This window comes from Rana temporaria, chromosome 8 (assembly GCF_905171775.1).
Source record: "Rana temporaria chromosome 8, aRanTem1.1, whole genome shotgun sequence".
In the NCBI taxonomy this organism is placed as follows: domain Eukaryota; kingdom Metazoa; phylum Chordata; class Amphibia; order Anura; family Ranidae; genus Rana; species Rana temporaria.
The window spans coordinates 9856159-9978054 of record NC_053496.1 but is presented as its reverse complement, the minus strand read 5'-3'; the positions used below and the strand labels follow the sequence as shown (position 1 = coordinate 9978054).

General features: G+C 47.5%; 1 protein-coding gene across 2 annotated transcripts; it reads right to left on the bottom strand.

The window, feature by feature from the left end:
* Nucleotides 1-5433: 5433 nt before the first annotated feature.
* R3HCC1L (R3H domain and coiled-coil containing 1 like) lies at nt 5434-83688 on the bottom strand. 2 transcript variants are annotated; one of them, XM_040361278.1, is made up of 9 exons: nt 83612-83688; nt 80083-80173; nt 64769-64912; nt 38686-41341; nt 32357-32532; nt 30669-30739; nt 28039-28134; nt 13698-13838; nt 5434-5891 (listed from the first exon to the last, which is right to left on the bottom strand). In XM_040361278.1, exons 4-9 carry the CDS (start codon nt 41320-41322, stop codon nt 5839-5841), a joined length of 3174 nt encoding a protein of 1057 aa, XP_040217212.1. In that variant the 5' UTR covers nt 41323-41341; nt 64769-64912; nt 80083-80173; nt 83612-83688; the 3' UTR covers nt 5434-5838. The 2 variants fall into 2 exon arrangements, with proteins under 2 accessions (XP_040217212.1, XP_040217211.1); XM_040361277.1 differs by lacking the exon at nt 83612-83688 and adding an exon at nt 83536-83609.
* Nucleotides 83689-121896: the final 38208 nt, after the last annotated feature.

The following is a 121896-nucleotide window of genomic DNA, read 5'->3' as shown; positions in this document are numbered from 1 at the left end:
CTCCAGTGCCCCCCTGTGGTTAACTCCCAAACTGCAATTGTCATTTTCACAGTAAACAATGCATTTTTTTGCTGTGAAAATGACAATGGTCCCAAAAATGTGTCAAAATTGTCCGAAGTGTCCGCCATAATGTCGCAGTCACAAAAAAATAATCGCTGATGGCCGTCATTAGTATTAAAAAAAAAATTATTAATAAAAATGCAATAAAACTATCCCCTATTTTGTAAACGTTATAAATTTTGCGCAAAAAGATAAACGCTTATTGCGATTTTTTTTACCAAAAATAGGTAGAAGAATACGTATCGGCCTAAACTGAGGAAACATTTTTTTTTTAATATATACATTTTTGGGGGATATTTATTATAGCAAAAAGTAAAAAATATTGAATTTTTTTCAAAACTGTCGCTCTATTTTTTTTTATAGCGCAAAAAATAAAAACCGCAGAGGTGATCAAATACCACCAAAAGAAAGCTCTATTTGTGGGGAAAAAAGGACGCCAATTTTGTTTGGGAGCCACTTCGCACGACTGCGCAATTGTCAGTTAAAGCGACGCAGTGCCAAATCGCAAAAACTGCCCGGGTCCTTTACCTGCCTAAAAGGTCCGGGTCTTAAGTGGTTAAGATTCCAATTCAAGACAAAATTCAGATACTTGCACTGCTTGCATTTGAAAAAAATACATTTAATGACGTGTTAATAAATACAAGAGCTGCACCAACGTGCGCCTTTTCTATCTGCCTGGAGAGCAAAACAAAAGCACAGGTTCATAGAAAGATCGACTACATTCAACAAAAGTTCAACATTATCTATACAAAAATAACACAAAATGAAAGGTTTGCATTTAAAAACCAGACTTAAAAAAATAATATATATTAATAATAAAACATCACATGAAACATTTCACCTCTATTATCCAATGACAGGACTTTCGTCACACACAAAAAAAAAATACAAATCTATATGTAGAAATATGAGATGTATCATTTACATGTCCAGGAAACATAATTTGCATAAAAAAAACAAAAAAAAACACAACCAAGAAAATAAAAAATGGCGACCACAAAAGTGCGTTTGCCGCAGCAACTGAATTACAATAGTTTGAAAAGTGATCGGCTTGTGTGATCGGCTTCATTTTCCTTTTCTCCGGATTTCATGGCTCAGTTCCCACATTTTGCGCTGAACTATATTTACATAATATGCATTTTTAATATTCTCTGACATTATCAGTCGTTTCTTCCTCCTCGAGACATATATTTTAACCCCTTCATGCCGACAGTCTCACTGCGCTGGGCTTTTAGTGGGGGCGCTTATATGCGTCATCTAACTTTGCGTGGGCAGCGCCCCGCACACAGCGCACTTCCTGCACGGAGCCCGAGGTCTCACTGAGAGCCCCCGGGTCTTGTACGAACGATCGGTACCCGGAACGCCCAGTTCCAGGTCACCTGGTCGCTGGGGTAGCCTCCAATTGGCTACCGCGGTGATCAGTTACTGTGAAGCCCGCCCCCCTGTGTTTCTCTCTCTGTAAATGGAGAGGAAAGATACAATGTAGCTCTCTCTCATTGGAGAGAGAGAGAGAAGAGATGGGAGGATAAAGATTAGAGAAAAAAAAATATAGCTAGATCAAGGTCAGTGCCAGGGTTAGTGTTTGGGTCAAGTACGGGTCAAAAGGTCAAGGTTAGGGTCAAAGTTTATGGTCAGTATATTTTGGGTAGGATTTTTTTTTTTTTTACCACTTGCCAAAAACTGCACGCCGATATACGGTCGGCAGAATAGCAGCGGTGGGCAATTGGGCATACCTGTAAAGAAGCCATGCGGGGGGCTGAGCGCGCCCACCGCACTCTACATGACCGTGCCCCGCGAACTCCATGTTTGCCAGCGGCTTGTGGCTCTATTTGTCGCTCTATTTTGTGTTGCATCAGCGCAGGGCCGCCATCAGGAAATTATAGGGCCCCTTACACAGCTTCAGGCATGGGCCCCCCGGAGCAGAGAACCGGGGGGGGGGGGGGGGTTTGACGTCGCTAGTTAAGAAGCGAGGGGGGGGGGGCGTGAATTGAGAAAAGGGGGTGGGGGGCTGGGTTGCCCTGGGGACCTCCAGGCCCAGTTAAATTTTTTATATAAATATATTATATATATATATTTTTTTTTTTTTTTTTTCAAAACAATACCCCGATAAATACGGTAGCTCTTTTTTAAAGTTTTGAAAAAATCTTTAAACTTTTTTGTTAATATCATTTTTTAAAGAATGTTAAAATGTATTAAAATGTAAGCCAGCAGTGCCATGGGGGGCATAACAGTGACATGGGGCACAGAGGGGGATCAGAAGCAGGCAGAACGGGAAGCAATTCTGAAATTGTCCCTCCATCCCACTACAAAGATTCCCTCTGCTGTCCGGGCCCCCCTGTTTGCCCGGGCCCCCTACAGGAGGGCTGGTGGTCCCTCCCTATCAGCGGCCCTGCTGACATTCACAGATATGACTAGGCATTAGGGTTGTCCCGATATCACTTTTTTTTAGGACCGAGTACAAGTACCGATACTTTTTTTTATGTACTCGCCGATACCGAATACCGATACTTTTTTTTAAATGTGTCCCCAAATGCAGCCATGTCCCCCCCACAAATGCAGCCATGTCCCCCCCACAAATGCAGCCATAACCCCCCCACAAATGCAGCCATAACCCCCCCACAAATGCAGCCATAACCCCCACATATATGCAGCCATGACCCCCCCATATATGCAGCCATGACCCCCCATATATGCAGCCATGTCCCCCCCATATACGCAGCCATGACCCCCCATATACGCAGCCATGTCCCCCCCATATACGCAGCCATGTCCCCCCACATATACGCAGCCATGTCCCCCCACATATACGCAGCCATGTCCCCCCACATATACGCAGCCATGTCCCCCCACATATACGCAGCCATGTCCCCCCACATATACGCAGCCATGTCCCCCCATATATATGCAGCCATGTCCCCCATACCTAATGATGATGCCACCGCCGCGTTAATCACCGTGCGGCGAACATTACAGGCAGCTTTTGTTTGAATAGCTGTTTTCCCTGCCACGCCCTGTAGAGGACACTCCCCCTTGCTCGGGATTTGACAGATCCGTCCAAGGGGGAGTGTCTATACACGGCGGGCAAAACAGCTATTCAAACTAAAAGGTGCCTGTAATGTTCGCCGCACGGTGATTAACTCGGCAGCGGCGGATTTGCGATATACGGCGGCGGCGGGGAGGGGGGGGCAAGTATTCTATTTAGGCATCGGGGGTATTTGCGGGAGTACAAGTACTCCCGCAAATACTCGGCATCGGTCCCTACTAGGCATGATGGGAATTGTAGTTCCTGAACAACTGGAGGGCCGTAGTTTGAAGACCCCTGGCTTTAGTGTGTGTGTGAGAAAGCCAGGAGAACACATAAGTAGTTATTTTTTTTCCTTTCTCCTTTCGGGGAGGGTCTGATCTCTGGAAACGTCTCGGGGGTCATGTTATGTGGTCAGCAGAGATACAGAGAGCTCTTCGTAAAACAAGCTTCTGAGTTACAGGATCCCGGGGGAAAAATTATCACATCAGAGGGAGCCAATTTGTAGGCACCTTTCATCAAGGCATTAGGAAAAACGAAGAAATGCAAATAGGTGACAAGTTCCCCCCCGTGCGCCCCAGTGCCCCCCCCCATACATTATACATTCAATTCATTTGTGAAAGCCGAAAGATCAACTTTCCATTTCAGGTCTAATTGTCCCGCGGTACTCACACAGCCAAACCCGTCATGAAATGTTTCATCGGAAAGGTTATTTCACGCGTATAAAAGCAATGGAGAGAAATGAGCGGCTGAACTTATTGCTTTAGGTCAGGCGCGCGTCACGTAGCGGGTGCCGGGTTCAGTCCTGAATGAAGAACTATTTTCACTCCAGTGATTTTCCTCATGATAATTAAGTCCTTCTTTCGAAAGTCAGTAATTTATCACTTGAATGTTACACCAGACCTTCCACTATAAACACATTTTATGGGAACATTAGGAAGAAAGCTCAGCTTCTCCGTCGCCCGGGCCCAGATTGAAACTCCTAGACCTTTGCAGCCGATTCCGTATACACATTATAGATCTCAATCAAAAACACGAGGCAACAAAACCGGAATATAAAAAAAAAAATCATTCCACTTCCAGTTCTAGAATAAAAAAGGAAACCGGTCAGGATACAAAACATGGGAGCAGACATGTCAAGGCCGCACACTTCTGACCTGTGACTTGTAATGAAGGATGGACAGCTTGGCCACCATCTCCACTGCCATGGGGTCTATCCTCAAACATTCCTTATATACAGTGGGGATGCAGATTTTGCAGGTTTTACCCACTTAAAAATGATAGACCCTTCATTTCTTTGCACCAGAGGTGTATTTTAAATGATAGAGAGACAGAATATCAACCAAAAATCCAGAAAAAAAACGATACAAATGTTGTTATAAATTGAGTTGCAATTCAAGGAGTAAAATAACCAGGTTTGCACACATCTCAGGAGGGATTTTGGTCCTCTCTTCTTTACAGATCTTCTCTAAATCCTTAAGATTTCTTTGCCGACACTTGGCAACTCGAAGTTTCAGCTCCCTCCATAAATTTCTATAGGATTAAGGTCTGGAGACTGGCTAGGCCACTCCATGACCTTAATATGCTTATTCTTGAGCCACTCCTTTGTTGCCATGGCAGTATGTTTCAGGTCATTGTCATGCTGGAAGACCCGTCTGACACACCTCCACTTGTTCTGGCTGAGGGAAGGAGGTTCTCATCAAAGATTTTACAATACAGGGCCCTGTCCATTGGCCGCTCAATGTGGCAAAGTCGGCCTGTACCTTTAGCAGAGAAATGGCCCCAAAGCATAAAGTTTCCACCTCCGTGTGTCACTGTAGGGATGGTGTCCTTAGGGTCTGACCAATCAGAATGCTCCATCCCAGAAGCACTTCAAAAAGAGAAGAAGAGGGGATAGAGTGGGGATTTCAAATTCCCTGACAACTATATTGAATGCCTGGGTACCGACAGCTATATTGAATGCCTGGGTACCGACAGCTATATTGAATGCCTGGGTACCGACAGCTATATTGAATGCCTGGGTACCGACAGCTATATTGAATGCCTGGGTACCGACAGCTATATTGAATGCCTGGGTACCGACAGCTATATTGAATGCCTGGGTACCAACAGCTATATTGAATGCCTTGGGTACCGACAGCTATATTGAATGCCTGGGTACCGACAGCTATATTGAATGCCTGGGTACCGACAGCTATATTGAATGCCTGGGTACCGACAGCTATATTGAATGCCTGGGTACCGACAGCTATATTGAATGCCTTGGGTACCGACAGCTATATTGAATGCCTTGGGTACCGACAGCTATATTGAATGCCTGGGTACCGACAGCTCACCAGCACTGTAAAATGTATAGATATTTATTTATTTTTTGTCCCGGAGTTCAGTTTTAACTCACTGAAATATAAGCTTCAGGCAGGTTGACCTTTCAAAATTACAAATGTAAAAGTAAAAGTTACAAATGTAAAAGTAATAGTTACAAATGTAAAATTAACGTTTCAATAGTAAGGCTTTGGCATGAAGCAAAAATCACAAATAAAATCCATAGAACAAAGCCTGCCCCCCCCCCCCCCCAAGAGTGGTGTCTATTGTTAGACTGCAATATCTTACACACTTACAATGTCAATTTTGATTAAAAAAAAAAAAAAAAAAAAAAGAAGGATTTATACAGTTTCACTGTTTTTCCCGAAAAGTAAAAAGGATTTAAAACCCAATGTCCATTTTTTTCGAGATGCTGTGATCCAAGAGCGGTGCCATCACTTCCCTTCCCAGGCGTCCTCACGCTGTTTTGTTTCTAGATGCCGCCGCGCTGAAAACAAAAATAATTACAAAATTAAATGCAAAGCAATTTTTACTGCAGGTTTTATGCTCTCAGAGTTATGCTACCAAAAAGAGATAGAACAGTCCATTCAAAGGATGATCATTATATGCACTCTATATGGATAGCAGCCCATTTGAAACAATATGGTCATTGTAATACATGCAGGGATAGTTTTAAAAATTGCCTATTACATCTAAAATTGAAGGTCGAGGTCAACGTAAACACCGCTCTTTAGATCCAGCTTGTCTGCAGTATGCACTGTAACAGCAGATAACGGTATCTGCACTTCATATGTTATGATTTAGTTCATTCTTAAGAATGTCGTCAATAAAACGTTGACTTTTATGATGCAATGCACTTATGTAATCAATGGGGATCACAAACTGCTAGCTCTCTCATCACCTCCTCCCATGCTCGTCTCTAGGACTTTTCCAGAGTCTCTCCAAGCCTATGGAACTCCTTACCCCAATCTGTCTGTCTATCTTCTTCTCTATTAGCTTTTAGAGGATCCCTGAAAAGCCTCCTCTTCATTTTATCCATCTAATCATCCACCCACAGCTACTACCCTTTGTTCCACTTGACCCTCCCTTCTAGACTGTAAGCTCCAACAAGCAGGGCCCTCTGATCCCTCCTGTATTGAATTGTATCTGTACTGTCTTCCCTGATGTTGTAGAGCGCTGCGCAAACTGTTGGCGCTATATAAATCCTGTATAATAAGCAAGCAAAAGGCAGCCTGCCACAGTCAAGGGGTCAGGTTTTGAGACCAGTAGCTACTCCCACCGACCAGCAGGATGGGTACATGACCAGGTCTCCCATGGCGGATGATGTGGGTCTAGGGATGTGGATTAAGAAGAGATCATTGTGTGATGGTGTTGTGTTTGAGTTCTGTTAACGAAGGAATGTGCAGTGATTAGATCATGATAATTATAGGCCGGCGCCGACATGTCTAGAATGTTTAGCAATTAGCCATCTGAAAGTGTATTGAAGCCCTCCCAGGGTGTGGGTGGAGAGTTTGATTGTTCCTGTGCCTTGAAAACTGTATGAAATCTAAGAGTGAACCATTAAAGATGTCTTCATTGTGAAACAAGTACAGAGCTGCGTGTCTCGTCTTGATTCTGGGAAAATGGGATGGATCGGGTCCTGTTGGTTGGAGTGTCGATAAGCTGTCTTGGATGTGATGGAAGGTCGTAAACGGTGGTGACCGTTACAGGTACGTCGCCTTGTAGTAGGGCATCATGGAATTCACAAGCCCCTTCAAGAACGCTATGCTTGGGGAAGCAGGTGATTTCCACTTGAGTAGAATGGCCATACCAAGACATTTTGGACAAATTAATGCTCCCACCATAATCTCCCACCACCAAACGATTTGGACCAGAGCACAAAGCAAGGTCCATAAAGACATGGATGAGCGAGTTTGGGGTGGAGGAACTTGACAGCCTGCAGAGTTCTGACCTCAAGCCAATAGAACACCTTTGGGATTAATTAGAGAGGAGACTGCGAGCCAGGCCTTCTAGTCCAAATTACCTCACAATCGCACTTCTGGAAGAATGGTCAAACATTACCATAGACCAGTGGTCATCAACCCTGTCCTCAGGGCCCACCAACAGGCCAGGTTTGCAAGATAACTGAAATACATCACAGCTAATATCATTTGCTGCTCAGTGATTGCAGTATTCTAGTCTTCATCTCCTCAATGCAAGACATAAAATCTGGCCTGTTAGTGGGCCCTGAGGACAGGGTTGATGACCACTGCCATAGACTTCCCAGAAGAGTTGAAGTGGTTATACCTGTAAAGGGCGGGGCCACTCAATATTGAACTCTATGGACCAAGACCGGGATGCCATTAACCACTTCCCGCCCGGTCAATAGACAATTGACGTCCGGGAAGTGGTTGTGAAATCCTGACTGGACGTCTATTGACGTCCTGCAGGATTACATGCCGGCGCGCGGCGATCGGTGATGCAGGGTGTCAATCTGACATCCTGAATCTCCGAATTTTGATGAAGACCCTCCGGCGGAGGCTCTTTACCACGTGATCAGCCGTGTCCAATCACGGCTGATCACGATGCAAACAGGAAGAGCCGTTGATCAACGGCTCTTCCTCACTTGCGTCTGACCGATCGGCGACTCTCCTGACAGGGGGGTTCGCGCTGATTGTTTATCAGTGCAGCCTCCACTCGGATGCCAACACTGGACCACCAGAAAAACCCACACTGGACCAATAGGGAAGGGCGGTATAAAAAATAAATAAATAAAAAAAATAGATGGCAATCAGTGCCCATGGGGCACTGACTGGCAACATGAGACTGGCATAAACAAGTGATGCCCAGCAATGCCATCAGTGCCACCCCTTAGTGCCCATCCATACCCAGTGCCCACCTATCAGTACCCATCAGTGCCACCCATAAGTATCGCCCATGAGTGCCCAGTGCCACCTATGAGTGCCACCTATGAGTGCCCATCAGTGCCACCTATGAGTGCCCATCAGTGCCGCCTCATCGGCGCCCGTAATCGAAGTAGAAAACGTACTTATTTACCCAAAACAATTGACAGAAAAAAATAAAAATAAAAATTAAATCGCAGAGGTGATCAAATACCACCAAAAGAAAGCTATATTTGTGGGAACAAAATTATAAAAAAAAATGTTTGGGTACAGTGTAGCACGACCGCGTAATTGTCATTCAAAGTGCGACAGTGCTGAAAGCTGGCCTGGGCAGGAAGGTGCGTAAGTGCCTGGTATGTAAGTGGTTAAAGTTAACTCGCAAGATTGCATCTCTTTAATTTTCCTGTATTTATTAAACACCAAGTTACTATACTGCACACCAAACCATTTACATCAGCGTCTTCCACTGAAGGACTCTTAATTCACCAATTAACGTATAACTGGCTTCCACTGTGTTATTGATACAAATTGTTATCTTCTGGTAATCTTGATTATCAAGAAAATCTTCATAAATATTTGCATAACAGAAAGCTTAGCAATTAAAAGGACAGACTGCAGGGGGAATCCTAAAGTGCATCTTAACTTAGAGATACACAATAAACCACTTAAGACCCGGACCATTACGCAGGTAAAGGACCTGGCCAGTTTTTGCGATTCGGTACTGCGTCGCTTTAACCGACAATTGCGCGGTCGTGCGACATGGCTCCCAAACAAAATTGGCGTCCTTTTTTTTCCACAAATAGAGCTTTCTTTTGGTGGTATTTGATCGCCTCTGCGGTTTTTAGTTTTTGCGCTATATACAAAAATAGAGCGACAATTTTGAAAAAAAGCTATATTTTTTACTTTTTGCTATGATAAATATCCCCCAAAAAATATATAAAAAAAAAAAATTTTCTCCTCAGTTTAGGCCGATACGTATTCTTCTACATATTTTTGGTAAAAAAAATTAAAAATAAAATCGGCATAAGCGTTTATCGATTGGTTTGCGCAAAATTTATAGCGTCTACAAAATAGGGGATAGTTTTATTGCATTTTTATTAATTCTTTTTTTTTTTTTTTACTACTAATGGTGGCGATCAGCAAATGTTTTCGTGACTGCGGCATTATGGCGGACACATCGGACAATTTTGACACATTTTTGGGACCATTGTAATTTTCACAGCAAAAAATGCATTAAAAATGCATGGATTACTGTGAAAATTACAATTGCAGTTTGGGAGTTAACCAAGGGGTTAATTGTGACCTCATTTGTGTTTCTAACTGTAGGGGGGTGTGGCTGTAGGTGTGACGTCATTGATCGTGTGTTCCCTTTTATAGGGAAACACAATCAATGACAGCGCCACAGTGAAGAACGGGGAAGCGGTGTTTACATACAGCTCTCCCCGTTCTTCAAGTGGAGGTTCACCCTATAAAAAATTTCTAACACTACATCCAGCCCAGTTCTGCATATAAAATGACACTGACCTTTTTTTTTTTTCCCCGTAGATAGCGTTTAGCCGTGGAATTCACCGCGGCTTCCGGGTAGGGAATCCGGCGGGAGTGGGCGTTCCTATTGACATGCCAATTGATTGACATGCTAAACGACGGCGCACACAGCGCGTCATGACTTCCCGAAAGAAGCTCGGGTCGGCTCGGCTCTATTCGGTGCCGGTGCGCAGGCGCCGAATAGAGCCGAGCCGAGCTTCCTTCGGGAAGTCGTGACGCGCTGTGTGCGCCGTCGTTTAGCATGTCAATCAATTGGCATGTCAATAGAAACGCCCACTCCCGCGGGATTCCCTACCCGGAAGCCGCAGTGAATTCTACAGCAAAAAAAAAAAAAAAAAAGACGGTCAGTGTCATTGTATATGCAGAACTGGGCTGCATGTAGTGTTAGAATTTTTTTATAGGGTGAACCTCCACTTTCAGCTCCGGGGACCGATCGCGGGACTCCAGCGGCGATCAGGTCCGCGAATCACGGAGCTTCAGAACGGGTCGCGGGCGCCCGGCTGGGCACTTAAAGGCGACGTACCTGTACGTGATTGTGCCCAGCCGTGCCATTCTGCAGAAGTATATGTGCAGGAGGCGGTCCTTAAGTGGTTAAAAACAAAAAAAGCGCATCATCTCTAGAAAGGTCTCATCTATGGAGGACACTATCAGGGAAAATAAAGGAACAGATGCATGTAATCACCTGGGAAGAACATTAGTCGGAGCATCTGTTAGACATGACAACGGCTTTGTTCTACCTCACTAAATATTAATCAACAAACATGTTGCATCCTAAATGAATTCACCGGAGAGCCGTATTTCCTTTACGATGGCTCTCAGAAGAGCGCGTCCCGCCAAGGATTCACAGCTTGTCAGCACCAGTCACCATCGCAGTGACAAAGTTCATCGCAGTGGCAGAGCAAAGCCAGGACAAGAGCACAAAGCGTGCCGCGCCTCCGATTTCACACAACGCCGCGACAGACGTAGTCTGGAGTTCACCCTCACATCCAAACACATGGCGTTATTTGATGAGACAAAGAGCGATCCCTCACAGCAAATAGTCAATTGAAATGGCTGAAACCAATGCCAGCCCAGCATGACAGACATACACTCACCGGACACTTTTTTACCGGGTTGGACCCCCTTTGGCCTTCATTCTCGGTGGCAGAGATACAACGAGGTGTTGGAAACGTTCCTCAGAGATTTTCCCCCATAGTGACCCGATAACATCACACAGTTGCTGCAGATTTGTCGGCTGCTCATCCATGATGCCAATCTCCCGTTCCAGAACATCCCAACAAGGTGTTCTATTGGATGAGATGTGGTGATTATGGTGCCCATTGGAGTACAGTGACCTCATTGTCCATGGTCCACAGTGACCTCATTGTCCGTGGTCCATAGTGACCTCATTGTCCATGGTGTCCTCATTGTCCATGGTCCACAGTGACCTCATTGTCCATGGTCCATAGTGACATAACATCACACACAGTTGCTGTAGATTTGTCGGCTGCACATCCATGATGCCAATCTCCCGTTCCATTTAAAGGTGTTCTATTGGATGGAGATCTGGTGAGTGTGGAGGCCATTGGAGTACAGTGACCTCATTGTCCATAGTGACATAACATCACACAATTGCTGCAGATTTGTTGGCTGCTCATCCATGATGCCAATCTCCCGAAGGTGTTCTATTGGATTAGATCTGGTGAGTGTGGAGGCCATTGGAGGACAGGGACCTCATTGTCCAGTGGTGAGATGATTGGAGCTTTGTGACATGGTGGCATTATCCTGCTGGGAGGAGCCATCAGAAGATGGGGACACTGTAGTCATAAAGGGATGGACATGGTCACCAACAATACTCAGGTAGGCCGTGGTGTATAAACCATGCTCAATTGGTACTAAGGGGCCCAAAAGTGTGCCAAGTACCCCCCCCCCCCCCCCCACCATCAGCCTGAACCGGTGATACAAGGCAGGATGGACCCATGCGCCAAATTCTGACCTTACCATCTGAATGTCGCAGCTGAAGTCCAGACTCATCAGACCAGGCAACGTTTTTCCAATCTTCTATTGTCCAATTTTGGTGATCCTGTGCCAATTGTATCCTCAGTTTCCTGTTCTTAGCCAACTCAATATTGAACCCTATGGACCAAGACTGGGATGCCATATAGGCCCCTTTCACACGGGTGGACTGTTTAGGTCCACCTGTCAGTTTTTTAGGCGGACCTGAACACTCCATGCAGGCCTATGGAGCGACGCATGTCAGCAGTGACATGTCCACTGACATTAGATCTGCTCCGATCCGCTAAATTCAGACGCATGGCGATGCGTTCGCCACCCGTCCTGGCGGATCGAATGAGATCTGATAAAAATGAACATGCTGTCAGTTTTGGTCCGACCTCTCCATAGGCACCAGTGGCGCTCGACAGGCCCCTCCCTGCTCAGTGAGCAGAGACGGACCCCGTCATCCGCCGGCTCAGCGGAGATCAACAAAGATCTCCTTCTGAGCTGGCGGACTCCGCTGCAACAGATCCGCCTCGCGTGGAAGGGGCCTAAAGTTCATATGCGCATAAATGCTGGTGTCTCAATACTTTTGACAATATAGTGTACATGTAGCCATGTTGGAATTTAAAGTGGAGCTCCACCCTAAAGTGGAGTCCCGCTGATCGGCACCCGCCCCCCCTCCGGTGTCACATTTGACACCTTTCAGGGGGGAGGGGGGTGCAGATACCTGTCTAAAGACAGGTATTTGCACCCACTTCCGGCCACACGCTACGGGCAAAAGACGGGTTTTTCTGACTTCCCGTCTGTCGCCCGTTGTGTGTTGGGAACACTCGGCTCCCAGCACACAGCGTGTGAGCCAATCGGCGGGCGCAGCGCGACTCGCGCATTCGCCGTAGGGAACCGGGTAGTGAAGCCGGAGCGCTTCACTTCCTGGTTCCCTCACTGAGGATGGCGGGGGGAGCAGCAGGGAGACGAGCGATCGCTCGTCCTCTGCTGCGGACGGCGCTGGACTCCAGGACAGGCAAGTGTCCTAATATTAAAAGTCAGCAGCTGCAGTATTTGTAGCTGCTGGCTTTTAATATTTTTTTATACTGGCACATCCGCTTTAATGACACAGGATTCACAGAGCATTACGGCTTTGCCAAAGAAAAAGAACCTCAGAAGCCGTTTACCTTCAGTCTCTCTCTTCTATAGCTAAAACTTCCCATTAGCCAACTGTACGAAAGGGGGGGGGGGGGGGATTAGGGAGGCTGCCAACAGAATGGATTGGGGACCTTACTACAAACTGTGATTGAGGACACTTTGATCACAAACAACTGTTGCTCGGGTTCATCACTGTGGATGACAGTGATCTCTTAGGCCAAGGGTCCTCAGAACCATGGCTTGTGGGCCACTACAAGATTTTACCCCATCAGCGGCAACATGGCCCGATTTAGTCCCTTGGACCATTTTTTATTTTATTTTTTTAAACGTCCACACCCCGTGTCTGTAAATAATTTCTACTGCTAATGAAAATGAATGCAGGCACCGGATTACCTGCAGAAGACATCTAGATTGTTTGCTCCATTTATTTAAATATAGCAAAACGCTGACATATACAATAGATAATTAAATGGTTGCAAAGGCCATATTCCTTCGAACAGCAGCACAAATGATATACAATTATGATAAATCCCCCCCCCCCCCTCATAATATTAGCGGGACGTAGAAAACAATTGCGTTCCGATCAAAAGCCGCGCTCATCTCCAGCCAGCGGAGGAGCGATAAGTGGCGTGTGCATATGCGGCGTGAAGATTGTGCCACTTAATGCAGTTTGACAGACTCGGCAGCTGTTAAAGACAAGAAATCTGGAGAACAGAAGAGTCTACAATCTAATTGCTTCCTCTCACCTTTGGCTTCCTGTAGCTTCTTGCGTTCTGCCTCCCTTTCAGCCCGGCTCTGGGTACTCCGCACTCCCAAGGCACTAATCACCAGTCTCCTTGCAAGAACCGCAGACGTTTCTGGACGGTCTTTAGCAGGCTGCAGAAAGTCTAAGTCACAAAAGAACAAAAGAATCATAAAAGTGCCGGACTTGGTGCAAGGACGACATTGAGGATGGGCATGACTTTATCCCGGGAAAGCTGGGAGGCTGTTACCTATATTGAGGCCCCCCACCCCCCGTGCTCCATTCTAGGCTGAGGGTACCACCCCGTGCTCCATTCTAGACTGAGCCCCCCACCCCCGTGCTCCATTCTAGACTGAGGGTACCACCCCATGCTCCATTCTAGGCTGAGGGTACCACCCCGTGCTCCATTCTAGGCTGAGGGTACCATCCCGTGATCCATTCTAGACTGAGGGTACCACCCCGTGATCCATTCTAGACTGAGCCCCCCCTCCCGTGCTCCATTCTAGACTGAGGGTGCTCCATTCTAGACTGAGGGTGCCCCCCCGTGCTCCATTCTAGACTGAGGGTGCTCCATTCTAGACTGAGGGTGACCCCCCCCCGTGCTCCATTCTAGACTGAGGGTGCCCCCACCGTGCTCCATTCTAGACTGAGGGTGACCCCCCTGTGCTCCATTCTAGACTGAGGGTGCCCCCCCCTGTGCTCCATTCTAGACTGAGGGTGCCCCCCCCTGTGCTCCATTCTAGACTGAGGGTGCCCCCCCCCTGTGCTCCATTCTAGACTGAGGGTGCCCCCCCCCCTGTGCTCCATTCTAGACTGAGGGTGCCCCCCCCCCGTGCTCCATTCTAGACCGAGATCCCCATACTCCATTCTAGACTGAGACAGAGGCCTCCCCCACATACTACACTGAGGCATCCCCCACATACTCCATTCTAGACTGAGGCCCACCCCCCCCCCATACTCCATTCAAGACTGAGACCATCCCCACATACTCCATTCTAGACCGAGGCACCCCCCATTCTAGACTGAGGTGGCCCCCCTTATACTCCATTCTATACCAAGGCCCCCCCCCCTTATACTCCATTCTATACCAAGCCCCCCCCTTATACTCCATTCTATACCAAGCCCCCCCTTATACTCCATTCTATACCAAGCCCCCCCCCCCCTTATACTACATTCCATACCAAGCCCCCCCCCCCTTTATACTACATTCCAGGGCTCAAAATTTAAAATCCTGAGCTACTAGCCAGACCTTAAGAGTTACTCGCCACCAGTTGCCCCACCCAACCCCTGCCCTGAAACAAAATTACACTGTTAATGTTTATTTTTTTGTAACTTAATTCTACATAAAACATTTAACAACTTTAATAATATCAAAGCATTTTAGTGGCAATCAGTGCCCAATGCAACAGGGAGGAATCGGGAGGAATGCCGGTCAGATCACATAAAGCAGGGATTCTCCAGCTGTAACACAGCTTGGAGATAAAACGCTGCCCCCTGTCAAAGTCCCGCCTCCTGAACCGGCATTGGATCAGTGTGCTGTCTATTGGCCCCCGGGCCGCTCTCATGCCCTGTAAAAAAAAAAACAAAAAAAAAAAAAAAAAAACCCTGTCGGCCCAGTCCGCCCCTGCTCCACACTCGCCCTCAGCTCATTTCCACTCGCCAAATGCAAATAGGCGAGTGGAAATTGAGGCCCCCTACCCTCCATTCTATACAGAGGGCCCCCTACCCTCCATTCTTTACAGAGGGCCCCCTACCCTCCATTCTATACAGAGGGCCCCTACCCTCCATTCTATACAGAGGGCCCCTACCCTCCATTCTATACAGAGGGCCCCTACCCTCCATTCTATACAGAGGGCCCCTACCCTCCATTCTATACAGAAGCCCCCTACCCTCCATTCTATATTAAAGCCCCCTACCCTCCATTCCATACAGAGCCCCCCTACCCTCCATTCTATACAGGGGCACCCTACCCTCCATTCTATACAGGGGCCCCCTACCCTCCATTCTATACAGGGGCCCCCTACCCTCCATTCTATACAGGGGCCCCCTACCCTCCATTCTATACAGGGGCCCCCTGCCCTACATTCTATCCAGAGGCCCCCTGCCCTACATTCTATCCAGAGGCCCCCTGCCCTCCATTCTATCCAGAGGCCCCCTGCCCTCCATTCTATCCAGAGGCCCCCTGCCCTCCATTCTATCCAGAGGCCCCCTGCCCTCCATTCTATCCAGAGGCCCCCCTACCCTCCATTCTATCCAGAGGCCCCCTACCCTCCATTCTATCCAGAGGCCCCCTACCCTCCATTCTATCCAGAGGCCCCCTACCCTCCATTCTATCCAGAGGCCCCCTACCCTCCATTCTATCCAGAGGCCCCCTACCCTCCATTCTATCCAGAGGCCCCCTACCCTCCATCCTATACAGAGGCCCCCTACCCTCCATCCTATACAGAGGCCCCCTACCCTCCATCCTATACAGAGGCCCCCTACCCTCCATCCTATACAGAGGCCCCCTACCCTCCATCCTATACAGAGGCCCCCTACCCTCCATCCTATACAGAGGCCCCCTACCCTCCATTCTATACAGAGGCCCCCTACCCTCCATTCTATACAGAGGCCCCCTACCCTCCATTCTATACAGAGGCCCCCTACCCTCCATTCTATACAGAGGCCCCCTACCCTCCATTCTATACAGAGGCCCCCTACCCTCCATTCTATATTGAAGACTCCTATCCTCCATTCCCTGGCAGCGGACCAGATCAGAACCTTACAATCCTCCATGACCAAAAAAAAATAAAAACCCCCATGAACATGAAGCAATTATTGTAACACTTGAGATAATTGCAGATGGAACGCGCTTGCTTGATGAAAAACTTGTTTCGCTCAGAAATGATAATTATGAATCCCACGACGAGTGAATGATAATGAGGTCATGCCGAGCGCTAGGAAGAAGAAAAGCGGGCAGAACAATGGGAAGAGCGGGATTCTGGGAAGGATGGAAAGGGCAATACTATTTAACCTAGAACAGAGTTCATCAATACAGAAGGTCATTCCGGCAATAAAATCCTGCGCCGGCGACCTCCCTGCCAGGATGGAAGTGCAATCCTTGTACAGCTTACTACAGATAAGGCAGAACTAATCAGGAGGCCGTGCGAGATTTGTATAATCTGGAAGAGAACATACCTTCCCTCTACTGACCTCATTGTGCTTCTCCCACAGGGGGGGACACCTTACAAGACCCACAACAAGAATGTAACGAATACGTGGCTCATCCCAAACCCTGGCTACTTATAAGGGCTTGTTCACACTATCCTTGGTCTCTGAAGAGCAATCCATGCTTGGATCACTCTTCAGAAAGCATACAAACGGCAGCATCGCCTCCTCACTGCCTGCTCTAACCTGGCAGCAGCAGCATATAGTTGCGGAGTGCCCAATTGAGTTAAATGTGCTGTAGGCACCTCACCCACCAGAAAAAAATAAAAACAAAAAGTAAAAATTTGCGAATCAAAGTATTGCCGCTGCGGGATGTGTATACCCCTGAATATATTATATATATATATATATATATATATATATATATATATATATATATATATATAAAATTTATATCTATATACCGTATTTATCGCGGTATAACGTGCTCCCGCGTATACCGCGCACCCCTAAAGTTGCCCCGAATCCTGTGAAAAAAAAGTTTTTTTTGTACTTACAGTTTTGGGGTCTTGCGCGGCGTCCATCGGCGGCCTCGTCGGGTCCGGCGTCCTTCTGCGGCTTCGGGTGTCCTCTTCGTCGGGTCCGGCGTCCTTCTGCGGCTTCGTGTGTCCTTCTGCGGCGTCCTCCCTGCTCGTTTCCCGCGCCGAGTTTGAATACTGCGCCGACATAAACAAAGCGCAGTACACTCGTGTATTGTCGGCAATGCTCGGCTACCCGCGCCGATGTCCTGTACGTCCAGGACGTGAGCGCGGAAGGAGCAGAGACTGCCCGACTATACCCGAGTGTACTGCGCTCGGTATATGTCGGCGCAGTATTCAAAACTCGGCGCGGGAAAGCGGGTATCGGCGTATAACGAGCACCCACGATTTTGCCCTGATTTTCAGGGCAAAAAAGTGCGCGGTATACGCAGATAAATACGGTATATATATATACATATACATACATACATACATATACACACACACACATATACACACATATATATACACATACACCGAAACTACTAATCGATTATGAAAATTGCAATCGATTAATCGGGCAGTAACATAATGGGGTTAAAAAAACTAAAATTATCCTGTAACGTTATGGCTTGTGGGACCCAGAGGCTCTTAAAGGGTGCAGGGTACTGCTGGTTCAGCTTCACCAATGACTCCTGTGCCTAGGGGTCATCCTATGTCCACTAGGGGCATAGGATGACTGAGAACGGATATCTTGAATTACATGAGATAGGGCAGTAATGATGATTCATGTATTGCAGGATATCTTGAAATATTAAAGGTGGTTAATTCTGAACCCAACAGGTCAATAATAGAGCGATTCATTCAATGTGGGGACACATACTGTTAAGGTGTTAATTAAGTCTGGCTCCTAAGATATTTCATTGTGTGATGCTAATTAACACTGTATTGTGTGAAAGTTCTAATTGATGCCAATATGTATTGTGAGTTAGCACCCTCTAAAGGTCAGACGTCTGACTCAACACACAGCCATTAATGTCTAAACCACTGGCAACAAAAGTGAGTACACCCCTAAGTGAAAATGTCCAAACTGGGGCACAAAGTGTCAATATTTTGTGTGGCCGCTATTATTTTCCAGCATTGCCTTATCCCTCTTGGGCATGGAGGTCACCAGAGCTTCACAGGTTGCCACTGGAGTCCTCTTCCCCTCCTCCATGATGACATCACAGAGCTGGTGGATGTTAGAGGCCTTGCGCTCCTCCAGCTTCCGTTTGAGGATGTCCCACGGATGAATATAGAGAAATGTGGAAAATGGCGCCAATAATATTAAAAATTATAAATTATCAATAAAAAAATTACAAGTGCAGCTCCAAAAATTTGTGAGTGACTAATACAACTGTGAACGAAAAGGTACAAAAAAGAGCGCAACAAGTGTAAAGACTGTCCATATAAACGCCAATAAATTATAAAAAAAAAAAACGCAGATAAAAAAAAAAAAAAAAAAAGAAGTTCAAATAATTGCAAATGTAGAATCCCACTACCAGTTCTACATTTGCAATTACTTGAACTTTTTTGGATCTGCGTTTTTTTTTTTTTTTTATTGGTGTTTAGATGCCCCACAGATGCTCAATAGGATTTAGGTCTGGGGACATGCTTGGCCAGTCCATCACCTTTACCCTCAGCTTCTTTAGCAAGGCAGTGGTCATCTTGGAGGTGTGTTTGGGGTTGTTATGTTGGAATACTACCCTGCGGCCCAGTCTCTGAAGGGAGGGGATCACGCTCTGCTTCAGTATGTCACAGTACATGTTGGCATTCATGGTTCCCTCAATGATCTGAAGCCCCCCAGCACTCATGCAGCCCCAGACCATGACACCCCCACCACCATGCTTGACTGTAGACACACTTGTCTTTGTCCTCCTCACCTGGTCCCCCCCACACACGCCTGACACCATCTGACACCAAATACCTTTATCTTGGTCTCATCAGACCACAGGACACGGTTCCAGTAATCCATGTCCTTAGTCAGTTTTCTAAAGACAAGCAGTTTGCGGACTTTGTACTTTATCTTTAGAAGAGGCTTCCTTCTGGGACGACAGCCATGCAGACCCATTTGATGCAGTGTGCGGCGTATGGTCTGAGCACTGACAGGCTGACCCCCCACCCCTTCAACCTCTTCAGCAATGCTGGCAGCACTCATACGTCTATTTCCCAACCTCTGGATATGATGCTGAGCACGCGACCTCAATTTCTTTGGTGGACCATGGCGACCCCTGTTCTGAGGGGAACCCGTCCTGTTATACCGCTGTATGGCCACCGTGCTGCAGCTCAGTTTAGGGTCTTGGCAATGGCAATCTTCTTATATCCTCGGCCATCTTTATGTAGAGCAACAATTCTTTTTTTCAAATCCTCAGAGAGTTCATTGCCATGAGGTGCCATGTTGAACTTCCAGTGACCAGTAAGAAAGTGAGAGCGATGACACCAAATTTAACACCTGCTCCCCATTCACACTTGAGACCTTGTAACACTAACAAGTCACATGACACCGGGGAGGGAAAAGGACTAATTGGGCCCAATTTGGACATTTTCACTTAGGGGGGTGTCCTCACTTTTGTTGCCAGCGGTTTAGACATTAATGGCTGTGTGTTGAGTTATTTTGAGGGGACAGCAAATGTACACTGTTATACAAGCTGTACACTCACTACACAACATTGTAGCAAAGTGTCATTTCTTCAGTGTTGTCACATGAAAAGATAGAAAAAAAGATTTACACAAATGTGAGGGGTGTACTCAGGACAGGTTTCCTTTAAGAAATCTTTATTTTCAGGAAAAACACAACATTTTGTCTTCTACAAAAACCAATAAAATATCTGAAATTTCCATGAAACATTAAAGATAAAAACTGTAGCGAGTTCATAAATAACAAATACATCTCCGCTTAAAAGTTTGAGTGCCTAAAAACAGTGAAAATGCTAAAATATGCAAAACTGGAAACATGAAACACTTTTAAAACCTTTCCAAAACCAAAGGCATGCATTTAGAATTACGTATAGCTCCAACCTGCCGCGGCGCCCCCAATAGTGTAGATTCTACAGCGGGAACGTAAAGGAAACTTTATGTACTTTTCTGCATCATGCATGCAGCGGCCACTTTATGAGGTCCCTCTTGCTAGTCCCGGGTTGGACCCCCTTTGGCCTTCATTCTGGCAGAGATACAACAAGGTTTTGGAAACGTTCCTCAGAGTTTTGCTCCATAGTGACCTGATAACATCACACAGTTGCTGCAGATTTGTCGGCTGCACATCCGTGACGCCAATCTCCCGTTCCACCACATTTCCTGAGATCTGGTGAGTTTGGAGTCCATTGGAGGACATGGACCTCATTGTTCAGTGGTGAGATGATTGGAGATTTGTGACATTATCCTGCTGGGAGGAGCCATCAGAAGATGGGGACATTGTAGTCATAAAGGGATGGACATGGTCAGTAACAATACTCAGGTAGGTCGTGGTGTATAAATGATGCTCAATTGGTACCAAGGGGTTCAAAGTGTGCCAAGAAAATCTCCCCCACCACCAGCCTGACCCGGTGATACAAGGCAGGATGGATCCATTCGCCAAATTCTGACCCCTCCATCTGAATGTCGCAGCTGAAATCCAGACTCACCAGACCAGGCAAAAAAAAATAAATAAGATAAAACCAAACAACGCATACGAGAAACCAGCTGGTCCTGGGAGTAAATTAAGCCACCTCCGGGGATGTGTCCGGGAAGACGTAATTTAGTGGATAAAGTGGGCCGCTTCTGCGGATGTGCTCTAGAAGACATTTATGATGAAACGCACCAGCCAGAGGTCATCATGCAATCAGAGCCCTGGGAGTAAACTGGGCCGCTTCTGGGGGTTTGTGCCCTGGAAGACATCATTTATGATGAAACGTGTCGGACAGAGCCATCGTTCATGGTGTCCTCATGCATCCAGAGACCTGGGAGTAAAGTGGGCCGCTTCCAGGGGATGTGCCCTGGAAGACATCATTTATGATGAAACGTGTCGGACAGAGTCAGTGCTCATGATGTCATCATGCAGAGTCCTGGGATTAAAGTGGGCTGCTTCAAGGGAAGACATCATTTATGATGAAACGTGTCTGGCAGAGCCAACGTTCAGTTCATGATGTCATCACGCAGAGTCCTGGAAGTAAAATGATCGGCTACCTGGGAATGCGCCAGGGAAGACATAATTTATGATGAAACGTGTCGGGAAGAGCCAACATTCATAAGGTCATCACGTGATCGGGGGTCCAAAAGTGGCCCGCTTTACTCCCGGGACCGGCTGTTTTGCCATATGGGCCATATGGGTTTACCAATGTGCATTTTATTAACCGATTGAGTCTTTGTTTACAAGCGTGGCCCCCGGATGCGACGTCAAAACGTCACGCCCGGGCCTCCGACGGTCATAGAGATGACTGGTAACCATCCTATTACTGGAAATATCTACGATTGTCATCTGGCGGTGGCAGATTGATTCTACGGGTCCCTGATGGCACAAGAGAGCCCAGAGAAGCGCCAGATGGCAGCGAGAGGGGATGTCCCCTCCTGTAAGAACGATCTAGCGGCTGAACTGCCACTATGATCATTCTTATGGTGTAGGGAATCGCCGGCTGAAAAAGAGGATATCTGAATGATGCCTGTAGCTGCACCCATCAGATAGATATTCCAACTGAAAGTCAAAGACGTCATATGACGTACCTTGGCCTGGAAGTGGTGATTTACCCATAGATGAAAAATCAGAATGGGGTCATCAAGTTACTTTGCCTTTTTTTTTTTATTAACCACTTAAGGACCGCCTCCTGCACATTTACGTCGGCAGAATGGTACGGCTGGGCACATGTACGTACAGGAACGTCCCGCCGCGATCGGTCCCCGGAGCTGAAGAATGGGGAGAGCTGTATGTAAACACAGCTTCCCCGTTCTTCACTGCGGCGGCGTCATCGATCGTGTCATCCCTTTTATAGAGATTCACAATCCATGACGTCACACCTACAGCCACACCCCCCTACAGTTGTACACACACATGAGGTCACACATAACCCCATCAGCGCCTCCTTGTGGTTAACTCCCAAACTGCAACTGTCATTTTCACAGCAAAAAATGTGTCAAAATTGTCCGAAGTGTCCGCCATAATGTCACGAAAAAAAAAAATCGCTGATCGCCACCATTAGTAGTAAAAAAACAAAAAAAAAAAAATTAAAAACGATCCCCTATTTTGTAAACGCTATAAATTTTGCGCAAACCAAGCGATAAACACTTGTTGCGATTCTTTTTACCAAAAATATGTAGAAGAATACGTATCGGCCTAAAAACTGAGGAAAAAATAATGTTTTTTTATATATTTTTTGGGGATATTTATTATAGCAAAAAGTAAAAAATATTGCATTTTTTCAAAATTGTCGCTCTATTTTTGTTTATAGCGCAAAAAATAAAAACCGCAGAGGTGATCAAATGCCACCAAAAGAAAGCTCTATTTGTAGGAAAAAAAAGGATGTCAATTTTGTTTGGGAGCCACGGCGCACGACCGCGCAATTGTCAGTTAAAGCGACGCAGTGCCGAATCGCAAAAAACTGGCGGGGTCCTTTAGCTGCATTTTGGACCGGGTCTTAAGTGGTTAAATCCTCAAAACTTTCAGTTCTTTGACCAGTGCCACACCTGGACTATTTATCCAGCTTTAAAAAGGGAAAATGTAATGCTTTTTTGAAAATGCAAATATTCTGCTTCTCACGTCATTCCAAAAAAAATTAAGAAAAAAGCACACTAAAAATAGGCGGCTTGTTAAGAAAATTATATTTTGCGTTCCCCAAGAGGAGGACACCGCCAGGTCAAGATCACTGTTCTGCAGGAACAGAGATTCGGGGTTTGAAAGCGAGAAGATGAAGACAGTTCACAAATACTGAGCCACCAGAGATTTCCTCTCATGTCCTCCCTGTGATAGGAATTGCTGCTAAAAGCCAAACTTACAAAAATTGCTACATAAAAATAAAATCCCGAGTGTGAAACACCCACAAGGAAAAATTACGCATGGAGCAAATGACATCGGATTGTTTAAGTGTAAGTTCACCAGAAAATCTGTAAGGTGACCTTAAAGGGGTTGTAAAGGTAATTTTTTCCCCTAAATAGCTTCCTTTACCTTAGTCTTTTTGACCCCAGATCTCATATTTAAGAGGACCTGTCATGCATTTTTCTATTACAAGGGATGTTTACATTCCTTGTAATAGGAATAAAAGTGATACATTTTTTTTATTTTTTTATTTCAGTGTAAAAAATTATAAAACTAAATAAAAATAAGAAAACAAAAACATTTTTTTTTAAATCGCCCCGTCCCGACGAGCTCGCGCACAGAAGCTAACGCATACGTGAGCAGCGCCCGCATATGAAAACTGTGTTCAAACCACACAAGTGAGGTATCGGCGCGATCGTTAGAGCGGGAGCAATAATTCTAGCCCTAGACCTCTTCTGTAACTCAAAAAATGCAACCTGTAGAATTTTTTAAACGTCGCCTATCGAGATTTTTAAGGGTAAAAGTTTGACGCCATGCCACGAGCGGGCGCAATTTTTAAGCGTGACATGTTGGGTATCATTTTACTCAGCGTAACATTATCTTTCACAATATATAAAAAAAACGGGCAAAATTTATTGTTGTCTTATTTTTTAATTCAAAAAAGTGATTTTTTTTTCCCAAAAAAAGTGCGCTTGCAAGACCGCTGCGCAAATACGGTGTGACAAAAAGTATTGCAATGACTGCCATTTTATTCCCTAGGATGTCTGCTAAAAATAAATATATAATGTTTGGGGCTTCTGATTAATTTTCTAGCAAAAAAATTGTGATTTTTACATGGAGAGAAGTGCCAGAATAGGCCCGGTGGGCAAGTGGTTAAACTGGACTCCCCCCGTATCAGATTAACATTAATAAACATTAGTTTTTTTTTTACCAAAAACATGTAGTAGAATACATAGTGGCCTAAATTGATGAAGGCATTTTATTTACTTATTTTTTTTATATAGCAGAAAGAAAAATATATATATTTTTTTATAGAGAAAGAAAGAAAGAAAGAAAGAAAGAAAGAAAGAAAGAAAGAAAGAAAGAAAAAAAGAAAGAAAAAAAAAAAAAAAGAAAGAAAAAGAAATGAAAGAAAGAGAAAGAAAGAAAAGAGCATTTAATTTAGGTACAGCGCCGCACAATTGTTAAAGTATTGCAGTGCTGTATCGCAAAAAAAAAAAAAAACGCCTCCCCATAAAGGGGGGTAAATCTTCCACAGCTGAAGTGGTTAAAAAGTGGACTAGATAAAAAATGAACATTTTTCAAAATTGCACTTTTTTCAGTCCTGGAAAGATAGAAAAATAAGTAAAATGTGATCTGCCAATGTGCATCCCAAAGGGAGCACAGCATGAGAATCTCTGCGGGGGGGATGCTGTTTATTAGAGGGTCAGCTCCTTGTCATGACATTGGATGTCATTGCATTTCCATCTCCTGCGCCTAACGCACACGGAAATGTGTAAAGTGTGACTACTAGTCCCTGGAAGTATTATCTAAAAGGACATTTGGATTTAAAAGAAAGTTGGGTTATGATGTATTAATAGATGGCGTGTGGAAGTAGCACAACCCTTATTCCAGGAAACTCGGGGGCACCATGTAAAATCTACATAACTGAATGCAATAATTTGCAAATCTCAAACTCATTTTATTCACAATAGAAAACATATCAAATATTTAAACTGAGAACATGGACCATGTTAAGAAAAAAGAGGTAACTGAAATTTATGGCAGCAACAAGTCTCACAAAAAGTCAAGACAGGGCCATGTTTAGCACAGTATGGAGAAGTTGGTGTAGGGCAGGGGTGCAGAACCGCTGTCCGCCCTCTGATGTGACCCGCCACGTCTTGCTCTGAAATGGCAGGTCAGCAGGCCCAGATGGCGGGGTTCCGACCCGGTATCTCGGCGCATGGAGCAAAGAACGGAGCCGCTGCTCGAGGAAGCAGAGCCGATGCTTCCTGCATAGCGCCGGCTCCTTCACAGGCGGAGGGATACCAAATGCACTCCACCTGGGACAGGAAGCATAGGCTCTGCTCGCTACTGCAGCTGCATGCTTCTGTCACACTGATGCACGGGAACCCGCGATCTGGGACAGCAGCCAACAGTACCAGCCAGCAATACCCGCCAGCAATACACGCCAGCAGTACCCGTACCCAACAGCATTTCCAGACAGCAGCAGCCACCAGCCATAACCACCTGTGGGACAGCAGCAGCCAGCTGCAGGATTTCCTGAGGAAGAAGTGAAGATTGAGGTCAGTTGAGATGCAGGTAAACCGCTGTGCATCAGTGTGAAAGGGGCCTTAGGTCCCTTTCACATGATCAGGTCTGCCTGTGTTTTTCAGGTGGACCTAATCAGACCCTCCGTTCACCTCTATAGAGCGGCAGATGTAAACAGACTTGTGTCCATTTACACCCGCCTATCTGCAATCCTATCTGCTTAAAAAAAAACAAAAAAAAAAACAAACACAGAAGGGTGATCTGTCCCCTTTAGTCTGGGCAGATTGGAGGGCCCTTAGGGTAGAGCGGGCTGCGTCTGTGTCTGCTCTACATGTGCAGAGTGGACACAGACCTGCCATCCGCCCGCTAGGCTCATTGTGGCCCGCGACTGGTTACCAAGTCGCTAAAGAGGCCCTCGCTCCTCAAAAGGTTGGGTACCCCTGGTGTAGGGCCATGAAGAGCACAAAGTGGAGAAGGTGGTGTGGAGCCATGATTAGTACGGCGTGGAGAAGGTGGTGTGGAGCCATGATGAGCAGTGTGGAGAAGGTGGTGTGGAGCCATGATGAGCAGTGTGGAGAAGGTGGTGTGGAGCCATGATGAGCACAGTGTGGAGAAGGTGGTGTGGAGCCATGATGAGCAGTGTGGAGAAGGTGGTGTGGAGCCATGATGAGCAGTGTGGAGAAGGTGGTGTGGAGCCATGATGAGCAGTGTGGAGAAGGTGGTGTGGAGCCATGATTAGTACGGCGTGGAGAAGGTGGTGTGGAGCCATGATGAGCAGTGTGGAGAAGGTGGTGTGGAGCCATGATTAGTACGGCGTGGAGAAGGTGGTGTGGAGCCATGATGAGCAGTGTGGAGAAGGTGGTGTGGAGCCATGATGAGCAGTGTGGAGAAGGTGGTGTGGAGCCATGTTGAGCAGTGTGGAGAAGGTGGTGTGGAGCCATGATGAGCAGTGTGGAGAAGGTGGTGTGGAGCCATGACGAGCACAGTGTGGAGAAGGTGGTGTGGAGCCATGATGAGCAGTGTGGAGAAGGTGGTGTGGAGCCATGATTAGTACGGCGTGGAGAAGGTGGTGTGGAGCCATGATTAGCAGTGTGGAGAAGGTGGTGTGGAGCCATGATGAGCAGTGTGGAGAAGGTGGTGTGGAGCCATGATGAGCACAGTGTGGAGAAGGTGGTGTGGAGTCATGATGAGCACAGTGTGGAGAAGGTGGTGTGGAGCCATGATGAGCAGTGTGGAGAAGGTGGTGTGGAGCCATGATGAGCAGTGTGGAGAAGGTGGTGTGGAGCCATGATTAGTACGGCGTGGAGAAGGTGGTGTGGAGCCATGATTAGCACAGTGTGGAGAAGGTGGTGTGGAGCCATGATTAGTACGGCGTGGAGAAGGTGGTGTGGAGCCATGATTAGCACAGTGTGGAGAAGGTGGTGTGGAGCCATGATTAGTACGGCGTGGAGAAGTTGGGGCTGCAATATGCAAGGTCTAGAACCTGGATATACATCTTTCCAGATGTACAAGCTTCCCATTCCACACGCACTAATGTCCCCTCCCCCCATACCATCAGGGATGCCGGATTCTGAATTGTGTGCCGATAACGAGCCAGAAGGTCCCTCTCCTCTAGGTGATCCAGTGCAGAGAGGCCGCACTGCCACCGTACATGTAAACGAGGCGATTGCCAAGCAGGTTAAAGCATACTTGGCCGATGCCCGCGACAGCTGAAAATCACTAAACTTGACACAACTACGACATCGCTACTACAGTGATCTTCATTAGCTTCTGTGACTTTCGCCAAGCGGCCCGCCTGATGCATTCTGAGCAGAGGAGGTCAGCTGCTCAGCCACAGTGCCATTCACAGAATGCTTTCCATTGCAAAGCATTCTCTGACTGGAGGAGGCAAGGCGGCAATGTCAACTTTATTCTTTTAATGCAAAACCACAGACAGGTCTAATTTTGCTTTAGGGCTCTTTCACACGGAGCGGACTGTTTCTGGGTCCGCTCCGTGTGTCCACCAAAGTACAGCGGGGATCCCCGCTGAGCTGTCGGCGGAAAGGGCGGTCCCCGCACACAGTGCAGGGACGGCCCTGTCTCTGCTCCGCTGTCCCCTATGGGGGATCGGATGCAGACGTACCGTCTGTCCGTCTGCATCCGGTCCGTCCCACCGAACGGAAGAAAAATAGGGTTTCTTCTGTTCGGAAAAGCGGATCCCGACTGACGCGGACGCTAGCGGATGCTCCATCGGCTAACGGACGCGATCCCATAGGGATTCATTACAAGTCCGTTAACGGACTTGTAATGAGCGGACGAACGGTCCGCTAGTGTGAAAGGACCCTAAAGGCGAGGGACATAACAGAAGGAACTGAGAACAAAGAAATATCTATGTGTGCATTTCCTCTTACCTGCACACGCTCGGGCCTTGGCTCTGGATGCTTTGGTGGCCTGCGATATCGGCCGCACCTTCAACAAAGGATTTTTAGAGGACAACGCATCACGGGCTGCGGAAGAGAGGGAAACTCATTGAAGTCAGTTGTTCCTCATTAAAAATGTGCAACAAACAGGAAAAAAATATGAAAGGATTACAGTAATCAGTACATGGGACTGCTCTTGTGAGAAGAGCGGGGGCAGGAGAAGTCAATAATATTCTGTGGAACCTCGGATTGCGAGTAACGCGGTTAACGAGCGTTTCGCAATACGGGGGCGCTGTATTTTGAAAAATCTTAACTCGGTTTGCGGGTGTTGTCTCGAAAAACAAGTAGGATTCAGGCCAAAGTGGTTTGCAGTACCGCGTTTGGCCTGAGGTGGGGGGGGGGGGGCATTGGAGGATTCGGAAAGACTCGGAAATACTACGTTCCCGAGCCTTTCAGAGGTCAGCCGAGCTGTCCTCTGGCCTTTCCGGGTGTTTCCGAGGCTCTCTGGCCACATGCGGTATTGAAGTCTATTAGTTTCCATTGACTTCTATGGGGAAACTCGCTTTGATATGCAAGTGCTTTGGATTACAAGCATTCTCCTGGAACGGATTATGTTTACTGCACTAACAGGTGGGCTTGCTTGACAGTCGGCCATTCATTGGATGAAAACAAAGCTTCCTCCGATCGGCTGAGGTGGAGTTTGTGACATCTGAGCACTTCGCCAACTCAGCCAAATCAGAGGAAGCTTTGAATTCATGCATAGTATAACAAATCTTCCAATGAATGGCTGTGCCAGGACCTGGATTTAAACCTGCAACCTCTGCGGTGTCTGGTTGCGTCTCTTCTTGCAGTCACCTGAGATTCCCCCTGGACAATTCCTTGAATGATCTTGCCTTACCTATCGTTTCTGGTGAACCTTGAACTCTTTGCCCCTCCCATGAACTTCCCGATTTAAGCCATGCGTCTGCACTTCCTGTTTGCCAGATTATTGTGCTCACTCCACACTATGCTAAACATGGCCCCACACCTTGCTCTTTTCTCCTGCTGCCCACTTCTCCGCTACCGCTCATTACCGACCTTTGGGTTGTTCCTTGACTACGCATCTGCTTAATCTCAATCTGCAACTATCCCTTACTGACCTTTGGCTTGTTTCCTAAACTATGCATCTGCTTAATCCCAACCTGCAACTATTCCTTACTGACCACAATTCTGCTTAATCCCAATTTGAAAGTATTCCTTACTGATTTTTTGCTTGTTCCTCAGCAACGCTTCTGCTTAATCCCAATCTGCAACTATCCCCTATTGACCTTTGGCTTGTTTAAGGACTACACATCTGCCTAATACCAATCTGGAACTATCCCCTACTGACCTTTGGCTTTGTAACCGACTACACTTCTGCTTAATCACAATTTGCAACTATTCCTCAGCTACACTTCTGCTACTAGCCATCTGCAACTATCCCTTAGTGACCTTTGGCTTGTTTACTGGCTACACATCTGCTTAAGCCCAACCTGCAAATATTCCTTACTAACCCTTGGCTTGTCTACTGACTATGCATCTGCCTAATCCCTACCTGCAACTTTTCCTTACTGATTACGCATCAGTTTGATCCCAATCTGCAACTTTTCCTTACCGACCTCTGGCTTGTTTACCGACTATGCATCTGCTTAAAGCAGATGTCCGCTGAAAAAAAAAAATATTGAAAGCCAGCAGCTACAAAATACTGCAGCTGCCGACTTTTAAAATGAGGACACTTACCTGTCCTGGAGTCCAGCGCCATCCTCACCAGAGGACGAGCGATCGCTCGTCACTCTACTGACCCCCCCCCCCCCCCCACCATCCTCGGTGAGGGAACCAGGAAGTGAAGCGCTCCAGCTTCACTGCCCGCTTCTCTACGTCATGCCCGCAGTCTGCCCGAGACCGTGTGGCCGGTAGTGGGTGCAAATACCTGGCAAATATCTGCACCCCCTCCCCTCTGAAAGGTGTCAAATGTGACACCGGAGGTGGGGAGGGTTCCGATCAGTGGGAGTTCCACTTTAGGGTGGAGCTCCGCTTTAATCCCAACCTGTAACTATCCCTTACTGACCTTTGTCAGTTATTGACTATGCTTCTGCTTGATCCCTACCTGCTATATTTGCTACTGGCTCCCGACTTGCTCACCTCCTGGTGGGGTGATCCTGACAACAATGACCAGGTGCTAACACACAGCAAAGTCCATCTCCACCATCAGGATCTCTGGTGAACACTGGTTAATACGTAGACCCTGCGTCATCCACTGGGGTAATCTGCTTCTGTACTTATCCAGCTGGTCAGTGGAAGGCTCTCTACTGCTACTGGTCTCTGAGCCTGACTGTGACAGGCTGATCAGCTCTCAGCCCAAGAGTGAGATGGGAAGTCCTTATTCCACTGCTGGAACACAATTCTTTTTTTTTTCAAAAGGTGAACTTATCCTTTAAGGCCAATAATGACTGCTTGTCATTAAGGCTCAAGAAAGGTCCAAAATATTGAAATATACTAGATTCATGCACAGCCCAGTGGTTTTTGTCAAACCAAAACGTGAAGAGAAAATAATGATTTAGGCCCTTAAAAATAAAAAAATAAAAAATCGGAGCCTGCTGTACCTGGGATGTGACTGGCGAACACGCCCAGGGCATGTGTATCATCAACCCATTTCACGTCAAATCCTTTCTTCCTGGAGAGAAAAAGTGCAATGTCAGACACATTTCATGATTAGTCCGGAGAAGAAGAAGAACTACTTGGGTGCCACAATGGCTCAATGTACATTGATTTGGAAAGTTAGCGATTGGAAACCTTAGATTACAACCCATTCAAGTTTATAATAGAAACAAAAAAGGCAAAACATTTATGTATACCGTATTTGCCGGCGTATAAGATGACCTTTTGGATGCAAAAAAATGCATCCAAAGTCGGGGGTCGTCTTATACGCCGGTCTCCGTCAGGCTGCGTTTCAAAAGCTGCGCCTCCTCCTCAGACTTATCCGTAATAGGCGGAACACTCATTTTCCCAGCAGGGCCTCTGTTCAGTGTTCTGCCTATCAAGGATGCCTTCTCATTCTCGGACAAGAGGACATCCGTGATAGGCAGAACACTGAACAGAGGCCCTGCTGGGAAAATGAGTGTTCCGCCTATCACGGAACAGTCTGAGGAGGCGGCGCAGCTTTTGAATCATGGATGCCCACAGCCTGAAACATGGATGTCCACAGCAAAAAAAATGAGCGCTGAGCTGTGGAGGGGCTGGGAGCGGCCGTCTCAGGCTCTCGGCAGCTCGCTGAGAGGCTGAGACGCCTATCAGTCCAGGCACCTGGTGGATCCAGACTTTGTTGTGATGACGCGGCGCCTGGACTGATTCCAGTGACGTCAGTAGAGAGTGGACTTCAGACCACTCTCTGCTGAAAATGGGTCACAGGAGTGCAAAACTAATTGCACTCCTGTGACCCATAGGAGAAGCCCAGCCAAACGAGCTCCGGCTCCTTTAACTCCGTGGCGCCAACCGCACGCAAATATGCAGGCTGGGATGTGGGGTTCCAGCACCCTGCACCTCTGGGCCCCTTTACATTACACAGCACCCTGCACCCCTTTACATTACACAGCACCCTGCACCTCTGGACCCCTTTACATTACACAGCACCCTGCACCTCTGGACCCCTTTACATTACACAGCACCCTGCACCTCTGGGCCCCTTTACATTACACAGACACCTCCCTAACAGTTCTGGACCCCTCTTCATGTTACAGTGAGGGGGCGTGACATACGGCCTGCCGCGTATGCCTGGTATGCCCTATGGCCAGTCCGGGCCTGCAAATATGGCTGCAAATGCTTTTGCACCGAGCGGCCACATATTTGTGTGCATTAGCGCAAACATCGCTGTGTCCCGAGAGCGCACGCCCTGCACAGTTACACTGAACTTTCCGATCATGCGACTGCCGTGACAGCCAATCCCATGACCTTAAGCCCCGCCCCCCCTCGGCATGTAAAACCTCTAAAGGGGCCGTCAGCTTCAAGGGGTTAAAGTGGAACTAAACTCAGTTCCGTTTTGACACCAAGCAAGCAGATTTTTTATTTTTTTTTCCCCTTTTCAATTTTTTTTTTTTCTGCAGTAATAAGTGAAGTCTTGTTGCCAAAGGATTCAGCAGAGTGCCTCGCGTCTCTTAGCGCTATTAAATTAGCCCAATAATGTTTAAATAAGCCATTTTAAATCATATCCATTTGACAGAGACACTTAATATTCTTCGGTTCTGCATAATTAATGAGGACGAGGAGCGGCGCGGCATTAAGAGACGAGACTCACTGGTAAGTAGCAAACGCGCGGAGTAAATCCTCCGTCTTGAACTCAGCGGGGAAGTCATAGATCTCGATGACATGTGACAGTTCTGGATCATCCATGACTTCTTCTTGGGGCTCATAGTGATAATAGTTATATGGAGACTCCTCTCTGCTCTGCTGGCTCTCCCCCCTCGCTGTCAGCTAAGAGAGGAAAGGAAAAAAAAAAAAACACTCATGACATTTTCACAATGTAGAATAATAACCTGAACTAATTAAAACTGGTTACAGAGGATTATAACATAAAGGAAACGCACAGGGAAAACATGAGTTTAATTATCACCGAAATAACAACAACAACGCAAAATCATGTCTGCCACGAAAAGGTGAAGTGTCTATAAATTTATAGAGGATTTCCGACTTTAGATTGGGAAGCGAAACATTGAGTGACCGGGGTGGGGTGGGGGCTGGAGCTCCTGGAGGAAGGAGGAAGAGAACCCCACAGAGTGGGCAGATTGTAATCCCTGCTTCCAACCTTTTACATCAGTTGGATAATAGAAATAAGAATGACAGGTTCTCTTTATGGAGAGATCTGGGGGTCAAAAAGACCCCAAATTTCTTTAGATTTAAAAAAAAAATGTTCCTTAAAAAAAAATTCTCACAGCCTGGACCGGAAGGGACGTCAGGACATCGCTCCGGTCCTTGAAGGCCATAGAGTCGATCAGAGCGTTGACTTTTTTGATTGACTATGGAAGCAGCAAGCAAGCTGTTTCTCGGGCGAACCAGTGACGAATAGGGGGGGGGGGGGGGGGGGGGGGGGTTCCGTGTGCGGTCACGTCCCCTCCTGCCGTTCAGACCAGTTTCATGAGAAAGCTGGCCGCTTGCAGAAAAAAAGAAAAGGAAAAAAGAAAAAAGCATAAAAAACAGTGCCGAGATGTCCGGTATCTTCAGCCATAATCCGGTGTACAACTTGCAAACCACAACATATATTTACGCATTGCAGGCAAGTGATTAAAACATATTTTTTTTAATGCACAAACACAATACCCAATTTTTGGTAAAAAAAAAAAATAAATATATATAAATTTATTTTTAAAATATATTATACAATTTATTTTTAAAATATATTATATAAATTTTTAATATACATTATATAATTTATTTTTAATATATTATATACATTTTTAATATTTAATATATAGACATACCTGTAGCTAGCCTGGATATCTCCTAAACCTGCACAGTTTAGGAGATATCCCCCCGTGTGTGCGCATGTGTGATTGGCACATGCGCACTGAAGCAATGGCACGTTGTGCCGCTGCTTCAGTTAGCTGTGCCTTGACGAGTGACGTCATCGCGGCTCCGGCCAGTCACAGCGCCAGAGCCACGATGCCCGGAAGCAAGCGGAGATGTCCGCGGGCGGAGGGGGGGGGGGGGGTTAGGTCGAGGATGGCGGCGGGGGCTTTGATCTAAGGCAATACATAATGAGCTAGTATGCTATGCATAGCAACTCATTATGCCCTTGTCTTGTTTTTTTTTTTAAATAAAAACATGCATTTAAAAGGACTTTTAAGGGTTTACAACCACTTTAAAGGCAATGCTTTAAAAGCCATTATATTTACAGAGGAGGTCTAGAATTGCAGCCCATGATCCGACGTTCGCAAACAGCAATAGCCATGCGACAGGTACACTTTATGGAGGGATATGCTGTCTATAATACCCAAAATCCCTCCTCCGCACTTAAAATCATTAAATAATAATAATAATAATAATAATAAAATTAATAAAAATAATAATAATAAAAATAATAATAAAAATAATTAAAAAAAACCCACAAGATTGGTGAGATGAAATGCTTTTGAGTCTTAAAAATGCCACCGTTTACAGCCATTTAAACCGAAGCGATGGAAGGTCATCACTTCCGGGTTACCAAAGCCCAGAGCCAAACAAATCACTAGCTGGTCGATCAGGAGATCCCAGTGCAGCCGCAGAGCGCGGCGCTGGGTTGCCTGCGGGTGTATGTCCCCTCCTGCTGCATGTAAAAGCAATCCACCTGCTGGGATTGCTTTTACAAGAGAGTCGACCACCATTTAAAAAAAAAAAAAAAAAAATGAAACTGGATGTTTCCCACAACTCTTCTGGTTCAAAAGATCATAATGCCTGATGACGTGTTTCAGAGGACACGTAGCCCTTCTTCAGAGCAACACTGGTCTGAGCGCCCCATCTTTTCATATATATAACCTCTGACCAGTCCCTCCCACTAAGGGAATGGGAGAGGAGAGTGGGGTCAGAATAGAAGAACACCAAGGATCACTCTACAGAGCGTTCTCAAAAAGGTGTAAACAACAACAACTCATATACTCTTTAAGAAAGGCCTGGATACGTTCCTAAATGTACATAATATAACTGGGTACTGACATTTATAGGTAAAATTGATCCGGGGAAAATCCGTTGGCCTCTCAGGGAATCAGGAAGGGATTTTTTCCCCTGCTGTAGCAAATTGGATCATGCTTTGCTTTTTTTTTTTGCCTTCCTCTGGATCAACTGTGGGTATAGAATTGGGTATATGGGATTGTACGATTTTATATATATTTTTTTTTTTTAATCCACTTCTTTGATTTTCTTATTTCATACATAGATGTGCCTATTCGGCATCCATTACATTTCATTTGACATACATTTTTACCACATTATTCCACATTTTTATATTCCTATAATATTCCAATGTACGTCTGTATCTTTTTTTTTTATATCCCCCCCCCCCTCCCCTCCTCTGCACTCTACATAGAAAATCTGTCCGTCACTAATTTTGGTGGTGCAACACTCACATCTCTCAACCAGGAATACCAAATCTCCTCAAATTTACCCTCTGCTTACCTTCGTTTATAAGGCAGGTGTTCTCTTCCCAACAGGGAGTTGACATATGCAATCCATTGCTTCCCTGTGGGGACCCCCGGGGCCATCCAGTAACGTGCAATGAGTTTTCTTGCCAAATACAACAGTCTGTCAGTCGATGGCCCTTAATAGGTATACTAAAGGGTCCAATGGGACTGGTACCTGTGCCACTCTAGTGATACACTGTGATACTTCCTTCCAAAACCTGTGAAGCTTTGGGCATCTCCAAATCAGATGTATGAAATCCCCCTGCTGGACTTTACACTTTGGGCACATAGGGGTATCCCTTCTTCCCCATCTATGTAGTTGAGGCGCTGTTCTATATTTATGGTTGAACTAAATGGACTTGTGTTTTTTTTTCAACCTGACTAACTATGCAAGTTTTGAAGTATATACAGTGTCGCTCTGAAGAAGAGGGCATGTCCCCCGAAACACGTCAGCCGGTATTATGATGTGCTTTCAACTAGGGTTGTCCCGATACCGATACTAGTATCGGTATCGGGACCGATTCCGAGTTTTTTCGGCGGTACTCAGACGCCGATACCCCGCCCCGATACATAAATAGAATACTTGCCGCCGACCGCCGCCGCCGCCCGCCGCCGAACGCCGCCCGCCGCCACGAAACGCCGTAATCCGCCGCCATTCGCCTCATCCCCGCTGCCGCCGACTCTGTAATACGGGCGGGAACATTACAGCTTTGAATAGCTGTAATGATTCGCACCACGCATAGACACTCCCCCTCGCTCGGGTGAACTGTCCAATCCCGAGCGAGGGGGAGTGTCTATACGCAAGGGCGGCGCCAATCATAACAGAGATTCAAAGTTGTAATGTTCCCGCCCGTATTACAGAGTCGGCGGCAGCGGGGATGCAGGTAAGCGTGACATGGCTGGATGGGGGGAGACGCTGGATGGGGGGAGACGCTGGCTGGATGGGGGGTGACGCTGGCTGGATGGGGGGACGCTGGCTGGATGGGGGGGACGCTGGCTGGATGGGGGGTGACGCTGGCTGGATGGGGGGTGACGCTGGCTGGATGGGGGGTGACGCTGGCTGGATGGGGGGAGACGCTGGCTGGATGGGGGGAGACGCTGGCTGGATGGGGGGAGACGCTGGCTGGATGGGGGGTGACGCTGGCTGGATGGGGGGGTGACGCTGGCTGGATGGGGGGGACGCTGGCTGGATGGGGGGAGACGCTGGCTGGATGGGGGGAGACGCTGGCTGGATGGGGGGAGACGCTGGCTGCATGGGGGGAGACGCTGGCTGGATGGGGGGTGACGCTGGCTGGATGGGGGGTGACGCTGGCTGGATGGGGGGGGGACGCTGGCTGGATGGGGGGGGACGCTGGCTGGATGGGGGGGGACGCTGGCTGGATGGGGGGGGGACGCTGGCTGCATGGGGGGGGACGCTGGCTGCATGGGGGGTGACGCTGGCTGCATGGGGGGTGACGCTGGCTGCATGGGGGGTGACGCTGGCTGCATGGGGGGTGACGCTGGCTGCATGGGGGGTGACGCTGGCTGCATGGGGGGTGACGCTGGCTGCATGGGGGGTGACGCTGGCTGCATGGGGGGTGACGCTGGCTGCATGGGGGGGTGACAATGGATGCATGGAGGGTGACAATGGCTGGGGGAATACATTGCTGGATGGGGGGTGACAATGGCTGCATGGGGGGTGACGCTGGCTGCATGGGGGGTGACAATGGCTGCATGGGGGGTGACGCTGGCTGCATGGGGGGGTGACAATGGCTGCATGGGGGGGTGACAATGGCTGCATGGAGGGTGACAATGGCTGGGGGAATACATTGCTGGATGGGGGGTGACGCTGGCTGCATGGGGGGTGACAATGGATGCATGGAGGGTGACAATGGCTGGGGGAATACATTGCTGGATGGGGGGTGACAATGGCTGCATGGGGGGCGACGCTGGCTGGATGGGGGGTGACGCTGGCTGCATGGGGGGTGACGCTGGCTGCATGGGGGGGTGACGCTGGCTGCATGGGGGGGTGACAATGGATGCATGGGGGGGTGACAATGGCTGGGGGAATACATTGCTGGATGGGGGGTGACGCTGGCTGCATGGGGGGTGACGCTGGCTGCATGGGGGGTGACGCTGGCTGCATGGGGGGTGACGCTGGCTGCATGGGGGGTGACAATGGCTGGGGGAATACATTGCTGGATGGGGGGTGACGCTGGCTGGATGGGGGGTGACAATGGCTGCATGGGGGGTGACAATGGCTGGGGGAATACATTGCTGGATGGGGGGTGACAATGGCTGGATGGGGGGATACATTGCTGCATGGGGGGAGACAATGGCTGGATGGGGGGTGACGCTGGCTGGATGGGGGGTGACGCTGGCTGGATGCATGGGGGGTGACGCTGGCTGCATGGGGGGTGACGCTGGCTGCATGGGGGGTGACGCTGGCTGCATGGGGGGTGACGCTGGCTGCATGGGGGGTGACGCTGGCTGCATGGGGGGTGACAATGGCTGGGGGAATACATTGCTGGATGGGGGGTGACGCTGGCTGGATGGGGGGTGACAATGGCTGCATGGGGGGTGACAATGGCTGGGGGAATACATTGCTGGATGGGGGGTGACAATGGCTGGATGGGGGGATACATTGCTGCATGGGGGGAGACAATGGCTGGATGGGGGGTGACGCTGGCTGGATGGGGGGTGACGCTGGCTGGATGGATGGGGGGTGACGCTGGCTGGATGGATGGGGGGTGACGCTGGCTGCATGGGGGGTGACGCTGGCTGCATGGGGGGTGACGCTGGCTGCATGGGGGGTGACGCTGGCTGCATGGGGGGTGACGCTGGCTGCATGGGGGGTGACGCTGGCTGCATGGGGGGTGACGCTGGCTGCATGGGGGGTGACGCTGGCTGCATGGGGGGTGACGCTGGCTGCATGGGGGGTGATGCTGGCTGGATGGGGGGATACATGGCTGCATCTGTGGGGGGACATCGCTGCATTTGGGGACACATTTTTAAAAAAGTATCGGTATTCGGTATCGGCGACTACTTGAAAAAAAAGTATCGGTACTCGTACTCGGTCCTAAAAAAGTGGTATCGGGACAACCCTACTTTCAACCAGAAGAGTTGCATTGTATGCAAGACCGCTCGGTTCCTTGGTTTACATACAACGTTGTTACAACATTTGCTTCTGCTAGTATGTAGTCTGTTTATCCTTCAATAACGTGCTGTTGATAAGCATTTGCACCCCTTTTTGTTTGAAGGTTCAGAATACATACATTGCTTTTGATTTGCCAAAACTGTATGGTATATATATATATATATATATCTTGCCAGAGCTTTCAAAAAGGTGCTCAATGAACAGCTGTGCAATCAATACAGATATACTGGGGCACCAAATCTAAAGAAAAGTTGACTGTTTGCAATTTTGTTTTAGCAAATCCCAACATTAATCCTGACTAGAGTGCTGCAAAAATCAAGGCTGAACTTCAAGCATTACCTCTTCCACAAGTTGAGGATCGACAATTTCCCCTTCATCATTGAAAAGGGAGTCCCAGCTCTCCTCCTCCTCGTTGGCTGCGGCAGAAGTAGTCACCTTCTCTGGTGTTTCCATAGCGATCGCAGTTTGGCTTCCCATAGAGCCGTCCTTTGGCGCAGCTTTACTCCCCTCCAGTTCACAGTCGGTTCCAGTTGAAGGGTCTTCTTTCAGACCACAAGAACTTTGGAAGAGTTCCCTTGAGTTTGTACAACCATCAGGCCTTGACTCCACATTCTGCACGCTTATCGCGTTTCCATCTTCCTCAATGGCAGATGGCACACTCTCCTCGAAGGTCACCTGCGCTGATAATTCTGCAGGGTCAACGGTTGTAGAACTTGCCACCAGTTCCATGGTCTCCAGAGAGGAAACCTGTTCTACCACTGCCAGGGGGATTTGCTTACTGTCCAAAGAGGGCATAGTCCTTGAAGGCCCTTCTTCCATGCTTGACCCATCTGGTAATTGCTCTGCATTGGCTGCAGACAGATTTGGTTCTGCATTGACCATAGCTGATAGACCCTCTATAAATGGTTTCTCTAACAAGGGATTATCCGAGATTTCTCCACTGTTTCCAGTTATGTGCTGTATAGATACATGGGGAAAACCACCATTCTCACCCTCTCCAACATCTTCACTCAGATTCTCTACTCCAATGTGCAACGTATTACTGTGTGCAGACAATTCACATTTATAAATGCCATCTAATCCACCTGCATGGCTTTCAGACCTACATGCTTCAGAATCAGCGATGTGTTCATATGCAGCTCTGATGCTGGGTTCAATAGCACCCAGTACGGCACAGTTATCCTCCTCTTCAGCTCTGATGCTGGGCTCCTTAGCACCCAGTACATCATGGTTATCCTCCTCTGCAGCTCTGATGCTGGGTTCAATAGCACCCAGTACATCACGGTTATCCTCCTCTTCAGCTCTGATGCTGGGTTCAATAGCACCCAGTACATCACGGTTATCCTCCTCTTCAGCTCTGATGCTGGGCTCAATAACACCCAGTACGGCACAGTTATCCTTCTCTTCAGCTCTGATGCTGGGCTCAATAACACCCAGTACGGACAAGTTATCCTCCTCTTCAGCTCTGATGCTGGACTCAATAGCACCCAGTACATCACGGTTATCCTCCTCTGCAGCTCTGATGATGGGTTCAATAGCACCCAGTACGGCACTATTAGCCTCCTCTTCAGCTCTGATGCTGGACTCAATAGCACCCAGTACATCACAGTTATCCTCCTCTGCAGCTCTGATGCTGGGTTCAATAGCACCCAGTACGGCACAGTTATCCTCCTCTTCAGCTCTGATGCTGGACTCAATAGCACCCAGTACATCACAGTTATCCTCCTCTGCAGCTCTGATGCTGGGTTCAATAGCACCCAGTACGGCACAGTTATCCTCCTCTTCAGCTCTGATGCTGGACTCAATAGCACCCAGTACATCACGGTTATCCTCCTCTGCAGCTCTGATGCTGGGCTCAATAGCACCCAGTACGGCACAGTTATCCTCCTCTTCGGCTCTGATGCGGTGTTCAGTAGCACCAAGTACGGCATGGTTATCCCCCTCTGCAGCTCTGATGCTGGGCTCAATAACACACAGTACGGCACAGTTATCCTCCTCTGCAAGCTCCCAGACCTTCTCTGCTATTGCAGGAGGGGAATCCAATTCTCCTCCAGCAATACTTTCAGGCTTTTTATAGAGGGTGACATGAGCTGTGTTATCTGAATCGCCTAGGCAGACTGCAAGCTGTCCAGGTGGATCCCTAACAATGTCACTCGTGGCAATGACTTCTGTGCAGTCTGTGCCAGGGAATAAAGCAGCTTTTTGAGTCATGTTTTCTACATTGTGTGTTTTGGGTTCACAGCTATGAAGTACGTTCTTCGTCGTTAAATCCATCATTCCCTGCCGACATGTAAACTCTGAGCCCCCTGTCACCTGGTCTTGGGTGCTTGATAGTAAGTCTATAGGTTTGGACTGCCTGGGATCCCCTATACGCCCATCTGATGGAGACGCCTCTCTAGACTGACACCTTCCCTGATCTTCTGCTTTTATCATCATCCTGTCTCGCTCCAATGTTCTTTCTGCTGACCTCTGTGTTGCATTTTCATGCTGCTCTCCTAGACGAATGGAAGACCTGCTATGGACATCAAACTGTTCCTCTTCCTTTGATGAAGAGGTTGCGGCAGAGGGAACGAGGCGGGATTCCTGCACACAGTTCTGTACTGAGCCCAATGACAAAGTTTCCTCATTGAGGACTAGGTTACCAACACCCTCACACAAGGAATCCCTTCCAGCACCCTCTGTTCCGGTGCAGACCGGCTCCCTGTCTTCTTTGTGCTGAGGGTTTGTATTTGGATCGGGGGATTTAGCATTTTTACCACTCCTTCGTTTCCCATGTTCATGGAGCCGAGAAACAGAGTAAGCTTTGATGTTCTTGGGTCGCCTCTGGATTGGAGATTCGGCAATAGGAGATTCGGGAATAGGAGCAGGTAGGTGTTCAGCGTCTGCTCCGCTGGGTGGCTCATCTATATTGCGCCTGGCTTTGGGCACATACAAGGCCTGGTCAGGTCTTCGAGGTCGATTGCGGCATTTGTCCATGTTGACCTGTATGACGTGCCTGTGAAGAAAACATAAAAATGTATTATGTGGTGCTTGTGTAAAGAGTTTACAGGCTAAAGTTGAGCACATACAATAGAGGACTGATGGTGTATCTGGTGGACTGCGATCAGACACCAGAACCAACATATCATAGGGAGGTGGACTCCGATCAGACACCAGAACCAACATATCATAGGGAGGTGGACTCTGATTGGACAGCGGGGCCAACATACCACAGAGGGAGATGGACTCAGAACAGACCTTGGGGCCAACATATCTCAGACGGAAGAGTCTATAAACCCAAACAACCCCATCCGGTCCTCTCATGGATTACACTAGATGTACCTGCCTAGTAAAAAGGTCTTTATAGAGGAATCGCACACAAGCCAGGCAACTGTGCATATGTATGTATAGGTTATACAGGCCAGAAACTGAAAACGTGATTACATTTTCCTATTCAAATTATTAAATACATTTTTCTAATAGGAAATGTACCTTTGCCCCTACAAGCAAGCAGAGCAGCAGGGGAGACAATGGAAGGCAAGTATAGTCAGAAAGTAGGCAGAACTGGCTCTGCCATCAAAACTACTCTGGAACCGGCTGGGGACCCATACTACTCTGGAACCCCTGTTTTTCTCTCAAAAAACCCACCCAAAATACTCTGGAAACGGCTGGGGACCCCCCTCCCCCTTCTACTCTGAAACCGGCTGGGGACCCATTCCCCCTTCTACTCTGGAACCAGCCATACTACTCTGGACCCCCACTCCCATCTACTCTGGAACCGGCTGGAACCCCTGTTTTTCTCTGGAAACCCCCCCAAACTATTCTTGAACCGGCTGGGGACCCCCTTCTACTCTGGAACTGGCTGGGGACCCCCCCTTCTACTCTGGAAATGGCAAGGGACCCCCCCCCCTTCTACTCTGGAACTGGTTGGGGACCCATACTTCTCTGGACCCCCATCTACTCTGGTACCGGCTGGAACCCGTTTTTCTCTGGAACCCCCCCCCCCAAAACTATTCTGGAACCGGCTGGGGACCCCCTTCTACTCAGGAAACGGCTGGGGACCCCCCCCCTTCTACTCTAGAACTGTCTGGGGACCCATACTACTCTGGACCCCCACCTCATCTACTCTGGAACAGGCTGGAACCCCTGTTTTTCTCTGGAAACCCCCCCAAACTACTCTGGAACCTGCTGGGTACCCCCTTCTACTCTGTAACACCTCAAACTACTCTGGATTTGGCTGCGGACCCTCTTCTACTCTGGAACCACCCATACTACTCTGGAAACACCTGGGGACCCATACTGCTCGGACCCCCATCTACTCTGGAACCCCTGTTTTTCTCTGGAAACCCCCCCCAAACTACTCTCGAAGCGGCTGGGGACCCCCTTCTACACTGGAACCCCCCCCAAAGGAGCACACTGCCAATACCTGCAAGTATAAGACATTTCCCTTTTGCTCCTACAAGCAGAGCAGCAGACAATAGAAGGCAAGTATATAGTCCTATAGAAGGCAGAGGATTTAACATGTAAAGTACGGCTTCACTTTAAACTGGTACTTTCTAGAGAACATTAACAGGCCGCTGACTGATTAGGTTTATTCCCGGAGTTACTGTGGGGAAAAAAATGAATTTATTAAGCCAGTTAAACGATTAGGCTGCATAGAAAACAATAAGAATAATAATAAAGCTGCAGATCCCGGGAGGAGGAGAGCTGTGCCGTCATCTGCCAGATCACTTCACCCCGATAATTACATTCATTTTATATTATAACAAACATCTCAGCGAGGGGTCCCATCATCTCAGACGCTTCTGAATGAGGAGGAAATTGCAGAGATATCAGCTTCATTTAGTCGTACAATTCTCATCTCAATAGATGGAATCATATCTGACAATATCGGGAGATCCAACATTTCTCCAAACAATCGCACAATCAGAACCAGCGATCCATTCAGCGATCCGTCCTCTCACACTTCCATGACTTATATGCTGCCGTTTTCAGCAAAGACAGATTTTCATGCGGTGTACACAAATGTCTGAGCAGAAGGCAGACTCTGAGCTGCATCTCACCCAACAAGTTATAAGATGCCAGACCTGCCAGGTTAGGACCCCCCTCTCTGGAACTGGCTCTGGAACTCCCCCTCCCCCCCCTCCTACACTGGAACCGGCTGAGGTACCCCCTTCTACTCTGGAACCGTCTGTGGACCCACCCCCCCCCCTTCTACTCTGGAACCAGCTGGGGGCCTCCCCCCCTTCTACTCTGGAACCAGCTGGGGACCTCCCCCTTCTACTCTGGAACCAGCTGGGGACCTCCCCCCCTTCTACTCTGGAACCAGCTGGGGACCTCCCCCCCCCTTCTACTCTGGGACCAGCTGGAGACCTCCCCCCCCTTCTACTCTGGGACCAGCTGGGGACCTCCCCCCCCCCCTTCTACTCTGGAACCAGCTGGGGACCCCCCCCCTCTACTCTGGAACCAGCTGGGGACCCCCCCCCCTCTACTCGGGAACCAGCTGGGGACACCCGAGAGGATAAACGAGTAACCAACAGGCCTACTTTAGGGTGGGACCCTTGCCTGCAAGGTCTTTCTGCTAAATGTCAGAATCTGATTTTATTTCACCACTTCCACTTCCTAGTGTGTGATGAGGGTATCCTAGCTGGATCATGAAAATGACCTGCAGGTCTGCTCCACCTATGCTCTTGTCTCCTCTTTGGATGCAGAGTCTAGGTGGCACGTGCTCTTTAAGAAAAAAATTCTGAGAGCTTGAGTATTCTTTAGGATAGAAAGGTTGGCTGCGCCAATATTCTAGCCATCGTGGTTGATAGTGTCTGCAAAGCTGCATAAGACCATCCAAAGTTTAGTCAGAGATTTGTTCTGTGAAACAAAGACCTACTTTGATCAACCAAGAAAAAAAAACATGTGGTTTTAAGCCACTAGTCTGTACAGGAGAATGGTTTAGAAAGAAACAGGGTCTCCTGACGTACAATCCTTGTGGGTCCCCCTTTTTTGTTTGCCATAGTCCTGGTGAAACAAGGAAATAAACCCACTCAAGGATACTAGATTAAGGGAAGTCTATTCCCTTCACTCAAATGACTGGACAGGTATGTGACCAAGCAGGGCGTTTGGTGTGCTCCTGCACTCCCTTCAGTCCACCTGTCCACCTCCATTCATTGGAATGCATGTGACTTTATAGCGAGGACACTTATTGGTCAGTGTCCGGACCACAGGATGCCTTGGTGTGGCTCGTTCGTGCGTCCGCCAATACGCATGGACAAACTCCTGTCTCCAACGTACACTGCTAGACCAGACAAAACAGCTGCTCTGCAAGCCGGTTGACAAGCAGGTCCCATCCTGGTCATTCCCCATTTCTGGGTTCCTTCCCATCTGAATACTGACATATCAGATGTGAGATTGTTCTATATACCCTAGGCTCCTTATAACCCGATCATTAAACTACGCAGAAAAGAAGCCTGTTACAAAATTGCGAGTAACCACTGCATTCATTGGTATATAACAGAAAAGAACAAAGGTGTCGGGGAAAGAAAACTTTTCACCGCCCCCCCGCGTATAATATGCAGATACATTTTACCCTATAATCTCAGGGTAAACCCATGAGTGCCACACGCCAACAGAATACAGTCTTCTGTAAAAATCCAGTGTTTGAGGTCATGATCCACTCCACGCACCAAGGAGTGTTAAGTTAAGCAGATCCCTACCACAAGGGACCAATGCCATAGTAGGAGTAAAAGATGAATATTGGTTATTCATATCCAGTACGTCCGAGGGGGTGACATGAAGGACATACACTGAGCTATAAAGCTCGGATCGGATCGGGAGAACCAGTCAGAAAAAATCCTGATGCTGAATTTTTTAGGCAAACAGCCCCTAACAGCGTAACCCCTTTCCTACTAAAAAGAACCTGCTAGGTGATTTTCTTTCAATACGTTTTTATTAATATTTCATATAGGATTACAGTCATCATATATACTTTTCAAAAATAGATATGGCCCCTAGGAGCAATACATAGCAATAGCAGACTGCTAAGAAATCTTGAAACAGTAAATACAACAAAGTAAAATAATTCCTGGGGGAAAAAACAGAGGAAATATTGATTGCCCGGTAGGCTAAATAAAGTTGAAATAGTTGCTACCCTCAGGACCTAATAAGGTCAATCCAAGTAAACTTTGGCTCGGATTCGAGGGCAACTCGGAGTCCAGACCCTCAGCACCCCACTTGGGAACCTGCTGTGCTAAGGGAAGGGTCCCCGACCCCCGCACCTCGCCATCCCCCCCCCCACCACTCTCACTAATGTGGGCGGGGGGAGTGCAGTGGGATAGGAAGGGTCTACCATGTACTTCCCCCCACAAAACATGTCACAAATAAATGAGTCTAACAAGATATTAAAGTGTCAATACCATCGACCGTAACCCTGTAAAGATTGCTTGGGTAATAAATCAAGAGGATCCTGTACCAAAGGGATAGCAACATAAAGGAAAGAGGTTAGGAAATAGAGAGGAGAAGAGGGATAGAGGGCAGGGAAGGGTGGGGAGCTAAGATGTCTAACCTATATCTAGACGGCAGTCAAGTTTTGACATGAGCGGGTGCCAGAGGAACACCAATATAGTCAGCCCAAGGGCCCCAAGTTTCATGAAACCTCTCAGAAGAGTCATCCAGTATGCTGGATAACTTTTCTTGGGTCATGACCCATGAAATTTTTTGTTTGGCTACCGAAACCAACGGCTTGGGTTGTTTCCAGGATTTTGCAATGGCAATTTTGGCCCCAAGCAGAATAAAGTGCAGTAATTTTTGAGTAGGTTTGGCCAGGAGAGGGATATGGGCATTCAGGAGAGCCACTTCTGGCGTCCTAGGAATCCGGCTCCCTGTCACTTTGAAGATCATGTTGAAGATGATTCGCCAGAAGGAGCGGATCCTAGGACACTCCCACCATATATGGGCCATAGTGCCTCTCAGCTGACAACCCCTGAAACAATTTGGGTCTCCCCCTGGATACATGGCCGCTAATCTGGAGGGTGTGAGATACCATCTAGTAATGACTTTAACACTTGCCTCAATCAAGGACGTTCCCTGGATACCTTGAAATGATCTAAAGAATGCTTTATGCCAAGATTCTTGGCTAATGTTCATTTGAAAGTCAGCCTTCCAAGCCTCCATATAGGATGTTTTGGTTGATGGGTGAGTGAGGGTCGCATAGATTGCCGAAATACCACCTCTCCGCTCCATGGCTTGACCGCACCAGATCTCATATGAGGTAAAGTTAGGGGGTAAAGGCTTAGATTTCCAGATGGCATGCAGGAATTGTGAAATCTGCTGAAAGCGGGCCTTCTCCGATTCAGGAAGTTTCAGGGTGTGAATACAGAAAGATAGGGAGATAGGACCACTGGAGGTAAAATACTGTCCTATTCGATACAGCCCCTTATCTATCCACCACCTAAATTCCTCAGGTCGTAATCCGGGAGGGAAATCAGGGTTATTAAAAATATGGGCTAAAGGACAGATAGAGGAGGTAAGGCTGGTGTTTTGTCTAAGGCGATCCCATAGGACAAAGGATTGGGACAACACTGGGGATAAGATAGCTGGGCGAGATTTGCTAGGGATCCAAAGAAGGCAGTCCATAGGTGTAGCGGGAACCGCCTGTTCCTCTATGCTGACCCAATCTGGTATATTGTGTTTGTCATATATAGATGAGAGCTGTGCTAATCTAGCTGAGAGGTAGTAACTGTGAAGATCGGGAAGTCCAAGCCCTCCTTTGCGTTTGTGTCGAAAGAGTGTGTCCTGAGGTATACGATACCCCGATGAGCCCCATACGAACTTAAGCAGTTTACTTTGAAAGGACTTTAAGTGATTCCTTCTGATTGGGATAGGGAGGGAGCGAAAGAAATATAGGAGTTTAGGGAACAGGGTCATTATGATCGAGTTGATCCTACCTATCCAGGATAGGTTAAATTTAGACCAAGTAAGCAGGTCAGATTCTAGTTTTTTGTATATGGGGGGATAATTAAGGTTATAGAGAGCCTCGGTCTTGGCTGCTAAGGTGACGCCAAGGTATTTGATATTTGACTCACTCCAGGTGAATTTGAAGGACTGTTGGAGGCCCTGAACTTCTTGGGGACTTAGGGATATATTAAGTGCTTGCGATTTGGAGTAGTTGACCGAGAGACCCGAGATTTTAGAAAAGTCGTCCAGGGTACGACATAGGTTGGGGAGGGAGGAGATGGGAGAGGTCAAGAACAATAGTATGTCGTCCGCAAAGAGGGCACATTTATGGGTCTGTTCCCCACATTTGACTCCTAAAATATTGGGATTCTGTCGTATGGCAATAGCAAGAGATTCTATTGCAATAGCAAACAATAAAGGCGACAGAGGACAGCCTTGTCTAGTGCCTCTCTTAATTTCTATTGGTTTGGAGTAATGACCATTAATCCGAACTAGCGCCCTAGGGTGTGCATACAGGGCTCTGATAATACCCAGAAACCCGGTCCCAAATCCCCAGCGTTCAAGAACGCTGAAAATGTAGGGCCAGGAAACAGAATCAAAGGCCTTCTGGAGGTCCAATGACAATAAAAAGCCCTTCTGGGGGGTCCCTCCCGTCCAATTGGTTTGTAGGATCGATATTAAATCTATTGCACGTCTAATTTGGTCTGGGCCTTGTCTGCCCGGTATAAACCCCACTTGGTTCCTGTGTACATATTGTCCAATAAACCCCGCCAGTCTGTTGGCTAGTATTTTAGTTAGGACCTTAAGGTCGTTGTTAAGGGAAATTGGACGGTAATTTTGGACATCTTCTGGGTTTTTGTCAGGTTTGGGTATAACTGTGATGAAAGCCGTGTTAATCTGGGGATCAAAAGGGTTGCCCATGGTTTTGGAGTTAAAGAATTTGACCATATGCGGTGTGAGTATATCCACAAAGGATTTATAATAAGGAATGGAAAGACCGTCCGGTCCTGGAGCTGACCCCTTGCGGAGACCCTTGATCGCCTACCTTACCTCATCTTCTGTAATTGGGGAATCCATTATGTCCCTGTGATCCCTCGAGAGAGAAGGGATGGGGAGACCATCAAAAAATTGTGAATGTAGGTCCGTCGAGGGCGGTGTATGAGAGTCATAGAGGCTTGAATAGAAGCTGTGAAAAGCCTCTAGAGTTTTGGAGGGATTGGTCGTGGGAGGATCCCCCCCTATTTTGATTTTAGGCATGGATAACAGTTTGGTTTTGGGGGAGAGTTTAGATGCTAGCATGGTGCCGATTCTATCGGCTTTGGTAAAGAATTTGTGTGCGCCCCATCTAAGTGATTTTTCTGCACGGGTCGTCAGGGCTAGGTTCAGCGCCAGTCTGGCATTATCACGCAGGGTAGTCGGGACCCCAGTCGGATTCTTTTTATGCAGTTCCTTAAGAGAAGTATATTCCTTTTCTAATTTATCTATGTCTGCTAACCTTTCCAACACGCGATGAGATCTGGATAAGCTTACCCCTGATAAAGGCTTTGTGGGCCGCCCAGAGTGTTTCTTCGGAGACTTCCCCAGTGTCGTTGAGCTTAAAGTAATCCAATAGGGCTGCACCTATCTCCTTGACTCTGGCCGGCTCAGAAAGTAGTGACTCATTCAATCTCCACAACGTACGCGATCCTTCCCTGATGCCTAGCTTAAGTGAGATAAAAACTATGGAGTGGTCTGATAGAGCGGAGTCCCGTATGGATGCCGACAAGACTGCCGGCAAAATGGTGGAAGGTGTAAGAATGTGGTCAATGCGAGCATAGGTAAGTTGTGGGTGGGAGAAGTGGGTGTAGTCTCTCTTAGAGGGGTTGAGTTCTCTCCAGGCGTCCGCTAGGCCAAAGCCATGCAGAAGCCTGGCTATTTTAAGACTTTCTCTCGTTGGGCGTATCAGTCTGGACCCAGGAGGTTTAGTTTTGTCCAGTCCTTGGTCCAAGGCCATGTTGGAATCCCCGCCAAATACAATAGTGCCTTCTAAATTAGGGGATAGGGCTTCTAACATAATTTTAAAAAATTTTGCTTGCCCCCTGTTAGGTGCGTAATAGGATACAAATGAAAATAATTGATCCCCTATTGTGCCTTTTATTAATAAAAACCTCCCATCCGGGTCAGAGATGTCGGAAATCTTAACGAATGCACATTTTTTGGAGAATAGAATAGCAACCCCTTTTGTTTTGTTTTCTGCACTGGCTAAATAAAATTGGGGAAAATGCTGATGAAGAAAAGTAGGGCTGTATCGGATAGGAAAGTGAGTCTCCTGTAACATAATTACATCAAAATGGAGAGCTTTATAGTGATCCAATACCTTCCTTCGTTTAATCGGGGAGTTTAAACCTTGGACATTGTGGGATGCGATGCGGAGCTTAGAATCTAAGGAGTTAGCCATGGAGTTCAGAGGTGGCGCCCCAGCACGAGCACCCCACACTCACCTGCTGCAGTGTCGGGTCCGGGAAGGTACTGGCCCCAATCGCAGGTACCGTCATGAGGTCTGAACCCCCCGAGATGAGTCGGATAACTGAGGGACCAGAAAGCATGATACATGTTAGACAAGCAAAAAGATACATGGGGATCAAGGGAAGAGGGTGGGGTAGACAGAAAAGAACAGAACCAGAAAGGTCTCCTGAAGTAAGGAAAAGGAGCGCTAGGGAGGAGAAGCCCCAGTCACTCATGACAATGAATTCGTAAATAGCTCTCCCTAAACCAGGGAAAGCCGTCCATCCCTCGGAGACCATAAGGCGTCCGAAGGCTGGAAGGAGGCGCATAGGAGCCAGGCCCAGACCGGGCGCCCATGAGAAAAATATGATCAAAGAAGATTAATTGAATCGGTGCACGACACACAATAAATCCTGCACAGGGGTGTAAGAGCGAAAAATCCCCGACCTCCGCCGCGGACCCCCCCCAAAAAGGGTTACAGGGGGAACCCGCCCCGGCCACCGGGGAAACCCAGCAACAAAACTTCGTTTCACCCCCATAACAATACGAGCAAGTCTTACCAACTGCGGGAGAAAAAAATAAGAAACCCCGTAATATTCCGGTAGTAAAAAAAAGGGATATATGCAACCTCCCTAAAACCCAAAGGGTTTAGCTTTAGTTAAAAGGCCGGAACTTAGTAATCAGGGGGGATACATATGATATAGATAACAATTCTAGCATATCTGGGAGCATATATATCACACTTGAATCCGGAAACTACATTACAGTAGAGACTAGGAGAAATAAAAAAAAAAAAAAAAAAAAAAATTGGGAAGGAGAAAAACACCCCACAATGGAGGAAATAGAGTTAGACAAGTCAAGTCAGAATATTCAGCTCAGCCAAGGCTCAGCTTGACGTTGAACAAAGACCTGCTATTCAAGCAGGTGAGGCACTACTTCAGGTTGCTCCATCATCCTTAGCCTTCTTATTTTTGTTCTTCACCCATAATGGAGATGGAGGGCTAGTAGGAATGGCTCGTTTATTAGATCCCTGTCCAGTGTTGGAAGTGTCCATATCTGCTTCTTGTGCAATGATCTTCAGGCGTAGGAGTAAGGCCTCTCCTTCTGACAGATTGGAAAAAGCGTAGGGCTTGCCTTTAAATTCAAACTTGACTGCGAATGGGAAGGCCCATTTATATTTGATCACTTTCTGGGTTAGAGCTATGAGTAGAGGTTTCAAGGATCGACATCTCTGGATGGTGGATGGAGAAAGATCGGTGAAAAGTTGTACCTGATGTCCCTGGCACATTATGTTCTGATTAGATCTTGCTTGCCTCATGACCTCCTCCTTTATGAAATAATGATGGGGTTTGGCAATGATATCCCTAGGGAAACCGTCTTTCCTGGGAGGTCCCAGGGCTCTATGAGCTCTATCCAGCTCCAAATGATGGGGAGCAACAGAAGGGATGAGATATTTAATAAGGTCCTGCACTGCCTCTGGCACATTTAGAATGGTCTCAGGGAGCCCGCGGATTCTTATATTCGATCTTCTCGATCTGTTCTCGAGGTCATCTATACGAGACATTGCAATGTCCAATTGGTCTTGTAGTGTTTGTATTTGGCTGTAGTTCTGTGAAGTAGCAGCCACTGTCTCCTCCATTTTGCTTTCAATAGCTTCAATTCTGGAACCTAGGGAATGGAAGTCTGCCTTTAGGTCCCCTGTTATTTTAGCAGCAGTTTGAGACAATCCTCTCTCCAGAAGCATAGAGAATTTGAGGAATAAGTCATCCATTGATACTGCAGAGCCCTGTAGCTGCGTGTCATGGCTGAGGGAATTTTGTGTTAGTAGTATATTAGCCCCCATTAGTAAGGGAAGTGATTCAGCCCCCTCTGGCATTTTTGACAGGTTGAAGGCTTCCTGGGATAAAGAGCTCTTCTGAGGGGAACTTCCCACTGCCTCTGGGGAAAACTGCTGGGGGGAGATGAAGGGCTGCACCGGCCTGTGTGTCCCTCTTTCAGTCAGGCTGTGTGTGAGGGCTTTAGACTGCTGCGTGGCGGCCATCTTGGATTTACCTCACGGCTCCTCACCTCTCATAACTGCCCAAATCCTCCTCCTTTTCGTCCGCCGATGGCACCAAAATGTGCCCGCTAGCCCGAGGAGTCCGCTCGTACCGTTCGCGACGAGCTACGACGGCCGTGGACCGAGCTAGGGGCGCCGCTGTCTGAGCCTGGAGCGGAGCGAACGGATCAGGCGTCCATCACCGCCGCTCGCGCATGCGCACCTCCTGCTAGGTGATTTTATGACCTCCTTCCAGTGTCCTATAACCCTACTGGGTTCAGGTCTAGGGAATGTCTCTGGCATGCCTAGAAGTAAAGGCCCGCAATCAGAAATCCTGTTCCTTCCATGTGAATGGAAAATAAGGTCTGAAATAAAGTGACCAAAATGTCCCAGATATACAGGTCCTAGATCTTGTATTTCCGAAGGACAGCAAGCTCAGACTTAATATGGAAAAACAGATAGACACCCCCAGCCTCCACTGCTGTGTTTTCTGATATACAGACACCTGTAGGATAGAGAAGACACAACCAACCTTAGGTGTGTATTTCTCATATGTAGTAAGATACCATATAACCTAAGCCCAGAGAAAGGACAGAAGCTCCAAGTGTGAGCTTCTGATGCTTAATAGGTTTATAGGTCCTACATTCAACAGAGAGGCCACTAGCCAATATGGTGTTTTTTCGGAGTAATAAAGAACGCAGAGGACACAGACACCTTCTACTGCTGTATTTTATTTCTGTGCAGCGACCCAAGGTAATAGATTCAGGACAGGAGGACAAGAACCACTATAGTGTTGTCTATTCCTGACTCTGACCGCAGTACGGTCTTCCAATCAACAGAAAATAATACTAGCACCTATAGTATATCTCTGATGATCATAGAAAAAAGCAGTCGCATGGCCAGTTTGACCAAAAGGACATATGCGGCCTCAACCGTGTATTGCTGGTGTTATACTCCCTGCAGTCATAACTAGCAGAGAGTGGTATTAGTATACTTCAGATAAACAATAGGGTATAGGACAAGGGACCGAAATGTTACCGACAGTAACATTGTGTATTCCAACACCCACAGTCATATACCTGATAGAAACGCCACTAGCAAGAAAACTCAATGCTGTGCGTTTCTGGATAGTAACAGTATACCGTCATGAACCCACAATACCAGTTGTGCATTATTTTGATTAGAAAAAAACTTGGAAAGTTTATATGACCAACAGCATGTTGTCGGCAACCCAATGTGTTACTTAATGCAACCTTGTCGGGTCATCTAATCAACAGAAATGTCACTAGCAAAAAAAGGACCCTTAAAGCAGTGCATATCTGAATTTATAAATATCCTTAACAATAATACAATGCTATGCGTTTCTGATCAGCAAAATTGTATAGTCATATAACCAGCAGCAGTGTCGCCATCAGTAACTCAGCGTCATGCGTTTCTGATAAGTAATAGTGTACCAACATGTAACCTCCAGAAATTTTTACCAACAGTAACTCAGTGTGGTATGTTTCTGAATAACCATAGTGTGCGGTTATATAATAGAGGTGTCACCGACAAATCAATGTCATGCTTCTCTGATAAGCAATAATATACATTCCTGTATCCGACAGAAATTACACCGACAGTAACTCAATGTGGTATGTTTCTGAATAACAATAGTGTGCGAATATACAATAGAGGCGTCACCACCATTCAGTGTTATGCGTTTGATAAGGAACAGAGTACCGTTATCTAATCAATTTTAGGCATTTCTGGTGAGTCATAGGATATCCCTTGATCATCAGTCTACATATATATACACACACACACACACACACACACACACACACACACACACACACACACACACATATATATATATATATATATATTTATTTATTATCACACACACATATATCTCAGAAATGACCCAAGATAAACCCATGTTGTGCATTTCTGATGTGCGGACAGACCAACGCTCTATCCTAGCATAACCTGAGTTTCAGATATTGATCCTTCATCCCAGTGAAGGAACATGGTAGTTCCAAATACTGGAAATCCGAAGTGTGTGACTATACCACAATAGTGGTAGCTGCTATTGCAAAGGTCTGAGTAGGTGTAGCTGGTCCACACACAGGTGGGAGCTAGTCCAAGCCTTTAAGGTCTTAACGAGCACAGACTCAGAAATCAATTAGGTCTCTCATGAAGAGGTGACCATAGTCTCAGGCTGGAGGCAATCAGACACCTGTATGGCTGATTTTCATAGCTTTAAGGCTGGGTTCACACTACTACACTACTTTCATCCTACTTTGCTCTGCTACATTGGTCCTACACTGATCCTACATTGGTCCTACATCCATCCTACTTTCATGAACAGGATACTACTTTGGTCCGACTTCAATGATATTCAATGGGCCTGAAGTAGGATCAATGTAGGACCAAAAGTAGTACAGGGAGCATTTTCAAAGTTGGACCGACTTGTGTAGGACGCTACAAGACGCTCTCATAGGGAAACATTGAACACAGAGCAAAGTAGGATGAAAGTAGTGTAGTAGTGTGAACCCAGCCTTACACAGGGGTTTGCACCAGAGAAACTCCCAATTAAGGGTTGCAGGCTAGCATTTTGCCCTGGTTCACACTGGGTACGATTTGGAACGATTTGAGATGCGATTTGACATCTCAAATCGGCGGCAATTGTCGGCAATGGCACTGTCCTAATCAGTGCGACGCCGCATCTACGATTTTAAAAAGTAGTTCCTGTACTACTTTTTGCGATTTCGGGCCGCGATTTACATTAAATTGCAGCCGAAATCGCGGCAAATCGCGGCCGCGAAATCGCAGTAAAATCGCGCATTTTACCGCGATTTTGAATTCGCAGCAGTGTGAACCTAGGCTTTATGCTTCTCACACCACCTAAATGGTTTGTTGCCTGAGCCACAAGAGGTTTAGATTAACTCTAAGGCTGCATTCATTCGTTCGGGCGTTTTTTTTGGGCGTTTTTTTCTGGCGTTTTGTCGCGCGTATTTGCATACAGCGTCGTGCGACGTTTTTGTACTTCGGTGTTTTTTATTTTAGCCAATAGGAAAAATGATCATCTTTTCATCACTTGTTGCTATGTTGGTAGATTTTTTTAATCTTCTGCATGGGCGACAAGTTCTATTTATTAAAGCGACGAAACGCCCGTAGCAAACGCCCGTTGTCGCGCGATACGCTCAATTCGCGCATTTCCCATTACTTTCTATGGGGAAAAAAAACGCTCAAATACGCCCAAACCACACGATACGCGCGACAAAAAAAGGTCTGGGACTTGTTTGAGCTTCGCGCGACAGGCGCTCAGGTGTGAACAGTCACCATAGGGAATAATGTTAATTCTCCCCTCTGGCGTTTGTGAGCAGTGCGCTTCAGGCGTAAAAATGCCTAGGTGTGAATGGGGCCTAACACACTAACAGATATACCAGCAGTGTAAGGAGGAAGTGATCGGTTGGAACTTGGGAGATGTTGTAACCAATAAACAACCCCCACAAGGGTAATATACCCACTAGTATGCCCCCTGTTGGGCCTATCCTAAGAGTTTAGGAGGTCAGTTTTTTGGCTAAAAAACCTAACTGCACCCTTGTGATCTGCCTGTCAGATTCATGGCAGGCTGGCCCTAACTGGATTGAGCCTTGCTCAGCCCCCTTTTATGAGATTTTTCTAGGGATTTTATAATCTCCTCAGAGGCCTGTATTTGCCTGCAGGAGTCCAACCAGACCCTCTAGGGTGAAGGGCTCATGTTTAGCTTGGCTTACCATATCCTCCCTGTCCTCCTTAAGCTTCCTCTACCTGGACTAGAGGGAATGACTGTGAGGGCGGGGGAAGGGCACTAGGTTCCGTTCGGACGAGGCATTCTTGGGAGGATATGTCTTCTCTAGGGATAAGCTCCTTTATGTCAGACCTTAAGTTATGGACTGCCTGGCGGCTTCATGGAAAGTTTTTCCTTTCTCTGCTAAGTTATTAATGCATTCTTAGAAAAACAGGGCTTTGAGTGGGAGTTTATCTACCCACATATTTTTAGAGGAGCTATGCCCTGTAGCGGTAGGAGACTGTTTATTTGGGGTCTCCTGGGATCCGCTGGGGGGTTTTTGAAGACAAGAGATATACATATATGCATAATATTACTTTGTCCTCCCCCAGGACTGCAGGTTTGTACTGGGGAGGTGAAAGGGTGAGAAGTAAAAACCAGTCCTGTGCTGGCTGGCTGGCTGGCCCCAGAGACTCAGACCCTGAAGACCAGGACTCTCACTCCCTTTCCTCCTCCCTTTCCAAGGGGGAATGTACTCACTGCGCCCCGACCTGGATCTGCCTGCAGTCACATTTGCCTTCATCTCCTCCTGTCCATGAAGAGGTTTGGCTGGGTCCCCGGCTGTCGGTACCTCTTGTAAAGGCTATCCGCAAGCCGACCCTTCCACCGCCACGCTTCTCTCCGGCGTCCCTCCCGGGTTGCGCTGTGAGGCAAAAGCCCACCTTCACTCAGAGAGGCTTGGAGCGCAATGTTTCCAAAAGTAGGAAGCAGTACCCAGGAAGAGAGAGCTCTTCAAATGCCGGCGTTTCTTCTGCACCCTAGCGATGGCAAGCCTCCCCGCAGCTCAGAGCGCTGGTGCACGCCTGGGGCGACCTGTGAGTTAGACCCGAAGGCCTACAGGTTAGTTCAGCCCTCCCCGGCCTCTCTAGAACCTGTCTCAACAGAGGTACCTTCGACCTTTCCGGTCTCTAGGTTTTCAAACAAAACAAACGTGACGATGTGTTCGGGAGAAACACAATCAATACTGAGGATCAAGGGGAAGGGTGGGGACTTTTAAATTGTTAAGTGATTGTGTTTCCTGTGGGGAGGAGCCATCATCTCTCGGGTGCCATCCTGGAAGGTGATGAGAGAAAGAACGAAGGAGGAAGGAAGGAAGGGAGGAAAGGGGGGGGGGGTCACAGGTTCTGAACAAGAGTGCCCAACTATGCCCTCCCTTTCCACCCCTCTGCTCCATTCAAAGACGTTGTACTACAGCATCTATGAATGAGACGGGATCCATGAATGGAGGAGGAGGACCTTTCAATTACCCCCCCCTCCATTTATAGATCCCATTTTATTCATAACACAGTATACAGCAACAGGGGTGGCTTTACATCGGTCTTTACATTTTTTTTTTTCTTACATATCAGTCTGAAAATGTTGAATTTTGTTTGCTTTAAAATGAAGCTCCACTTTTGCAGAGAAAAAAAAAAACACAAATACAGTGTAATTCCCTCCATGCGAATACTCTTTTTTCCCCAGTTTACAGTCAAACATTACCTTCACAGATTCCTTTTGAAATTCATATACTGTATATACATACAGCCAGAAACATTTATTTTTAACAAGAAAAAACAGCCACATAAATAGAATTAGAATAAAAAGTGAAAAGCCAGCATGATGCATCCAGGTGCATGGAGTGGATTCCACTGACAGGCGTCGATGAATAGCGACACTCGGCTCTGCTAGAGATAACATTGGCTCCAGATTCGCCGTTTTGTACGCCGCGCCTGAGAACGCCAGGCTGCAGAAATGCTGAGAAAGCCTCGGGCGCGGTGTATGAAGCTGGTGAATATGGGACCTTCAGGAGATATTAATAATCCAAATTCTACTACAGTGAATTTTCAGGGCTTGGTTAAAGCGCCCTTCAAGGTATAATAAATGTCCTATGTACGATTAGGATATAGCCTTGGATCTTATACGGGAGCTGCTGTGCTGTAACAGAAGATGAAGGAAAACTAGGAGAAATCAGTTTTTAGCGTTTAAAGTGTGAAGTATACGCTTGGTAACCACAACCAGAAAAGGGCACTTACTACCGCTTGTGCTATAGGTCCATGCTGCCATTTACAGCAACAATAATGCATCAGAGCAATGACTCCATGAACCTTCAAATGCTCATAAAATGATGACAGGCCAATACTTGGATTTCCTGCAGTTTAAAGATAAATAAAAAAAAGTATGGGGAGAGAGAAGAGTAATAGGGAGGGACAAACAAAAGGGGAGGAAGAGACGAACACAGGAGAAAGAGGAGGGGGGGGGGACGAACAATTAAGAAAGAGGGAGGGAGGAAGAGGAAGGAGGAAGAGGGAGGGAAGGAGGAAGAGGGAGGGAAGGAGGAAGAGGGAGGGAAGGAGGAAGAGGGAGGGAAGGAGGAAGAGGGAGGGAAGGAGGAAGAGGGAGGGAAGGAGGGAGAGGGAGGGAAGGAGGAAGAGGGAAGGAGGAACAAAAGGAGTAAGGAAGGAGGAAGGGACAAGAAGGAGGAAGAGGAAGGGACAAAAGGAGGAAGGAAGGAGGAAGAGGGAGGGAGGGACAAAAGGAAGGAGGAAGAAGGAAGAGGGAGGGACAAAAGGAGGGAGGAAGAAGGAAGAGGGAGGGACAAAAGGAGGAAGGAGGAAGGAAGGAAGGAAGGAAGGGGGAGGAAGAGGGAGCAAGAGGGAGGGACGAACAAACAAAGGAGGAAGAGGGAGGAAGAGGGAGGAAGAGGGAGGGAAGGAGGGAGGGAGAGAAAAGGAGGGAGGAAGGAGGAAAAGGGAGGGACAAAAGGAGGAAGGAAGAAGGGAGAGACAAAAGGAGGAAGAAGGAAGAGATAAAAAGGAGGAAGAAGGGAGGAAGAGGGAAGAGGGAGGGAGGGACAAAAGGAGGAAGGAGTGGAGGAAGGAAGGAAGGAAGGAAGGAAGGAAGGAAGGAAGAGGGACGAACAAAGGAGGGGGAGGGAGGAAGAGGGAGGGACAAAATGAGGAAGGAAGGAAGGAAGGAAGGAAGGAAGAGACAAAAAGGAGTAAGGAGGGGAGGAAGGAAGGAAGGAAGGAAGGAAGGAAGGAAGGAAGGAAGAGACAAAAAGGAGTAAGGAGGGGAGGAAGGAAGGAAGGGGGAGGGACGAACAAGGGAGGAAGAGGGAGGGACAAAAGGAGGAAGGAAGGAAGGAAGGAAGGCAGGCAGGAAGGAAGGAAGGCAGGAAGGAAGGAAGAGACAAAAAGGAGGAAGGAGGGGAGGAAGGAAGGAAGGAAGGAAGGAAGGAAGGGGGAGGGACGAACAAGGGAGGAAGAGGGAGGGACAAAAAGGAGGAAGGAAGGAAGGAAGGAAGGAAGGAAGGAAGGAAGGAAGGAAGGAAGGAAGGAAGGAAGGAGGGAGGGAGGGAGGGACAAAAAGGAGGAAGAAAGGAGGGAGAGACAAAAAGGAGGAAGGAAGGAGGAAGAAGGAAGAGGGAGGGGAGGAAGGAAGGAAGGAAGGAAGGAACAAAAGGAGGAAGGAAGGAAGGAAGGAAGGAAGGAAGGAAGGAAAGGAGGAAGGAAGGAAGAAAAGGAGGAAGGAAGGAAGAAAAAGGAGGAAGGAAGGAAGGAAGGAAGGAAGGAAGGAAGGAAGGAAGGAAGGAAGGAAGGAAGGAAGAGGGGAGGAAGGTAGAGGGAGGGAGGGACAAAAGGAGGAAGGAGGAAGTGGGGAGGGAGGGACAAAAGGAGGAAGGGGGAGGAAGAGGGAGCAAGAGGGAGGGACAAAAGGAGGAAGGAGGAAGAGGGAGGGACGAACAAACAAAGGAGGAAGAGGGAGGGACAAGCAAAGGAGGAAGAGGGAGAAAGAGGGAAGGGACGAACAAATGAGGAAGAGGGAGGGACGAATAAAGAAGGAAGAGGAAGGGAGAGAGAAAGAAGAGAAGAGGAATAGAGAGGGAGTGGGGTATAAACCTATCCTTTAAAATAAAAAGCCAATATGATTTTCAGCATTTACAATAAAGCTGAAATCTCAGTCTTGGGTGGAGCGGCCATCATGCAGGACAACTATAGAAAGTTCCGGCATTATGACATTTTTTCAGTAAAGTCGGGTCTGGCTAACCTTGATTTTTATCTTATCTAACAGAGGACAGAGAATGAAGCATCTTGGTTCTTAGCAGAAGGAGGCCGTTACCTTCTGTCAGGGGACCGGCTCTCCTCCTCGGTGCTGTACACAGCGAGAGCAATAAAGTCACATTCTGGAGGACATAAAATACGGAAGCGAGTCGCTATGTAATGATTCGGATCCTGTACTGGAGGACCGAACAAACACATATTAACCAAGAAACCGGCTCAGCATACAACACAATTTTATAGACAACCATAACATTAAATGGGTTTTGTTTTCTTAAACTTTTACAACTGGTCATCAGTACTGACTTTACTAAAAAGTAAAAAATACTCTGCAGGAGTTCTTCCCAAAATGTAACAGATTAGGAGATACAATAACACTACAGAACGTCACACATTGGGGGAGATCTACTGAACCTAGAGCATACAGACTCTGGTGCAGCTGTGCATGGTAGCCAATCAGCTTCCAGGTTTATTAATGAGGCGATTGGTTTAACCACTTCAGTACCGAGCACTTTCACCCCCCTTTCTGCCGGGCCAATTTTCAGCTTTTAGTGCCGTTACACTTTAAATGACAATTGCGCAGTCATGCAACACTGTACCCATATGTAACATATCATTTTTTTAAACAGAAAGGCCCAGATTCTCAAAGGCGTTACGACGGCGCAACACCATTTGCGCCGGCGTAAGTCCTAATCTGGCCCCGGGTATCTATGCGACTGATTCTTAGAATCAGTTATGCATAGATACCCATTAGATCCGACAGGCGTAAGGCTCTTACGCTGTCAGATCTTAAATGCAATTTTTTTTCCCGTCGCTAGGTGTCGCCGACGTCGTTTTCCCCGTCGCTTATGTAAATTAGCAAATTACGACGATTCCCGAACGTATGCGCGCTCGACGCAGAGAATTTATGTCGTTTCCGTCGCCTTTCCGATGCGTAAAGTCGCCCCTGGGTCTATGAGGCGCAGCCAATGTCAAGTATGGCCGTCGTTCCCGCGTCGAAATTTAAAAAATCTACGTTGTTTGCGTAAGACGTCAGTGAATGGCGCTGGACGCCATTTACATTAACGTCTAAGCAAATGACGTTGGTGCGACGTCATTTAGCGCAATGCACGTCGGGTAATTTACCCGACGGAGCATGCGCAGTACGCTCGGCGCGAGAACGCGCCTAATTTAAATGGTGCCCGCCCCATTTGAATGGGGCGGGCTTGCGCCGAGCGCTTTTACGATACACCACCGCAAGTTTACAGGTAAGTGTTCTGAGAATCAGGCACTAACGCTGTAAACCTGCGGCGGTGTAACGTAAATCACATACGTTACGCTGCCCAGGAGCAACGTAATTGTATGAGATTCTGGGCCATAGATCTTTATTTTGGTGGTATTCAATTACCACTGTTTTTTTTTTTTGTTTGCTAAATAATTTTAACCCCAAAACACATCTCACCACCAATCAGGGGGCGCACACGAGTGAGTGTTGTGACCAGGACAACGTCATATGACGTCCACCCAAAAGGACGAGCGTCCCACCATGCAGTCAGTCAATCTGCTATAGCCCGGGCGGGAACTGGTTAAACAAGCGGAAGTTAGAAGCGGATTGGTTACTTTGCAAAGCTGCACAAGATCCTGTGTGCTCCAGCTTTAGTAAATCTCCCCCATTGCATAGGACAGGGGTCTCCAAACTTTCTAAACAAAGGGCCGGATTACTGTCCTCCAGACTTTAAGGGGGCCGGACTGTGGCCATCAGGAGTACAAAATTCCCCATCATTGGTGTCATTGGACCACATCATTGGTGTCATTGGACCACATCATTGGCGTCATTGGACGCCATCATTGGTGTCATTGGACCACATCATTGGAGGCCATCATTGGACCACATCATTGGTGTCATTGGACCACATCATTGGTGTCATTGGAGGCCATCATTGGTGTCATTGGAGGCCATCATTGGAGGCCATCATTGGTGTCATTGGAGGCCATCATTGGTGTCATTGGAGGCCATCATTGGTGTCATTGGAGGCCATCATTGGTGTCATTGGAGGCCATCATTGGTGTCATTGGAGGCCATCATTGGACGCCATCATTGGAGGACATCATTGGTGTCATTGGAGGACATCATTGGTGTCATTGGAGGACATCATTGGTGTCATTGGAGGACATCATTGGTGTCATTGGAGGACATCATTGGTGTCATTGGAGGACATCATTGGTGTCATTGGAGGACATCATTGGTGTCATTGGAGGCCATCATTGGTGTCATTGGAGGCCATCATTGGAGGACATCATTGGTGTCATTGGAGGACATCATTGGTGTCATTGGAGGACATCATTGGTGTCATTGGAGGACATCATTGGTGTCATTGGACGCCATCATTGGTGTCATAGGGAGAAATTCTGCCCCATCACTGGGAGGAATTCCGCCCCATCACTGGTGCCAATAAATAAAAAATCACCCCAAGGGCCGGATAACATCAAGCAAAGGGCCATATCTGGCCCCCGGGCCGCAGTTTGGAGACCACTGGCATAGGACGATCACTCTAGGAGGTTGAAGAATCAGATCTGCCGATTACAATGCAGACAATATCCAGTTGTAGGATTTATTTCACATGGAGTAGGTTAATGAAATTCCCTATTACTTTGAAAACATCTGTTAGACTAGATGTAGATTTGTGTCCAAAACCTGCCACTCCTCTGAAAACCGAACTCTGCTTGGAACAAGGACTTCCTCAGGTAGGAAGTACCTGTGGTACCTTGGCACACCGCCTTCCTGGGGAAATCCTGACGGCTGGTCTGACATCAGACGCTGTGGGTAGCCGGAAATGCAATGGTGGCCATCTTTGCTTTGTTTCTCTTTACTTAAAAACCTGGTCCCTGCTGCCACCATCATGTTTCACGGTGGGGATGGCGTGTTCAGGGTGATGTGCTTAGTTTTGTGCCACACATAGCGTTTTGGTCTAAAAGCAAAACACTAACATTTTGGTGTCATGTGACCAGAGCACCTTCTTCCACATGTTTGCTGTGTCCCCTCCCCCACATGGCTTCTCATGTCTTTCTTTCCCCAATGTCTTTCTCCTTGTCACTCTTCCATAAAGGGCAGATTTGTGGAGAGACCACTAATAGTTGTCCTGTGGACAGATTCTCCCCCCTGAGCTGTGGATCTCTGCAGCTCCTCCAGAGTTACCATGGGCCTCTTGGCTGCTTCTCCGACGAATGCTCTCCTTGCCCGGCCCGGTCAGTTTAGGTGGACGGCCATGTCTTGGTAGGTTTGCAGTTGTGCCATACTCTTTCCATTTTCCGATGATGGATTGAACAGAAGCTCCGTGAGATCTTCAAAGCTTGGGATATTTTTTTATAACCTAACCCTGCTTTATACTTCTCCACAACTTTATCCCTGACCTGTCTGGTGTGTTCCTTGACCTTCATGATGCTCTTTGTTCACTAAGGTTCTCCAACAAACCTCTGAGGGCTTCACGGAACAGTTGTATTTATACTGAGATTAAATGACACACAGGTGGACTCCCATTTACTAATTAGGTGACTTCTGAAGGCAATTGGTTCTACTAGAGATTAGTTAGGGGTATCAAAGTAAAGGGGGCTGAATACAAATGCCCCCCCACACACACACTTCACATATTTCTAAAAAATATTGAAAGCCATTTATCACTGTGTTGGACCATCACATTAACCACTTCCATACAAGGCACCTACGCACCTTCCTGCCCAAGCCAATTTTCAGCTTTCAGCGCTGTCGCACTTTGAATGGCAATTGCACGGTCGCGCTACACTGTACCCAAACAAAATTGGCCTTCTTTTTTCCCCACAAAGAGAGCTTTCTTTTGGTGGTATTTGATCACCTCTGGGATTTTTTTTTTTTTGCGCAACAACTAAAAAAAGACTGAAAATTTTGAAAAAAAATTACGTTTTTATTTTTTTCTGTTAATTTTTTTGTAAATAAGTAAGATTTCTCTTTTAATTACGGGCACTGATATGGCGGCACTGATGGACATCGATGAGATGGCACTGATGGACATCGATGAGATGGCACTGATGGACATCGATGAGGTGGCACTGATTGGCGGCGCTGGTATGCGGCACTGATGGGCACACATAGGCGGCACTGATGGGCACACATAGGCGGCACTGATGGGCACACATAGGCGGCACTGATGGATAATTATGGGTGGCACAGATGGGCACTGATAGGTGGGCACTGGGCATGGATGGGCACTGTGGGGTGGCACTGATGGACACTGGGGTGGCACTGATGGACACTGTGGGGCGGCACTGATTTACACATGTTGCCAGTCAGTGCCCATTTGTGGGCACTGATAGGCATCTTTTTTTATTGCTTTTTTTCAGACTTTTTTTTTTTTTTTCCCCCCCCCAAGACTTTTTTTGTTGCCCTTCCCTGGTGGTCCAGGGTGGGCTTCCCTGGTGGTCCATGTGGCGATCCGAGGGGGGGGGGGGGGTTCTGCGCTGATAAACAATCAGCGCGAACCCCCCCCTGTCAGGAGAGCCGCCGATTGGCTCTCCTCTACTCGCGTCTGTCAGACACGAGTGAGGAAGAGCCATCAACGGCTCTTCCTGTTTACATCGTGATCAGCCGTGATTGGACACGGCTGATCACGTGGTAAAGAGTCTCCGTGAGAGACTCTTTACCGAGATCGGTGTTGCGGGGTGTCAGACTGACACCCTGCAACAACGATCACCGCGATGCGCGCCCCCGGGGGCGCGCAGCGGCTGAGAATCCTGAGGACGTCATATGACGTCCAGTCAGGATTCTACAACCACTTTGCCGACGTCAATATGTCATTGGCGGGCGGCAAGTGGTTAAATCCCAATAAAATACATATACATGTTTTGGTTGTAACATGACAAAATGTGGAACATTTCAAGGGGTATGAATACTTTTGATTTATAAAAACGCACAGCGCTGTGATGTCACCCAGACCGTCATTCCCCCACAAAGGGCCCGTAAATGACTGATCTAGAATACAAGGTTGGAAGGGGCCGTGCATGCGAATTCATGAAGATCTCAGACACGTCTCCAAATCCTTCCCTTCCCCCGTCCACGCCACATTAACAAATCCTATCCGCAGACAGTCATCTAGGCGGGATGGATTTTACCTGTAATTAGCAGACTTATAACGAGACTTCGCCAGTCGGCTCCGGCATCGATCTCCCGCTCCGGGGGATCAGCAATGCAAATTCCACACCAGACGCTGCCAGCCGCCGCGCTCCTCACATATTAATTACCCCAACGTGTCTCACCTGGAGGAAATATAGACAATATTTTATCACCGCCGTGTCAGAGACACTCATTAGGAGGACAATTAAAGAAATCGCTGCAGACAATTGCCTCCTAATTGATGCTGTTTAATAATAATGACAATACAGGACATAATAAATAAACAAAAAAAAAAAAAGTAAAAAGTGACACCATCGCCATATAAAAAAAAAAATAATAATCCAAGTCAGGCCATATCTATAGAAGAACTTGGATACTTTCTTCTCCGATCCCGAGAGATCTCCAGGGAAACCAACACTTCTAGGGTGCCTTAAAGTGACACTAAAGGTTCAGTTTTTATTTATTTTTTTAACCACTTAAGACCCGGACAGTTCTTGCGATTCGGCACTGCGTCGCTTTAACTGAAAATTGCGCGGTCGTGCGACGTGGCTCCCAAACAAAATTGGCGTCCTTTTTTTCCCACAAATAGAGCTTTCTTTTGGTGGTATTTGATCACCTCACCGGTTTTTATTTTTTGCGCTATAAACAAAAATAGAGCGGCAATTTTGAAAAAAAAAAAAATGAATTTTTTTTACTATAATAAATATCCCCCAAAAATTTATATATACACACACACACACACACACACACACATATATATATATCTAAAAATTATTTTTTCCCTCAGTTTAGGCCGATACGTATTCTTCTAAATTTTTTTTTTTTTAATATCGCAATAAGCGTTTATCGATTGGTTTGCGCAAAAGTTATAGCGTTTACAAAATAGGGGGTAGTTATATGGCATTTTTATTAATATATATTTTTTTTTTACTAGTAATGGCGACGATCAGCGTTTTTTTTTGGTACTGCGACATTATGGCGGACACTTCGGACACTTGACACATTTTTGGCACCATTGGCATTTTTATAGAGATCAGTGCTATAAAAATGCATTGATTACTATAAAAAATGCCACTGGCAGTGAAGGGGTTAACACTAGGGGGCGGGGAAGGGGTTAAGTATGTTCCCTGGGTGTGTTCTAACTGTAGGGGGGGGTGGGACTCGCTAGGGGAAATCACTGATCTTCTGTTCATACATTGTATGAACAGACGGTCAGGCATTTCTCCCCCTGACAGGACCGGGAGCTGTGTGTTTACACACACAGCTCCCGGTCCCCGCTCTGTAACGAGCGATCGCGGGTGGCCGGCGGTGATCGCGACAGCCAGGCGCAGGAGTCAGGAGCGAGCGGGGGGCGCGCACGCGCCCCTAGTGGCCGCTTCTCCTGCCAAAGTAGAGCTACGAGCTCTCGCGCAGGAGAGCCAACCTGCCGCCGTAGAACTGCCGCAACTGGTCGGCAACCAGTTAAAGTGACACTAAAGGTTCCGTTTTTTTTATTTTTTATAAACATATTATACTTGCTTCCATTGTGCAGTTCGTTTTGCACAAAAATCCTCCTCTTCTGTGGTCCCACGGCAGCTCTCCCGGCTCCTCCCTGCATTAGATAACCTCCTCTGGGAAGCTCTCTCCCAGGCGGGTTACCTGGCGGGCGCTCTGTGTCATACACTCAGCGCCCATAGCCGAGGAGTGTATGACTCGGCCCTGCCCCCCCCCCCCCAGCACCCGTGTCATTGGATTTGATTGACAGCAGCGGGAGCCAATGGGGGGTAAGTGGCGTGACTCCCAGAAGTGGGTGCAAATACGAGACAGGTACCTGCACCCCCCTCCCCCTGAAAGGTACCAAATGTGGCACCGGAGGGGGGAGGGCTACCGAAAAGCGAAAGTAAAATTTTTGGGTGGAACTCCACTTTAACCACTTCGCATCCAGGCCAATTCTGACACTTGGCTCCTACATCTAGAAAATTACATAGAACCCCCAAACATTATATACTCGAGTATAAGCCGAGCTTTACAGCCCTTTTTTTAAAGCTGAAAATGCCCCCCTTGGCTTATACTCAAGTCAGTGTACTTGAAATTGAGTGGCTGTGGGCGCCCATTGCTTAAAAGTCGCGGTCTCCTCCTGGTCCCTTCCGTGATAGGCGTTTCTCAGCAGACACAGTTCCGCCCATCACGGACGTTCTCTCATCCTCAGACTCAGTTTCCCAGCAGACTCTGTGTTCAGTGTTCCGCCAATAACGTACGTCCTCGGATGAAAGGGCGTCGGTGATTGGCGGAACACTGAACACAGTGTCTGCTGGGAAATCGAGTCAGAGGATGAGAGAACGTCCGTGATAGGCGGAACTGTGTCTGCTGAGAAAACGCCTATCACGGAAGGGACCAGGAGGAGACCGCAACTTTTAAAGCAATGAATGGAAGTCCGCAGCCTGTCAATTTCAAGTACACTGATTCGGGCACAGCGAGGCGTTGCAATGGGCGCAGCGAGGGTGCAGCGAGGCGTGCAATTGGGCGCAGCGAGGCGTGCAATTGGGCACAGTTGACCCTCTTCTCAGTAGCTGCTGCATTCTCACCTAGGCTTATACGCGAGTCAATAAGTTTTCCCATTTTTTTGTGGTAAAATTAGGTACCTCTGCTTATATTCGGGTCGGCTTATACTCGAGTATATACGGTATAATTTTTTTTTATATGAAAGTGAGAATAGAGGGCGCTGGGCCCATACAAATTATGTGTATAGTGCCGTGCACCAATCGGCTAAGATTGGCAATTAATTAACGATCCCTAGTGGGTAAAATATATAACAAATAAAATCAAAATAGAGTCCCATATATTGCAGACAGCGCTGCACATTGAAAAAAAACAGCGTGAAATTAATGGTAATTTGGCTGTTTTTATGTTTTTTTAAGATTTTTAAATAAACATTATCACGCTATAGGTCTTCCTGGCTTTCTTCTCTTGCATAAATATCCCATGTGGAGCTCCTGGATCTGTATATCGGTTTGTCCATATCCTCATGTGCGCAGGCACAATCCTGCATAAGCTGGTGTGACCATCTTTTCATTAAAATGGTCAACGAGCTCTGGTAAGAGCAATTTATTTATCAAGCACCTTGGGTGGAATTGAAGTTATTAAGAGCAGTGGTGGCACTTTCTCTCCTTATAAGAAAATCACAACTAACGAAGTGGATTGCAAAATTTTCTTTATTGTTTGGGACTTTTTCCATTTATTACCATTGATCACATTGGAATTTCACGCTGTGTTTTTTTTTTCCAATGTGCAGCGCTGTCTGCAATATATTGGACTCTATTTTGATTTTATTTGTTATATATTTTTACCCACTAGGAATCGTTAATTAATTGTCAATCTTAGCCGATTGGTGCACGGCACTATACACATAATTTGTATGGGCCCAGCGCCCTCTATTCTCACTTTCATATATGTACAATTTCTTATTGTTTTTGAGGAGCAGCATATAATATTGTTCACTAATTAATATTTTTTTGAGTAAGGCGCGGAATTTTTTATGTACACATTTTTTTTTTTTTAGCAGAGACACTAGGGGATACAATGGCGGTCATTGCAACTTTTTTTTTTTTTTTTCCATCTTACATGGTATTTTCGCAGCAATTTTTCAATTTTTTTTGCATAAATGTGAAAGATGAAGTTACGCCGAGTAAATATATACCCAACATGTCACCCTTCAAAATTGAACACGCTAAAAGGGAATAGCGCCAAACTAAGGAAAAGAAAAAAGGAAAAAGAAGAAGGAAAAAAGGAAAAAAGGAAAAAAGAAAAAAAGAAAAAAAAGGAAAAAAGAAGAAAGGGAAAAAGAAAAAAAGAAGAAAAAGAAAAAAAGGAAAGACTTGCTGGCTGGATCACAAGGTAAAAATAGAAGAAAGCCTAAAAACAAAATGTAGCCATCACATCTAAGAATTGGTAATCTGCAATATAATAAAGGATTGCTTTTGGGTTTATTACTGCTTTACTTTCTGGATATAAATGGACAGATCTAGGAGGTACATATCACCATGTTATCACAGGCCTCGACAAAATACGGGCGCCAGGTCGCAATTGCGACAAGAAATTGTGACCTGGCGCCTGGGGAAGCTTAGAGCTGCAGAAGGCCGGCGTGGGGTGAGATCGCGGCTGGCCCGCGCCAGCCGGTAATTAAGGCTGCGGCTTTCACAGAAGGAAGCCGAGGCCTGCAGAGGGAACCTAGGAGTGGCCATCTTGTGGTGGCCGTTGGCATTACAGGTTACATTACAAGTAGCAAAAAACATAAGTTCTAATGTGTTATTTCACTGCCATCTCCTTCCCTCTAATTAGAACCCCCAAACATTATATATATTTTTTATTCTAACACCCTAGAGAAAAAAATGGCGGTTGATGCAATACTTTGTCGCACCGTATTTGCGCAGCGGTCTTACAAGCGCACTTTTTTTGGGAAAAAAAACACTTAAAAACAGTAAAGTTAACCCAATTTTTTTTTTATATTGTGAAAGATAATGCTACGCCGAGTAAATTGATACCCAACATGTCACGCTTCAAAATTGCGTCCGCTCGTGGAATGGCGACAAACTTTTACCCTTTAAAATCTCCATAGGCGACGTTTAAAAAATTCTGTTTTGAGTTACCAATTGCGGCGATACCTGACATGTGTGGTTTGAATAACGTTTACATATGCGGGCGCTGCTCACGTATGCGTTCGCTTCTACGCGGGACGGGGTACGTTTTTTAGCTCCTAACTTTTTTAGCTGGCTCCTAGATTCCAAGCAAATTTGTCAAACCCTGTGTGATCACATACGCTCCGGATATCTGCGGTGAAGTGTCTGAACTGCACCGCGTTCATTCTACCGTATCCTAAATAAAGTTTTACTCAAAGTTAAAAAAAACACCAAAACAAAGGCGGTTCTATGGGACGAGCTCCCATCATTCTTCTGTGTCTCTCAGCAGACGGAGAAGATCTGATGGCGTCTGATGACAGCCGGCAGTCTTTTTATTTTGCACCGACTCAAGCAAACCTAAAACACGGCAGGACTTCTCTTTACTCTCCGCTGGAGCAGCAAGAAAAGGAAACCGGGATCAGAATGTTCTGAGGAAGAAGAACAATGCGAGACTGGAGGAGGTGTGAAGACAATAGAAGTTCTGCAATAAATTAGCAATCCGTGTTCAAGAAAAACTAAATCCGGATTCTGATTATCATCTGCAAAAAACAAAGACCTGGACCGCCCCCTCCCTCCATAGGGGGGGGGGGGGAAATGTTACTATAAGGCTACATTCACACCCGAGTGTAGGGTCTGAGCACTTTTAGGGCTCTTTCACACGGGCGGACCGCCTGCCAGTTTTTTTAGGTGGACCTGAACGGGCGCTCCGTGCTCCTCTATGGTGACATGCCCGCTGACATCCGACCCGCCAAAGTGTGACGGAGGAAAAACCTACTTTTCCATCCGTCTGACGGATCGGTTGAACACGGACAGACGGTCCGTGTTCATCCGATCCCCCCATAAGGGAGAGCGGAGAAAAGACAGGGCGGTCCCTGCACAGTGTGCGGGGACCGCCCAGTCATCCGTCGGCTCAGCGGGGATCTACGGAGCGATCCCCGCTGAGCAAGCGGAGGTTCACGGGGCGAATCATTGTGAAAGGGGCCTTACTGCGTTTTTTTATTAGCCAATAGAGAAAACAATTCTCTGTTGCATCATTTGTTGCCAGGTATTTCAGCTTTTCTTTTATTATTCATTTATTGTAAAGTTTTTTTCGTTGGGGTAAGGGGGTTCAACCACTTAAAGCGGATGTGCCTCTAAAAAAACATATTAAAAGCCAGCAGCTACAAATACTGCAGCTGCTGACTTTTAATATAAGGACACTTACCTGTCCTGGAGTCCAGCGCCGATCGCAGCAGATGACGAGCCGATCGCTCGTCACCCTGCTGCTCCCCCCTCCATCCACGGTGAGGGAACCAGGAAGTGAAGCGCTCCGGCTTCACTGCCCGGTTCCCTACGGCGCATGCGCGAGTCGCGCTGCGCCCGCCGATTGGCTCCCGCTGTGTGCTGGGAGCCGAGTGTTCCCAGCATACAACGGGTGACGGACGGGAAACGAGGAAAAAAAACGTCTTTTGCCCGTATCGTAGGGCCGGAAGTGGGTGCAGATACCTGTCTGTAGACAGGTATCTGCACCCCCCTCCCCCCTGAAAGGTGTCAAATGTGACACCGGAGGGGGGGAGGGTGCCGATCAGCGGGACTCCACTTTAGAGTGGAGATCCGCTTTAAGGACCGTACCAATATGCTGCTAAATGACCCAAGGGGTTTTTTACAATTCGGCACTGCGTCGCTTTAACAGACAATTGCGCGGTCGTGCGACGTGGCTCCCAAACAAAATTGGCGTCTGTTTTCCCCACAAATAGAGATTTCTTTTGGTGGTATTTAATCACCTCTGCGGTTTTTATTTTTTGCGCTATAAACAAAAATAGAGCGACAATTTTGAAAAAAAATGCAATATTTTTTACTTTTTGCTATAATAAATATCCCCCAAAAACATATATATATATATATAAAAAAAAAAAAATTTCCTCAGTTTAGGCCGATACGTATTCTTCTACCTATTTTTGTAAAAAAATAAAAAAAATCGCAATAAGCGTTTATCGATTGGTTTGCGCAAAATTTATAGCGTTTACAAAATAAGGGATATTTTTAATATTATTATTTTTTTTTTACTACTAATGGCGGCGATCAGTGATTTTTTTCGTGACTGCGACATTATGGCGGACACTTCGGACAATTTTGACACATTTTTGGGACCATTGTAATTTTCATAGCAAAAAATGCATTTAAATTGCATTGTTTATTGTGAAAATGACAGTTGCAGTTTGGGAGTTAACCACAGGGGGCGCTGTAGGAGTTAGGGTTCACCTAGTGTGTGTTTACAACTGTAAGGGGGTGTGGCTGTAGGACTGACATCATCGATCGAGTCTCCCTATAAAAGGAATCACTCGATCGATGCAGCGCCATAGTGAAGCACGGGGAAGCCGTGTTTACATACGGCTCTCCCCGTTCTTCAGCTCCGGGGAGCGATCGCGATGGGGGGGGCTAGAAATGAATAGCCGCGCCCTCGTCCCGGATCGCTCCTGAAGCCACGGGAACCGCCGCATGTACGGGGGGGGGGGGGGTCCTAGGCAGGGACGTACAGGTACGCCAATGTGCCTGTCCGTGCCATTCTGCCGACGTAAATGTACATGCGGCGGTCCGGAAGTGGTTAAAGGGGTTGTAAAGGTAAAATGTTTTTTCACCTTAATGCATCCTATGCATTAAGGTGAAAAAACAACTGACGTTACCGCCCCCCCCCCCCCGTTTTACTTAGCTGACCCCTCGAAAGTCCCACGCGCGTCCACGTGATCCTCTTCAATTCCCAGCCTGGCCGTTGATTGGCTAGGCTGGACGGATTGATAGCAGCGCAGCCATTGGCTGGCGCTGCTGTCAATCACAGCGGATGACGTGGCGCGCCAGGGGGCGGGGCCGAGTGATACACTCGGCAGCTATGTCCGCCGCTGTATCTCGGGAGCGTGCTCGCAACAGCTTTCCACCATGCGAGGTGGAGAGCTTTTGCGAGGAGGAGCCGAGACAGCCGCCGAGGGACCCCAGAAGACCGGATTCGGGGTCACTCTGTGCAAAACGAGCTGCACAGTGGAGGTAAGTATAACATGTTTGTCATTTAAAAAAAAAAAAAAATCTGCCTTTAGTGTTCCTTTAAGTGCAGTTTAGGTTAGAGTTGGGGCTATTTTATTTATAACAACATTATTATTAATAATAATGAGATGTAAAATACACAAATAAAAATCAAATAGAAAAATCTTTCAATAAATAACCCCTAACTTTAACCCCCCCCCCCCAAAAAAAAAAAACACACCACACAAAATAAAAGTAACAAAAACAAAATTTGAGCGTTTGTTAGATTATGAATAATTATAATACATTATTAAATAACCTCTAGCCTTGAAAAATATAGTATTATTACATATTAATTCATTTATGATGATTTTTAGTCATTTGTGTATTTATTTTACATTTATTCATATATTTCATTTTTCAATTTTTTTTTTTTGAACAGAAAAACGCGCAAAAACGCTTGACAAAGCGCGAATGGCACGTTTTTCTTTCATTTCTATGAGAATAAAAACACTCCAAAAAAACGCCCAAATCTGGCCAATTCAAACAAACAATGGTCCAGAACTTGTTTGAGCTTCAGGCGGCTTTGGGAGTGGAGATGTGAACTCTCTCTATAGAATCATTGATTTTTTTTTTCTCCTCCAGCATTCTTGAGCTTCAAGCGATAGAACGCTGAGGTGGGAAAAAAAAAAAAAAAAAGCTCAAAAAGGAGCTTAAAGAGGCTCAATTAAAAACAAAAATGCACAAGCTTCAAGCTGCAATAAAAGCTCAAATGCCTGTAGAAGCAGCTTTTTTTTTTGGAGCTGCAGTGTGCATGAGCACTAACTGGAGAGTGCAAAATCTAGTGCAGCTGTGCATGGTAGCCAATCAGCTTCTAACTTCAGCCTTCTTCAATTAAAGTTATTGTAAAAAGTCTCTTTTTCTTTATGTTAAAAATAATAAAACACATGTTATACTTACCTCCTCTATGCAGTTGGTTTTGCACAGAGCAACCCTGATCCTCCTCTTCTCGGCTCCCTCTTTGGTGCTCTTGACCCCTCCCTCATGTTGAGTGCCCCGACAGCAAGCAGCTTGCTATGGGGGCACCCGAGCCAAGTTCAGACACGGAGCCGTAGCCTGGCTCCGCCCCTCTCTCCTAATTGGCTGACTGACAGCAGTGGGATCCAATGGTGCCACGCTGCTGTCCCGGACAGCCGAGACACTCCTGCAACATTGCTGGATCTAGAGGGACATCAGGTAAGTATTAGGGGGGCTGCTGTACACAGGAGGTTTTACATTTTAAAACATGGAATGCACCTTCTTACACAGCCACTTCCCTACCGTAGGACATCATATGACGTCCTGGACTTTCAGTGGGGATATCTGAATGATGGAGCAGCTACAGGCATCATTCAGATATCCTTCTCTTCTGCCAGCAATTCTGCGCACCATAAGAACGATCAAAGCGGCAGTTCCGCCACTTGATCTTTCTTACAGGACGCCCCTCCATCCGGTGCTTCTCCGGGCTCTTCCGTGCCATCGGGGGCCCGGAGAATGAATCTGCCGGCGTCAGACGAGGACCATAGAGATTTTTTTCTATGACCAACGGAGGCCCGGGCGAGACGTTATGACGTCACGCCCGGGTACCCGGAAGCAAACAAAGCCGCAATCGTGGCTGTCAGCATGAGATCGGTGAATTTATTTTCCCCGATCTCTGGCTTTCCAGCCTGGAGGAGAGATGTGGGGTCTTGGGCCCCTTTCACACGGACGGCTGTTCTGCCTCTGTTAAAAGCATGTTTATTTTCTGCTGGAATTCAAGACTCCAGGCACAGCGATCAGCTGGATTTGTACAGTGCGATTAGCTGCGGTTGCGTTTAGCCGCAGCACGATATTGAACAGGGATCCGATTTGGATCCCTGCCAATACCAAGCACTGTGTATGGTATGAATCTTGAGGGGGAACTCCACACCAAATTTCAAATAAAAAAACGCCATGGGTCCAGGAGCATACCTGGCCCTTGGGTCTGCTATGGATTTTAAGGGGAACCCCCTGTGACAGATCTCTGATACCCCAGGTGGGCACCTCCGCCAGACCTGTGTCTCCTGTCCTCCAAACGCACCCTGCAGATTCGCCAGGGATGGTGCAAGGTTTTTTGACACCCTAAGCAAAACCTCATTTTGCCACCCCCCTTGGCTCCACCCCTGACTTCATCCCCTTTTCCCTACCCATGTAAATCCCGCCTTTTTAATGAAGCGCCCATCAAATACAGCCTCACCAGTGCCCATCAATGAATGTGTACTTCCATTCATTCGGGAATCAGGACACAGTCCTCCGTCGCCGCTGCGCCTCTGACACTATGTGCAAATGGAGCGGCAGCTGTCTGATGCTGAGACTTAGTTGCTTGCTGCAGAGAAGAGAGTAGGATACATTGTACCCCTACCCAATCACTTGAAGAAGAAAAGAAAAAAAAAAAAAAAAAAAAGGACAAAACACACTACACAGGTTTTTAACCACTTGCTTACTGGGCACATATACCCCCTTCCTGCCCAGGCGAAATTTCAGCTTCCGGCACTGCGTCACTTTAACTGACAATTGCGCGGTCGTGCGACGTGGCTCCCAAACAAAATTGACGTCCTTTTTTTTCGCACAAATAGAGCTTTCTTTTTGTGGTATTTGATCACCTCTGCGGTTTTTATTTTTTGCGCTATTAACAAAAAAAACGAACGTCAATTTTGAAAAAAAAAAAAAAAAAACACAATATTTTTTACTTTTTGCTATAATATCCAATTTTTTTAAAAAATAAATAAAAATGTTCTCAGTTTAGGCCGATACGTATTCTTCTACATATTTTTTTTTTTTTAATTAACAAAAAACGCAATAACCGTATAGTGACTGGTTTGCGCAAAAGTTATAGCGCCTACAAAATAGGGGACACAATGATGATTTTTAAAAAATTTTTTTTTAATAGGAATGGCGGCGATCTTTATTGGGACTGCGACATTATAGCGGACACATCGGACACTTTTGACACCATTCACATTTATACAGTAAACAGTGCTATAAATATGCACTGATAACTGTATAAATGTGACTGGCACGGAAGGGGTTAACACTAGGGGCGAGGAAGGGGTTAAATGTGTAGCCTAGTGAGTGTTCTAACTGTAGGGTGAGGGGGTGACCGATCTGTGTCCCTATGTACAAGGGACACAGCATCTGTCTTCACTCCCTGACAGGACGTGGATCTCTGCGTTTACACACAGAGATCCACGGTCCTGCTCAGTTACTGGGCAATCGCGGGTGCCCGGCGGTCGTGTTCCCAGTAACACGGCGGTGCGTGTGCGCCCCCTAGCGGCTTTAAAAGACGAGGACGTCATATGACGTCCTGTCAGAATAACTGAGCTACCTTGACAGCGGCTGATAGTATAGTGGTTAAAGTAATTTATTAGTCAGCTCCGGGGGTCTTCTTCCGACTCCTCAGCTCTTTTGGGGGGCGGTCTGCCGGGGCCCCCGCTTTCTTTTTAAGCTCTTTTACAAGCAGGGGCCCCGGACTTCTTCGCCGTCTTCTCTGTTCTCTTCTCCCGGGGGGGGGGGGGGGGGGGCGGTCTTCTGTCGTCTTCTCCCCTCTTCTCCTTCTGACGGGCTTCTCCGCAGTCTTCTTGCAGCTCTTTTTACCAGCAGCGGCCTTCTTACCTCTTCTTCGATGTTGACATGTCGCTTCCCAACGCTGTAATGCTGGCTGTGCGGCTCGCACCGATTTATATACGCTCCTTATAACGTCACAGTCCCACCATGCTCCGGGTGGTGACGACATAAGACCGGGCCGCCGCTGGTAAAAGAGCTGCAAGAAGACAGCGGAGAAGCCCGGCAGAAGGAAAAAAGGGGAGAAGACGACAGAAGACCCCCCCCCCCCCCCCCCCCCCGGCAGAGAAGAACAGAGAGGACGGCGAAGAAGCCTGGGGCCCCCGCTTGTAAAAGAGCTCAAAATAAGAAAGTGGGGGCCCCGGCAGAGCAGAACAAGACGGCGGTGAAAACCGCCCCCCCCCCCGGCAGAAGAGAACAGAGAAGATGGCAAAGAAGTCTGTGCTTAAAAGAAGAAAGCGGGGGCCCCCAGCAGAACGCCTCCCAAAAGAGCAGAGAAGTCGGAAAAAGACCCTGGAGCTGACAAATTAATTACTTTAAAAACCTGTGTAGTGCGTTTTCTTGAATTATTTTTCCTCCAGGTGATTGGGTAGGGGTACTCATTCACCTAGGGTGGGGGGCCAAGATCTGGGGGCCCCCTTATTAAAGTAGGCTCCCGGATTTCAATAAGCTCCCCGCCCGCAGACCCCGACAACCAACGGCCAGGGTTGTCAGGAAGAGGCCCTGTCCTCCTCAACATGGGGACAGGTACTTTGGGGTTGGGGGGCCGCAGGAAGGAGTAAAATGATACGATGTAAATCATCCTGAAGCGTGATCTGTGGGGGGGGCGGTTGTGGAAAAAAAAATCCAGAAGTCCCATATTTCGGGAAACTTTTTAGAACAACCCCTAGACTCATAGGTGTATTTGTGCAATTGTGTGGCTGAATTAACTACTTGCCTATCTGACACTTTTTAACCCCCTTTGACAATTGCGCGGTCGTGCTACACTGTACCCATATGACATATTTATTATTTTTTCCCCACAAATAGAGCTTTCTTTTGGTGGTATTTGATCACCTCTGCGTTTTTTTTTTTTTTGCACTATAAACAAAAACAGACAATAAGGCCCCTTTCACACGGGGCAGGGGGGGTGCGGTGGCGGTATAGCGCCGATATACCATTGTATTTACCGCGATATTCGGCCGCTATCGGTGCGGTTTTAACCCCCGCTAGCGGCCGAAAAAAGGGTTAATACCGCCCGCAATGCACATTGCCAGCAGTATTACTGCGGTTTCCCATTGATTTCTATGGGAAGGAGCGGGAAACACCCCCGCTCCTATACCGCTCCAAAGATGCGGCTAGCAGGACTTTTGGAGCGGTACTGCTAGCACACCGCTTCCACGTCAAAGTCTTCGGGCTTTCACACTGAAGACTGCAGGGCATGATTTTTTCAGGCGGTATAGCAGTGCTATTTTTAGCTCTAAACCATCTGAAAAACGTGTCAGTGTGAAAGGGACCTAAAAATAAATAAATAAAAATATAAAATATATTCCATCCCTTGTGATGGCATTGGCCATGACAGGTCCTCTTTATGGAAATATTTGGGGTCCATTCGCTCCCAAATCTCTCCTCTGGCATCCCATGCAGCCGATCAGACACAGATCGGGCTGATCGGCTACTTCCCTGGCCACCAGGTAAATAAAAGGGGGAACGTCAGTTCCTCTCTCTGTACAGGGCAGCCATTGCTGCATCGCTCCCGACCTCTGCGATGGGACAGGAGAACACGGGAGAGGCGGGGAGGAGGGTAGGACCGTCTTTCGCAGAGGTGAGCGAGTAGCCAATTAGATCACTCCTGCATGAAAGACAATCATCAGCTGAAAAGAATGATACCGGGATGATGCCTGTAGGTACCGGTATAACCACTGAACCCCGAGAGCGTACAGCTACGTACCTTCGGTAGGAAATGGTTAAAAAAAAAAAAAAAAAAAAAAAAAAAAACTTATTCTGTTGCGTCTTTGCAAGAACTACGACCTATGAAAATCGATCGCCTTAACCGGTAATAAATACATTTCACTAAATAATTGGCCACAAGAAATCTAAAATCCGAATTCAGCAGTGGATCGGCTTTTATGCATCACCGGCACCTTTCTTCTCGTGTTTAACCTATAAATGTAATACTCCAAACACACGATTCTCCGAGGAGTATAAAAGGAAAAGCCCGTCAATTAGCGGTAATGTGACATAAAAGCACAAAGTGATAATTAGTAGGAATGTCCATCCACCCAGCAATTATAATAGTAGAACACGAGACGCCGCAACACTCACACCGATCATTTACTCGGACGAAGCTGAAAAATTCACGATATAAAAAATAAATAAATAAAAAAAAAAAAAAAAAAAAAAACACACCCATAACATCCTGAACCCCATTAAATGAAAACAAAAAATGGCGACAACTTGTTATAAGTGCAGGTCACCCCTCCCCCACCCTTTATACAGGGTACAATGTCTTGTATCCATTCAAATATCTGGCTCTTTTCTCTCTTCCTTTTGTGGTTACAACTGTATTGTGTTTATATTTTCGATTATTATGTAACACGCCTGTTATTTATAATAACTGGTCATCTCTTCAGTTTTGCCTTGTATCTGTTTACCTTTGTATACTCCGTTTTTGTATGTATTTTTCCAAAAATATTTTATGAAAATAATAGAGATGCACCGAAATCTCGGCCTCCAAAAATTTCAGCTGAAAATGGTGTTCAGCTGATAAAAGTGGAAAAAAAAAAAATGCAATAATCATATTGGCACCAAAAAGTTCTGTGCATTACCGCAAGGTTAACGCCGTATAGTTCTGTGCGTTACCGCAAGGTTAACGCTGTATAGTTCTGTGCGTCACCGCAAGTTTTAACGCCGTACAGTTCTGTGCGTTACCGTAAGGTTAACGTCGTACAGTTCTGTGCGTTACCGTAAGGTTAAGGGCCGGTTCACACTGCTGCGTGGTGCAAAATTGGGGGGGTGCGTTATTTTTTTTTTTTAAACTGACTACAATTGCAGCAAGCAGGATTTTTAAAAACCACAATGGAAGCGCAACAGACCAGTGTGAAGACATAAAAATAATTTAAATGGTGTTTTGTGTATTCACCTGATAAAAGTGAAAAAAAAAAAAAAATGCAATTATCATATTGGCACCAAAAAGTTCTGTGCATTACCGCAAGGTTAACGTCATACAGTTCTGTGCGTCACCGCAAGGTTAACGTCATACAGTTCTGTGCGTCACCGCCGTACAGTTCTGTGCGTCACCGCAAGGTTAACGTCATACAGTTCTGTGCGTCACCGCCGTACAGTTCTGTGCGTCACCGCAAGGTTAACGCTGTACAGTTCTGTGCGTCACCGCAAGGTTAACGCCGTACAGTTCTGTGCGTCACCGCCGTACAGTTCTGTGCGTCACCGCAAGGTTAACGCCGTACAGTTCTGTGCGTCACCGCAAGGTTAACGCCGTACAGTTCTGTGCGTCACCGCAAGGTTAAGGGCCGGTTCACACTGCTGCGTGGTGCAAAATTGGGGGGGTGCGTTATTTTTTTTTTAAGCTGACTACAATTGCAGCAAGCAGGATTTTTAAAAACCACAATGGAAGCGCAACAGAGCAGTGTGAAGACATAAAAAGAATTTAAAGGGATGAATTTTTCTTGCGCCAAAAAGGTGCCGATAATGGCTGATAAATTCATATTCATTTAAATTGATATTAATTAAAAAGTCAAATATAATACAAATATATATATATTTTTTTTAATGTCATTTACGGCCACGTGCATCCTGCATCTGTGGTTTCGGCACCAAAATGTTCATTCAGTGCACCTCTAGGATTAGAAAATAAAAAAAACTTATAGAGAAAAAAAAAAGGGGGAATAAAAACTACAGTACAAATAAAAAAATAAATAAAAAAAACATTTTTTAAAAACGGTCAGTTTTTACTGGGTGATCTGAGATCTGAAATACGCCCATCACCGATCTCATACATTCCACCTGCCTGCTCACCCGGGTCCCAGGTCTTCCTCAGCCCAACTTACCCCCTTCAGGTCACGGATGGCGGATTCCTTTTTTTTTTTTTTTCTCAGCCGACTTGCTCCCCTTTAATCCCTGTCATCTGTATAATCCAACCTGTCATATAAAAAAACACAAAACTATGAGTAATGAAAATATATACACAGACACACACACAGTATCTCACAAAAGTGAGTACACCCCTCACATTTTTGTAAATATATTTTCATCTGACAAGTGGTTAAAAGAAATTAAAGAACTCTGGGCCTTTCCTAAAAAAAAAAAAAAAAAAATAAGGTCAACAAATCAAAAATTCAAAAAAAAATTAAACAAATAAAAAGGAAAAAAAATATTCTATTTGTACATTCAAATATTTCTAAAGTCATAAATTCAAATATTTGTAAATTCGGAATCAAGAATGAAAATTCAAAAGAACGAAAACCCTAAAATTCTAAAATCAGAATAACTATTAAATTAAAGGTATTGGAATTTCCTTTCAAATTTGGCTGTTAGAGAACGTAACGAATACAAATTTATCCGAAGTTACGAATTGTCTGAAATAACGAATGCCGCATCTAAACATATGGAACGTAACAAATTAATAATAAATATTATTATTATTATTATTATTATTATTTTTATTAACCACTTCCGGATCGCCGCATGTACATATATGTCGGCAGAATGGCACGGACAGGCACATTGGCGTACCTGTACGTCCCTGCCTAGACGTGGGTCTGGTGGCCCGGTACATGCGGCGGTTCCCGTGGCTTCAGAAGCGATCCGGGATGAGGGGGCGGCGGTTCGTTTTTGTCCGCCCCCTCCGGATCGCTCTCAGCCAATCCGCGCGCTCCCCCTGCGTGTCACTTCCTCCTCCTGTGTAAACACAGGAAGAGGGAAGTGATGTGATCTCTCCTCTCGGCGGTATTTTCAACCGCTGCTGAGGAGAGATCACATCACACAGTGAGTCTGCACAACACTACACTGACACACACTACACACAGGCACATTAACCCCTTGCGATCACCCCCTCACCCCCGTCACACTGTCACTGAATGCAGTGATCATATATGTACTGATCACTGCATTTAGTGTCAGTGTGACAGTTAGTGTGACAGCCAGTTAGTGTTAGGTCCAGGGTAGCCCCGTACCCCCCCCCCTAATAAAGTTTTAACCCCTTGATCACCGCCCTAGTTAACCCTTTCACTCCCTATTGCCAGTGTCGCTAAGCGATCATTTTTCTGATCGCTGTATTAGTGTCGCTGTTCCCGCTAGGTAGCTATTTTTTTTTTATTGCGATTTTTTTTTTTACTAAAGACATGTGGCTGAATAAATTTTGGCCTAAATGTTTGACTAAAATTTAGTTTATTTGATTTTTCTTATAACAAAAAGTAAAAAATATTGTTTTTTTTTTCAAAATTGTCACTCTATTTTTGTTTATAGCGCAAAAAATAAAAACCGCAGAGGCGATCAAATACCATCAAAAGAAAGCTCTATTTGTGGGGAAAAAAGGACGCCAATTTTGTTTGGGAGCCACGTCGCACGACCGCGCAATTGTCAGTTAAAGCGACACAGTGGCGAATTGTAAAAAACCCCTTGGGTCATTTAGCAGCATAATGGTCCGGTCCTTAAGTGGATAAATAACTTTGTATTATTAATTAAAAATTGTTCAGTTAAATTTGTTTAGATTGCGGCATTTGTTATTTTGGATACATTCCTATTTGTTCCGTTCACCCACAGCCAACTTTGAAAGAAATTCCAATATCTATAATTTAAGTTAGTTTAATTATTTCAAATTTTCTCTATTTCTTTTTTTCAGATTTTTTGAATCTGAGTTTCCGAATTTCAATCATAACCAATGAACCCCCCCCCCCCAAAAAAAAAGTGTGTGTGTGTGTGTGTGTGTGTATGTATATATATATATATATATATATATATATATATATATATATATATATATATATATATATATATATATCACACATACAAAACAAACACATTTTCCGCAGTGCACACGTCTAGTCACTCCTTTGATCACCCAAGATGTGTAAACCCTTCCCAGCCAGTGTCATTAGTACAGTGACAGTGCATTTCTTTTCTTTTTTAGCAACAATGAATGTATTGGTGTCGATGGTCCCCAAAAAGTGTCACCAGGTTCACAGTGACAGCGAAATCATTCATCTGAACTCGCGCTATTTCGTTCCCGCAGGTTAGTCCCGACTTCAGGGGGGAGCGACTTCAAAAGACATCTATGAAGGTTCCCGCACAGACGTCTATAGAAAAAAAAAAAATCGCACCCTGAAGTCGCCAAAAAGTGGTACAGAAACAACTTTTGGGAATCAGTTAGGCGCCCCCAAATTCGGCGTTGCACTGATTCGTTCGGTGCTACTGTGGGCAATAGCCGCTGACTTGGCATATGAATTGACATGCCAAAATCGCTGCAACATGAACCAGGGCTTAGGCCGCATTCACACTGTAACGCGGCGTATTTCGGCGTATTTTGCCGCGACAAATTGCAGCGTATTTTGCCGCGACAAATTGCGGCGTATTTAACTTGCGATTTGCCGCGACAAAACGGGTCTTTTTTTTTTTTTTTTTACAACACATTGTTGTCTATGGCCGAACGCCAATGCCGCCTGAAAAAAAGGGTCCGGGACTTTTTTTCAGGCGGCAGGCGTACAGCGTTTCGGCGTGAGATGTGAACCATCTCCATAGACATCAATGTGAAATCTCCCCTCCAGCGGCACGAGCGTCGGGCGTCTGGCGTGAAAACGCCTAGATGTGAATGGAGCCTTAGCGTCCAAATAGTCCGCCGCAATGTCACAGTCCCCCCCCAAAAAAAAAGGGAGGGGGAAGGAAAGGAAATCGCACCGATCGCCACCATTGCTAGTAAAAAAGACAATAAAAAAGAAAAAAAATACATAAAACTATCCCCTATTTTGTAGACGCTATAACTTTTGCGCAAACCAATCAATATAAACCTATTGTGATTTTTTACCAAATATATGCAGCAGAATACATAATCGGGATAAAAGTTAAATTCGATGTTTTAACATTATTTTATTGGTTATGGCAGAAAGTAAAAAAAATATATTTTTTTTTTCAAAATCGTCGCTGTTTTTTGTTTATAGCGCAAAAAATAAAAAGCGCCGAGGTGATCAAATACCCCCGAAAGAAACCTCTATTTGTGGGGGAAATACATAGATTATTTGGGTACCATGTCGCACGACCGCGCAATTGTCAGTTAAATCTACGCAGTGCCGTATTGCAAAATATGGCCTTGTCACGAAGGGGCGTAAAACCTTTCGGGGCTGAAATGGTTAAATAAAATAATAATTTATAAGAACATTTGCTATATATATATATATATATATATATATATATATATACAGCCAGTGTGATCTGTACAACCATCAAACGATCTGCTATTACTACAACCAGATGTCCGGACACTCCCCCCCTCCCACCGGGACCGTCACCTGAGGATCTCCGGACACACCGATCACCGCACTAACAGCACCGCTCACACCTCCTATATATATATAAATCACTTACTCCTCGTACTTCCGGGTCACGTGACTCCACCTACGGAAAGCGCAGCGCGGACAAACCTCTCCGCATTTTCCTTAAAGCGCCGGGAGCGAGCGCCGCGGGGATGAGCCTTCCTACATCAGTCACCCGCACACAGCCGGGGACGCGCCTCCGCTGAGCGAGAGCGTGGATCGTGTATATCGCTCGCTTTAATTGTGTCATTACCGAACGATAAGGACCCAGGAGGAGGATTTCTATCATTGTCACCGATATCTATCTGTACACAGGAATCTATATCTACAGTATATAATATGTATATATCAATATATGTATAGTATATAAATATATATCTAATTTATGCATATATATATTTTGTATTAATAAAAAATATATAATTTATGTGTGTATATATATATATATATATATATATATATATATTTTACATATATATATATATTAATATATATATATTTTATATATATATATATATATATATATATATATATATATATATATATATATATATATATATTAATGCAATATATATATAGATATAGATATTTATCAATAAATATTTATATAGAAGAAGATTTAGATAGATGAATCTTATAGTACATCATCATCAATTATCTCCTCAGATATAATAAGTGTCTTCATCTGTTATATAATAACATTCATTATGTACTTTATTATTATATAAATTCATCTACATTAAAGGGGTTGTAAAGGAAATAATATTTTTCTAAGGATTTCTATTATTGTCACCAATATCCATCTGTACACGGAAATCTATATCTACAGTATATATATATATATATATATATATATATATATATATATATATATAATATATGTACAGTATATAAATATATTTCTAATTTATGCACATATATATATTTTTTATTAATAAAAACTATATATATATATATATATATATATATATATATATATATATATATATATATATATATATATAAAAACTATGGGCCAGATCCAGAGAGAGAGTACGCCGGCGTATCTACTGATACTCCGGCGTACTTTCAAATTTGCCGCGTCGTATCTTTGTTTTGAATCCTCAAACCAAGATACAACGGCATCTGGGTTCGATCCGACAGGTGTATGGCTTGGTACGCCTTCGGATCGTAGGTGCAATACATCGGCAGCCGCTGGGTGGAGTTTGCGTCGTTTTTCCGCGTCGGGTATGCAAATGAGCTTTTTCCGACGATCCACGAACGTACGCGCGGCCGTCGCATTCTCTTACGTCGTCTCTAGTCGGCTTTTTCCGGCGTATAGTTAAAGCTGCTGTTTTGCGGCGTATAGATAGACTTGCCATGTTAAAGTATGGCCGTCGTTCCCACGTCGAAATTTGAATTTTTTTTTATTTTTGCATAAGTCGTCCGTGAATAGGAAAGGACGTAACTCACGTCTAACTTCAAAAAATTACGTCGTTGCGACGTCATTTCGCGCAAAGCACGGCGGGAAATTTCAAAACGGAGCATGCGCAGTTCAATCGGCGCGGGGACGCGCTTTCATTTAAATGAATCACGCCCCCTAATCGCCGATCTGAATTCCGCCGCCAGAAATACACTACGCCGCCGTAACTTTCGGCACAAATTCTTCCAGGATTCGACTTAAAGCCAGGTAAGATATCCTATCCATTTCTTTGTGGATCTGGCCCTATATATCTATATATAGATATATAGAGATATTTTATATATATATAATAAATAATTATATATATATATATATATATATATATATATATATATATATATATATACACACATTTTTTTTAATAAATATTTATATAGAAGAAGATTTAGATAAATCTTATAGTGCATCATCATCAATTATCTCCTCAGATATAATAAGTGTCTTCATCTGTTATATAATAACATTCATTATGTACTTTATTATTATATAAATTCATCTACATTGAAGGGGTTATGAAGGAATTTCTTTTTTTTAAACAACAAACATGTTATACTTCCCTCCACTGTGCAGCTCGTTTTGCACAGAGTGGCCCCGAACCTGGTCTCCTGGGGTCCCTCGGCGGCTGTCTTGGTTCCCCCTCGCAAGAACTCATCACCTTCATGCGAGCGCGCTCCTGTGATACAGCCAGCGGCCATAGCCGCTCAGTGTATCACTCAGCCCCGCCCCCCTGGCGCACCGCATCATTGGATGCGATTGACAGCAGCGCCAGCCAATGGCTGCGCTGCTTTCAATCAACCAATGAATGAGCCGAGAAGCCTGCGCGGGACTTTCGAAGGGTCAGGTAAGTAAACGGGGGGGGGGGGGGGGGCGCTAAGATGTTTTTTCACCTTAATGCATGGAACTTTTACCTTTACAGCCCCTTTAAATCTATATTAAAATATTTTACGTTACTCAATTACTATTGATAAAATAGGTACATAAAAGCAAAACAAAAATTCATAATAACTAAAAATAATAGACATTACACACGTTTTAAAATGGAGGTCCGGCTTAAAAAAAATATAAAGTCGTCAGCTACAAATACTGCAGCTGCTGACTTTTAATAAGGACACCCAGGGCTGGTGCAAGGATTTTTGACACCCTAGGCGAAACCTAATTTTGCCGCCCCACCCTTGGCTCCACCTCTGACTCCACCCTCTTTGTCCTACCCAGGTATACCCCACCTTTTTAACAAAACGCCCATCAAATGCAGCCTTACAAGCGCCCATCAAACGCAGCCTCACAAGCGCCCATCAATGCAGCCTCACAAGCTCCCAACAATGCAGCTTCACAAGCACCCATCAATGCAGCCTCACAAGCGCCCATCAATACAGCCTCACAAGCGCCCATCAATGCAGCCTCACAAGCACCCATCAAACGCAGCCTTACAAGCGCCCATCAATGCAGCCTCACAAGCTCCCATCAATGCAGCTTCACAAGCACCCATCAATGCAGCCTCACAAGCGCCCATCAATACAGCCTCACAAGCGCCCATCAATGCAGCCTCACAAGCTCCAATCAATGCAGCTTCACAAGCACCCATCAATGCAGCCTCACCAGCGCCCATCAATGCAGCCTCACCAGCACCCATCAATGCAGCCTCACCAGCACCCATCAATGCAGCCTCACCAGCGCTCATCAATGCAGCCTCACCAGCGCCCATCAATGCAGCCTCACCAGCACCCATCAATGCAGACTCACCAGTGCCCATCAATGCAGCCTCACAAGTGCCCATCAATGCAGACTCACCAGTGCCCATCAATGCAGCCTCACAAGTGCCCATCAATGCAGCCTCACCAGCTCCCATCAATGCAGCCTCACCAGCACCCATCAATGCAGCCTGACAAGCGCCCATCAATGCACCTCTGACACTTTGCGAATGAAGCAGCGGCTGCCTGCTGATGCTGAGACTTAGTTGCTTGCTGCAGAGAGAAGAGAGTAGGAACACCAGTGGCCGGGTGCCCCTTAGGCAGCAGGGTGCCCTAGGCGGCTGCCTAGTGGTAGCACCAGCCCTGAGGACACCAGTCCAGGGCGCTCGTGATGTTGGCAGCCGAAGCCGAGCAATCACTCAGTCACAAGCAGTCATTATTGGCCTTAAAGGATAAGTTCACCTTTTGAAAGCTGCGAGCTGCGGTGGCTCAACGCGATTGGCACTGCGCTGACAAGCCATTCACCTCTGCAGCTAGAGGTTCGGATCCCGGTCTCGGCTACATGTGAATTGAGTTTGGTGGTCTCAGCCCGGCTCCCGGTGGGTGTGCTATGCGAGGTAAGCCTGCGCTTAGTACCATAGGCGTTGCTAGGGGGGTGCGGGGTGTGCGGTCCGCACCGGGTGACACCCGCTAGAGGGGTGACACCATCCCGTTTTTTTTTTAGACATGCCCAGCCTGCCCTGTGCCACCCCAGCCTGCTCTGTGCCACCCAGCCTGCCCTGTACCACCCCAGCCTGCCCTGTACCACCCCAAACAGCCCTATACCACCCCAAACAGCCCTATACCACCCCAGCCTGCCCTGTGCCACCCCAAACTTTCCCATGCCACCCCAACTTGCCCTGTGCCACCCCAACTTGCCCTGTGCCACCCTATTTTGCCCTGTACCACCCCAATCTGCCCTATGCCACCATAACTTGCCCTATACCACCCAACCTGCCCAATGCCACCCTAACTTGCCCTGTACCACCCCAACCTTTCCCATGCCATCCCAACTTGCCCTATGCCACCCTAACTTGCACTATACCACCCCAACCTGCCCTGTACCACCCTAACTTGCCCTATACCACCCCAACCTGCCCTATGCAACCCTAACTTGCCCTATACCACCCCAAACTACCCTATATCACCCCAACATTCCCTATACCACCTTAACCTGTCCTATACCACCCCACTACACCAACCTGCCACTATACCACTCTATACTACCCTAACCTGCCACTATACTGCCCTATACTATCATTTACAGGGGCTGGTTTGGGGTGCGCCCTGTGCCCGTGCGCTGCCTGCTTGGTGCTGGGCAGCCTAGACAGGGGGGGGGGGGGGTGACACCATGTTTTACCGCAACGGGTGACACCAACCCTAGTGACGCCACTGCTTAGTACCCCCCCCCCCCCTCCCACAAAAACCACCACACTTACACGCACTCGAAATTGGGTTAACATGCACGCACTTTGACCACGCGGTCTCTAAAAAAGAGAGGCGAAGGACTAACGGGGCTGGTTGAGCGGGCAAATCCTCCCTCTCCCTTATAGGGAGTCCCTCTGCCCCGTTGGGCTTCAAAGCGGAGCAGGTAGGCCGGCCTATGTGGAAGGACCCCCCCACACACCCGCCATTGCCACCCGGGGCATGGAGAAAGACGGCAGATTGCCTCTGGGTGAGGCCTGCCTACTCCCAACTCCTGCAGTCCGGCTCCTCTCTCGAGTACACGCACAATATACACTTAATAAAAAAATAAAAGGATAGGTTCACCTTTTGAAATTTTTTTTTGTTTTTCTGTGTTCCAGCAGTGGAATAAGGACTTCCCATCTCTCTTGGGCTGAGAGCTGATCAGCCTGTCACAGTCAGGCTCGGAGACCAGTAGCAGTAGAGAGCCTTCCACTGACCAGCTGGATAAGTTACAGAAGCAGATTACCCCAGTGGATGACGCAGGGCCTAAGTATTAACCAGTGTTCACCAGAGATCCTGATGGTGGAGATGGACTTCGCTGTGTGTTAGCACCAGACATGCTCAGGTCTGCACCAGGGAACACAAGCCATCGTATTGTGCGTTGGACGCGTGTCTGGCTGGGAGTACGTTATGTTCACGGCGTACACGGTGATCCGGCGTAGCTTAGGCAGTTGTGCCGGCGTGGTTGTGAGCAGGCGCAGGGGGGTGCTGTGCATGCGTCCGCGTCACGGCGCATGCGCAGTTCGTGATACGTACCTGTCTGGCGCTCGGCCCATCATTTGCATGGGGTCACGCCCACTTCCACTACGCCGGCGTGCGCCTTCGAAACCCACGCCACGCTGGCGCAGCTTTGGGAGCACTGGCTTGCTGAATGCAATGCTTGCCTCTCCGCGTTACGTTGGCGTGGCGTACGGTGTTTGCTCTACGGCGGCGTAATGTGCGCCTTGCTCTCTGTGAATCTGGGCCAAGATTCGGAGTGTTCCTCCAGATTGTGGAAAGACTCCATACATCTTAATTCTTCTTCTCTTATCCCGCCAGGCTGACAGCCGGCTAGCTTGGACCCATTTTCCTGCCACTCATGTAATCCCCGCTCCAGCATATTCCGGGGGATCTCAGGATTAAAACGCGTATTTATATGCCGTCCCACACCTGATATGACAGCGCAGTCCGCCACCTCCATAAATTTCCAGAACGGCGGCGGGGGATGGTGAATGGCGGCTCCAGCTGCTCTATATACAGCAACCCTCCACGAGGGGATCATTGATCACCATGTACGTTGTCAGGCAGATGACATTTTTTGTGAAGGATCTTCCCAAACTTAATTGAAGCATTTTGGAAAAACAATGCAAAGAGCGATCGGAACATCCATTTGTTTTACCCTTCAGAGTCTATTCTCCAACGACAGTGTGATCGGAGCCTTTACCCTTTACTTCTCTACATCAGCCGAATCTTCATTACATTGCCTTAGTAGTGGTCTCAATAAATAACCCACACGGGATAACCTACAACCCCAATTCCCCAAAAAAGTTAGGGGCGATGTGTAAATTCTACATGAAAACAGAATGCAATGGTTTTCCAATTGGTGAAAGGTCTGGACTGCAGGCAGGCCAGTAAAGCCCCCGGACTCTTCTACTAGGAAGCCATGCTGTTGCACACTTGGGGCCAGATTCAGGTACATCGGGCGTATCTCTGCGGCGGCGTAACGTATCCGATTTACGTTACGCCGCCGCAAGTTTTTCAGGCAAGTGCTTTATTCACAAAGCACTTGCCTGTAAAGTTGCGGCGGCGTAGCGTAAATCACCCGGCGGAATTCAAACACGCCCCCTACCCGGCGGGTAGGGGGCGTGTATCATTTAAATGAAGCGCGTCCCCGCGCCAAACGAACTGCGCATGCGCCGTCCCTAAAATATCCCAGTGTGCATTGCTCCAAACGACGTCGCAAGGACGTCATTGGTTTCGACGTGAACCTAAATGACGTCCAGCCCCATTCACGGACGACTTACGCAAACGACGTAATTTTTTACATTTTCGACGCGGGAACGACGACCATACTTAACATTGGCTGCCCCTCATATAGCAGGGGCAACTTTACGCTGGGAAAAGCCTAACGTAAACGTCGTAACTTTACTGCGTCGGCCGCGCGTACGTTCGGGAATTCGTGTATCTAGCTCATTTGCATACTCGACGGGGAATTCGACGGAAGCGCCACCTAGCGGGCAAAAAAAAAATTCCCGTTGAATTCTGCGCCGTCGTATCTTAGGGTGCAATATTTAGGCTGGCCGCTAGGTGGCGCTTCCATTGAGTTTGGCGTAAAATATGTAAATAACTAGATACGCCTATTCACAAACGTATGTGCGCCCGTTGCAGTAAAGATACGCCGTTTACGTAAGGCATTTTCAGGCGTAAAGTTATTCCATCAAATAGCTGGACTAGTCAATGTTAAGTATGGCCGTCGTTCCCGCGTCGAAATTTGAAAATTTTACGTCGTTTGCGTAAGTCGTCCGTGAATAGGGCTGGACGTAATTTACGTCCACGTCGAAACCAATACGTCCTTGCGGCGTACTTTGGCGCAATGCACACTGGGATATGTACACGGATGGCGCATGCGCCGTTCGTAAAAAACGTCAATCACGTCGGGTCACCCCCCCCATTAACATAAAACACGCCCCCTCATCCTAATTTGAATTAGGCGCGCTTACGCCGGCCTATTCACGCTACGCCGCCGTAACTTAGGAGGCAAGTACTTTGTGAATAAAGCACTTGCCTCTCTGACTTACGGCGGCGTAGCGTAAATACGATACGCTACGCCGCCGCAAAGATGCGCGCCCCTACCTGAATCTAGCTATATGGCTCTAATCAGGTTCTTCCAAAAAATACCCCCGCTGCTGTAATTCTGGTGCCCGGTGCCCGACAAGAGGTCGGGCACCTGAATAGGGGGTGGCAGCGGCGACCATAGATAGATTCATGCGATGCATGAATCTATGTATGGTGATAGAGAGGTGGCAGGAGAGGGGGGCGGCGCCCGTGCGCCCCTTATGGATGCACCACCACTATAGGGAGACATGTGGAGTGGGGGGGTGAGTCCCCCCCTCCGAGGCGTCCTTCCAGGTGGTGTGGCCGGGCGTCCTCTTCGGATTTCTCATGGCTGAGTGCGAGGAGCGGAGGGTAGGAGAGGTCGGCAGGATCCATCATTGGCTCATGTCAGGTAAATCATTGAAAAAACACCTCTTCAGTAATTAATGTGGAGAGACAGATGAAGGGCCCCGGGGTCCATTAATCTGGAGCATCACCAGACGGCTGCGATTATGAATGTCAGGATGCATAAACTGTCGTTGGATCAATACGCCAGGAATGAATCCAAGCCGCTTATTTCCCAGACATCCGCACACAAAACTCCGCTGCATTAAGCCTCTCTCCTCCTGCACCCCCCCCTCTCTCTCCTCCTGCACCCCCCCTCTCTCTCCTCCTGCACACCCCCCCTCTCTCTCTCCTCCTGCACCCCCCCCTCTCTCCTCCTGCACCCCCCTCTCTCTCCTCCTGCACCCCCCTCTCTCTCCTCCTGCACCCCCCCCTCTCTCTCCTCCTGCACCCCCCCTCTCTCTCCTCCTGCACCCCCCCCCCTCTCTCTCTCCTCCTGCACCCCCCCTCTCTCCTCCTGCACCCCCCTCTCTCTCCTCCTGCACCCCCCCTCTCTCTCCTCCTGCACCCCCCTCTCTCTCCTCCTGCACCCCCCCTCTCTCTCCTCCTGCACCCCCCCTCTCTCTCTCCTCCTGCACCCCCCTCTCTCCTCCTGCACCCCCCTCTCTCTCCTCCTGCACCCCCCTCTCTCTCCTCCTGCACCCCCCTCTCTCTCCTCCTGCACCCCCCCTCTCTCTCCTCCTGCACCCTCCCTCTCTCTCCTCCTGCACCCTCCCTCTCTCTCCTCCTGCACCCCCCCTCTCTCTCCTCCTGCACCCCCCTCTCTCTCCTCCTGCACCCCCCCTCTCTCTCCTCCTGCACCCCCCTCTCTCTCCTCCTGCACCCCCCCTCTCTCTCCTCCTGCACCCCCCTCTCTCTCCTCCTGCACCCCCCCTCTCTCTCCTCCTGCACCCCCCCTCTCTCTCTCCTCCTGCACCCCCCCTCTCTCCTCCTGCACCCCCCTCTCTCTCCTCCTGCACCCCCCTCTCTCTCCTCCTGCACCCCCCTCTCTCTCCTCCTGCACCCCCCCTCTCTCTCCTCCTGCACCCTCCCTCTCTCTCCTCCTGCACCCTCCCTCTCTCTCCTCCTGCACCCCCCCTCTCTCTCCTCCTGCACCCCCCCCCCTCTCTCCTCCTGCACCCCCCTCTCTCTCCTCCTGCACCCCCCCTCTCTCTCCTCCTGCACCCCCCTCTCTCTCCTCCTGCACCCCCCCTCTCTCTCCTCCTGCACACCCCCCCTCTCTCCTCCTGCACCCCCCCCCCTCTCTCTCCTCCTGCACCCCCCCCTCTCTCTCCTCCTGCACCCCCCCTCTCTCTCCTCCTGCACACCCCCCTCTCTCTCCTCCTGAACACCCCCCCTCTCTCTCCTCCTGCACCCCCTCTCTCTCCTGCACACCCCCCCTCTCTCTCCTCCTGCACCCCCCCCTCTCTCCTCCTGCACCCCCCCTCTCTCTCCTCCTGCACACCCCCTCTCTCTCCTCCAGCACACCCCCCTCTCTCTCCTCCTGCACCTCCCCTCTCTCTCCTCCTGCACACCCCCTCTCTCCTCCTGCACCCCCCCTCTCTCCTCCTGCGCCCCCCCTCTCTCTCCTCCTGCACACCCCCCCTCTCTCTCCTCCTGCACCCCCCCTCTCTCTCTCCTCCTGCACCCCCCCCTCTCTCTCCTCCTGCACCCCCCCTCCCCCGAACAGCCATTACTTTCCCTTCATCGCTCTTCTATATAACCTACAGGGGGCGCCTTCCAGACAAACTGCCAGGGCCTCAGCATGCCGGATCACATTCCCCCATAGACTTCTCTTTCATCATCTTATAATATTTATATATACTGTGCACTATGTTACCAAAAGTATTGGGACACCTGCCTTTACACACACATGGGGCCAGATTCTTGTAGAATCCGCGGCGGCGTAGCGTAAGCCATTTACACTACGCCGCCGCAAATTACTGGAGCAAGTGCCGTATTCTCCAAGCACTTGCTCCGTAATTTGCGGCGGCGTAGTGTAAATGGCCCAGCGTAAGGCCGCGTAATTCAAAGGGGGCGGCTTGTATTTAAATTAAGCGCGCCCCCGCGCCGATCGAACTGCGCATGCGCCGAGCGGAAAAATAGCCCAGTGCGCATGCTCCAGCTCACGACGGAAAACGTCAATGACGCCGACGTGAGCGTCATTGACGTAAAGTCGTATTCGCGGACGACTTAGGAAAACAACGTAAACGGCGTTGCGCCGTCGTAAGCCTTTTAAGAATATGGCCCATGAACTTTAATGGCATCCCCAGTCTTAGTCCGTAGGGTTCAATATTGAGTTGGCCCCGCCCTTTGCAGTTATAACAGCTTCAACTCTTCTGGGAAGGCTGTTCACAAGGTTTAGGAGTGTCTATGGGAATGTTTGACCATTCTTCCAGAAGAGCATTTGTGAGGTCAGGCACTGATGTTGGACGAGAAGGCCTGGCTCGCAGTCTCCACTCTAATTCATCCCAAAGGTGTTCTATCGGGTTGAGGTCAGGACTCTGTGCAGGCCAGTCAAGTTCATCTGCCCCAAACTCGCTCATCCATGTCTTTATGGACACTGTCCAATACACTACTGCTATATATACTGTGTGTGTGTATATACCTTATATATAGATGCATGTGTGTTTAAGCTTTGGGATGCACACCCTAATCCAATAGGCTGCGCACACCTGTGATGTCCACAGTCTCTGACCATCTCCAGTATCATGTCCACAGCCTCTGACCATCTTTTATATCATGTCCACAGCCTCTGACCATCTCTTGTATCATGTCAGCAACCTCTGACCATCTCCTGTATAATGTCCACAGCCTCTGACCATCTCTTGTATCATGTCAGCAACCTCTGACCATCTCCTGTATAATGTCCACAGCCTCTGACCATCTCTTGTATCATGTCTGCAGCCTCTGACCATCTCTTGTATCATGTCTGCAGTCTCTGACCATCTCCTGCATAATGTCTGCAGTCTCTGACCATCTCGTGTATCATGTCCCCAGCAGGGCCGGACTTACCATTGGGCTTGACTGGGCTCAAGCCCATGGGTCCCGCCCAATAGGGGACCCCAGGCCCAATCGCAGCAACCCCCAATCGCAGCCCGCAATTTCGCAGCAATCCCCTCCCGCAATTTTGCGGCAATCGCGGCAATCCCCCCTCCCGCAATATCACGGCAATCGTGGCAAAACCCCCTCCTGCAATTTCGCCACCCCCCCTTCTCAACAACATCAGTGGATGGATGTTACCCTCGGCACCCCGCCCCCCCCCCCCCCCCGCTCAACAACTTCGGCGGATGGATGTAATTCTCAGCAGCCCCCCCGCTCAACAACTTCGATGCTCCAGGGGGCCCCTTCACTGCAGCTGTATAAGGGGCCTCAAAATGACTGAAGGCGGCCCTCCGTCCAGCGGCTCCCCCCGCTCAACAAGTATGACAGGTTGGCATACTATCAACCCTCCACTCCCCGCTCAACAACTTTGATAGGTCAGTCGGCGGATCCAGCCCCCCCCCCCCCTCAACAACTATGATCGGTCTCTGCTCCAGGGGGCCCCTTCGATTATTAAGAACAGGGGCCCCCGCGGGCCCCCACCACCCTAAGCCCTGCCCTGGTCCCCAGTCTCTGACCATCTCTTGTACCATTTTCACCCAATTCAATGTGCAGCCATCTGCCGATGACAAGGGCCACACTTTAGGCCCCCAAATCTATTAGATTGACCACCACTGACTTTTCTCCTACCCTAGCAATGAAAAATGTAGGGAAAATGAAGGCCGCTAGCAGCCATAGCACAGAGTGCAGCTGTATCCAGAGGCCTCATTAGGCACCTTAGAATTCAGCAAACGATGTGTCCCTGGCCTTGTATTGCAGCCAGGACGCCGGTATTCCTCGCTAGCGGTTGTGGCGGCCATGCTTCTTTTAGTAGAAGTTTCATTTCATTTTCAGATCTGTAGTCCTCTTATCCTCGGATCTCCCTCCCCCTCCTGGAAGGATCTTAGTAATCATCCACTAATGCTTTTGTTTAGCGATAAATAACGGAACGCCACTTTTTACAACACAAATGAGCGTGTTAATAGTTTCCCATTAGAAGCGATAGTTGTGCCTGGTGGTGGGAAGCAACAATTAGAAGCAATTGTATTATTTGTAGAGGCAGCAAACTCGGGGAGGTCTTTATGATAAGTATCTTCTATGGAAACATTATTACTCAGTAGAAATTATTTTACCAACTGAGCTTCTTAAATCATTGTGCTGCCGATTTCCTCCGGCAACCACCAGGAGCCAACCTGTGTCGGGAGCCAACCTGTTCCGGAAGCCAACCTGTGATGGGAGCCAACCTGTGATGGGAGCCAACCTGTTCTGGGAGCCAACCTGTGATGGGAGCCAACCTGTTCTGGGAGCCAACCTGTGATGGAAGCCAACCTGTTCTGGGAGCCAACCTGTGCCAGGAGCAAACCTGTGCCAGGAGCCAACCTGTGATGGGAGTAAACCTGTGATGGGAGCCAACCTGTGCCAGGAGCCAACCTGTTCCGGAAGCCATCCTGTTCCGGAAGCCAACCTGTGCCAGGAGCCAACCTGTGCCAGGAGCCAACCTGTGCCAGGAGCCAACCTGTGATGGGAGCCAACCTGTGATGGAAGCCAACATGTGATGGGAGCCAACCTGTTCAGGGAGCCAACCTGTGCCAGGAGCCAACCTGTGATGGAAGCCAACCTGTTCTGGGAGCCAACCTGTGCCAGGAGTTAACCTGTGATGGGAGCCAACCTGTTCTGGGAGCCAACCTGTGCCGGGAGCCAACCTGTGCCAGGAGCTAACTAGGGTGCCCACGTGTCCCGGATTGCCCAGGACTGTCCCGCAATTGACATGTCTGTCCTGGGTCCCGGGCACCTTCATTCTGGGACAATACAGTGTCCCAGAATGAAATAGAGGACACAGCCACCCCCTACTAACTAGTAACTACATTTCTGGAACTGGTTGCTAGGGCCGGCGCTGCCTGGCATCTTGCAACCAGTGACAATTTACTCTCCAGACAGTGAGGCCAAGAGCGAGGCCTGCGCCTAGTGCACCACTGCTGTCCCCACCCACCTCAGCACCTCCTCCTTCTCTGGCACCCAGCAGGGACTGGTGTGATCTTCACTCTCCAGATAGTGACTCCACTTTATGATAAGTATATTCTATGGAAACATTATTACTCAGTAGAAATTATTTTACCAACTGAGCTTCATTGTGCTGCCGATTTCCTCCGGCGACCACCAAGAGCCAAGCTGTTCCGGAAGCCAACCTGTGCCGGGAGCCAACCTGTGCCAGGAGTTAACCTGTGCCAGGAGCCAACCTGTGATGGGAGCCAACCTGTGCCGGGAGCCAACCTGTGCCAGGAGTTAACCTGTTCTGGGAGCCAACCTGTTCTGGGAGCCAACCTGTGCCGGGAGCCAACCTGTGCCAGGAGCTAAACTGTGCCGGGAGCCAACCTGTGACGGGAGCCTTAGCCAACCTGTGATGGGAGCCAACCTGTGTCAGGAGCCAACCTGTTACGGGAGCCAACCGGTGCCGGAAGCCAACCTGTAACGGGAGCCAACCTGTGTCAGGAGCCAACCTGTTCCGGGACCCAACCTGTGTCAGGAGCCAACCTGTGTCGGGAGCCAACCTGTGCCAGGAGCCAACCTGTTTCGGGAGCCAACCTGTGCCGGAAGCCAACCTGTGCCGGGAGCCAACCTGTGACGGGAGCCAACCTGTGCCAAGAGCGAATCTGTGCCGGGAGCCAACCTGTGCCAGGAGCCAACTTGTGCCGGGAGCCAACCTGTGCCGGGAGCCAACCTGTGCTTTGAGCCAACATGTGCCAGAAGCCAACCTGTTCCGGGAGCCAAGCTGTTTCGGGAGCCAACCTGTGCCAAGAGCGAATCTGTGCCGGGAGCCAACCTGTGTCGGGAGCCAACCTGTGCCGGGAGCCAACCTGTGTTAGGAGCCAACCTGTTTCAGGAGCCAACCTGTGCCAGGAGCAAATCTGTGACGGGAGCCTAAATGTCCAAGTAGCCAACCTGTGCCAGTAAGTGAAGCTTTGGCTCTTCACTGTTCACTACATGAACTGGGCAGCCTCTCCAACCTGCAATGGGTGCCAGAGATGGGGGGGGCACATATTCACATCTAGTCAGGGTTTATGTGATAGGGAGCCAACCTGTGCCAGGAGCCAACCTGTTCTGGGAGCCAACCTGTGCTGGGAGCCAACCTGTGTAGGGAGCCAACCTGTTCTTGGAGCCAACCTGTGCCGGAAGCCAACCTTTGCTGGAAGCCAACCTGTGCCAGGAGCCAACCTGTGCCGGGAGCCAACCTGTGCTGGGAGCCAACCTGTGCCAGGAGCCAACCTGTGCCGGTAGCCAACCTGTGCCGGTAGCCAACCTGTGACAGGAGCCAACCTGTCCCAGGAGCCAACCTGTGCCAGTAAGTGAAGCTTTGGCTCTTCACTGATCACTAAATGAACTGGGCATCCTCTCCAACCTGTAATGGGGTGCCAGAGGTAAGGGGGGCACATATTCATATATAGTCAGTGTTTGTGTGATAGGGAGCCAACTTGTGCCGGGAGCCAACCTGTGATGGTAGCCAACCTGTGCCGGGAGCCAACCTGTCCCAGGAGCCAACCTGTGCCAGTAAGTGAAGCCTTGGCTCTTTACTGATCACTAAATGAAATAGGCAGCCTCTCCAGTCTGCAATGGGGTGCCAGAGGCGGGGGGCACATATCACACAGACACAGTGTCTGTGTGATAACAGGGTCAAACTAACAATTTTTTTTGGCAGTGCACGTATCTAATACTAATAAAGGTGGAGATGGAGGTGGAGATCAGCTACCTTATAGCGGGACATCCTTCTTTGGTGTCGGTGGAAAGAGTTGTGCCCCATTGTTGGTGTCAGCGGAAGGAAATGTGCCACTTCACTGGTATTAGTGGGGGGGTTATGCCCCATTGTTGGTGTCAGTGGGAGGAATAATTGTGTTCCTTCTTTGGTGTCGGTGGGAAGAGTTGTGCCCCATTTTTGGTGTCAGTGGGAGGAATTGTGCCACTTCACAGGTCTCAGTGGGGGGGGGGGGGGGGTGTTATGCGCCATTGTTGGAGTCAGTGGATAAAATAGTGCACCAGGGGCCTCAGGAAAGGGCTGCAGTTTGGAGACCACTGGCTTAGAGGACAGAGCTGAGTGTAATCTGAGACCTGAGTGGAGGAAATGGGCATCTGGCCCCCGGGCTGCAGTTTGGAGACCACTGGCTTAACCGCTTATCTACCAGCCGCCATCAATTGACGGCGGCATAGTAGCTCAGTTGTTCTGACAGGACGTCATATGACGTCCTCATCTTTTAAAGCCGCTAGGGCGCGTTACTGGGAACATGATGCGCGTGCCCGGCGGTCGCGATGGCCGCCGGGCACCCGCGATTGCCCAGTAACTGAGCAGGACCCAGGATCTGTGGGAGTAAACACAGAGATCCACGTCCTGTCAGGGAGAGAGGAGACCGATGGTGTGTCCCTTGTACATAGGGACACCGATCGGTCACCTCCCCCAGTCAGTCCCCTCCCCCTACAGTTACAATCACTCACTAGGCTACACATTTAACCCCTTCCTCGCCCCCTAGTGTTAACCCCTTCCCTGCCAGTTACATTTATACAGTTATCAGTGCATATTTATAGCATATTTATCACTGTATAAATGACAATGGTCCCAAAAATGTGTCAAAAGTGTACGATGAGTCCGCCATAATGTCGCAGTTCCAATAAAAAAATCGCAGATCGCCGCCATTATTGTAAAAAAAAAAATCATAGTTATGTCCCCTATTTTGTAGGCGCTATAACTTTTGCGCAAACCAGTCACGATTTTTTTTTTACCAAAAATATTTAGAAGAATACATATCGGCCTAAACTGAGAATTTTTTTTTTTTTTTAAATGGAATATTCATAAAAAAAAATGGGATAAAAAATATAGGGCTAGATTCAGCAAGAATTTACGACGGCGTATCTATTGATACGCCGCGTAAATTCAAAGCTGCGCCGGCGTATCTTCTTTCTGTATTCAGAAAGCAAGATACGCCGAAATTAGGCTAAGATCCGACTGGCGTAAGTCTCTTACGCCGTCGTATCTTAGTTACAAATTTACGCTGGCCGGCGGCCGCTAGGTGGCGCATCCGTCGATTTCAGCGTAGAATATGCAAATGAGCTGGATACACCGATTCAGAAACGTACGTGCGCCTGGCGGATTTTTTTACGTCGTTTGCGTAAGGCTTTTTCCGGTGTAACGTTACCCCTGCTATATGAGGCATAGCCAATGTTAAGTATAGACGTCGTTCCCGCGTCAAATTTTGAAAATTCTACGTCGTTTGCGTAAGTCATTCGCGAATAGGGCTTTGCGTAAATTACGTTCACGTCGAAAGCATTGACTATTTGCGACGTGATTAGGAGCATGCGCACTGGGATACGTTCACGGACGGTGCATGCGCCGTTCGTGAGAAACATCATTTACGTGGGGTCATGTTTTATTTACATAAAACACACCCTGCTCTAGACAATTTGAATTCGGCGCGCTTACGCCGGCAGATTTACGCTACGCCGCCGCAACTTACGGAGCAAGTGCTTTGTGAATACTGCACTTGCCTCTCTAAATTGTGGCGGCGTAGGGTAAATAACATACGCTACGCCTGCACAAACTTACGTCCCCGTACCTGAATCTAGCCCATAGTTTTTTTTCAAAACTGTCGCTCTTTTTTTGTTTATAGCACAAAAAATAAAAAACGCACAGGCGATCAAATACCACCAAAAGAAAGCTCTATATGTGGGGAAAAAAGGACGTCAATTTTGTTTGGGAGCCACGTCGCACGACCGCGCAATTGTCAGTTAAAGCGACGCAGTGCCGGAAGATGACATTTCGCCTGGGCAGGAAGGGGGTATATGTGCACAGTAAGCAAGTGGTTAAAGGACAGAGCTGAGTGTAATCTGAGACCTGAGTGGAGGAAATGGACACACCCCAGTCTAAAAGGGAAACGTGCACAGCGGAGGCTGTCAATCACCTGCTGTGTGCTGGAGAGGAGGTGGGGCCCTCTCACCAGGGTTGCCTGGCATCGTCATAAACTGTCAGAAGGGACTCATGCAGACAGCAGAGGAAATAGAGAGCAGACAGAAATCACACGTTTTGCTTTGCTTTGGATTGAGGCAAGTACACATTAGAGAGGGATGTGCTTTGTTCATTGGGGTAGATTCAAAAAGCAATTGCGTCTGCGTAACCATAGTTACGCAGCGCAATTTCTTACTTGCGCCGGCGTATCGAATGCTCCTGATTCAGGAACCTCGATACGCCGACTGCAGCCTAAGATATGCCTGGCATAAGGCTCTTATGCCGTCGTATCGTAGGCTGCATTCTTACGCAGGCCGCTAGGTGGCGTTCCCGTAGTGGTCAGCGTAGAGTATGCAAATTGCATACTAACGCCGATTCACAACCGTACGCGCGCCCTGCGTACGCAGTTTACGTCGTTTGCGTTCGTCGGGTTCCGCGTAAGGCTGCTCCTGCTATTAGCAGGCGCAGCCAATGCTAAGTATACCCGTCGTTCCCGCGTCGCGAAATTTGAAAATTACGTCGTTTGCGTAAGTGAATCGTGAATGGCGCTGGACGCCATTCACGTTCACTTTGAAGCAAATGACGTCCTTGCGACGTCATTTACCGCAATGCACGTCGGGAAAGCGCCTAATTTAAATGATTCACGCCCCCTATGGGATCATTTAAATTGCGCGCGCTTACGCCGGGCATTTTTCCGGAGCGCCCACGCAATTTACGGAGCTACTGCTCCGTGAATCAAGCGTAGCGCAGGTAATTTACGGAGGCGCAGCGGCAAAACGGTGCGCTGCGCCTCCGTAAGAACTGCGCAAATGTACCTGAATCTACCCCATTGTTCATTACACTTGAGGAGGATGACATGTGAAATGAAGGTGGCATTCCCCCTTAAAGAATATCAGAAGAAAAGTTTTGGTGAGCGCCGACGTTTTCCCGAGCTGCGGCCTCGCCATGCATATCCGCCGGGTGAGGGATTGCACGCCTACATGTATAAATCCAAGCTGAAAACTCTTTGCAGCGAATTAATAGATCCGGCGGTTGTTTGTCAATCAAAGTCTTTTCTTTCCCCGTCAACAAGTAATCAGGGAAGAATCGCTCCCAGCTAATGTGTGCGCACATCTACAAACTGGCGAGTGACATCAAACAGCTCCGCGATCCTAAACCATTAATAAAAAATGCCGGTGCTTAGAGAAGTCAAATTTTGAACTAAAAATGAAAAACAACATCCATCAAGCAGACGCGGTGCGACCTCCCCGAACAAACGCCTTCCTGGCAGGAATTCCAGTCTTAAAGGGAACCACGCGGTTTAGATAAAAGCTTATCTCCAGGCAAAGATGAAATGCGCACACCACATTACCAAAAGTATTGGGACGCCTGCCTTTACACGCACATGGGGCCAGATTCTTAAAGGACTTACGACGGCGCAGCGCCATGTACGCCGTCGTAAGTCTGAATCCGATGCCGTCGTATCTATGCGCCTGATTCTTAGAATCAGTTACGCATAGATTTCTATTACATTCGACCAGCGTAAGTCTCTTACGCTGTCGGATCGTAACTGCAAATTTACGCTGGCCGCTAGGGGCGTGTACGCTGATTTACGCCTAAAAATATGTAAATCAGCTAGATACGCGAATTCACGAACGTACGCCCGGCCGACGCAGTACAGATACGCCGTTTACGTTAGGCTTTTCCCGGCGTATAGTTACCCCTGCTATATGAGGCGCAGCCAATGTTAAGTATGGCCGTCGTTCCGGCGTCGAAATTTGAAAAAGTTACGTTGTTTGCGTAAGTTGTCCGTGAATGGGGCTGGACGTCATTTACGTTCACGTCTAAACCAATGACGTCCTTGCGGCGTACTTTGGAGCAATGCCCAGGGGCCCCCAGGTGCATGGGGCCCCCAAGATAATATTGCATTACATCATACTAGGCAACTGTCCCGGATTTGCTGGGACAGGCACATTTTTTACTAAGCTGTCCCGGGATGGCTGGGATTTTATTATACAGTGGAACCTCAGTTTAAGAGTAACTTGGTTTGAGAGCACCAAAAAAATGAAAATAGGCCTGCAGTACCTCATTTGGCCTGAGGTACGGGGGTGCAGGAGCCGAGAAAAGCCGAACATTGTCCTGCAGTACCTCATTTGGCCTGAGATACGGGGGCGCAGGAGCCGAGAAAAGCCGAACATTGGCCTGCAGTATCTCATTTGGCCTGAGGTTTCGGGGGCGCAGGAGCCGAGAAAAGCCAAACATTGGCCTGCAGTACCTCATTTGGCCTGAGGTACGGGGGCGCAGGAGTCGAGAAAAGCCGAACATTGGCCTGCAAAACCTCATTTGTCCTGAGGTACGGGGGCGCAGGAGCCGCGAAAAGCCAAACATTGGCCTGCAGTACCTCATTTGGCCTGAGGTACGGGGGCGCAGGAGCCGAGAAAAGCTGAACATTGGCCTGCAAAACCTCATTTGTCCTGAGGTACGGGGGCGCAGGAGTTGAGAAAAGCCGAACATTGGCCTGCAGTACCTCATTTGGCCTGAGGTACGGGGGCGCAGGAGTTGAGAAAAGCCGAACATTGGCCTGCAGTACCTCATTTGACCTGAGGTACGGGGGTGCAGGAGCTGAGAAAAGCCGAACATTGGCCTGCAGTACCTCATTTGGCCTGAGGTACGGGGGTGCAGGAAACGAGCCGAAGAGTCCTTAGGCCTTTTCAGACGTTTTCGGCGCTCTCTGGTCCCCCCCACCTCTGGTTGCATTCGGTATTGCATGCCATTGAAGTCAATGCGGAACAAATTATTTTAGTTTCCATTGACTTCAATGGGGAAACTCGCTTTGATATGCGAGTGCTTTGGATTACAAGCGTTCTCCTGGAACGGATTATGCTCGTAAATCAAGGTTCCACTATAAGTTAAATTCTATCAACTGGTAGGAGCCCCAGTGCATTACTTTGCCCAGGGGCCCATGATGCTAATAAGACAGCCCTGACCCAGGGGCGGACTGACAACTCATGGGGCCCCCGGGCAATAGAAGATTATGGGGCCCCGCGGGCTTACAGAAGGCCACCACGCCAGGAGGCAGTGCAGAGGGGGGGCAGCTAAAATCTCACATCAAATCAACCAAAATGCAGCTAAAGGACCTGGCCAGTTTTTGCGATTCGGCACTGCGTCGCTTTAACTGACAATTGCGCGGTCGTGCGACGTGGCTCCCAAACAAAATTGGCGTCCTTTTTTTCCACAAATAGAGCTTTCTTTTGGTGGTATTTGATCACCTCTGTGTTTTTTGTTTTTTTTGCTCTATAATCAAAAATAGAGCGACAATTTTGAAAAAAATGCAATATTTTTTCCTTTTTGCTATAATAAATATCCCCCAAAAATATATATAAAAACATTTTTTTTCCTCAGTTTAGGCCGAGACGTATTCTTCTACCTATTTTTGGTAAAAAAAAAATCGCAATAAGCGTTTATCGATTGGTTTGTGCAAAATTGATAGCGTTTACAAATAGGGGAAAGTTTTATTGCATTTTTATTCTTTTTTTTTTTTTTTTATTACTAATGGCGGCGATCAGCGATTTTTTTCATGACTGCGACATTATGGCGGACACTTCGGACACTTTTTTGGGACCATTGTCATTTTCACAGCAAAAAATGCACTGTTTACTGTGAAAATTACAATTGCAGTTTGGGAGTTAACCACAAGGGCGGCGCTGAAGGGGTTAAGTGTGACCTCATATGTGTTTCTAACTGTAGGGGGCGGGGCTGAACGTGTGACATCATTGATCGTGTCTCTCTATATCAGGGAACACACGATCAATGACAGCGCCACAGTGAAGAACGGGGAAGCTGTGTTTACACTCACCTCTGCCCGTTCTTCATCTCCGGGGACCGATCGCGGGACTCCGGCGGCGATCGGGTCCCCGCGGGTCCCGCAGGCACGGTCACAGAGCTTCGGACTGAGTCGCAGGCGCGTGCCTGGGACCCACAGCTGGGCACTTAAAGAGGACGTACAGGTACGTGCTTGTGCCCAGCCGTGCCATTCTGGCGATGTATATGTGCAGGAGGCGGTCCTTACGTGGTTAAACGCGTTACTCGCAATCCGAGGTTCCACTGTGTAACGAAACGTCCCACACTCCGCTTGAGTGCTTCCGTCATATACCGCTTCCTATCAGTCTGGATATAGATATCAGATATTCCAGCTGCTCACAAGCACCCAACGAGACGAGACTTGTTTGTCTGCTGAACGTGGAGTGTTTATTAGAACCAAGAATGCAATCTTATATACAGTTAAAGAGGAGGTAACCAGAACATAAATTAACATGAGCTAATTAACTAATCATTTACCCAGACGAGGTGACTCCGAGATATGGCCTTTCAGGGTAGACGTCCCGTCTCCTCGCTCACCTGCTATACAATACACATTGGCCCAGATTCAAGTAGAATGGAGCAATATTTGCGTGGGCAAAGAGCAAAGATTTTTCTCTGCGCCCACGCAAATATTTCCATTTGCCCAGCGATTCACGGAGCAGTAGCTCCGTAAATTGCGCGGGCGCTATGCTAATTAGCCCTGCGTAAGGGCGCCTAATGTAAATGATCCCGCCGGGGGCGGGAATCATTTAAATTAGGCGCGCTCCCGCGCCGAGCTAACAGCGCATGCTCCGTCGGGAAACTTTCCCGACATGCATTGCGGCAAATGACGTCGCAAGGACGTCATTTGCTTCTAAGTGAACGTGAATGGCGTCCAGCGCCATTCACGGTTCACTTACGTAAACGACGTGAAATTTAAATTTCACGGGCGGGAGGCGCAGCTATACTTTAGCATTGGCTGCGCCTGCTATTAGCAGGAGCAGCCTTATGCTAAAGGTGCCGTACGGAAACTCCGTACCTTGCGTACGCAGGGCCCGCGCAACTTTTGTGAATCGGTGGTAGTATGCAATTTGCATACTACACGCCGATCACAAAGGCCGCGCCCCCTAGCGGCCAACGCAAGAATGCAGCCTGGGATGTGAAGGCATAAGGAGGCTTATGTTTGTCACATCCTAGGCTGCATTCGGTGTAACGAGGTTCCTGAATCAGGAGCACTCGTTACACCGGAGCAAGTAAGCACTTGTGCCGCGCAACTATGGTTGCGCGGGCGCAAGTGCTTCTTGAATCTGGTCCATTATCATAAGTGTAAACACAGGACATCTTCACACAATAGCAGGGTCAATTAGCACAGAGAACAGACAGATGGCTGGGGGTGAGGACATTAGCATCTAACATTATGAATGAGTCACTCTTACAATTAACCAGTTGAGTTCAGAATCAACAAACAGTAAATAGTTCTTTACTAGAGTTGAGCGGACACCTGGATGTTCGGGTTCGGACCCGAACGCCGTCGTATCTCTTTTCTGAATCTGGCCCTTTAAGTGTATCTCAGTTTGAGAATACACTTAAACTTAAGACGGTGCAGATTCCGAGTTAGGTCGGCGTATCTACTGATACGCCGGCCTAACTCTCTCTGAATCCACCTATAAGACTTGCGGCTCGAATAATGCACTCCCTGCGCTCGGTCGTATCTCTGAGTCCGGCCGTCGTATCTATGCGCCTGATTTAGAGAATCAGTTACGCATAGATATCCCTAAGATCCGACAGGTGTAAGTGTCTTACACCGTCGGATCTTAGGCTGCATTTTCTGGCTGGCCGCTAGGTGGCGCTTCCGTATGTTTACGCGAGGAATATGCAAATTAGTATTTACGCCGATTCAGAAACGAACGGCCGCCCGGCGTTTTTTTTTACGTTGTTTGCGTTCGGCTTTTTCCGTCATAAAGTTACCCCTGCTATATGAGGCGTATGTGCGGCGTATCCTACGTTAAGTATGGCCGTCGTTCCCGCGTCAAATTTTGTAAATTTTACGTAGTTTGCGTAAGTCGTTCGCGAATAGGGCTGGACGTCATTTACGTTCACGTCGATTCCAATACGTCCTTGCGGCATACTTTGGCGCAATGCACACTGGGATATTTTACGGACGGTAAAAAAAAACGTAAAAAACGCGGGGGTCAAGTCAAATTTAAATACAACACGCCCCCAACATCCCCATTTGAATTACGCAGCCTTACGCTGCAACACATACGTTACGCCGCCGTAAATAAGGGCGCAAGTTCTTTCTGAATACAGAACTTGCGCCCAAAGTTACAGCGGCGTAAATATACGCCGGTATAAAGATACGCTCAGGTATCTGAATCCGGCCCAAACCGTATCTTAGGGTGCAATATTTAGGCTGGCCGCTAGGTGGCGCTTCCGTTGAGTTCGGCGTAGAATATGTAAATGCATAGATACGCCTATTCACGAATGTACGCTTGCCCGTCGCAGTAAAGATACGCCATTTACGTAAGGCGTTTTCAGGCGTAAAGTCATTCCATCTAATAGCTGGACTAGTAATGTTAAGTATGGCCGTCGTTCCCGCGTCAAAATTTGAAAATTTTATGTCGTTTGCGTAAGTCGTCCGTGAATAGGGCTGGACGTAATTTACGTTCACGTCGGAACCAATACGTCCTTGCGGCGCACTTTGCCGCAATGCACACTGAGATATGTACACGGACAGCGCATGCGCCGTTCGTAAAAAAAACGTCAATCACGTCGGGTCACAGTTAATATGCATAAAACACGCCCCCTCATCCTCATTTGAATTAGGCGCGCTTACGCCGGCCTATTCACGCTACGCTGCCGTAACTTAGGAGGCAAGTGCTTTGTGAATACAGCACTTGCCTCTCTGACTTACGGCGGCGTAGTGTAAATACGATAGGCTACGCCGCCTCAAAGATGCGACCATCTACCTGAATCCGGCTATTAGCCTAGACAGGTCCTCTATAGCGTGGTAAAAATGGCGCCTTTTATAAAACATAATGTTAATATTAGCGGCCGTTTTGCAGTGATTGCTTTGTCAATGTTTATCGCCATCTGCTGTAATTGTCAATGTCGGAATGAATGAAGGAATTCTATTATTTTAGCGTAGAACATAAAATCAAAAGAGTGCGAAGTGCGATTCCTTCTCTCAGATGTGAAGGAACTTCAAAGTAAAATATATGGAATCCATAAAATGCAACACAGCGATCGACTTCACCTTCCCTGAGGGGATCGACTTCCTCTGCATTTTGATTAATTAGTAGTGTTCTAGAGTATATATATTGTGTACTGTGTGTATATATAATATAATGTATATATATATATATACAGTATCTCACAAAAGTAAGTACACCCCTCACATTTCTGTAAATATTTTCTTGTATCTTTTCATGTGACAACACTGAAGAAATGACACTTGGCTACAATGTAAAGTAGTGAGCAGGGCTGATCCTAGGCTCACAGACGCCTGGGTGCAGAAATATTTCTGGCGCCCCCACATGGTCAGAGACTGCACACATAGTACAGGAGATGGTCAGAGACTGCACACATAGTACAGGAGATGGTCAGAGAATGCACACATAGTACAGGAGATGGTCAGAGACTGCACACATAGTACAGGAGATGGTCAGAGACTGCAGACATGATACAGGAGATGGTCAGAGACTGCAGAAATAATACAGGAGATGGCCAGAGACTGCAGACATAATACAGGAGATGGTCAGAGACTGCAGGCATAATACAGGAGATGGTCAGAGACTGCAGGCATAATACAGGAGATGGTCAGAGACGGCACACATAGTACAGGAGATGGTCAGAGACTGCAGATATAATACAGGAGATGGTCAGAGACTACAGATATAATACAGGAGATGGTCAGAGACTGCACACATAGTACAGGAGATGGTCAGAGACTGCACACATAGTACAGGAGATGGTCAGAGACTGCACATATAGTACAGGAGATGGTCAGAGAATGCAGATATAATACAGGAGATGGTCAGAGACTGCGTACACAGTGCAGGAGATGGTCAGAGACTGCAAACATAGTACAGGAGATGGTCAGAGACTGCACACAAAGTACAGGAGATGGTCAGAGACTGCAGACATGATACAAGAGATGATCAGAGAATGCAGACATACTACAGGAGATGGTCAGAGACTGCAGATATAATACAGAAGATGGTCAGAGACTGCAGGCATAATACAGGAGATGGTCAGAGACTGCAGGCATAATACAGGAGATGGTCAGAGACTGCAGGCATAATACAGGAGATGGTAAGAGACTGCAGACATAATACAGGAGATGGTCAGAGACTGCACACATAGTACAGGAGATGGTCAGAGACTGCAGATATAATACAGGAGATGGTCAGAGACTGCAGATATAATACAGGAGATGGTAAGAGACTGCAGGCATAATTCAGGAGATGGTCAGAGACTGTACACATAGTACAGGAGATGGTCAGAGACTGCAGAAATAATACAGGAGATGGTCAGAGACTGCGCACACAGTACAGGAGATGGTCAGAGACTGTAAACATAGTACAGGAGATTGTCAGAGACTGTACACATAGTACAGGAGATGGTGAGAGACTGCAGACATGATACAAGAGATGATCAGAGAATGCAGACATACTACAGGAGATGGTCAGAGACTGCAGATATAATACAGGAGATGGTCAGAGACTGCAGAAATAATACAGGAGATGGTCAGAGACTGCAGACATGATACAGGAGATGGTCAGAGACTGCACACATAGTACAGGAGATGGTCAGAGACTGCACACATACTACAGGAGATGGTCAGAGACTGCAGATATAATACAGGAGATGGTCAGAGACTGCAGACATAATACAGGAGATGGTCAGAGACTGCAGGCATAATACAGGAGATGGTAAGAGACTGCAGACATAATACAGGAGATGGTCAGAGACTGCACACATAGTACAGGAGATGGTCAGAGACTGCAGATATAATATAGGAGATGGTCAGAGACTGTACACATAGTACAGGAGATGGTAAGAGACTGCAGGCATAATACAGGAGATGGTCAGAGACTGTACACATAGTACAGGAGATGGTCAGAGACTGCAGAAATAATACAGGAGATGGTCAGAGACTGCGCACACAGTACAGGAGATGGTCAGAGACTGCACACATAGTACAGGAGATGGTCAGAGACTGTACACATAGTACAGGAGATGGTCAGAGACTGCAGACATGATACAAGAGATGATCAGATAATGCAGACATACTACAGGAGATGGTCAGAGACTGCAGATATAATACAGGAGATGGTCAGAGACTGCAGATATAATACAGGAGATGGTCAGAGACTGCAGACATAATACAGGAGATGGTCAGAGACTGCACACATAGTACAGGAGATGGTCAGAGACTGCACACATAGTACAGGAGATGGTCAGAGACTGCAGATATAATACAGGAGATGCTCAGAGACTGCCGCTATGGTCCCTGGCTGCTTCGATCTCCTCCTCTGACAGGAGGAGGGAGGGAGGATGGACTTGGGCAGAAAACACAGCGGTGGTGGCGGCGGCACAGTCTCTCCTCCTCTGATCCGCTCCTGTCAGTTGGCGGCGGAGAGAGCTGCCTCTGGACACAGGCAAGAAGTGGAGGAGGAGACGGAAGGGAAGCACTCTGGCACTTCAGCACCCCCACCTCTGTGGCGCCTGGGTGCGCTGCACCCCGTGCACCTGCCCAGGATCGGCCCTGGTAGTGAGTGTACAGCTTGTAAAACAGTGTAAATTTACTGTCCCCTCAAAATAACTCAACACGCAGCCATTAATGTCTAAACCACTGGCAACAAAAGTGAGTACACCCCTAAGTGCTCCTCCCATGAACTTCCGATTTAAGCCATGTCTCTGCATTTCCTGTTTGCCAGATTATTGTGCTCTCTCCAGACATTTTCTTGCTCTTGTCACTCCTGCTGCCATCCGAATCTTCACTACCAATCATTACCGACCTTTGGCTTGTTTCTCAACTATGCTTCCATCTGATCCCAACCTGCAACCACTTTTTACCAACTATGCTTCTGCTTGATCCCTACCGGTTATATCTGCTACTGGACCCCGGCTTGCTCACCTTCTTGAGGATCGATCCTGAGGACCACGAAGTGGTACTAACATGCGACAAAACTCATCTCCACCATCAGGAGCTCTGGTGAAAACTGGTTAGTGCTTGGACACCACAACTAGGATGAGCCTGTGTCATCTGCCAGGGTGACCTGCTTGTGTACTCATCCTGCTGGTTGGTGGAAGCCTCTCTACTGCTATAGCTACCGATCTCCAAGCCTGACCCCTGTCACTATAGTCAGTGGCAGTGCATCCATAGAAGGCGCAGAAGCGCCACCCCCTCTCTCCTAGCACCGCTCTATCACTATTAGATAGATTCATGCATTGCATGAATCTATCTATTGTCGCCGCTGCCACCCCCTATTCAGGTGTCCAGCCCCTTGTCGGGCCCCCAGGCATCTGAATTACAGTGGTGGGGGTGCGTAGATCGGCGCATCTTTGTGCAGGCGTAGCGCATCCCATATGCGCTACGCCGACGTAACTCTGAGGCCTCGTACAGACGAGGGGATATCCGCTGGAAATGGTCCGCCGGATTTTGATGGATTTCCGATGGATCAAAATCCGCGCGGAAAACATCCGCGGTGACGTGTCGCGCCGTCGCCGCGACGATGACGCGGCGACGTGCGCGATGCTGGAGGGTAACTACTTCCACGCATGCGTCGAATCATTACGACGCATGCGAGGGATGGGAGCGGACGGATTGATCCGGTGAGTCTGTACAGACGACCGGATCAATCCGCTGGACACGATTCAAGCGGATAGATTTCTTAGCATGCTAAGAAATTTCTATCCGCTTGAAATCGATCGGCCGGACGAATCTCTGCGGATAAATCTGCTAGGCCGTACAGACGACCGGATTTGTCCGCTGGAACTGATCCGCGGATCAATCCCAGCGGATAGATCCGGTCGTCTGTACGAGGCCTGAGAGGCAAGTGCAGTATTCACAAAGCACTCGCTCCCAAACTTGCGCTGGCGTAACGTAAATGGGCCAGCGTAAGCCCGCCTAATTCAAAGTAGGAAGGTAGTGGGCGTGATACATTTAAATTAACCGTGACCCCATGTAAATGAAGGGCTGAACGAACGGCGCATGCGCGCGCATGCTCAGTAACCTACGCCCAGCCCCATTTACGTACGACTTACGCAAACGACGAAAAAATATGACGGCTGTTCCCTGGTTCATACCCTAACATGACTTACCCCTGCTTTATGTGGAATAACTTTACGCTGGACGTATGCCATACTTAAACGGCGTAGACTACTGCGACGGGCGTAAGTACGTTCGTGAATCGGCGTATCTAGGTCATTTACATATTCGACGCGTAAATCAATGGAAGCGCCCCTTGCGGCCAGCGTAAATATGCGCCCAAGATACGACGGCGTAGGAGACTTTCGTCGGTCGTATCAAGCCAAAATTCAGGCGTATCTTGTTTGCTGAATAAGGCGCATAGATACGACGGCGCATCCGTGGACTTACGCGGCGTATCAGAAGATACGTCGGCGTAAGTCCTTTCTGAATCCGGCCCATTGCCTCTAATAGGCGTCCTGATTAGAGCCATAGGCTCTCATAGGCTTCCAAATTGGTAAACAGCGGGCGCAATGTTGTACGTTCGCTGTTTACATAGTGTTGTGTTAGGGAAGTGAATAAATTGCTTCCCTAACACTGACCCGCTTCTCAGCCAATCAGGTGCTCGTATCTGGTTACCCTGTCACCTGATTGGCTGAAGCAACAGGCGCTGTGATTTGATACCTATCACGCGTCCTATCAGGCGTCCAATCATAGCAGAGGATAGAAAGAGGACGGGAGAAGACATGGAGGACTCGGAGCGTGGAGGACAGCACCGAGACAGGTAAGTGCCAGGCGGGAGGTGGGGGGGGGGGGCACAGTAGCAGCAATTGATGGGGCACATTGATGGCAATTGATGGGGCACACTGGCGGTAATTGTTGGGCACACTGGCAGCAATTGATGGGTACAGTAGCGGCAATTGATTGACACAGTAGGTGCCAGTTGATGGGCACACTGGCAGCATTTGATGAGCGCAGTGGCGGCAATTGATGGGCACAGTAGCTGCAATTGATGTGCACACTGGCAGCAATTGAAGGGCACAGTGGCAGCAATTGATGGGCACAGTATCTGCAATTGATGGGCACACTGGCAGCAATTGATGGGCACAGTGGCAGCAATTGATGGGCACAGTATCTGCAATTGATGGGCACACTGGCAGCAATTGATGGGCACAGTGGCAGCAATTGATGGGCACACTGGCAGCAATTGAAGGGCACAGTGGCAGCAATTGATGGGCACAGTATCTGCAATTGATGGGCACACTGGCAGCAATTGATGGGCACAGTGGCAGCAATTGATGGGCACAGTGGCAGCAATTGATGGGCACAGTAGCTGCAATTGATGGGCACACTGACAACAATTGATGGGCACAGTGGCAGCAATTGATGGGCACAGTAGCTGCAATTGATGGGCACACTGACAGCAATTGATGGGCACAGTGGCAGTAATTGATGGGCACAGTAGCTGCAATTGATGGGCACACTGACAGCAATTGATGGGCACAGTGGCAGCAATTAATGGGCACAGTAGGGCCAATTGATGGGTACAGTTGCTGCGCTTGATGTTTTTTCAGTTAGTTTGCGCCCCCCCCCCCCAAACATTTTGAGCACCAGCCGCTACTGACTATAATTATCCTTCAATCTAATGATATCAGACTTGTCTTGGTCACTACTCAGCCAACATTTGATTTGCACGATGTGCCAAAGGCAGATAACACTCTGAAATTAAATGTTCTATAATAACGACATCATGGAATGTGTATAATAATTAGTAACAGGATATATCTCTTCTGATTGGAGGTACAGCTGTTTGCACTCTGACGTCATCACCACGGGGGCAATCACAGTATAAAATCTCATTAGTAGGTACAAAGAGAACATTGAGGGTCCTCCTAGAAATGTAGAAAGTTTGGAGGGTAAACTTCTAGGCCGGCATTTAATATTCACCTTGGTGAAGTGTCCTCGGATATGCTGTATTAATTCCTTCACGCTTTTACAAACACTCTTTCTGGTATGTCGCCTCCATTCCAGCGCACGGTTTGTTCATTTAGCACGGCTCATTCACACCAAACAACCTAAATATTTAAAATTTACACCGGATCCGCAAATTACAGGAAAATGAGAATCCACTGACCTGCTATCTTCACTTTTCAGTCAGAACTTTAAATAATAAAAAAAACAAAAAAACATCCAAACATATTTTCCCCCAAGAACTGAACATTGTGGCCCAGATTCACGTACAGCGGCGCATCTTTGAGCGGGCATAACGTATCCTATTTACGTTACGCCTCCGCAACTTAGACGGGCAAGTGCAGTCTTCTCAAAGCACTTGCTCCGTAAGTTGCGGCGGCGTAGCGTAAATAGGCCGGCGTAAGCCCGCCTAATTCAAATGTGGAACAGGGGGGCGTGTTTTATGTAAATGTTATGTGACCCGACTTGATTGACGTTTTTAACGAAGGACGCATGCTCCGTCCATGTACATATCCCAGTGTGCATTGCTCCAAATTCGCCGCAAGGACGTATTGGTTTTGACGTGAACATAAATTACGTCCAGCCCCATTCACGGACGACTAATGCCCCGTACACACCATCACTTTATGTGATGAAAAAAAACGACATTTTCTGTGAAGTAAAAAATGACGTTTTTGAAACTTCAATTTTCAAAGACGAAGTTGCCTACACACCATCGTTTTTCTCACAATGTTCTAGCAAAGCGAGGTTACGTTCACCACTTTTTCCATTGAAGCTCGCTTCATAAGTAGCTTCTGGGCATGTGCGGGTAAAAAAACGTCGTTTTAAACGACGTTTTTTGCTACACACGGTCAATTTCTGTGAAGTAAAAAATGACGTTTTGAAAAACGACACATAAAATTGAAGCATGCTTCAATTTTTTTTGGTCGTTTTTTACAAGACATAAAACGACATTTTCCCCCACACACGGTCAATTAAAGTGACGTTTTTAAAAACGTCGTTTTTTTTCATCACATAAAGTGATGGTGTGTACGGGGCATTACGCAAACGACGTAAAATTTTCAAAATTCGACGCGGGAACGACGTCCATACTTAACATTGTTACGCCGCATGTACGCCTCATATAGCAGGGGTAACTTTAAGTCGGGAAAAGCCTAACGTAAACAGCGTATCTGTACTGCGTCGGCTGGGCGTACGTTCGTGAATTCGCGTATCTAGCTGATTTACATATTTCTAGGTGTAAATCAGCGTACACGCCCCTAGCGGCCAGCGTAAATATGCAGTTAAGATCCGACGGCGTAAGAGACTTACGCCGGTCAGATCTAATACAAATCTATGCGTAACTGATTCTAAGAATCAGGCGCATAGATACGACGGCTCAGACTCAGAGATACGACGGCGTATCTGGAGATACGCCGTCGGTATCTCCTTTGAGAATCTGGGCCTAAACGTCTTCTATTAGGATGAGTTACATTTCGGACACAACATCTTACTAAGAGAATTTTTCTTTTTACTTTGCTTTAAAAAAAAAAACATTTGTTTACTTTCGCCCTAGACCGGAAGTGACGTCATGACAACCCCTGGTCATCCAAGGCCATAGAGGTGATCAGAGACGATCTGATCTCTGTTCACCTCTGTGACTAGAAGTCCGCATAGTTGGATCGTTGTGCCAGTGAAAACGGCGGGAGATGGGGGGGGGGGGGTTTGTGTGTGTGTAGGCCCCAGCTAATGAGACACTCAGACTGCTTTCATGAGAAACCCAGATGCTGCCTGATAGCTTCATCCATAAAAATTTTAGCGCAAATATTGTTTTGATAAATATTTGCGCAAGTATCGCAGGGCCTTAAAAATCAGTAGCACCTTTTTTTATCTATGCTACAAGTCATGTGCTTTCAGCAAATATATGGTTTGGGGGTATTTTACAAACTCTGAAAGCAGTAAGTGAGAAATAAAACCTCCAGATTTCTAGAGATATTTTTGCATATGTTCGATATTCACCATTTTGCAAAAAATCGCAATTTAAAATTTACAATTTTTCTTTATTAACTCAGTATAGCTTAATATAGCTTATATTTAGCAGGAATTTAACAGGAATTTTATAAAATGTGTTGTGTTTGTATCTGCTAATAATGATTTTAGTGCATTTTCTAGCGAAAATATTGTTTTGATAAACATTTTCACAAATATCGCTAGGCGTTAAAAATCAGTAGCACCTTCTTTTTATCCTACATGTCATGTGCTTTCAGAAAACATATGGTTGGGGGGGGGGGGTTCTTTTACAAACTCTGAAAGCTGTAAGTGAAAAATTAAAACCTCCAGATTTCTAGAGACATTTTTGCGTATGTTGTTTGATTTTTATTATTTTGCAAACGGGGAATTTAAAATGTGTAATTTTTTGTTCTTTATTAACTCAGTACAGAATAAGCTTTTATATTTAGCAGGAATATAGCAGGAATGTGTGTGTTTTTATCTGCTAATAATGATTTTAGTGCATTTTTTTGCGAAAATATTGTTTTGATAAACATTTTCGCAAGTATCGCTAGGCGTTAAAAATCAGTAGCACCTTCTTTTTATTCTACATGTCATGTGCTTTCAGAAAACATATGGGGGGGGGGGGCTTTTACAAACTCTGAAAGCTGTAAGTGAAAAATTAAAACCTCCACATTTCTAGAAACATTTTTGCGTATATTCGATTTTTATTATTTCGCAAACAGGGGCTTTTTAAAATCTATGGGCCAAATTCTCAAAAAATCTGCCTAACTTAACTTTCAGCAGTTAAGTTACACAGGCGTTAAATTTCTACCTAAGTGCCCGATCTTCAAAGCACTTACCTAGAAATTACACGCCGTGTAACTTAAGTGCCTCCGTCGCAAGGCGGTCCTCCTCTCCGGGGGGCGTTTACAATTTAAATGAGGCGCGCTCCCGCGCCGGCCGTACTGCGCATGCGTGTGACGTAATTTTCCCGACGTGCAGCGCGCGAACGTAATTTACGCCGGGCTTGTGGATTGCGACGGGACAATAAAGTTGCGACGGGTGAAAAAAAAACTACGCGCCGGGAAAATAAATAAAAAAATGACAGCGTTGCTCGGCATGCATTCCTGAGAGGGAGAACTCCATGCCAATTTTCAAAGAAAAAAACGGCATGGGTTCCCCCCCAGGAGCATACCAGGCCCTTAGGTCTGGTATGGGTTGTAAGGAGACCCCCCCTACGCCGAAAAATCGACGTAGGGGGTCCCCCTACAATCCATACCAGACCCGTATCCAAAGCACGCTACCAGGCCGGCCAGGAATGGGAGTGGGGACGAGCGAGCGCCCCCCCTCCTGAGCCGTACCAGGCCGCATGCCCTCAACATGGGGGGGTTGGGTGCTCTGGGGCAGGGGGGCGCACTGCGGGCCCCCCCACCCCAGAGCACCCTGTCCCCATGTTGATGAGGACAGGACCTCTTCCCGACAACCCTGGCCGTTGGTTGTCGGGGTCTGCGGGCGGGGGCTTATCGGAATCTGGGAGTCCCCTCAAATAAGGGGGCCCCCAGATACCGGCCACCCCACCCTAAGTGAATGGATATGGGGTACATCGTACCCCTACCCATTCACCTGGAGGCAAAGTGATAGTTATTAAACACACAACACAAGGGTTTTTAAAATCATTTATTTGTCTGCTCTGGAGGCCCCCCCTGTCTTCTTTAGCTCTAATACCAGGGAGGGCTTCTTCTTCCGCTCTCCGGGGGTCTTCTCCGCTCTCCGGGGGGGGGCTTCTCCGCTCTCCGGGGGTCTTCTTCTATCATCGCCGCTCTCCGCTGTTGACTCGGCGCACCCCGGTTCTTCTCCAGCTGTCCGGTGCCTTCTCCTTCAGCGCTGGCTGCCTGCTATCTTCGTGTGTTAGCTCAATTACTAGCAGGCAGCCAGCGCGGTCTTCTGTGACGTCATGTTCTTCTCTTCTCCCTTCTTCCGATGTTGACTCGACGCCTCTTCTCACTGCAATGATGGAAGCGCGCCTTGCATCCCATTTATATAGGCATCACCGTCCCATCATGCTCCGGTAGGTACCCACGTGGTGGGTGCCTACCCACGTGCACCCACCACGTGGGTACCTACCGGAGCATGATGGGACGGTGATGCCTATATAAATGGGATGCAAGGCGCGCTTCCATCATTGCAGTGAGAAGAGGCGTCGGTGGGTGCCTACCCACGTGCACCCACCACGTGGGTACCTACCGGAGCATGATGGGACGGTGATGCCTATATAAATGGGATGCAAGGCGCGCTTCCATCATTGCAGTGAGAAGAGGCGTCGAGTCAACATCGGAAGAAGGGAGAAGAGAAGAGAAGAACATGACGTCACAGAAGACCGCGCTGGCTGCCTGCTAGTAATTGAGCTAACACACGAAGATAGCAGGCAGCCAGCGCTGAAGGAGAAGGCACCGGACAGCTGGAGAAGAACCGGGGTGCGCCGAGTCAACAGCGGAGAGCGGCGATGATAGAAGAAGACCCCCGGAGAGCGGAGAAGCCCCCCCCGGAGAGCGGAGAAGACCCCCGGAGAGCGGAGAAGACCCCCCCCGGAGAGTGGAAGAAGAAGCCCCCCCTGGTATTAGAGCTAAAGAAGACAGGGGGGCCTCCGGAGCAGACTAATAAATGATTTTAAAAACCCTTGTGTTGTGTGTTTAATAACTATCACTTTGCCTCCAGGTGAATGGGTAGGGGTACGATGTACCCCATATCCATTCACTTAGGGTGGGGGGCCGGTATCTGGGGGCCCCCTTATTTGAGGGGACTCCCAGATTCCGATAAGCCCCCGCCCGCAGACCCTGACAACCAACGGCCAGGGTTGTCGGGAAGAGGTCCTGTCCTCATCAACATGGGGACAGGGTGCTCTGGGGTGGGGGGGCCCGCAGTGCGCCCCCCTGCCCCAGAGCACCCAACCCCCCCATGTTGAGGGCATGCGGCCTGGCACGGCTCAGGAGGGGGGGGGCGCTCGCTCGTCCCCACTCCCATTCCTGGCCGGCCTGGTAGCGTGCTTTGGATACGGGTCTGGTATGGATTGTAGGGGGACCCCCTACGTCGAATTTTCGGCGTAGGGGGGTCTCCTTACAACCCATACCAGACCTAAGGGCCTGGTATGCTCCTGGGGGGGAACCCATGCCGGTTTTGATTTTACAAATTGCCGTGGAGTTCTCCCTCAGGAATGTTTACCAAATGCCGTCGCTTGAATGGGCTTTTACAAGGTGTTACTAACTTTCCACATTGTAAAACCAGCCCTAGTTTTGCGCAAGCAAATCGGAACTTACGCAGAAATCACAATGCTTAAAAGCATTGTGGATCTGCTTAAGTCCTCATTTGCATACGCAAAGCTGCATTTCAATGAGAAATGCCCCCAGCAGCGGATGCGGTACTGCATCCTAAGATCTGACAGTGTAAGTGTCTTACACATGTCAGATCTTCTGCCTAACTTTGGAAAAAGCCTTTTGAGGATCGTTTCCAAAGTTAGGCACAGAGATAGGCAGGCTGAACAGCAGTTCCGCCTGCGTATCTCTTTTGAGAATTTGGCCCTATATTTTTTGTTCTTTATTAACCCAATACTGGTTAGGCTTTTATATTTAGCAGGGATTTTTTTTGTTTTTATCTGCTAATAATGATTTTAGTGCGTTTTCAGCAAAAATATTGTTTTGATAAACAATAAATATATATTTAATGGTAAATTTGTGCAAATATCACAAGGCGTAAAAAATCAGTAGCACCTTCTTGTTATGCTACAGGTCATGTGCTTTCAGCAAATATTTGTTTGGTGGGAGGTCTTTTACAAACTCTGAAAGCTGTGTATTTTTATCTATTTAATAATAATAATGATTGTTTTGATAAACATTAGCGCAAATTTCGAAAGGAGTTAAAAATCAGTAGCACCTTCTTTTTATTCTACATGTCATGTGCTTTCAGAAAATATATGGGAAAAATTCAATGGGAGGGAATTGGATAAAAAAAGAAAATGCACAACTACGGGACATAATGCAAGGGGAAAAAATATGCACTTTACAAGTATTAAAAATAAAAAGAAGATTTGATGGCTATAAATGAATGGCGGTACTTCCAGTTTAAGCATTTCATAGAGGCACTCCCCCACCTGTTAAGAGGAGGAGAGAATTTAACATTATTTGAGCACCTATGTAATATGGAAAAAACTCAAGGGAACATATGCCGAATATATAAAATTCTGAGGGAAGTGGAGGAGGTGGAAGTGCCAACATTCATAAAAAATTGGGAGAAGGAACTGGGGAAACGTGGAAGGAACCAAGAAGTGGGAAAAATCTTGAAACTTGTGCATGGATCAACAGTAAACAACAAGATGATGGAAATGAACTATAAATGCATATCTAGGTGGTATAGAACTCCCGACACACTAGGGAAGTACCGAATGGGGCAACCAATGGAGTGCTGGCGGAGGTGTGGTCAGGTGGGAACTATGGCCCACATATGGTGGGGATGACCCAAGATAGTGACCTATTTGGAAGGAAGTACTAAGCTATATCAAAGAGATCACCAAGATAGCTCTACCGGAGGAACCTTGGACATGTTTATTTCATGGAGTAGATGTTCCGATAAAGGAATATACAAACGCAATGATAATACACATGATCAATGCTGCAAAATGTTGATTCCGAAAAATTGGAAAGATGTAGAAAGCCCAGAGATAGGCGAATGGTTCGATTAAATAGAAGAGATACGCAATAAGGAATATCTAAGACATTGCTATGAAGATACAAGAGAGGGGTTCTTAAAGAGGTGGGAAGCGTGGAAAAAATTCAAGTTAACGAAGAAATATGGTGAAATTAAAGCGGGGGTTCACCCTAAAAAAAAAATTCTAACATTGCATGGAGCCGACCTGAGACCGACACTATGGGCCAGATTCATAGACAAATACGTTGCGCAGCGGCGGCGTAACGTATCCCATTTACGTTACACCGCCGCAGGTTTACAGCGTAAGTGCCTGATTCACAAAGCACTTACCTGTAAACTTGCGGCTGTGTATCGTAAATCCGCTCAGTGCAAGCCCGCCTAATTCAAATGGGGCGGGCACCATTTAAATTAGGCGCGTTCCCGCGCCGAACGTACTGCGCATGCTCCGTCCCTAAAATTTCCCGACGTGCATTGCGCTAAATGACGTCGCAAGGACGTCATTGGTTTCGACGTTAACGTAAATGGCGTCCAGCGCCATTCACGGACGACTTACGCAAACGACAGGTGAAATTTCAAATTTCGACGCGGGAACGACGGCCATACTTAACATTGGCTAGACCACCTAGAGGGCAGCCTTAACTTTACGACGCGTATTGCTACGGAAACAACATAAATTTAGATCGACGGGCAAAGCGGACGTTCGTGAATCGCCGTAACTAGTCATTTGCATATTCTACGCCGACCGCAATGGAATCGCCACCTAGCGGCCCGCCTAGAATTGCAGCCTAAGATCCGACGGTGTAACACAGTTACACCTGTCGGATCTTAGGGCTATCTATGCGTAACTGATTCTATGAATCAGGCGCATAGATACGACAATCGTATCTCAGAGATACGATGGCGTATCAGGAGATACGCCGTTGTATCTCTTTTGTGAATCTGGCCCTATGCTGTTGTTTTTGTTTTTTTGGCGTACATACTATTTTAGGGCTATTTTCACCCCCGGCTTCCCCGCGGGAGTGGGCGTTCCTAATCACAGGCTGTGATTGACGTGCTTCCGACCGGCGCATACTGCGCGTCACGAGTTGCCGAAAGAAGCCGAATGTCGGTGCGGCTCTATACGGTGCCTGCGCACCGACGTTCGGCTTCTTTCGGCAACTTGTGACGCGCAGTATGCGCCGGTCGGAAGTACATCAATCACAGCCTGTGATTAGGAACGCCCACTCCCGCGGGAAAGCCGGGGGTGAAAATAGCCCTAAAATGGTAGAAAACAACAAAAAAAAACCAACAGCATAGTGTCGGTCTCATTAGTCGGCTCCATGCAATGTTAGAATTTTTTTTTAGGGTGAACCCCCGCTTTAAGATTATGAAGTGAGGTTGAAGGGGGTGGGGAGGGTAGAGTAGTGAGAGGAGGGGGGATGGTGTAGTGGGGGGTTGGGGGGAGGTGGAGTAGAAATAGTTAGGGGTTAAATATGGTAAAGTAAATTTTTACTTGGGAGAGAAATGTCTGTTCTTGTCTGTTATTTTGATGTTTATGTACAATATAAAATCCAATAAAAAAATAAATAAAAAATATATGATTTTGGAGGGATTTTTACAAACTCTGAAAGCTGTAAGGAAAAAATTAAAGAAAGCAATGGAAAAATTGCAAAAATGGTCCAACCGGCTGAGTTTAAAAGTGGGGCGCAGGGCCTGGCAGCGAAAGGGTTAAAGTGTAATAATACTCAGTTGTTACTAAGTCAATCGGTTATTATTTTCGGATCTCCTCTGTAGATGAATATCT

Excerpts from the sequence above, each read along its gene's own strand:
- R3HCC1L (XM_040361278.1), bottom strand. The coding sequence starts at position 41,322 with ATGGACAAATGCCGCAATCGACCTCGAAGACCTGACCAGGCCTTGTAT. Across the intron at positions 13,839-28,038 it reads CAAGGCCCGAGCGTGTGCAG|ACTTTCTGCAGCCTGCTAAA; the intron begins GTAAGAGGAAAT and ends TTTGTGACTTAG. Across the intron at positions 5,892-13,697 it reads GAAGCTACAGGAAGCCAAAG|CGCGGCGGCATCTAGAAACA; the intron begins GTGAGAGGAAGC and ends TTTTGTTTTCAG.